This window comes from Eleutherodactylus coqui, chromosome 1 (assembly GCF_035609145.1).
Source record: "Eleutherodactylus coqui strain aEleCoq1 chromosome 1, aEleCoq1.hap1, whole genome shotgun sequence".
In the NCBI taxonomy this organism is placed as follows: Eukaryota; Metazoa; Chordata; class Amphibia; order Anura; family Eleutherodactylidae; genus Eleutherodactylus; species Eleutherodactylus coqui.
The window spans coordinates 314,237,129-314,381,307 of NC_089837.1; the positions used below are offsets into that span (position 1 = coordinate 314,237,129).

The 144,179-nt window shown below is 43.7% G+C and overlaps 2 protein-coding genes across 5 annotated transcripts in view; both read left to right on the forward strand.

The window, feature by feature from the left end:
- KIAA0319L (KIAA0319 like) overlaps positions 1-13,531 on the forward strand; it is an 89,856-nt gene extending 76,325 nt beyond the window's left edge. For all 3 annotated transcript variants that reach the window (XM_066575000.1, XM_066575001.1, XM_066575002.1), the window contains exons 17-22: positions 273-432; positions 4,780-4,922; positions 6,213-6,335; positions 8,573-8,663; positions 9,660-9,754; positions 12,719-13,531. In XM_066575000.1, the coding sequence (XP_066431097.1) occupies positions 273-432; positions 4,780-4,922; positions 6,213-6,335; positions 8,573-8,663; positions 9,660-9,754; positions 12,719-12,906 (800 nt within the window). In that variant the 3' untranslated portion in view covers positions 12,907-13,531. The remainder of the gene's footprint in view (positions 1-272; positions 433-4,779; positions 4,923-6,212; positions 6,336-8,572; positions 8,664-9,659; positions 9,755-12,718) is intronic.
- A 33,059-nt stretch (positions 13,532-46,590) lies between these two features.
- ZMYM4 (zinc finger MYM-type containing 4) lies at positions 46,591-105,657 on the forward strand. Of its 2 annotated transcripts, none has more exons than XM_066575003.1 (27): positions 46,591-46,681; positions 59,309-59,794; positions 61,518-61,579; positions 76,073-76,243; positions 76,474-76,552; positions 78,712-78,979; positions 79,375-79,549; positions 84,315-84,527; positions 85,234-85,384; positions 85,713-85,828; positions 85,950-86,258; positions 90,021-90,171; positions 90,356-90,528; positions 90,965-91,115; positions 93,430-93,576; positions 93,772-93,809; positions 93,938-94,082; positions 94,702-94,817; positions 94,937-95,108; positions 96,277-96,456; positions 96,645-96,739; positions 97,183-97,354; positions 97,434-97,585; positions 99,278-99,389; positions 99,490-99,738; positions 102,140-102,269; positions 103,848-105,657. In XM_066575003.1, the coding sequence occupies exons 2-27, from the start codon at positions 59,317-59,319 to the stop codon at positions 104,050-104,052; spliced, it is 4,410 nt and encodes a 1,469-aa protein (XP_066431100.1). In that variant the 5' UTR covers positions 46,591-46,681; positions 59,309-59,316; the 3' UTR covers positions 104,053-105,657. The 2 variants fall into 2 exon arrangements, with proteins under 2 accessions (XP_066431100.1, XP_066431101.1); XM_066575004.1 differs by lacking the exon at positions 46,591-46,681 and having other exon boundaries at positions 59,366-59,455; positions 59,623-59,794.
- Positions 105,658-144,179: the final 38,522 nt, after the last annotated feature.

The window sequence follows — 144,179 nt, forward strand, 5'->3', positions numbered from 1 at the left end:
GAACAATTGTCGGGCATCATTTGCCCGACATTCGTCCTGTCTAAATGGGCGTTAACTGTTATATGTCAGAACTTGCTTTTTGGAGACTATGGAACCAGTTACAAGTCTTCCATAGATCTATAGTTTGTTGGTACAGTAATTTCCACTTAAAATGGTTGTTCCAGAATAAATTAATATTGTAAATTGAGGGACCGCTTTATTATTATTACACCATTATTATTTTGTAGTAGTTTTCCTCTAGTTCCAACTTGGAATTTGCTTTTATTCTTAAGACCTCATGAAGAGTAACCTGGTGGAGATGATTCTGGACGTGAGTGTCAGCGAGCTAACTGAAAGACAGAAGGGGATGTTCATGCGCCAGATTGGGGTTCTTCTAGGGGTTTTAGATTCCGACATCACTGTGCAGAAGATCCAGCAGTATACAGAAAAAAGGTATATCCTGCTTCCTTTCCACTTTTATTGTGGGATATTTGGTGTTTATGTAAAAAATTATTTGGGAAGCCATATTTTACATGAAACTGGGGTGATTAGACTACTTCACTCCTAACACAATGGCACATCGATAAGACAGATTAAGACAGAATTCTTGTGTAGTTGCATTGAAAAATTTATGAAGTCTATTAAAAAGTATTTGGAAAGAGAGTGTAAATTTACTAATGAAATGCAGACTGAATAATGACAAATACAACATGATGCTCCTTGGGGAATATGGCAACATACAATAGAAGTTCATGTGAGTGCACATGTTTTTGCCATCAAAAAGTGCTCTTGAAAGATCCCAGAAAGCGCCTATACTCATTGATACAGAGATACAAGGGCCGGTACCAGCACCAATTTCCAGCAGCTTGCAGAATAGCAAAATGCTATATGGGAGGAGATTGCAGAGGTGCACAATACTGATGTACAGCCCCTTAAATAGTGAGGTATTAGTTGAAATTTTAGCTAAAATACTAAAGTTTGCAACCCATGTCAAGTGTCCTCCTGTCCTCAATTGCTCTTGGTAGAATTAATTATGTTGAATCATAAATTATCCAGCATCCTTAATGACTAGCTGATAGAATCTGGGATCTCTGGATTCAAAACCACTAATAAGTTGTCAGTTGTGAGGTTAGGTTTCTTCTGTCCATGTCTGATATTGTAGCACAGTCCCTTTTACTTCAAAGAGGCAGAGCTGCGATATTAGACACAACCCATGGAAAAGAGTTGCACGGTTTCTGAAAGGAAGCATTCATATTTTTGTGACCTTATAGGAAGGTACTGATATGGAAGATTGCCTAACGGCACACTTGTTTCTTGCCTTATTCAGTTGTGCAATTTAGTTTGGTTATGAATTCAAGGTATAAGCAGGAATTTGGCAAGCATGTTTATTTCCACAGCAAAATACACTAAAAAGTAAAAGGGGCACATTAATGAATGCTGTTCTACAAAACTAGTCTTTCTCGTTGGTATCATTAGGAGACACAGCTTTGACCATTGGCATAGCTACTGCCATTAGGTGGCGGACATAAAGTAGAAAAAAGTGTTGACTCCTCCTGCTTGGCTGTATGCCCCCTGCAGGCACCAAGTTTAATCAATTTTAGCTTAGTGTCCATAGAAGGCAGACCTATTTTCTCACCGGTCTTTAAGCGTCATCTGGACTTGGGGAATAACAGGGAGGCAGGACTCTCCATGTTACCTCACTGAGGCGGGTGAAGATAGCAGAGCTAACCATTCTGTTGTCTGCCCAACCTACAAAGAAAAGCAGACACATTTAAGCCTTAACTTGTACATAGCTCACCAGCCATAGTGTTCATTCTTTTTTAACACCGGAGTACTCCCATGCTCTGACATCCAAGGCGATTCTGCATAAGTTGGACTATATGTCTAGTGCACCTTTTTAGGATATATCTGACTGTGGCGACTCCATATTACAGGGCTTCTCCCGTGGCAGGCCACAAAAGAGAGGTAGGCGTTCTCGCACAAGATGGTCATTCTCGTTTCCCGCATATGCATCCTCTAAAAGGTCTCAGAGAAATCTCCCCTCCGTTGGCATGAGGCTTTTCGGCACCAGACTGGACAAGATCATCTCTGATGGCACCGGTGGTAAAGGTTCCTATCTACCACAGAATAGGCTGGCAGGAGTTACTCAGAGGAAAATATCTCTGTTTCATTCTTTTTTGCTCACTCCCTAGTCCCCGGGCCTCAGCAGAAGAGCATCACATAGCCTAAAATGAGGGCCCTCTTTCAAGCCCAAAACCTGGCATCCACGACCACAGCTCTCAAGGTCGCCCTCTACTATACCCTCCTCTTGATAGGTGGTCCCCCTCCGATATATCCAGGGTTTGGGGGCGACTTTCTTGGTCAGGGAGACCTGCCATGCCAATGTCTCAGACGCCTGGGTTCAATAGGTTGTCTCTTTGGGCTATGCTATAGAATTCTCCACCCAACCTCCCAATCGCTTCTTATGCTCTAAGCTACCGAGATCTCTTCCAAGGGCCAAGGCCTTAGCTTGGGCGATACGCAGTCTGTCTTCCTGGCAATTTCATACAACTCTGGACACTTTAAAATAGAGAAAGTCTAGCATTGGGTTAAAAGTTTTCAGTCTTTAATAAATGATCCAGGAAGACATAAAGGAACAAAGGACATCTGCCGTCTTACATGTTTTAGACAAACATGTTGCCCTTAATCCTAAGGTCTATACAAGCTTTTAAGGCTGGACTTTCTCCATATTTGTGTTCATCAGTTCTGGTTTCCAGCCAGCCCTTGTCTGGGAGCGTCTGCAGAGGAGCTGGTTTCTGGTTTGCATTACTCTGGATACTTTGTCTAGATACGGTTGGATCTTCATCCACACTAAGTCCTTCCTCTTTCCCTTGCAATGTCCAAATTTTCTGGGCCTCTCCTTCAACATGGCTCGAGTCCGTATACTGATGCTACCAGAGGGATACTGCTTCACCTCCAGAAGCAGGTACGCTGTCTGACCACCCCCGGCAGACTGCTCTGGAATGTTCCACAGTCAAACTGATTATGGACTGGTATCTAAAGCTGGTCATAGTTAACAATCCAAAGTGGTTTTATGGTCATTAACTATAAGTTTTGTCTATGCTGTGGTCCCATGAAGTGTTCGCCATCTAGGTGCTGTGCACCTGAATGGCTGCTAGCTACAGCTCACTAATGGGCTGTTTATGCTTAGTATCTGTGTGGTTTGCCTAAAACTACACATCCATTAGCCTTGAATAGTCAGTAATCACTTAAATCATTAGTGAGCTGAAGCTACTGTAACTGAATCTTACAGCCATGCGGCAAACGCTTTGTGGGGTCATACCTTAAAAATTGTTTCCAGCTAACCCGCATAGTGCACATCATGAAAAAAAAATACAAAAAACATGATGAAATTAGCTAGTATTGCCTATCTCACCTCATAAAAAACAGAATTGAAAGTGATCAAAATATTGCATGGATCAACAAATGGTACCATTAACCCTTTCCAGTCCACTGTCTGACCTCTGAAGACATTATGATTAAAGGCTGTACAGCTCCGATTTTGGAAGACCCCCGTCAAGGTTCTCTTCCTGCATATTGCCAGCCTCTCTGCTGTCGGAGCCTATCCAATGTGTCACCTCATGCAGTACTGGCTTTAGAAAGCATTTAGCGCCATTGTATAACAGCAGAAAAAGAGTAAGTCCCCCTAGGAAAACCAGGATACAAATTGGATTGGAAAGGCTTAAAAAGTGCAACTTACCCCGCAAAATAAAAACCCTTTCACAGCACTGTTAACAAAAAAAGAAAAATGTTAGGGGGTCTTTGAATGCAGCGATAAACAAAAAATACATTTAAAAAAATTTAAAGTTACTAAAAAAAAAGCCTATATAAATTTAGTATTGGCAGTACCACACTGTATAATTAATTTAAAATATTATTTATGCTACACAGAGAACACTGTTAAAAATAAGAAGCATGCCAGAATTGCAGATTTTGTTGGTCCTGCCTCTATCTTAGGACTCATGTCCAGAGGCGCATTTTCATTGTGTGAGAAATAGATTGCAACCTGCTCTGTTTCTCGGTGTACCACGCACCGTCAGCTCTATACTTTTGTATACATGCAATGCTGTTCATACGCAATAGATTGAATACGAGCAGCGCTTCATACGCAACCCCGCTATGAAACCGAGCGGGGAATTTAAAAAAAAAAAAGACAGTCACACTGCGCATGGCCACTAGCTTGAGATACACGGTCATGCAAAGTACACTTGCTGCCCATACGCAGTCTTTGCCAGATGGGTAAAACGCCCGTGGAAATAAGTCCTTGTAGAGCTCTGTCGATGGAAAAATAAAAATGATATGTCTCCTGAAATACGGCAACACAAAAGCAGATCTTTAAAAAAAAATAAAAAAAAGGTGTTTTTTATGTACAAAAATAGCAAAACATAAAAAACTGTATAAAATTGGTATCACCAAAATGATGCTGACCCAGAGAATAATGTTATCACGCTACTTATTATTATGCAGATTGAACGCCGTGAATATGAAATCCGAAACACAAATGGCAGAATTCCCCCCTCCCCCCCGATAACCCTAAAAAAATTAGTTTTTAGTTGTTTGTTAAGGCGCAAATGGGCTTCGTCACTTGGGGATTAAGTTTACACGGTGTGACCATTAGACAGTATTTGTGAATCTGCCCGAATGTTTGTGTTCTTTCTTTTAGCACTTTGTACTTTTTACCATCACTGTAATAAATCTCATACTGTTTGGATTTTGACATTTTGATTTCTCATTTGGCATTATTCTTTATATACTTTTCAGCACTAAAGTGGTTTTCTATGTCAAGAATCAGCCCCCTCACTTGGTGATGAAAGGATACCAGGTTGCCTGTGCGCTTCGCAATGAGCTACGGAAGCAGCAAAATGATTTCCTTATCTTTAAAGCTCTTGAGATTGATACATTCAGTAAGTGAGCACTTGACTCTTTTTAAACATTATGGGGCTGTTTTCACGTTTGCTCATTCACCAGTTTATACAGACAGATAAATCGTTTACATTTTGTCTGTTTGATCATTCAGTTGTTCACATTCTCTGTACCAGTAAATGTGAATGACTGAACCATTACGGTTTACACGCAGTGAGTTGTGAACCAGTGAACAATGATTTGTATGCTTGAAGAAAATTAACGAAGAACAAGAAGAGAACAAATTTATCATTCGTCTTCAATCGTTGGCTGTGTTTACACTGCAGGATTGTTCAAATTCACATGATCCAATGATTCTTTTGAACGACCATTATTACGCTCCCTTAGGCCTCATGTCCATGGGCGGGTCGGATTCCGTATGCAGGTGACCACAGCAGAATCCCACCCTGCCCGTATCAGAGGACACATATTTACCTGTGCAGGAATGTGTTGATGCTTAGTATAGCAGCACAGTAGATCTCATTTTACTATGTGCCTGGTAAGAAGTGTGGCTTCCTTACGGCATCATAATTACAGAGTGATGAAAAGCCCTCCAGTTCATGCATGCAAAATGTAACAGCCCAGCCATCTGAATAGGTAGGAATCTAATCACATCAAATCCAATATCTACAAGTTGGAGCAGTAATTTTTATTCAGTAGTCACTAGAGATGAGCGAGTATACTCGCTAAAGGCAATTGCTCGAGCGAGCATTGCCTTTGGCGAGTACCTGCCTGCTCGAGACTGAAGGTTCGGGTGCCGGCGCAGGGGAGCGGTGAGTAGCGGCTGTCAGCAGGAGGGAGCGGGGGGAGAGAGGGAGAGAGAGATCTCCCCTCCATTCCTCCCCGCAGCTCCGTGCCCACCGCCGGCACCCGAACCTTCAGTCTCGAGCGGGCAGGTATTCGCCAAAGGCAATGCTCGCTCGAGCAATTGCCTTTAGCGAGTATACTCGCTCATCTCTAGTAGTCACATAATGAAAGGGTCTCTTCGTAGAGTAAAAGCTTTTAGCTTGTTTTCAGCAGCAGCACAACCACCATCTTGACAGAAAATAGTTATACACTTTTTAACAACTGGTTATTTATTTGCAGTGGTTCAGTTTGTCTTTTTTTCATTAGTTATTATATTGATGTATATCCTAAAGGTTGATACACGGCTGATTGTAGATGGAGAATCCTTGACATCAGCAATTTTCTTCAGCAATCTAAAGCAGTTTTGGCAGTATGCTATAGTGTGTTTTTGTTGTTGTATACACGTTGCAGCTGTGTTTTATACATAAACTATCTTTCCATTTTAGCATGTCAGTTAAATTGTTCTATGCATGGGCACTGTAATTCTGTCACCAAACGCTGTGTCTGTGACCCCTTCTGGATGGAGAACTTCATACGTCGTCAGTTTGGTGATGCTGAGAGCAACTGTGGTAAGTTTCTTTTTTACATTTGTATACCAAAATCATTTTGCTGGGACTTTGATTGCCAATAGCTAGAATTATGTGAAGAAATAAAATATCTATACTAGCTACTATTCCTTTCCTTTTTCTTCCCTGCACTCTTAAGTCTCTCTTCTCCATAGTCTGCAGTGATCACTAACTTCCCCTTATACAGTTCCACTGCTGATGGGTTCTCAAGCAGTTTGTGATTTCTGTTATCCTGTTAGTTAGACCCATGAACTAGTCTATATACATATAGGTAAAGGTAAAAGGCCTCACTGACTGACTGACTCGCCACTAATTCTCTAACTTTCCGGTGTCGTACAAACATGAAATTTGGCAGAAGCATTCTTTAGGTCCTAACTAGGAAAAGTAAAGGGGTCACAACTCGATTATTCAGTGCTAATTACAAAAGTAAGTGCACTCTTATGTACTCTTAGGTAATTTACAAGAAGTCCCAGGAACGCTCGCCTTCCTGCAGTTCCAGGAGAGGCTTATTGAACACCTTCTGTTTTGACACCGCCGCACCTCAGCAAGCTTACAAAGCCTCACAGAGCGCCACTTTTTACACCCTATCCCTGCCACTGAGGTCAAGAAATGCCCCCTAAAAAAACATGGGAGGAGGGGGGATATTCGATTTTATTGCCCCATGTGCCCATCTCAAGTGGGCCTCTGTAATTACCCCTGTTTTCAGACATATCACACAGTTTATATTATTACTTTTGTCCAAGATTTAGGGAACGCCAAAAAAGGGCGCGGAGGTGGGATGGGGGGGGCATATTTAGGAAGTCAAAGGCCAGAAAGCCAGAGGAGTTTCTCCATTACAGGCCTATCCATGTGTCCAGTAAGCAGACTGGAGCTACAGTAGTATGTTTCTGAACACTCGACAAACAGGAGGATCCATTTTGGGGTGAAAGTCTTCATTTATATGTGTGCTGTACAAATAAACTGTTTTTAAAATGACACGATTGCCAAAAAAAATAACAATCATATTTTTTTCCTTCTGCTTTGCTTAGATTCATTCAAAAACTGTGGGGTCAAAATACGCAGTAGACCCCTAGATAAATTCGTTAAGGGGTCTATTTTTTTAAATGGTGTCATTTGTGGGGGTTCTCCATAGTTTTGGTCGCTCATGAGCTCTACAAATATGCAATAGGGCCAAAAACACCTTCAAGCATAATGTCTGTTCTGAAAGTCACCGGCTGCTCCTTTCAGTTTGGGCCCCATTGTGCATACAGATATAAGATTAGGGCCACAATGGGTATGTTTCTGAACACAGGACAAACAGGTATCCATTACGGCGTGCAAATCCTTATTTTCATGCACACTATAAAAAAATACCTGTCTTTAAAATGACATATTTGGAAAGATATGGAATTTTATTTTTTCTCCTCTAAATTGCATTATCTCCTGGAAAAAAGGCGTTCAAAATACTCCTGACCCCCCTCAGTGAATACACTAAAATGTGTATTTTTTAAAATTGGGGTCATTTGTGGTGGTATTTATCATTGTGACATCTATGAGCCTTTGCAATGTTAGCTTGGTGCAGGAAAACAAAGTGTTCCTCAAAATGTTAATTGCTTCCAGAATAAAGTAAACAGATGGAAATATATATTTTATCAAAAATGTCTGCAGTATGTTTGCACATATTTGACATATTGCAGTTGAAAATACGAAAAAATTTTGGGGCTTTTAATAAATATACACGTATTCTATCGTACTTCATATAGGTAGTAAAAATAGACAAATATGTTGCTAAAGAGCAATGTCAGAATCACTTGGATATGCAAAAGCTTTACTGAGTTATTTTATGTTAAAGTGATACATGACAGATTTCTAAAATTTGGCTCCATCACTAAGGCGCGAACAGGCTTGGTCACTAAGGGGTTAATAGCTATTTAAACCTATTGGCTGATAAACATTTATCACTTATCCAAAGGTTAGGTGATGAGTGAATGATTGCTGGCAGTGTGACCACTGGGACCCCCACCTATCACAACAGGGTTCTGAGTTTCTTGTGTAAATGTAGCTGTGAGCACACATGTGCTCTACTTCTCCATTCATTGTCTATGGGACTGACAGAGATAGTTGAGTGTTGTACTCCATCTCCATCAGTCCCATACACTGTAGCTAGGTGATAAGTGCTGTTTATGGGCCAACCCCCTTGATACGCAGTTCATAATGTCTTAATGCTAGAATTACAACTGTCTTTTTCTATTTCCTTGCAGATTGGAGTGTACTGTATGTGATCATCACAAGCTTCCTGTGTGTGGTGGCTTTGGGACTACTAGTCTGGTGCACAATCTGTTGCTGTAGAAGGCAAGTGATGGCTCCATTTGCCCATTACTTTTGTTAATATACTGTCATTCAGTGTTAACGAGAAAATATTTACTTTAGTGTGTAATTTACTGAATGGAACCACTGTTTAGTCTGGGTTTATGAATCCGGAGGGCCGTCTGCAGGCGGCCATACACATTACATGATAGATGATTGAACAACTGTTGATCGTTTGGGAGACACAGCCATGTACATTGTAGTCCATATTGGCTACCACAGCTGTTCAGACTGGCCGCACATGTTCAATGACACTGGCTATGGATGAACAATCTTTAAGGGAACATTCTGCCAAAGAAAAATCATTAATGATTGAAAGACAGACAAAAAATGTTTTTTGAACACCGATTACTGTTTTCCAGACGATGGCCGTCTGTTTTTGGTCCGTCAGAATGATCATTTATTGTTAAATTTCACCAATCGTTTTGGTTGAAATCTTCCATTTTAATACGTATACGCACCTTAACTCAATGAATGCTAGTTGTATGTGTGTATCTTAGGAAGAGCTATAAATCATTGAGCGAGACAATCCTCATAAGGGTCACACAGTTTCTTCTTTTTTGTTTTTGAAGATGTGATGCAGGCTCCTCCTTGTTTACAGCATTTCTCTGCAGCCTGCGCCATAGCCCTTGTTCTGTCAGTTCTTCTAGATGCTTCTGCATGCAGTGGTTGGTAGCAGACATTTTACTGTATGAGGATGATATCTGCCATTACACATCTGGGACCTACAACCAACACGTTCCAATACCAATATACAAGCAGGGAGACTCCTAGTGGAGAACACCGTATATAACATATCATTACATCCTTTCTCTTTAATTTCATGTAACTATTAAATTAGCAGAAGACAGAATGGTGTGACTATGGCAAAGTCACAACACCTCTACACGTGCTATACAGATATGTTATTAATACTAATAAACTAAAATGTTATATAGCGATAATGAACTAATGTAGTTTATTTATTTGTTATGTTTACAGGAAAAAGGGAAAGCCAAAACGAAAGAGTAGATATAAAATGCTGGAGGCTACAGATGACCAAGAAAGCATGGAGCTGAAATCAAACATGAAAGCTGGTAATTATATAATTGGAAGATAATAGAGATTCTACGTGAGGTTTCACCTTTGGGAGCTATTTTGATGATAAGGAATTGTATTATGAGCAGTTGCCCAAATTCCACCCATTAGGAGCCGGAGCAGTCAGAGAGATAGGGAAGGTGACTTGTATTCTGTTAATGAGAAGAACAGGGAGACAGATAGACTTGCTGTCAGCAAATTGTTGAGGAACTGTTGCTCTACTGGCTGAAGTTCGGAGAAATCGGTACTGTAAGCTAATGCTTGTGCAAAAGTGGTAAAACAAAAACAATATAAATTTGGTAACACCATAATAGCACTGGCACACAGAATAAGGGTAACATGTCATACCACATGGTGAATGCTGTGAAAATGAAACCAATTGCAGAGCTTATTTCCTTCTATTCCCCTCCCCACATCCCTCCAAAAATAAAATCAATATATTATAATAGAGTTATAACATTCTGGAAAAAAACAAGTCCTTATATAGGTGCATTGCCAAGGAAAATGTAAAAGTTGGGGCTCTCAGACTTCTGTGACGCAAAGACTAAAAATTGCTCTGTTCTAAAGAGGTTAGAAAATCACTCGCTCCTCATGTATTTGCCTGATAAAGGAGTACTTTCAACAAGGGTGAGTCTTCACTTTGAAGGGTTGTTTTTTTTTTTTTAATACTCTATTATATTTCTACCACAAATAGTCTTTCATAAGTGGCGCTATAGGAAATCACTTGCCTTTGAAGCCATGTTTTCGATTGTTCATGCAACATGTCTCTTCCCAAGTACAGTCTACGATAAAATGACTGTTGCCTGGCCCAGCTTAGCATGCTATGAATGCGCCTGGCGTCATGGACTCCCACAAATACTATTTTAAGCCACGTATCAATGAGCTAGCAGAAATCAGCTGAAAGTGAAGTAACTTTAAAGTTCTTTCACAGATGGTGGTTTTGCTGCAGATGCCATTTTCTCACTTGGAGCATTGATGAAATAGTACTGGGATATGCCATCAATTTCTGATTGATGGAGATATGACCACTGAGATATGACCCATCATCTGGACTGGGTGAAAACGTGTATCTGGGTAAAGAACTTGCTCAGAGTAAGGAAGCAGAGGGTGGTAATAAATGGTTCGTACTCTGATTGGGCCACCGTCGCTAGTCGGTAACAAGAGGGCATCCGCTACGTTTAGAAGAAAGCAGGTTTCATCACCAACACAGAAGGGGGTTCTTTACTGTAAGAGCAGTGAGACTGTGGAGCTCTCTGCCTGAGGACATGGTGCTGGCAAAATCCATAGAGGAGTTTAAGAGGGGACTAGATTCCTTTCTAGAGCGCTATGATATTACAGGATATAGACATTAGGTGAGCAGCAGGTTTGTAGTTCCGGGTCTTGGAGTCAGGTAGGAACTATCAAAGGTTGATCCAGGGATTATTCTGATTGACATTATGGAGTCAGGAAGGAATTTTCCCCCAAATAGGCTAATTGGCTTCTGCCTCTTGGGGTTTTTGCCTTCCTCTGGATCAACTAGAGGGTGGAAATAGGCTGAACTAGATGGACATTGTCTTCATTCAACCTAACATACTATGTTACTATGCTTGAACTAGCAAAGTGACATACCATCTTAACTCTGCATGGCTTTTAGCAGCTATATATTCTGCCAAATATACTTTTAAAGTCTGTGAAAAAAAGCTGAGTGGCGTCGACTGCAGCCATTGGGTTTTCATAGACTCCTAGAATGGTAGAGTTTGAGGGGACCTCGAGGGTCATGGGGTCCAACCCCCTGCTCAGTGCAGGATTCACTAAATCATCACAGACAGATATTTGTCCAGCCTTTGTTTGAACACTTCCATTGCAGGGGAACTCGCCACCTCCTGTGGTAACCTGTTCCACTCATTGATCACCCTCACTGTCAGAAACCTTTCCCTAATATCTAATCTGTGTCTCCTCCCTTTCAGTTTCATCCCATTGCTTTTAGTCTTTCCTTGTACAACTGATAATAGGGCTGATCCCTCTGCACTGTGACAGCCCTTCAGATATTTGTAGACAGCTATTGAGTCTCTCAGCCTTCTTTTTTGCAAGCTAAACATTCCCAGATCCTTTAACCGTTCCTTATAGGACATGATCTGCAGACCGCTCACCATCTTGGTAACTCTTCTCTGAACTTGCTCCAGTTTCTCTGTCTTTTTTTAAAGTGGGATGCCCAGAACTGGACACAGTATTCCAAATGAGGTCTGACAAAGGGAGAGTTGAGGGTGATAATGACCTCACGTGATCTAGACTCTATGCTTCTCTTAATACATCCCAGAATTGTGTTTGCCTTTTTGCCTGCTGCATCACATTGTTCACTCATGTTCAGTCTATGATCTATTAGTATACCCCAGTCTTTTTCACATGTGCTGCTGCTTAGCCCAATTCCTCCCATTCTGTATGTGCTTTTTTTAATTTTTCTTGCCCAGATGTAGGACTTTGCATTTCTCCTTGTTAAATACCATTCTGTTAGTCGCCGCCCACAGTACAAGCTTTTCTAGATCTTTTTGAATACTCTATCTTCCCTAGAGTTAGCAATCACTCCTAGCTTTGTGTTGTTGGCAAATTTGATCAGTTTCCCATCATTTCCCTCCTCCAGACCATTTATAAAAATGTTGAACAACACTGGGCCTAGGTCAGAGCCTTGTGGTACCCCACTTCATACATTCTTCCACTTTGTGTTTTGACCACATCGTCACAGTGGTCGGACAGTAATATGCCATAAATGCCTTACGTGATATGACACCTCTAAGTTATTACAAATTCCAGATTGAGACATCTAGTAATACAGAAAATATAAAGCTTTTGATCACTTGTTGCTGTTCCAATAATGTTATTCTAGTGAATTCACGTGTGTATTTAGGGGCTTCCTGCTTCTATATTCGGCTTTTAAAGTAATATATGTTGCAATGACATGTATTTGAATATTCTCTTCTTTCTATTAGGTGTCAAATTGAAATCTCCAGCCCAGAATACAAGTTTGATGCATTCAGAATCCGAGCTGGACAGCGACGACAATGCTTACACGTGGTCTGATCGTGAGAAAGGCAAACTCCTCAGGCCTCAGAACGGTTCCTTACGTAATGGACAAGCCTCTCACAAAAACAAAAACCAAAGAGAGGAGTTGTTATAGCATAGACTCTTTTGACACTGGAATTAATTTTACATTTCGCAGGATAGTGCCAGTTGTCCCACTGTCCTCTTCACTACTGCTGGTTTACGCTGTGGACAAAGCTGCTACCTTGAACTGCTTTTAAAGAAATGGATATTTTAGTAGAAATATCAACTCCTTTGCTCTTCTCGGAGCTCTGAGGCTGGACATACTTGAAGTGGAATTTTTCTTTGGGAATACTACTGGATTTATGCTAATAGGTTTTTTTAACTCTGTAATTTAATGTTTGTTCTGCACAGTTTCTTGGGTGAACAACCCCCAAGAGTGAGCCACACTATTCAATGTAATCAAGTATAAATGCACTACTGCGCCACGTTCTCACTGGCAATGAAGGATAAATGTGAATAGCACTGGGCATATTCTACAGCCCAACCTCTCTTCCTTTTCTTACAGGCTAAAACAAAACATCTTGCTTGTTCATTTTATAACTTACTTTTCTAGAAAAGTTATTTTGGCTCTTGTGTTTTCACTGTTCTGAACCATCGGTGAATCTGAAGGAAATACACTGGGAAAACGGACTTGGTTTATTGAGACAAAATAACCTTATAACACTGGATGAAGTTCAATAAAGTCAAAAGATGAGTGACATGCTTTATTTCTGTTCTAATAAATGCTTAACAGCAAACCCACCTATTTCAGTGCTGTAGGCAGTCACTAGATCACATGCGTCAAACTCAAGGCCCCCAGGCTGAATTTGGGCAACCATGTCATTTTATGTGGCTCACGATGAGATCTGGACACAAAAGGATCCGCTGTCCTTTTTATCCAGAGGACGTAGCTAGCACTTGGCAGAGGGTAGGGCGCCAGCACAGGCGCAGGTACCATGTTTGATTCTGAGCTCTGGCACTCACCTCTCTGTTCAGCAGCTCATAGGTGGTTGCGCAGGTCTGCCACCCCTACCCAGCACTCCAGTTACCCTCCAAGGTAGGAAGCTTGATGCTTAACATCATCATAGTGCATAGAGCTCCATAGCTATTTTAAAGAGTAGTTAGTTAGGCATCATTCACACGGGTGTATGCAGTTTCAGTCCGTGAATTAAGTAGCGTTTTCACAGGCCGAAGATGTGCATATTTACTGCATCACTTTGGCCTTCTTGCATTTTTCTTTTGCACACATATTCACTGCGTTTTTCTTGGTTGCCAAAAAAGAAAAAACACAAGAAGTTCCCATTAATTTCTCCTGCTTTCATGCATAAATATACACTGAACATGCATGTATAATCATTTACTGCATGTTTACATAATCCCATAGACATCAATGGGCAATTTTGGTCCGTAATATGGTGTGATTTTATTTTTTTTTTTCACTTACATAAAATTCAATGCAAATCAATGCTGTTTAAGCTGTCTGTATTAGGTGCGTGAAAAATATGTGCCACTTCCCCCGATGGCCTGCACCCTTGCCTGGTGCATTGCCCTGATGCCACTACCGTCCCCTGATAGTACCACGGATACATTACAGTCAGATCCCCCAGCTCCCTCCTAGCATGGGTAGAGTCACAAGCAGAGGTGCGAGACCTCCAAAACTATCTAACCATAGGCCTGGTGACAGCGGAACCTGGCTGACTAACATCACAGGTACAATCACTAGCTATGTCCCAGTGCTGCCATTTACTGCTCCCTGCGCTCTCATCCCTCCCGCTACATCCCTGCACACAACTGTTGCAGTGGACTACCCGAGGCTCCTGCTACTTACCACTTTGCTCTACTGTACTGTACTGTATCCGGGTCCTTGGATCCTCAGTCTGTCAGCTCCTGCCATTGGGCGCTTTCCTGGGACTCAGAGCCCTCCTCTGGTGAGATTAAACTTTATAGGCTTCCACCTGAGCCCCGAACTCCTGTAGCAGCCATCTTGGGAGAGGCGCTCTTAGCTGGGATCTTCTGACAGGGTTGTTGTTGCCCTCCCTGCAGCGCTGGTACTTCTCTGGTGGAGGCAGTGCATCTGAGCCTCTGGCAGCTGATCCTCCTGTATCTGCGGCCATCTGTGGAGTGCTGGGTGGTGCCCTATTCTCCTCATCCTCTCCTCTGCCACTTACATGGTGGCTCACAGAACCTATTCCTTAAAGAAACTCTCTCAGGGCTGTGTAACTCTATAGCCTGTGTAAGGAGCAGTGGCTCACTGTCACCACCAAGTGGACATTTCTAGTTCTGCAGCAAATCTAGCTCACAGGATTTCTGACACATCTGATATCCCTATTCTCTAGTGGATGTGGAGTGACATGATCTGGCCTTTGGCCTGTCTACTGATGTGTTAAATGTAGAACTTTTTATTGTGATATTAAATAAGCTCCATCCTGCCATTACACTTGCTCCTATTTCTGTGCTCCTCTAACCAGTGTGTATTTTTTATGTCGATATGCCCCCTACAAAGCTGCAGCAATTTGCACGGTCCTGTGCCAGGGCCGACACTCAGCCTATTGCTGCCAGTGAGTCTCAGGGGTCCCCTTATGCGTCTGTCTGCTACACCTTCTGCAGCTAGTCCAACCATTTAAGGATGTCATCAAAGCCATAGTAGAATCACGATCCGTGCTTAATGAATAGATCAATGCCTTGCAGTCTGACTTTATGCTACGTGCGGATGTCCAGTCACTGTGCAAATGCACTACTGCAGTGAAAACTCATGTCTCACCTAGAGGATGCAGTCACGCAACTTAGAGCTCAGGTACAAGTCCTTGACTCACCTCTACTGCACAACAAAGGAAATTAGATGACCTGAAGAATCGCTCGTGCAGGTATAATATTAGTAGAGCTGCTGGAGGGGGCTGAGGGGAGAAGCCCCTGTGAATATCTTGAATTTCTTCTTAAGGAGAGCTACGGATCAGATTCCTTCTCACCCCTATTCTGCATGGATCGTACCCATCGCCAGCCTGAGCTACGCCACTAGGGGCCACTCCACACATATTCATATCTAAACTATTGACCTATTCGACTTGGAAAATAGAAGGGTCCATACTAATATTCCAAGTCAGATATAAGTACATGATAATAAATACAGCCCTAATTCCCCCACCCATCCCTTCACTCCCCCTATGTGTTTACGCCCCTCTTTCCTCGTCTCCTTCTAATCTATTTTTTGCCTTTGGTCCTTGGCTGTTACCACTATTTTACTAGGGGTTAAGGTAATTGAAGAAATTGAAATTTGAGCCATATTTTCAAAACTGATTATATAACTATTATTCTTCAAGGTACTTTCAGCTTCTCACGCTAGGTAATCTTTACCTGCCCCCCCCCCCCCCCCCCCCATCCTGCTGATCTCCAGGTTCTCCATGATGTGATAACCCCGGTAGTCTTCCTTGAACCGGTACCAGTGGTAATGATGGGTGACTTTAGCCTCACCATGGACCCAGTATGTGCCCGCCTTACGCTAGCAAATCCCTCAGTTTCCCCTTTACCAGGATGGGCCTCTTATTTGTTACAAGAGATGTGGCATGTAAGACACTCGCATGATACCGCCTATTACTGTCTTTCCATTTCCTTGCCTTCTTTAGTATTAATCTACGTTTTGGCTCCCTAAGGTATTTATTGTCATGTATAGGTATTTTGGATCACTTGCAACTCTAATTGGTCCTTCATTTTGGGGTGAAAGGAAGTTGTACTCTGTGGCTGGATCAACATATGAGTACGCTGTGCAGGAGGCAGAGATGTATTGGGAGGCCAATCAAGAGTCAGTCTCTGAGTCCATTATATGGCAGGCCTTTAATGGAGGGTTGTTTACTTCTTTTATATCTGAGCACTGGAGATCTCTACAAAGTGTCCAGTTCGCTCTAGAGTGCTGCCTTTCAGAGGTAGAGGCTAAAGGTCCATTTACACAAACATATATCTTTCAAAAGATTGAAAAATCAGCGATCGCTTTTGCATAAAAGTACTAATAAGTACTAATAGCAAGTAGTACTTAGCTTCATTTGCATGCAAATAAGCTTCTGGGAGCTGTTACAGAACTCCGCAGGAGGTCTGAGCTCTGTAATTAGCTGTATTGTTCAGCCATGTGCTCCCCTTGGAGAATTCAGCACCATGGACAGTAGACACAGCTGTGGTCCTGCTAATCAGCTGTTCTGTCTGCCAGAACTGAGAACAGCTGTAACAATGTTATCGGCTGTTATCAGTTCTCCACTGGCAGAGCGCAGTCAGCTGTTCTGCTGAAAGAGGGTTTTCAAGCAGAACTGATAAGTCGTTCAGCAGAAAACTTAAAGATGGGCACATTTAGACACAAAGATTATCGCTGAAAAGGCTTTTGAGCGATAATCGTTGTGTCTAAATGTGGCTTAACTACACATTAAGCCCATCTCCAGATACTTAAGGTGCATTTAGACACAAAGATGATCACTCAAAGATGGCTTTTGAGTGATCATTTTGCATAATCTACTAATTGGTACTAATGGCTTTTAGTACCAATTAGTAGCGTGTGAGCCGTTGGGAGCTGAATTTATTCAGAGGACCGCCAGCTGTCCTCTGAATAAATTCACTTTGTTCTGCCATGCTGATTACAGCTAAGACAATGTGATCAGCAGCCCCCGGGTGGAACACAGCGTGCAGTTCTTATCAGCTGTTCTGCTGAATGATGGATTTCAAGCCGAACTGAAGTCCATCGGTTAGCAGAAAATTGAAAGATGGGCACATTTGCACACAACGATTATCGCTCAATAGATGGCTTTTGAGCGATAATCGTTGCATCTAAATGGCCCTTACTTCCGTCCTCTGTTGCAATGGGAATATAAACTACTGCTCATTGAATGCAGAAAAACTCCTTTACACTCAGCATCAAATCTTTGGCCAAGGGAATAAAAATGGTCCTGTGCTTGCATATTTGGCCAGGGAAGATGGCACATTGCTCTCAATTGTAGCGATCTGCAGTACCAGTGACACCATAGTGAATGATCTAGAGTTGCTTAATCAGGCATTCACCTCCTTCTATGCCGAGTTGTATGCTTCTAGTCTGGATTGCTCAGAACAACGAAAGGCTTATTTATTGCTATTTCTTTCCCAAAACTATCCAAGGATAGTGCAATCTATTTAGGTGGGGGGCTTTGTGAGGAAGCGATAGCTGCCCTTCAGCCCTTTCCCTATAGGAAGTCTCTCAGCTCTGAAAGATTTCCCATTGAGTGGTATAAAAAGAATTTGGAATTCTTGGCACCCACACTTCTTGTGCTTTACAATTCCATTTTGCAGCCAAAATTCACCATCAACATCATGCAAGAGGCTCTGATATTTCTCATTCCTAAACTCAGAAAGGACCTAATACACTTGTTCCTACTGCCCCATTTTCCTTCTTGATAATGATGTTAAATTATTGGCCAAAATCTTAATTAATTCTGTCCTTAAAGAAATTCTACACACTGACCAATCTGGCTTTATGCCTGATAAAAGTACAGATATGAATGTTGAGCATCTTTTTCCCAATCTCACACATGTGCAGTCTAACAGTGGGAAGCGAGCTCTTGTGTTCATTGACCTAAAGCCTTTGATTCACTGGAGTAGAAGTACTTGTGGGTGGTGAGGGCCCGACTTGGGTTTAGGCCTGTCTTCATAAAGTGGGTGCAGATTCTCTATAGCTTTCTGGTAGCTAGTGCTAACACTCCGCATGATTCTTTCTGATTAGCGATACATGGCAGGGCTGCCCCCCTGTCCCCAGCTCTTTTCACTGTAGATATGAAGCCTCTCACAATTGAAGTGCATGCGTCCTCCACAGGGGTTGGGTTTAAACTGAATAATTATGAAGCATTGCGTTGTATGCTGATGACACTCCTTTTTCTGCAGGACCCAGAGGACATACAGGACTTCAGTATAGTCCATTTTTCATGCTTTTTTTTTGGCCTTTAGGGTGCATGATTATCGCATATTATGTGTGCGCTGTACGCCCGTGTGATACTCGGTAATTTGCAGGCAATCAATTACACTGCCTTACTCAGTTCCACTTACATTAGCATGTCAGAATTGTGTAGTACGTGAGTGCACAAAAGAATGCAGCATGCTCTATTTTGCAGCGTACATACGCACGTGAGAGCCCATTGTTCTTTATAGGCACATATATATGCGCGTCCATAAGCAATTACGTGCTCTGCAACAGAAAATATTAGCAAAAGAAAGAAAAAACTGTTTGAATGTGCAAGACACCATGCGTAAGATATGCTGTTAGATGCAGTAAAATTTTTCGCTGCCATACGTACAAGTGTGCCAGGTCACTGCTGGAGCCACAGCTGTAAAACACAGCATTTTACAGCCGTATGAGCCCGGCCCTACTCTCGGATTATAGTTCGGATAAGACCTATCTCTTGGCAGTCAAACCACCGGTGGCTTTGCTCTTTATAACAGCCTTGTTGAATTGGGTGGATGGGACAACTTATTTGGATATACAGGTAGCGAGACACTATTAACGTGCAGAGTATTAAGGCAGCAGAAATGCAGTCCTAAGCTCTCGCTCACAACCTGAAGGTTGCTGGTTCGATCCAAGCTTGGTTCAGGTAGCTGGCTCAAGGTTTACTCAGCCTTCTAAGATCAGTAAAATGAGTACGCAGCTTGCTGGGGGAGTAAAAGTTAACTAACATTGGCAAACCACCCCGCAAAAACAGTCTGCCAAGAAAACGTCACAATATGACGTCCCCCTAGGAGTCAGTCATGACTCAGTGCTTGCACCAGGGGACTTTACCTTACCTATATTTATACACAGAATTTACCACAGCCCCGCTTGCTTACATGCTATGGGTCTGGCTCCCACTGTTATGTGGCGAGATGCTCTTGCATTTATTGAATCTCATGAATTATGCATACCAAGCAGATATGATGGAGAATGTGGCAACCCGCAACCTATACAGCGCTGAGCCAATCAGGGGACAGGTCTGACTCACACCCCCTTCACACCCACTGCAGTACGGCCGCACGGAACTCCGGCTGCCGGGAGCAGGTGAGTATGTATACATTTTTTATTTTAACACTTTTCTGGATGAATTGCAGGGAAGGGCTTATATATTTAAGCCCTTCCCGACAATTCATCCTGCGCTCGCCGGCAGCCCATTGCTTTCAATGGAGGCGGCTGTATTGCCGGCTCCATTGAATTCAATAGGCAAACATCGTTCTTCTCTGCCACAGCTGTTACAGCTGTGGCAGAGAAGATTGATTTGTCTTCTATATGTTCTCAATGGGGTCGGCGCTGCTGCCGCCGGCCCCATTGAGCGCATATAGAGAAGAGAACAGGAATCGCAGATCGCAGATAGGTGCGATCTGCGATTTCTGTTCTATAATTTATCGGACGAGCGCATAAAAAGCGCTCATGTGTCCGATACCATTGCAAAGCAATGGTTTTATAAAATCACCGGACGCATGCGCATGCGCAAATCGCGGCAAAAAACGCCCGTCTGACTAAGGCCTTATACTTTACAGTGTCTATAGACTTCTATGGGGCATATCTATGCCAAAAGTGCTTTTGGAATACATCTGGCAGTTTTCTGGTTGGTTGCAGGATCCTGACCAAATGCATTCTACATTTTTTGGCATAATTTGGCATCTACGTTCTTTTGGCATATGTTCAGCTATTATAGTATTAGGGTACTTGAGCATGTACAATGGGATTTTTTCCTAGAATACACTCAAACTATACTACTGTTGGCTCAGAAAAATTAACACACAGACAGTGTTTGTGAATTATTTCTTCATTGGAAAAATCTGATGTAAAATATGTGGCAGTAATCCAAGGATGACCCTAGGACAGGCTGGTTGAGGTGCCCTAAAAGATGCATCTGGAAAAACACACACAATTTTGCCAAGGTTTTCAAAGTGGTTGCGGAAAAAACTGCAACCTTGGCAAAAAGAGGAGTTTTCTGGAACCCACATCCTGTGGTAACCATCATCATAGCTGTGAGCAAATCAGGTTGTGGTGCAGCAGTGGCTCAGAAATATTTTTAGGGCACTTGGAACAAGGAAGTTCAAAATCAAACCTCAAACTTCTGAGAATTGAAGACAGTCCTGGAATCCCTAAAAGTAGCAAAACAACTAATTAAAGTTCTCTCATTTAATATTGTATTTAGACAATATAACTACAGTTGTCCATCTAAGACATCAAGGAAGAACCAGAAAAAGAAATCATCTAGTTCTATCCAAGGAAATATTTTGCTGGGCAGAATCTCATCTGCTTTTGCTAGCAGCATTACATCGTACAAAGGTACAAGCAATATACAAGCAGACTATCTGAGCAGGTAAATAGTACATATGGGAGAATGGTGTCTAAACGATGCAGTGTTTCATCAAATCATACAAAAGTTATCTCAGGACCCCGAGAGGTAGACCTGTTTGTGACACAAAGGAATGCAAAAACTTTTTTTTCTTCCCTAAATCGTTAGGAAAACTCTCTAGAAGTAGATACCTTGTGTCACAGATGGACTTTCCGGCTAGCCAATGCATTTCCACCTCTGCCTCTACTTTTAAGGATTCTACAAAAGGTAAATTCAGAAAAAGTGAAGCTGATTCTTATAGCACCTTGGTGGCCAAAGAGGAGCTGGTTCAGCCTGTTAAGCAACCTGAACCAGATATACCGAATTTATTATTTCAGGGGCCTATTCTACACCCAAACCCTCAGAGACTTTGTCTTAGGCTGGGGTCATACGGGACCGAAATCCCGCGAAATGACAGCAAGAGAAATGTAGCTTCGAAAACCGCGGCCTTTGCCGCGGATTTTGCAGCGGCTTTGTCGCCTGCATTCTGCTGCAGACATCTCTCCCCATAAAAAAGAGAGCAGCCACCGCGGAAACGGAGAAAGAATTCACATGTCGCGTCTTTGAATTCCCTGCGGCATGTCAATTTCAGCACCGCTTGGCCACAATGGATCGACTGCAGCGTTTGGACGAGATTTTTGCAAATCTCATCGACTTTGCTGGCAAATCCCCTAATAAAAAGCTGCATGTTGGAATTTCCATGCAGAAAGTCTGCATGGAAATTCTGCGGTAATTACGCCCCATGTGAACCCAGCCCTATGGTCTGGTTTATAACAAGATATGGAAAAGCTTTTGGAACTTGGTCTGCATGAAGTCCTCCAGACCCATTACAACATGACATCAGCAAAATCCTTAGTTTGCTTCAAAGTAGATTGGAGAAGGGACAGAAACCCAGTACACTGATAGTTCAGGTTTTGACCCTGAGTGTTTGGCCGAAAGCACACGGGCAGATTTTTGCTGCAGATTTCGCAGCGGGTGTCTCCTCGTGGGATCCACAGCAATTTCCGACCATAGTATGCAATGTAAAAGTGATTCTTCCACGCACACGGTCGGAGAAAAAAAGTCGCAGCATGCTCCATTTCGGTGCGTTTTCTGTACACCTGCTTCCGTTGAAGTCAATGGAAGCTGTTCGACCCGCGGCTCTTCCGCAAAGTCATTGGCATGCAGAATCCTTTCCGCTCGTTTGCATGTGGCCTTTATTTTATCAGGACTTAGCAGAACATAGCTTAAAAAAATCTTAAAGGCTGCTGCCAAAATTAGACCAAGGGTATTTGATGTCATTCCTCCTTGGACAATATAAATGGAACAGCACCACTCAAAAAAATAGCACCTATGGTGTGAGGCATAGATTACATGTATCGAGGACGCAACTCCAGAGACCAAAATGCACCTCATGGGATAGATAGACTGAGCAGTATAGCCGAGTGCTGCAAATGTAATGCATCCGCAAAGATGCTCCTTTATTATCTTTTATCTTGGAGTAATAAAGGAGCATGTTTGCGGATGCATTAAATTTGCAACAATTGGCTATGCTGCTCAGTCTGTCATTCCTCCTTGGGACTCTAATTTAGTTCTAAATGGCTCATCCAAACATCCATTTGAAATTTTGTCAGAGCAAGCTTAAAGTTTCTTTCTTGGGAGGGGGCCTTTCTAGTCGCAATAGCTACATCTATAAGAAGTGGGGATATGCAAGTGTTTTTAATGAGAGAACCATATTTGACTGCACTAGATTATCTATTATCTTAAGACTTATTTACACGCAAAGAAAGTTTTTCAAACAATTGACAGATTGAAAGTTTTAGTGATCATTTTGCATAAAGTGTTAATGGACACTAATGTCCATTAACATTTTATCATTTTCATTTGCATGTAAAAGGGCCTCTGGGAGCTGGGCACTGCACACAGCTGCATTGTTCTCGTCGGGGCTGCCGGAAGAATACAATGTAATCTCACGACTCCCGTGGAGAACACAGCATGTGGTCTGTTGAGAGATACTTTATCTCTCTGCACCTGAGCAATGAAGTTTAAGTTCACCTTAAAATTATCATTCAGACAAAAAGTGCACAATGGTAGCATTTACACGCAACAATTATCACTCATTTGCAGTCGTTTGAACAAATTTTGAGCGATAATCGTTGTGTATTATTGGGCCTTTATATCTAGGCCCATTGTTTTACCCTAAAGTGGTGTCAAACTTTAATATGAATCAAAATACTATGTTACTTTCTTTCTTCCAAATTACAAGAAATTCTAAGGTGAAAGTACTCCATACTCTATGTGTTCATCAAGTAATTTTAGAAGTACTTAGAGGCTTCGAAACCTCGAAGGATTGATAACAATCTGTTTTTTACAATACTGTGGATGCAATAAGGGGAAAAAGATTTCAAAAGGTACATTATCTGAATGATGTATTTGTAAAGCCTATAATGTCCAGCACTAAGTGTCGAGAATCAAGTGTCTTATGCTGTCGAATGATGCAGTTTTACAGTGCAGCTTGACAGAGCAGGAGACAGGTAAAATCCACAACCGTCCAAAGCCTAGATGAAAATAATTTCTTCTTTGCACTGATCTCCATCACTATCCCTCTCTCAAGCTTTAATACTTTCTTCCAACACCCAGCCCCAACACACTCCATCCACATCAGCCCTTCCCTCCTCTCCTCACCCATGCATGGCTCCCATGCACTGTTCAACTTCCTCAGACGCCTCCAACCCCCACATACCGCCAAGAAACACCTCAGCCACCCACACAAATCACCTAACAACGTGCTCACCATCGCTTCCCTGCTACTCATATCCGCAGGGGATATATCCCCCAATCCAGGCCCGCCCCATACTGCTCCCTACCAAAATGCCCCCCCTGCCCCATTCAAATGCGCCCTTTGGAACTTCCAATCCGCATGCATCAAACTCCCAACTATCCATAATCTCTTCACCACCAAACATTTTAACCTGCTTGCCCTCACCGAAACCTGGATACAGCGGTCCGATTCTACCTCCCCCACTGCATTGTCTTATAATGGCCTACAGTTCTCCCACACCTCCAGATCGGACGACAGGCGCGGCAGAGGAGTAGGTGTCATCCTCTCGCTTGACTGTACCTTCCAGGTCATTACCTCAGCTCCCTTGCTTACCTTCCAGTCATTTGAAGTCCACACCCTGCGACTCTTCCACCCACTGCCCCTGCATGTCGCAGTTATTTACCAGCCCCCAGGTCACAACCGCCTGTTCCTATCCTGTGAAATCCCGACCCTCATCCTCGGCGATTTCAACATCCCTACTAACGACCCCATCTCCTCATCTGCCTCCCGTCTTTTAATGCTTACCTCCTCCCTCGGCCTATCGCTAATCTCTGACTCCCCCACACACAGAGATGGCAAGACTCTCGATCTAATCTTCCTCCGTCTCTGCTTTGCCTCTCACTTTACTAACTACCCCCTTCCATTCTCAGATCACAACTTCCTCTCTTTCTCCATCAGGCACCCTAGCATCTCCCCTGACCTCCTACCACACCTCTAGGAACCTTCAGTCCATCCACACCCAACAGTTCGCCAAGACCACTCAGTCCTCCCTGTCCCCTCCATCTCTCTCCTCCACTACCCTAACCTGGCAGCCGAACACTACCACACCCCCCTCAGCCGTGCCCTGGATGAAGCAGTACCGCCCATGACCCGAGCCGTCAACCAAAGGCCACCTTGGCTCACGTCCCAAACACGCTTCATTCAGCGGTGCTCTAGGTGTGCCGAGCGGCTGTGGAGAAAATCAAAGCTGCCCGCAGACTTTCTCCACTTCAAATTCATGCTTAAAACTTATAACTTTGCCCTTCACCATTCCAAATAAGTTTATTTCACCTCCCTTGTCTCCTTACTATCCCACAACCCCAAACAACTTTTTGAGACCTTCCACTCTCTCCTCAGCCCAAAAGAACAGGCCTCCATGACGGATCTGACTGCTGGAGAACTAGCTGCCTATTTCAAAGAAAAAAATCGACAACATCCGAAAAGAAATCTCTAAAAACTGCATGGCTAGCCCCGATCCCAGTCTCCTCAGCACTGCACCCAGTATCTACTCACTCTCTATGTTAGAACCAACAACAGAGGAAGAAGTCTCCAGGCTGCTTTCCGCAGCCCACCCCACCACCTGGGCTAGCGACCCTCTCACCTCCTCCGGTCCCTTTCCCTAGGTCTCATTACTCACCTGACCACAATCTGCAACCTCTTCTTAACCTCTGGCACCTTCCCTTCCTAATTTGAACACTCCATCATATCCCCTCTGCTTAAAAAAACAATGCTTGACCCGACCGTTGCCGCCAACTACCGACCAATCTCAAACCTCTCTTTCATCTCCAAATTACTAGATCACCTGATCTACCCCCACCTCACACGCTTTTTCTCTGACAACTCTCTCCTCGACCCCCCAGTCTGGTTTCCGCTCTCTACACACGACCAAAACTGCCCCCACAATAGTATCAAATGACTTGATGACGGCAAAATCAAGAGGTGACTACTCCCTACTAATCGTCCTTGACCTGTCGGCTGCATTTGACACTGTCTACCTTGACCTCCTTCTCACTATGCTCCACTCTATAGGTCTAAAGGACACTGCTCTCCCCTGGTTCTCCTCCTACCTCTCTGACCGCATTTTCAGTGTCTCCTTTGCTGGCTCTATCTCCTCTACACTTCCTCTCGCCTTAAAACGCAACTCTTCAGGGAGGCATACCAAATCCCCTAACCTAGTCCTCGCCCCTCCCTATGGCTTCCCACACCTTCCACCCTGCCTATCACATAGGACCCCTACCCCTGCACCTCCTTACTGCCCCACCCCGTTTGCTTTCTAATTAATTTCCACTTGAAATCCCTACTGTCTGTGTTCCCTATGCCCCCCCTCCTGTACCACCCCCCATCCCATTTCTTTCAAACTTATTGTACCTCACATCATAATTGTTGTATTGTTTGCATTTATCCCATGCTTGAAAGCGCTGCGGAATAAGTTGGCGCTATACAAATAAAGATTATCATTATTATTACATTATAGACTTGAGCTATGGTCTAATAGAGACAGGTCGCCCCAGCTACAATTATTCTTTGCTTTTACACAGGAAAGATCATCACTGAGTTAATGGAGGTGGAGTGGGCCGAGGATCGCTCTGGCCTGCCTGCCTCCATACACAGTGCAAAGGATTCCCACAAGATAGGAAATAACTTTATGATTGGTGGGGGTCTGACCACTCTGATCCCACCAATCCCGAAAACGGGGCTCCAGTCGGTTTGTAAGTGAATGAAGTGGAGCTCATGTGGCTGCCACCACTCCATTCACTTCAAAGACATTAAAGTAATGGAGCAGCGGCGTGCCCACATGAGCTCTGCTCCATTCATTTGGGGACCAATCGGACCCCCATTCTCAGAATCTCTAGGGGATCCCAGCAGTTGTACCCCCAACAATAATAAAGCATTTCCTATACTGTGGATAGGAGATAACTTCATAACTTGCCACAATCCCTTTAACTTTCAATTCTCTGGCTATTTTAAAGTCAAGCTGGCTGAGGGTATGCTTCATTTCTCAATCGTTCCCTGGCTCATAAATGAGAAGCATACTGTCACACTCACCCAGCTCCATACTTCCCCCACAGTTTGTATCCCCATCCTTAAGCAGCCTCCTTTTGGGCTCAATATTAGCCCTGCTAATATTGTTTTCACAATTATGATGAAAATTAGAATTATGCATCATCAAAATGGCAAACTAAATTAATTTGATTAATCATCCAGCTCCACTTTTAATGACATTATTACATGAGTGTTATTAACACTCAGGTAATAGTAATAATTGCGGGGCTGCACCAGTGCTTGTGGATTCAGACCGGCAATTGTTGGGAAAATGCACTAACATTTGTATAACAGCACCATAAGTGAATAGTAATATTCGATTATCCTATCAATAATATTCACGTTTAGAGACTGGTTGGGCCAATCACAAAATTCAGTTCTTTGTATTTGGAGTAGTTTTAGTTGGATGTAGAAGTAGTTTTAGTTGGATATAGTTGTAAACTATTAATTGCGTATCATTAGGATAGGCCATCAATAGTATATCAGCGATCAGCTGTAAGCAGTCCTTTGTGTTCATGCACAGAGCTGATTTCTGCAGGAAGCAGACAGCTCCATTCTTGCTGCAGTCGCTAGGCTTGACAATGCAAGTCAAGGTCCATTTACTTTAATGCTTGTAATTCCATACCTGTCCACTGTAATAAGAATGAAGCTGTTGGCATCCTACAGAAATCGGCACAGTGCATGAGCACAAAGGCCCAACTTAGAACTGATTGACAGGGGTCCCAGGTGGCAGACCCTCGGATAAGGATAGGCCATTAGTAGTTTCCAAGTGGACAACCCCTATAAGTTTCAATTTCTCCACTGTGGGACATTTGCTTCAAGGTTCTGTTGATACTTAGTAGAATCCATTCTTCCTTAAATGTATACAATAGATCAAGTTCCTCTTTCTGCCACAAAACGTCAAGGCAAAATTGTTAGCAGGGTGTTTTTTTCTTGAAATGCTTCTCCATTTTTGCATTAGAGGTAATAAAAGGGGCTCTAACTAGAGATGAGCGAGCGTACTCGGATAAGCACTACTCGCTCGAGTAATTGGCTTTATCCGAGTATCGCTGTGCTCGGGGCTAAAGATTCGGGTGCCGCTGCGGCTGACAGGTGAGTCGCAGCGGGGAGCAGGGGAGAGCGGGCGGGAGAGAAGGAGAGAAAGATCTCCCCTCCGCTCCTCCCCGCTCTCCCCTGCAGCTCCCCGCTCCGTGCCGGCACCCAAATCTTCAGGGACGAGCACAGCGATACTCGGATAAAGCAAATTACTCGAGCGAGTAGTGCTTATCCGAGTACGCTCGCTCATCTCTAGCTCTAACTAATAAGATGTAATGGGGAAATTAAGGGTATCAGAGGAAACCAAGATGGAACTAGGATGTCTAGGGGAGAGGTAGCAAAGGCATTGTCACACATATGGCAGTTGTGAAGAGGAGAAGCAAGAACAGAAAGGTTTCTGTTTAGAGAGGCAGCTAGAAAGCGTGTAGCTGTAGGAGAATATGTAAAAAGGGCAATGTAAAGATAGGATTTAGGAAGCAAATCACCACTAATCCCACCCTACCGTTACGAATATTAAGTTTTGTGTCGGGATTTGTGAATTGGAGGGTTTGCCAACTGGCATCCACATATGTAAAGAAGGCATAATAACGAACAGTACCGCCCTCAAACAGCCATACAGTTACATTGAGGGACTGGACAGCCTAAAAGCAAAAAAATCGAAAACCTAGATGGACTTGTCATTTAGCTGCAAAACTCGGCATGCAGTTACATCTCAAGTAGATATACAAATGACTATAGTTGTGGCATGATTAGATGAACATTCTTGCCACTTGAGGCCCTAAAATTGGTTCCAACGTTGACCTGTAAACAGACTCTCAGAGGCTACTTGTGTAGAATTTTTTGACCACTACCTACAACTATATGATGCAATCAAATAGATTTTGCCCAGTTAACAGAGTTTAAAAAGGGGCACTTTATTAGAATACAAGAAGCTGGATGGTCGTATCGACGAGTTACTTGACACATGGACCATTCTGAACAGACTCTTGGATGTTGAGACCAGTGGATGCGTGATGGCATGCACAGAAGGCTACCGAGCTCAGGATGCTATTGACAGACCACCAGTAGAGAGGATCGTCTGATCGTCCAACAAGCACGAGTAGCTATAACTGTTTCGTTATCCGTCATCCAGAGATGCGTGGCACCTTTGATACCCATCCACTGTCGCCTTGTTTTGCAGTGGTGTCATAAACAATGAAACTGGGCTGCATTCGAAGTGGAACCGAGTTGTCTTCAGTGACGAATCAAGGTTTAGTTTGGGCACTGACGATGACTGTGTTCGTGTTCGAGACCTAGGGGTGACCGTCTCTATCCTGCCTCTGCTGGGAAGCAGCATACTGTCCCAATTGCTGGTGTGATGGTCTGTGGGGCCATCGCATATGACTGTCAGTGACCCCAACTAATGGTATGAGGGACAATGACAGCTCAGTGATAAGTTCAGAGCATCCTGCAGCCACACGTGTTCCTCTCATGTCAAGGCTTCCAAAAGGCATTTTCCAGCAGGATAATGCTTGGCCGCACACACAAGGGTGTCACAAGAATGCTTGCACAACATTGCCACACTTCTGTGGCCTGCCCGGTCACCAGACTACAATACCCAGAAAGATTTTCAAAATTGGGATTATTTAGTTTAAAAAAAAGACGACTAAGAGGCAACCTAATGACTACCGTATGTACACTTCCGGTCCCATATCCCCTGCCCTACCTCCACCCTATTTGTGTCCTAAAAACTATACATCCCAGGTTATCGTAGCATTGCTGTATCGTAGAATGCAGAAGACAAGTTGGGTGGCCCCGATTGTCTTCTGCATTCTCCGCTTGGACCGCTTGACTGTATAACAGCCGGGTGCTCCGAGCTGGGAACAGCTGGATGCAGAAGACAAGTGGGGTCACCCCACTTATCTTCTGCATTCCCTGCCTCGAGCGCTCAGATGAATTACAGCCGGGCGCTCTGAGCAGGGAACAGCTGGATGCAAAAGGATGCAACGTTTGAACGCTCATCTTGTGCTGTAAATGACACAACGATTATTGCTCAAAAGACATCTTTTGAGCGATAATCGTTGTGTCTAAATGGGCCTTTACTGCATTGTAGAAGCTGATCACATTAGTCTGACATGATTAACCCCTCATGAACCCATGCTGATGAGGAGTTATACCGTTGTTTTCCTTGAGGTATTCCAAGATGGCATCTCTCAGAAACCCTTAGTAGATATGTTGGGAAAGTCCCTAGGGATTAGCGGGTATTCTTCTGTTTTAACCATTTACTTCATCAAACTGCAGGATCTAAAGGGATATTCGCATGTAGCGGTAATGCCATAGTTCCTAGTGTGCGGTAAACACACACACGGTTTTATTGTGAATTGCCACAGTTGTAATAAGCTACATCTGTGCAGTTGGGGAACCACAGTAATTTACAGTAAAACTGCATGTGAATGTACAAAACTGCAGCCCAACCACTGTGTTGAAATACCCTAATTTGAAAATGCATTTGCTAATGTGTTTACTGCCTTTTGTGAATAGAAATGCATATAATGCCAAACAGTTCTACAGGACTTTGGCAGTGCTGTAGCGGTTTTGCTTTACATATCTGGCAATCTATGAGTGGTGCAATTAGATGTTGTCCAGACCTGTTCTTGACTTTAGCGGTTCTCCTTAATCTCCATTTATTAATGATATTTTGGAAACTGCAAACAGGATGCATTTACATATGCTTTAGTTATCAGATTAGAGATGATTGTAAGCACTATGCCTTGAGAGACATTAAGGGCCCATCCACATTTCATGTTCGTGTGCTGTGCATGTATTTCATGGACAGCACATGGACCCATCATAGGCAATAAGGTTATTCACACCAATGGTCCATGTGAAAAAATCGCAACGTGTCCTATTCTGATACATAACACGGATCAGAATTAGACATTAATGTCCATTGTCTGCAGGTATCATACAGCAGGTGGATGGATTGTCTGTGTGCTGTCTAATGTGAGTTGCATCTGAGGACCTCTGGCGCAACTCGCATACTGCCATGTGAAAGGGCCCTTAGGGTCAAAAAAATTTTTAAGCTCTGGATCTGTCCAGATTGTTACAAACAATTATTGTACTTACTGCAATGGTGCCCAGACTTGTTTTTTGAACAGAGAAACTAAATTAAAACAGAAAAAAATGATGTTTTTTCCCTATTGAATTTAATGACTTTTAATATAACGGAAAAAATGAAAGCTTTCAGTTTGCTTATGTTTCTTCTGTTTCGTATCCATTTTCCAGACTGCTGCGTTATTTGTCTTTAAAAAAAAAACTGAAATAGAACAGAAGCAAACTGAAAGCTTTCTATTTGTTTTCCGATTTTTTGAAACCCCATGGAAGTCAATGGGGAAAAAAACGGATGTTTTTTTGGGGGGGGGTTTAGGACTCAAGCCCACAGGCGTATGCATAAAATGCAGCAGGTCTCCCAGCAGCGTATTACCCATTTTAAATTCCACGCTCTGTTTTATAGTGGGTTGCGTATGAAAACACTGCCCATATGCAATGCATTGTATATGGACATCATTTCATAATCGGCGTATAAAAAAGTAAAGGGCTCACACTTCATGGTGCGCAGAGAAATACAGCATGCTGCAATCTATTTCTCATGCGTATCTAGATGCACAGTCTACATACCAGTGTGTGACTTTCATTGACTCCATTCACCGCGTATCACGAGTCCATGCAACGCGCGTGCAATATGCAGTGAAAACACAATCGAGGACATGAGTCCTTAATTTTGTTTCTCTGCTCAAAAAATTAAGCAGAGTGACAGAACGCCCAAATGGAGCCCTAAAGCAGGTGTGAAAAGGCCCCAAGTGCATTATTTTAAATAAAATTATTAACCCCTTAGTGACTTCCCGTACGTGTTTTAATGTCCTACGTGTCTAGGCTTTAATCTACAGGGCCATAAAACACACCCTGTAGACTAAAGGGTCTTTGTGTGTCACAACTCCCTGCTATTGGCTGCCGGAGATTGCCAATAGCTTGGAGCTGTTATTGGAGGTCGCGCTCTGCGACCCCCAGTCACACAATTGCTGTTATCCAATCCGGTTGCCACATGCTGCTCCTTTCAGTTTGGGCCCCGTTGTGCATATAGACATAATATTGGGAACACAATGGGTATGTTTCTGAGCACAGGACAAACAGGGGTACCTATTTTGGGGTGCAAATCTTTATTTTCATGTGCACTATAGAAAAAAATGAAATTTTATCTTTTCTCTTCTAAATTGCATTAACTCCTGAAAAAAACTGTAGGGTCAAAATACTCATGACACCACTCATTGAATATATTAAGATGTGTATTTTTTAAAATGGGGTGATTTGTGGGGGTATATATCATTAAGACACCTATAAGCCTTTGCAATCTTGGTTTGGTGTAGAAAAACAAAGTGTTCCTCAAAATTTGAATAACTAATATTAAATTTGTACGGTTAAAAAAAAACTAATGTTGTTCAAATGTGTTTGCAGAAGAAAGTAAACAGATGGGAATATATATCTTATCAAAAATTTGTACAGTATGTTTGCACATATTTGACATAGAAAACTGATAATTTTTTCTAAATGTTCCTAATTTTGGTGCTTTTAATAAATATCCTAAGTCCATTTTTACCACCTAAATGAAGTAGAATATGTGGCAAAAAAAGAAACAATGTCAGAATTACTTGGATATGCAAAACCTTTACAGAGTTATTCTACGTTAAAGTGACATATGGCAGATTTCCAAAATTTGACAAGGTCATTAAGGCACAAACAGGCTTGGTCACTAAGGGGTTAACAGCAAGTTTTCTACTGCATGGGTTGTGTTAACAAACAATTAAACATTTAGACCCCATTCACAAAGAGCTTTTTATGCGTATTGTGCACTGCAATCCGTGCATTTGACAGGAACCTGCAACATAGTGGCGTGGATTTTTTTGTGTATGTATTTTTTTAACCCCTTAAGGACCAGACACTTTTTAGGTATTTTATGCATGTAGTGGTTTAACTGCTTTTTTTTTTTTTATTTCAGCTACCAAAATTATTTTTGCTGCATTTTTTTCCCAGGACATATAGAGCTGTTTTTTAAATATCTTTTTTACTGACTTTTTCCCCAGTTTTTAATTTTGTTGGGGGTAAACAGCTAAAATGTTTATTTTTTTAACATTTATAGTTACCATATATACTCGAGTATAAGCCGAGTCAATAAGTTTTACCACAAAAAACTGATAAAACTTTTTGACTCAAGTGTAAGCCTAGCTGTGTGAGAAAGCGCTGTGGTTGGATTGAGCGCCATCCAATCACAGCCGGCGACAGTTTTGGTTGGCATCGGCTTTGGGTTATTTTTTTTCTTATGTATATATTTTTATTTTATTTGGTAATTTTGTTTTACTTATGTATGTAATTATTTTTTTTACCATTATGTCATATAAGACCTCTGGGGGACATTCACATGTTTTTTTTTATTTGACACTTTTCCACTTTAGCTGTGGCATCCATAAGAGCCCCAGTTACAGGGGAAAACATCCCCTGTATTGACAGTTGTCACTGGCAGAGCTGATCAGGGTCTGCTAGGACCCTGTAGCTCTGTTGTAGTGGAAGAAACATTTCTACTTTCACTCTTTAATGCATAGCACTCATTGAGTGCTGTGTACTAGGGAAAGGAGAAGGCAGAAGGGATTAAAAACCTCTTTCCTCCCTCTTCCTCTGCGCCGTAAATTTACTGTCCTTAATGGGTTAAAATCGGCATTACAAAGAAAAAACAATTGGCCTGTCAATTCTTGACACGGAATTGCGTCAGGAAGTCCACAAGTGAATTAGCAACATTGAATACGGCTATTCTGAATGCAGATCTGTGTCAGAAATCCATAGTAACTGCTTGGATCTTTTATGTGCATTGTGTGACTGAGGTCTTTAAACAACCTTTTGGTCTGGACAAACAAAGATGGCCATACAGCTTCTCTGACTACCTGATGGCTGGTTAGTATGGATTGGTAGTCTAAGGCCTCTTTCACACGAGCGTCATTTTGAAGTAGAGTAGGTTTGTCAAAAAAATTGCATCTAAAGATAGGACATAGGTGTGATTTTTTGATGCAGAGATTTCTTTATGTCAAAAGATAAGACTTGTCCTATCTTTGACGGCGCAATGCTGACAAAGGAAGCGGGAGGGAATTTAACATCCCCGCCGGGGACTCCCTTCATCTCCATAAGGGACTCCCTTCATCCCCACTAGGGACTCCCTTCATCTTGGTGCTGCGGCGTCACTGCACTGCAAGACGCCGCAACTAACCATATTAAAAAGGTGAAAAATAGCTGTGACTTGATCATGGCTATTTTTTGTTTACGTGATTTAACATGCCAATAGCTGCAATTTTTAAGTGCGGCTATTGGAGTGCTAAAATGACGTTCATGTGAATGAGGCCTAAGACCCTACATACTGCTCTGACTGGCCAGTGTGGTCCATGTGGTCAATCAAAGCAGGTATAGTGTCTTAGACTAATGATGCATACTATACACAGTGTGCGTCAGGTAGTCAAATAAGCGGTGCGGCCTTTTTCGTTTGTCCAGGGCTGGACGGTTATTTTAATTTGGCAAGTCAAACTGTTTTAGATGACAGAAAACAAGTATATATTCCAGTTTACTTGCAGAAAAAATTGAACACATTGCAAAATTCTAAAGCATTTTCATATTAGTTTTTCAGGAAGTTTAATTTGGGATTAGTCATCTATCATTGGATAGGTAGTAATTATGAGGAAAAAAGTTCCAAATAAAGAACTACTTTCATAAACTACTATTGTATTCTATAAAAGAAGTGTGTGAAAATGTCTCATAAGCACTATTTTCTTTACAACAAGCATTTGGAGCTACAAAGAAAATCAGAAAAATGTAAAGCTAATAAGAGGACAGGAGAGTGGCATATGGGATTGTCTCTCCTTTTAGCCTTTATACAAAGACTGCTCATTTTGCAGGTCAGCAGAAGTTCAAAAATAGCAGCTGCCACTTTGGTGTGTGTGAGAGACAGATAGTTAAAAAAAGTATTGAAGAAACAAATATAGAATAAGTGATCAGATAAACTAAAAGTCTTATATATAATATAAGACTTTTAGTTTATCTGATCACTTATTACAGCTCATTAATTTCCCAAGTCGTCCATTTTTTGGAAATTAACAAAAGAAGCCAGTCTGTGATGAATATGGATTTATTTTGGTAAATAAATAAATGCTGTGATCACTGCCAAGGGTGGATACTTTAATGAAATCAAGACTTAATTTATTTCTAAAAAACATGTATTGAGTACAAAAAGATCACAGAAAGCGGCCATATAATAATCATATAATAATAATATAATAATCTTTTTGTATAGCGCCCACTTATTCTGCAGTGGTTTAATCACAGAGAGCGGCCATATGCTTACCGATGTACTGATACAAGAGCGCAGCTAGAAGCACCACATTTAGTACTTTGTCTGTCTGCATGTTGAGGGATGTGATGCTTCTACCTGCCCTCTTGTATCAGTACATTGATAAGTATATGGCTGCTTTCTGTGTTTTTTTTCCTGCATATTCCCTTTTTCAGTGATTTTAAATGTGTAGGATTATGAAGCATATTAATTATCTTGTTTGTGGTATATTGAAATTAATGAGCTGTAGTGTATACATATCTTATTAGATATAAAGGCCCATTTACATTTGAAATTATTACTATGATTTGTTCATTTCCTTTTACAATACTTTCATTTGTGAAATTTCAAGAAAAGACTAACCCCTTAGCGATCAGCCATATGCGTTTTTACAGTTGTTCCTAAGGGGCCTTAAGCTAGGCTGCCATACAGGAGTCCTATATCGGCAAGAGTACGGGCTTGGATGTCAGCTTGAGTAGAGGCCAACGGAGCAGCTGCAGCCAATCAATGCAGAACTCGATGAACCAATGAGATGGCTGTGATTGGTTCATCGATAGCTAAACTGATTGGCTGAGCAGCGGGGTCTCAGAGCTTTACGCGAACCTCTCCCCCTGCAGGCTTACAAGGCTTTTCTTGTGATGCATGACTCAGGCCACCCACAACCTTGCACTAACCTCTCACTCATACTTGCTGCTTATTGCACCACCGTGACCAAATGCAACAACTTGCATACCACACTATGCCTTTGGCGCCAATTTAGGCACCACCCTGCAGTGAGAGACATGGCCTACCATTCATCTGTCAGACAGACAAACGCAGTATGGTGACTGGTCATGCAAACCTCCAATGGACACTGTGACTGGAAGCACTTCCAACAAGTCCAAGTGGGCTACAACATAGATTGTTACAATAACCTAAGTGCACAATTACGTACTATCATTAACAGTTGTATAATAACCATCAGTCATCATTGCTTACTCTAAGAAACCTTGTAGACACATTTCTACTAATAAACCTCATCATTTGCATAATAAGCATCAATTACTACAGCACTTCCACCAATAGAAATTAACATTTAGAGCTTTTACCCTCATAAACATTGGTATTTATAACAATTTCCCAAAAATCAGCAGCACTTTATCATTTGTCTAAAGAAATCTTTGAAGTTATAGCATCGACCCAATTACACAAGGTTAACTTTGTTCATCTCAATTACATGCTGCTCCACCAATTACAGCTTAGAACAACTATCATGTTTGGTCCGCAGCAAGAAGCTGCACTGAAGGTAGTGTATGGGGATTGTCGTAATTCATTGCGAGCTTGCTGCATGCTCTGGCATGGGAGATATGCCCATGGTGTGCTGCAAAAAAAACACTGTCACACACTAATCTGTGTTTGAGTGTTCATTCTAAGGCCTAAAGGCCCATTTAGACACAACGATTATTGCTCAAAATTTGCTCAAGAGCCATCTTTTGAGCGATAATCATTGTGTCTAAATGTGCCCATCTTTCAGTTTTCTACCAAAGGATGGTTTTCAGTTCTGTTTGAAACCATCATTTGGCAGAACAGCTGATAAGCAGGACTGCATGCTGTGTTCTGCCAGGGGAGAGCTGATTACAGCTGATAACATTCTATCAGCTGTTCTCAGCTGTCAGCCCTGCCTGCAGAACAGCTGATAAGCAGGATCCCACACTGTGTCTGCCGTCCATGGTGCTGAATTCTCCATGGGGAGCTGGAGATAACATTGTTTTCTCTTAGAGAACAAAAAAGGATCCACAAATAGAGCTTAGAATATTTAAAATAAATTAACTTTATTACAAAACGGGACAATAATTAAAAACATTTGGCAGGAGGAAAAGAGAATGCAAGGCAATAAATAAAGACTGTCTGATCACACAAAATATAAATACAAAGTTGTTACCACATTCCAATCAAAACCTGTATCTTGAGCCCCAATACACATTTCGCACCCCCTTGAGAAAGCAGATGTGAAACGTGCCTTGGAGCTCAGGATACAGGTCTTGATTGGCATGTGGTAACAACTTTGTCTGTATTTTTTGTGTGATCAGACAGTCTTTATTTATTGCCTTGCATTGTCTGGCTTGTATTATATATGACCAAGTAGATCCACTATTGTATATATTATTATCCTATTTATATCATGGATGAATTTTCTATTCCACTATTCAAGTCCTGCTCCTCTATATCCAGATTCTCTTTTCCTACTACTACATGTTTTTAATTATTGTCCTGTTTTGTAATAAAGTTAATTTATTTTAAATATTCTAAGCTTTATGAGTGGATCCTTTTGTGTGTTCTCTTAGCTATATAGTAGAGCATTTTTGCATTTGTGCCTATCTTTTGGTTAATTGTTTTCTCTTTGCAGCCCCTGGCTAAACAATGGAGCTAATTACAGAGCTCAGACTTTCTGCTGACTTCAGAAGCTCATTTGCATGAAAATAAAGCTGATAAAGTACTAATAATAATAATAATAATCTTTATTTGTATAGCGCCAACTTATTCCGCAGCGCTTTCAGGCATGGATAAATGCAAAACAATACAACAATTACAATATAAGGTACATTGGGTTAGACACAAATGGGTTGAGGGTGGTACAGGAGGTGCAGGGGGTGGGGAACACAGGCAATAGGAAATTTTATGTACAGATCATTTATCAGAAGGCAAACAGGGTGGAGCACCATAGGGAGGGGTGAGGGACTAGGTCAGGAGATTTGGTATGCTTCCCTGAAGAGGTGCGTTTTTAAGGCACGTCTGAAATATCGTGCATCGGGAATTGTCCGGATGCCTTGGGGTAGAGCATTCCAGAGGATGGGTGCTGCTCTGGTGAAGTCCTGTAGGCGAGCATGAGAGGTTCGTATTACAGGGGTGTTTAGTCTGAGGGTGTTATCCGATCGGAGTGAGCGCGCTGGGTGGTGTACTGACAGTAGGGAGGCGATGTATGGTGGCGCAGCGCCATGCAGAGCTTTGTGAGTGAGGTAGAGGAGTTTAAATTTAGTTCTGCAGTGGATGGGCAGCCAATGCAGCGACTGGCATAATGCAGAGGCGTCTGAATAACGACTGGATAGAAAAATGAGCCTAGCTGCTGCATTTAGTATGGATTGGAGCGGAGCGAGTCTAGTGCGGGGGAGGCCAATGAGTAGCGAGTTGCAGTAGTCAAGCTGGGAGTGGATGAGCGCAACCACGAGCGTCTTTAGCGTGTCCGTGGTTAGGAACGGACGTATTTTAGCGATATTTCTGAGGTGCATGTGGCATGTTTGGGCCAGAGATTGGATATGGGGGGCAAAGGAGAGGTCAGAGTCCAGTGTGACCCCAAGGCATCGGGCATGCCGTCGGGGGGTTATGATGGTGCCAGACACTGGAATGGAGATGTTGAGGGGAGGTCGGTTAGAAGGTGGAAAGACAAGGAGGTCAGTTTTAGAGAGGTTTAGTTTGAGAAAAAGGGAGGACATAGTGTTAGAGACAGCGGACAGACAGTCGGTGATATTTTGGAGGAATGGTCCAGAGATCTCACGAGAGGAGGTGTATAGTTGGGTGTCGTCAGCATAGAGATGGTATTGGAGGCCGAATCTGTGGATGGTTTGTCCAATTGGGGCAGTATAGCAATTAGTGCCTATTAGTACTTTATTCAAAATGATCACTGATCTTTCAATCTTTTGAAAGATTATCTGTGTCTGTAAATGGGCCTTTATTCAGAAGGCCGTATTTAATGTTCATGTGCTGTCTGTGTATTCCACAGACTGCAAACAGATACATTGTAGCCTATGAGGCAATTTACATGGATGAGGCCATTTCACACGGCTTGATGGTCCAGCTCAAAAAACTTGCTGGATATCCTATACTGGTCCATATCACAGATGAGAATAGGACATGCAATGTTCACTGACCCCATAGATCGAACTGCACTTGCATATGGCTACTTGAATGAGGCCTAGTGAGGTGAATGAGTGGGGGCCCACAGTAGGTGATTGACCCACAAAAGTTGCACTACTGTCAAATGGGACCACAGAGAGGATGCTATTACCAAATGAAGCTGCCAAGGGAGCACTATTACTGAATGGAACCACAGAGGGTGCACTATTATTAAGTGGTACCAAAGAGGTGACATTATCAATAAATGGGACCACTGAGGGAGCACTGTTACTAAGTGGGTCCACTGAGGGAGCAGTATTACTAACTGGGGCCACAGATGGAGCACTGTTACTAAGTGGGTCCACTGAGGGAGCACTATTACTAACTGGGGCCACAAAGGGGGCACTGTTACTAATGGGGTCCACAGCGGCACATGATTACTAGAATACCACAACTAAAGGGAACAGCAGGACGGGGGGTTGTACAGCTAGTCCAGATGTGCTGGGAAAACATGGCATTAATGATGTCTTTCTATCAAACTGCAGAAATGGGAGTTGTGGCTGGAAGAGGTTCTTATGGTAGTCTGGACCATATGAAAAAGATGGGGAAAGTGAACAACAGAAAAGATGTTGCTTGTGAGTCACTGGATAAAATTGTTTATTTTGCCTGTAACTTGCATCTGATCAGTATTTTATTAATATCTCCAGTCTGCAGTGTGGTGATACTGTAAAGTGCTGATGGATGGTGTACGATGGCGCTGCAGTAAAAGGAATATTATCTACATTCTATTACTCCATGGGAGGGCACATAACGTATGACTAACAACTCTCTCTCATCCTGGAGTATTTGTCAACTTGCATGTGCTTGCTCCCGGAATATCTCTCATATCGCGGGAGATCTTAGACCCCTCGTGTCACCGCTCACATTATGGAATGGGTAACTCTCTTCTGGCGCTCCATGCAGCTGTCTTTCCCTCTCCCTGCCTGGCTGTGTCACTGCAAGGGGGTAGTCTTAAGTCCCAGCGCTATGCATGCTTGTCACAGCAGCTCGACCACTTATCACATTAGTTTAGTGGAGGAATAGAGATGCTCCTTGACCTCCTGCAGATCGCCTGTGTGGTATGTGACCACTGTATGATCACTGTAGTCTGCTTCAGTGTGGTGTTATTATTTAGTCACCATATGGTGGTGTTATTTAGTCACAGTATGTGGACATTATTTAGTTATGGTATAGTGGCATTATTTATTCACAGTGTGGAGTTATTATCCAATCATGGCATGGTGGTATTATTCAGTCATGGTGTGATGGTAATATGTAGTCATGGTGTAGAGGTGTTATGGAGTCATGATATGGCAATTTTATCCAGTCACACGACGATGGTAATATTTAATATTTAGTTATTGTACATATTATTTGGGAGTATGCCTACTTTACATATACAGATTTCAGATTCTAGTAAAGCATAGTGGGCTTTGTATTGCTCGATTCAGATTTTTGGGGAGCACAGTCCTCAGCATTAAACCCCAGAACCAGGCTGTGCGCTAGGAAGCAACGCCCTATGCAGTTGTCACCATCAACGGCATTCACATTTATTAATCATGCCAGTGATAATTATTTTTCACGGCAGCACAATTCATGATCAATGATAAACAATAGGTTGATCATTGATTTTCAAAAATTTTAAGGGCACCCGTACAAAGTGTTAAACTTTAATTGGATCAGTGCTGATTGCTGGGCCGCACCACGACATCCCGCTTAAAACAGTACGAAATCCAGGTGCCACTTGGCAATTAGTGCTGATTCACTACAATGTGTACAGATGCCCTAACATTGACTAACTATCTATATTATTGCTCAGAAACAAGTGAATCATGATGATAAATGTGCCTTTAATGGGGCATATGCAGGTTTAGTGCATAGGGCAGCATGAGCTGTAAAACTGGCCCCACTTACTGTAGCTGTTCATAGATGCATAAACATTGTTATAACAGGCGGAGCTAAAAGGACATGGTCAGCATTGCCTCAAATACATATTTTGACAATTTTATTGGCCAAAGTATAATCTGTATCCTTAAAAAAAAAATTCACGATTACTTTATTCCGAGTCAGGTTCCCCAGTGGTTAGCGGATTACTGGGGATTTGTTTGCTTGAACCCCAACTGGTTTGCTTTTATTATTCTGGGAAACTATGAGAGCATTTACATTTGCCCATTGACTTTTAATAAGTGGTCAAGCCAAGTCCTCCAAAGTGAGAGCTGTTTTCTGCAATGGCTCTGTGCTCTGGCCATTAACCAATCAAAACGTTTTCCCATCTTGGACTTGCTTCCGGTATTGCGTATGGGAGCACTTATCAGTTGCCTACTGGCTCTCTGCATCTGACTTTAGTTTCGCTTCACTGCACAGCAGCTTGTCTCTCTTTTCTGAGCACTCACACCGGTCTCTCTCTTTCTCAATTTGTGACAGATTTTACACAGTCTTTTCTTGATATCTGTGTCAGGATAGGCCTTAAGAATCAGATCAATGTAGGTCCCACCTCTGGATCTCAAAATCCGACCTCCACCAACCTGAGGCCAGGGTCATGGCCCCTCTCAATGGCAGTCAGTAGGACGGAAACATCTGGGCAGGCTGTCTTACGCAGTGTCTGTAACTCTAATAAAAGTGGATAGGAGTTACAACAACTCGCTTTGTACTGTTTCTCAGTAACGGAAACAGGCAATCATTCTATAGGAGTTATGGACACAGCTGAGCACAGCCTACTTGGCTGATTCCATACCCCCGGCCATCATAGCCATGGCATACAGAGTAGCATTGGGATCGGAATAATCCTTGAAAGCCAAACTATTTTTTTAAACTTTCTTTTGTATTTGTTTTTTCATTGTGCTTTTCAAAGCCATAACTTTCTTTTTTTTTCCATCGACATAGTTGTATGAGGACTTGTATTTATTGGGACGAGGTGCATGTTTTCAATGGCATAATATAATATATTGAAAAACGTAAACATTTGTAAGTGGGGGAGTAGAATGGGGAAAAAAACGCAATTATGTTATTGTTTTGGGTTCTGCTTTTATGAAATTCTCAATGCAGTAAAAACAACTTGTTCACTTTAGTATGAAGGTCAGTATGATTACAGTGATGCCAAATGTATAACTTTTGTCATGTTTTACTACTTTAAAAAAAAGAAACCTTTTCTTAAAACCAAAAAAAAAGCTTATGTCACAAAGTTTTGAAACCCATAACATGTTTTGTATATTTCCATTGATGGGAATATGTGAGGGCTTGTTTCTTGCAAACGAGCTGTTGTTTTTTCAATACTATTTTGTGGACTATTTGATCACCATTGTGTGTTTTTTTATGTGGCGTTCGTAGTGTGGTAAAAACGATATGTTCACTTTATTTGAAAGGTCAATCTAATCACATTGATACAAAATTTATATGTTGTTTTGATATTAAAGAATGAAAACCTCTGTTTTTAAATGAAGAAAAATACTTTCTGTCATCAAATTCTGTGATCAAAAAATGCCATTTTGGCAGTGTGTATTTTTTTTCCAAATTACATTCATAATGCACAATAAATAATGGAATATTAATAGTTAGAACTTTTGCAGATGTGGGAATTCCAATGATGTTTTTTTTTTAATTGCATTGATTTTTTTAATACCAAAATGGGAATAGGTAATAATAATCCATATGTTTTGTTTTCTTTTTTAATATTTTGACTAGAGATGAGCGAGTATACTCGGTAAGGCACATTACTCGAGCGAGTAGTGCCTTAGCCGAGTATCTCCCCGCTCGTCTCTAAAGATTCGGGGGCCGGTGGGGGGCGGGGAGCGGTGGGGGAGAGTGGGGAGGAACGGAAGGGAGCTCTCTCTCTCCCTTCACCCCCCCGCTGCAACTCACCTGTCACCCGCGCCGGCCCCCGAATCTTTAGAGACGAGCGGGGAGATACTCGGCTAAGGCACTACTAATCGCTCGAGTAATGTGCCTTAGCGAGTATACTCGCTCATCTCTAATTTTGCCACATTTTTATTAAACATAGTCTAGTTTCACACAAGCACTAATCACAATAGGCATGCGAATATGAACTCCATCCTTTTGACTGCAGTCTCACACATGAGCAATGTTTTCCCTCACAACGATGCTGCAAGGAAAAAAATCGAATAGTGGCATGTTCTATTTTTCCGCGTTCCTCGGGATGCAACGCACAGTGATTTAAATGGGATATTAAATATGTTATATGGCTCTTGCATACCTTTCAATGTGCATGCGAGTGCACTGTGAGGTTTAAATCAATGAGAAACACTTGCCATCCTCTATTGCGTGAGGATTGGAATTTCACAGAAGCAATGAGAGGAATTTTTGTCTGAAAATCGCCTCGCCTCCGTGGGTAAAATGCATGTTGATGTGTGCTATATGAGGCCAGAATTTCTCGGACCAATATTGCGCTCCTGTGTGCAGTTAGCCTTATTTTTATGGGGTTTGTTTGTATCACTATGGGACTTAAACTTGCTTGATTGCTTGTACATAATAGTGCAATACTTCTGTATTGCAGTGTATTGTTCCTGTCATTGTTAGTCTATTAAGCCCTGCCACTGTGACTGGAGTTACTGTAGCTATGCCTTCTTGCAGTTTCCATTAACTTTCTGCAGACTGTAGAGGTGCGTCCTACTAGTGCAGAGATATTAGTTGCGACCGAGCTTCTTGGGTAGAACTTGCATACAGCTGTCTGCTAGGCATCTTATTGGGTCATGCCTCTGGCAGGGTATATTAGAAATTCTAAGACAGCATCTTGAGCAGTCATTGTTAGGCCCTTGGCTGCCTAGCAACCCGTCAACACCCCACAATCATGTTGCGTGGGACCGATGAGGTGACAGACGTAGGGTTAAGTAGGATCAGAGTTATGTCTGACACCAGCTGTTCATTGGAAGCTTGTTGTTTATACAACCAAAGCTAAACTTTCTTTTAAAGGGAATCTATCGCTAGACAAAACCCTTTATGAAAGGCATTTATACAGGTCGGTTTATGTTTGTGATGTGTGCTTAGTACATACACCAGAAAAACTCCCAACAAACATGTTTTCAGGATTTCCTCAGTATTGCACAGGTGATATAATTATTGTCTTTGCCTCAGACATTGCCACCGGTGTTCTTACTATAGGAGATCCTGAAAACATGACCTGTTGGGGGTCCTTGAGGAGTGGAGTTGGGGACCCCTGCATTAATGGGGTTTTCCAGCTTAAAACTATTGATGGCCTATCCTCAGGATAAGTCATCAATAGTAGGTTGGAAGGGGATCAGCTGTTCGCTGTCCTGGTACACTCATACATTGAGCTGACTTCTGCAGAACGCAGACAGCCCTGCAGTGACCTGGCTTGATATTACAGTATAGAAAATTTCCCATGGAAAGGGAATGGAAGCTTTGCCTGTAATACCAAGTCGGGCCACTGCAGTTGGAACAGAGCTGTCTACTTCCTGCACATAACAAAATTGTACACCAGCCCAGCGAAAAGTTGATTGGTGAGAGACCCAGGCAGCAAACCCTCACCTATCTACTATTGATAGCCTATCTTGAGGATAGACCATCAATAAGTTAAAGCTAGACAGCCCCTTAAATGTATGGTCTTCAAGATGTATTCTTTGCCATTAAATGGGAACCATCATGGTTTACTTCTAGAGGATGAACATCTGTGTGGTTGTGTGATAATCACATAGGGGCTTGACTGTTACAGATAGGGTACAGCCACACAGTGGATTTATGCCATAAATCAACAGCAAAATCTGCATGTGTAAGGGGATTCGGGGAGCAAGAAAGGGGGAATCCTCTCAGCCGAACGGCTCAGTCTCTGGACGCAACTTTCCTCCCAGCTACCCGGCTTTTGGACAGAAGAGAAAGTGATGTGTGCAGCACTTTCTCTTCCGGTATTTATAGCCGGATCTGTAACGGAACCTCCGGGCAGAGGATGGAACACAGATGTGAGACCGGCCTAACAAGTAACAGAGTCACTGCAGATCTCACCCGTGAGTGCTGGGTATTACATTCAGATCTTGCTGTGGATTCTATTTTCATACTATTCATTGATTTGGATGAAGTCAGCAGTAATAATCCGTCCATAAATCAGCAGAGTCTGATCAGATTGTTCCTGAGACTATGGTTGAGATTTGCATCCCCTTTGCTGCTCTTCTAACTTCTTGTGGGTTTTCGAAAATTTAGAAAATATGGTGATGTCACATTGTGATGTTTTCTCGGCAGACTGTTTTTGCAGGGGGGTTTGCCATTGCCTTCCCCAGTCATCTTTACCCCTCAGCAAGCTCATTTTACTGACCTCGGAAGGATGGAAGGCTGAGTCAACCTTGAGCCGGCTACCTCAACCATGTGGGGATTGAACCCGCAACCTTCAGGTCGTGAGCGAGAGCTTAGGACTGCATTTCTGCACCACACGAGGGCCACAAAAATCTGCTGTGGACTCGCCCCTACCAAATGCTAGGGTTTTTGTTGTGGGGTTTCCGTGGAACTCATGCTTTGCATGAAATCCGCGGCACACAAATAACATGCTGCGAGTGAGAATCTGCGCCGCGAGTCAATTTCTGGGCGGATGCCGCGTGGATTATTCTGGCAGCGTGCGGAGGAGATTTAAGTCTTGCTGCTGCTGCTGGATTTTCAGCATGGGCGCTCCGTGTAGCTCTCTACTGCGCACCGACGGGCCAGGATCGGCGCGATCACCACAGAGCTTCCGAGTAAACAATGACGCTGGTTTGGAGCGGCAGCGATCTAGAAAGCTGTGAGGGAATCATCTACAGAATGTGGATTAGGAAGCTGCAGAATAAGTAATGACTAAGAAGCCTCGGCTCCTCCCACTTGGACGCACCGCCATGTTTTCGCAGATTAAGTCCAGTTTTTGATGTTTTGAAAATAAAAAAAACTGATTTATTTTGCAATAAGTGAATGAAAATATTTTTCATTCTTGTACTAAGCAGTATAACTCTAGACTGCTGGCAGCCATTCATCCTCACAGGCTCAGTGCTGCATGCTGTGCAGACAAGCACACACCTCTTTGTGGGGACTGCAGGATGTGGCTCTCTCCTCTGAGCTGCACTTCAGGAATGGTTTCTGAAAAGATAAATGTTCTGTACTTTTTGGGGAGCAAACAAAATGGAAGCAGTGATAATGTGTTCGTGCCCCTTTAAGAGCATGGAGCTGCTGAAATGATTGCAGCGAGTACGCATGTGCAGACCCCTCCTCCCCACGCATGCCTGTCTCTCTGGTTCCCGCCTTTCGTGTTTGCGCCTGCGTCCTCTCCTGGGTCTCCGGACTGAACCATCCCATCCATTGATTTGGGGAGATTCAGACCGAGTTCATAAATACATTCCATGTCCGCCTGCTTCCGCCCAGCATTTCCTGCTTGCTTTCTGGGCAGACAATGTCCGTTACAGACGCCGGCGATGACGTCATGTGGTCATTCTGTCTAAGCGGCAGGTGTGTAAGCGCAACCTAGAACGCTTTCTGTTCCCCTCTCACTGCCATGGAACTGTCTTGGCCCGCCCACTTCTCACCCCCCCTGCGGAGTGTTGCAGTTGGACGGGTCCGGGGCCGACATGGCGGAGCGGCGGGACACAGTACCCGGGTTGGCCGGGGGGTAAGGACCGGTTAGCGGGGAGTGGCCTACCGGGGAGAATGGTGCTGTTAAAAGGGCGGGCTACGCAGCTGCGGTCATACATGCGGGCTGTGTCTCCAGTGTGTGAGCCGGCAGCCGACACTGGTCCTGTGCTGCAGCCATGTCCCCCCTGTACACTGCTGCACATGGAGAGGGGGCTCCTTCCTGTGAGCTTCTCTGCAGAGCGCCGCCCAGTGGGGGACTTGGGCTGTGTTCACATTGGTGTTTGGGGTTGCTGGTTTCCTGTGCCTTAAGCGCAGGAATACGTAATATCTAGCGGACCGAGCCGTGAGCGTTAGCGGTGCGGTTGTGCGGCCGGCCTCCAACATGCTGCTCTATTAAGGCCGCGCTCACACCGCCTGCTTTTTACGGCTGCGCTAGTAACGGTGCAACGCTGACTTCTATGGGGCCTTGCAGAGCTGCGCTCAAATGTGGTATTCCTAACACCGCTATTTCGTACTTCTTAACGCACCTCATCGCGATCATGTAGTGCGTAAAATAGCGCTGTCAGACGCTGCACCAGGCGGTCACAAATGCTGCCCAGAATCGCGGTAAAAATGCATATGTGAGAGCGGCCTTGGTCCGCCATGTTGGACTGCCGCGGAGGCCTGGTGACTGCGTCCTGTACGCCGCTGCGTCCTCCAAGTTATTCTGTTAGGTTGTTTGAAAAGAATCGTAGCGAAATGTATCTGCTGGGTGCGCTCACACCGCTGACTGCGGCAGGGACGGCGCAGAATCCGGGACAGGGGTGGTAGCAAATCCTCTACGTGTGATGCAATGGCTGATGTGTTCCCAAGGAACGCCCAACGATGGGACATGCGGGGATATTTCTTTCCCCCCTGTACTGTGATGCAGGAAAAAGTCGCCTATGCCTGACTACATTACATGTCTGACTACGTTCAAAAGAATGGCGTTCATATCTGTGTGAGAGCTGTGCATCCGGCCACTCCCAAATCTGCGCTTTTCCCAACCCGTGTGAAGCGGCCTAAGTGACCCTCACATGGGTGTCATTTTTTTCCCCCATTTCCCACAAAATAATCTGCACTCCTTCACACGGCGATCGTGATGTCGCCACGAGAAAATCCCGACAATAACACAACTCTGCTCATGAGATGTCTGAGCATCGTTTCCTGCATAAACATCGCGGCCGCGTTTGCGATTTTCCTGCATGTTTTTCTCGCCATAGATAATAGTAGTTTCTAATGCTAAAAACGCATTACATCACACGAAAATCGCAAGTTCCCGCTTTATGATGCGATAGATCGGAGGCTCCATAGGGGAACGTGGGAGGGGGAATAAAAGCAAAACGCAGAAAGATAGGGCGCAAATGGGAATGAAGCATTGAGAATCATTGGTTTCATAATTCAGCGTTGTCACTCGCTCTCGCATCGCGCAATTTTATCGCAAGTGTGAAGGCAGCCTTAATCCGCACCAAAACCAGCGAGTCTCATAGTGGATTTTGACGCGGGATTGCCGGCAGAACGAAGCCATTTTCATTCCACTTCATAATCCACACAGAGCCGTGCGCCATTTACTGTGGCATGCGGAAAATATTGCCCCGTGCTCAGGCCTTGCCACGGAGGGTTCTGTTGTGGCCGACTCTGCTTGTCCTTCATAAATGCCGGAACGGAAGAGAAACCATGTGAAATAGTCCAAAGCGGTGTCCATCTGCGTTTGTGCTCATGGGAATTCCATTAGAACCCCATGATGGAAGCCGCGGTAGAAAAGGAATCGCTGTGAACAAGCACGCTTTCCTTCTGTTGTCCTGGAGCATCAATGTGATCTTCCATCCATTATGCCCATTACTGGAGTGTGATGACTGCGCACCCAGCCGCAGTGTACAAGGTGTATCTGCGTTACGCCTCTGTTAGGGCTTTCGGCTCCTCTGTTCTGTTTTTACAACAGCGACTCTGAAGTTAAGTGGAAATAAGCTGATCTGTTTTTCCCCATTGATTGCACTGGGTTTTAAAAAAACAGAAAGTAAATGGGAAGCTTTGTTCGCTTCGGTTCTGCTTGGTTTCCGTTTTTTAAACTGAAGGACTAACGCAGTCTGCACGGAAATCAATGGGAAAAAACGGATCCTTTAATTTCTGCTTAACATCAGTTTCTGTGTTCTAAAAACCGAACCGAGAAATGAATAGCCCCCATGCGGATCTGAACGGGGCCTTGGTTATCCCTTTAAAGGGGTTGTCCCGCGCCGAAACGGTTTTTTTTTTTTTTCAACCCCCCCCCCCCCTGTTCGGCGCGAGACAACCCCGATGCAGGGACCTAAAGAAAGCTTACCGGAGCGCTTACCTTAATCCCTGCGCTCCGGTGACTTCTATACTTACCGGTGAAGATGGCCGCCGGGATCCTGTTCCTCCGTGGACCGCAGCTCTTCTGTGCGGTCCATTGCCGATTCCAGCCTCCTGATTGGCTGGAATCGGCACGTGACGGGGCGGAGCTACACGGAGCCCCATAGAGAACAGGAGAAGACCCGGACTGCGCAAGCGCGGCTAATTTGGCCATCGGAGGGCGAAAATTAGTCGGCACCATGGAGACGAGGACGCTAGCAACGGAGCAGGTAAGTATAAAACTTTTTATAACTTCTGTATGGCTCATAATTAATGCACAATGTACATTACAAAGTGCATTAATATGGCCATACAGAAGTGTATAGACCCACTTGCTGCCGCGGGACAACCCCTTTAAGGCTGGTTTCACACAGGTGAGAATCTCGCGCAAGTTTGTGCCCTGCCAGATGCACAAAGCTCAGGCGTGTATGAACTGCATCCTTGTGAATGGCGTCATACACATGCGCGATGCTCTCCCTCACAGCAATGCTGCAAGCTTAACAATCGTGGCGTGTTCTATTTTTTTTGCACTCCTCGGAACGCATCGCCCAATGATTTCATTGGGACCTTATATACATTGCATGGTTTTTGCGTGTTGTGTGATGTGCATGCAAGTGCAATGTGAGGTTTACCATTGAAATCAATGGGAAGTCCTTCTGATCCTGTATTGCGCAAGAAGATCAGAATTTTACAGGAGCGATGCGAGACGTTTTTGCCTGAAAATCGCCTCATTTCTGTGGGTAAAACGCATATTCCCGAGCGCAATATCGCACTCTCCAGTGTGCAGTTAGCTTTAGGGGGCCTCCACAAGGGTGCGCTTTTTGCTCTATGCGAGAGTGAGTAAAAAAGCAGATTAATCAAACCAATGTCTTTCAATGATTTTATTTACATCTGCCATGTGTTCTTTGTTGCCATGTTGCAATAGCAAAAAATTGCGGTATGTTCTTTAGTCTTTTTTTTGTCGTTTTATGCACCTGTTTCCATATAAAGCCATCATTTGTTCAATTTGGGTGAAAAAAAGGCACAACGACGCACTTTACAAAGCAGACACATATTTGCCTCATCGCTACGTTTTTCGCCTGCCCAAAAACGCAAACTGCCGTGTAGAGGCACCCTAAGGCTGGGTTCACGCAGGGCAGATTTGTCGCAAAAATTCAGTGAGCAGCAAATCCTGCGGCCGCTAATCCAGCAAAGCTGCATTCCCCGGCCACAGCATGTCTATTTTTTTCCCGTTGCGGCTGCGCTGCTCTCTATGGGTGCGCCGGACACAGCGGAAAAGCATGCGGCCAAGCCGCTTCAAAACGCGCGGCTAAGTGCAGTGGGTTTTGAAGCTGCGCTTTCCCTGCAGAAATCTCGCGTTTTTTCACGTGAGATTTCTGCCGGGATTCCACCCTGTGAGAACCCAGCCTAAGGCTGCCTGCAGATGGGTGGGTCGGATCCGGCGGCGAGGATTCTCGCCGCGGGACCCGACCCGAGCGCCAGCAAAGAGCGGCACATACTTGCCCGCGGCTCCGGCTGTTTGATTTGCCGGGCAGTGACGTTTCTGTGCGGGGGAGCATGCCGCGATTTGTTTGCCGTGCGAGATTTCGCGCGGCCAAATCACGGCCGTCTGCATAGGATTGCGTTTGTTAACGCAATCCTATGCAGGCTTCCAGCGGTGGAAATTCCGCGGAAAATCCCGTTGCGGAATTTCCGCTCGTGTGCAGGCGGCCTTTGGGTGCACGTTGTGGGGGAAAAAACGCACCAAGTCTGTGTTTGGGTTTTGATGTGGTTTTCACCACAATTCCACTTGCTTCATTGTAGTGGATGGATTCCGTGGCACCAAGCAGAGCCTGCTGTGGATTTAAAAATCCACCAAATTAGTAGCTGTAAGTGAATGAGGATTAAACAAACCCCGTTCACTTACTGTACATTTCTGCAGAATTTCAGTGTGAAATCCACAGCAAAGCTGCAACGTGTGAGCTGTCCTAAAGACCTATTCTGGCCAGAAGAAATGACCAACTATCCAGGGGCAGGGTGAGAATTGCTGGATCGGTGGCCAAAATAGACCTGTCCTGTCACATGGACCATAATGGCTCAGCGCAGGGCTCTGCTGTTAACACTTCTAGTTTCAATGTGACAGCAGGGCCTCCAGAGTCCACACCATTCAAAATGCCCGGTTTGTAGGCTGTTGCAGTATAGTGTCATATATACACTCTTTGTAAAAAAAAAAAACATCAATCACCAAAAAGAAGTTTTGATTTTGCTGCAAAACTCGGCATGCAGTTACATCTCAGGCAGATGATTAGATGAACAGTCTTGACACCTGAGGCCCAAGAAGTGGTTCCACCCTTGGCTATAAAAAGGCTCTCAGAGGCTCCTTGTGTGCAGTGGACCTCTTTTTCCACGTGTGTAGAGCTTATTGGCCACTGGACGCCTCTATGAAAAGATTGTACTCCGTTAACAGAGTTTGGAATGCGAGAATCTGAATGGTCATATTGGCGAATTACCCACCGCCTGGGCCGTTCTGTCCGGACTGTTAGCAAAGTTTCCAACCAGTGGATGCATGAGGGCACACAAGATGACCGGGCTTAGGACACCCTCAACAGAACACCAGTAGAGGGGATTGTCTGACAAGCACAAGTAGCTCCATCTGTTTCGCTGGCCACCATCCAGAGACAGGTGGCACCATCGTTACACCCCTGTGTCTGTGGGAACCATTCCCAGGTGCTTGGCTGAAGGACATTTGGTCTCACAGCGCCCATTATATGTACTGCCTTGGACATCCACCCTCAGTCGCTTCCATTTGCAGTGGTGTCAGAAACGACAACACTGGACTGCCACAGAGTTGAACCAGGTTGTTTTCAATGATGCATCAAGGTTTACTTTGAGCACTGACAACAGCAGAGTTCGTGTCTGGAGACCTCGGGGTGAGTGTTTCAATCCTGCCTTTGCTGTGGAGTGGCACACTGATCCCTCCACTGCTGTAATAGTCTGGAAGTCCATTTTACATGACAGTTGGTCCCCCCTAGTAATGGTACGGTTGTACGAGGGACAGCTCAGTGATATGTTCAGGACTTCCTGCAGCCACATGTGTTCCTCTCATGGCGGCTTCCAGCAGGATAATGCTCGGCCGTACACACAAGGGGGTCGCAGGAATGTCCCCACAACATTGTCACACTTGTGTGGCTGCACGATCGCCAGATTTATCGCCAATTGAACATGTACGGGACCATCTGGGTCTGGATTCCAATTTCTACAGCCTACAAGTTTGTAAGACCTAGAGGCTCAGTTACAGCAAATGTGGACCGATATGCAGGATACCATACAGAACTTGTATGCTTCCATGTCCGCCTGTATCACATCTTGTATCCAAACTAGAGGCTGTACAACAGGGTACTAGAACCCCATGCCCGTCCATATCACATCCTCTATCCAAGCTAGGGGTGGTACAACAGGGTACTAGAGCCTCATTGTCCGCCTGTATCACATCTTGTATCTAAACTAGAGGTGGTACAACAGGGTAGTAGAGCCGCCATGCCCACCGGTATCACATCTTGTAGCCAAGCTAGAGGCGGTACAACAGGGTACTAGAGCCTCCATGCCCACCGGTATCACATCTTGTATCCAAGCTAGAGGCGGTACAACAGGGTACTAGAGCCTCCATGCCCACCCATATCACATCTTGTATCTAAGCTAGAGGCGGTACAACAGGTACTAAAGCCACAATAAATGATCATTTTGCTCTGATCTTGTAATGACTTAAATCAACGTTACAATTGCTCATAGAAAGTTTTATTACGTTCCTTCTAGGTACTTGATTTTTTTGGCAATGAGTGTATTATCTCACTAATAGGGCCTTCATACTGGTGTGAAAATCATGCAAGATTTGTGTGTTGCGAGGCGCACTAATCTCAGGCAGATATGAAACCCATTCTTTTGAATGGGGTCATACACATTTGCGCTGTCCTGCACGGCACCGTGTTGTGATTTTATGCAGGAAAACAATCGCAGCATATCCTAACTTTCTGCGATATCGCCCATTGTTTTCAAGGGGTTGGTAACCCCATTGAAAGCAATAGGAGAACTCTGTGATCCTCTGCCGCAGCGGTGACAGCGACTGCGGGGGGTTCCTTCAGCCCACAGTGATGGGAAGCCGGTTTTATGTGAAAACGCGTCATATCCACAGGTTTCACATGGATGGTGTGGGTGATATCAGGCCGTGGATCATGGCCCGACATCGCCATCACCAGTGTGCAGTGTGTTTTCTCACCACGTATTACGTTTGCACAGCCACAGAATATGTGGTGAATGGAATCGATGAAAGTGAGTGGATTTTTGTTGATCCATGCACATGTGTGTATGGACAATGCGGAATAAAATCACAGCATACTCTGTGTTACCGCGTATTATGTGTGTAAAGCCCTGTAGATCTCTGGGTGCATGTGAATACGCAATGCAAATGCGGTGCTGAAGCAACCAAATGCATAAACACTGCGTGTGAAACGCATGTCAATAGGATACAGGCAATGAAATGATAAAAAGGCAGGAAGAAGTTGTTGCTTTTTTTTTTTGCGCACGTACGTATGCAGCCGTACACGGGTAAAAAAACCCAAAACACATATGCAATCATAAGCAGGAAAAAAAAAATTCAATACATAGCTAATCACATGCAGCGTTTTATGCATACGCCTGTGGACATGAGGCCTAAATCGTGTATGTGGCTTAGGGCTCATGTCCACGACCGGGTATTCACCGTTCATTACGTGTGCGTTCCGTAGACACATGATTTACAGATGGAGTTAATGAAAGTCAATGGACATTCACTGATCTATGCACACCGGCGTGTAGACACTGCGTATTGATACGCACGAGAGATAGATCGCAGCATGCTCTATTTCTCTGCATACCACACAACGTGAGCCCTATACATTTGCATAGGCTGCGTATGAAATGCATTCCATTGCATATAGGTGGTGTTTTCATACGCATCCCCCACGGGGGATTAAAAGAAAAAAAAATCACACTGTGCATGTCTGTGTCATATGTTTTACCAATTTACAAATCGGTGAAACGCAGCGTTTTATGTATACGCCTATATGGACGTGAGCCCTTATACTGTATGGATAGTATAAAAAACAAAAAAACAGTTGCACAGTTTTCCTCATCTGGTAAAGTGGTGCAAAATTCTAAATGTGGTTTGTAAATACTTCAGCACAGGCAAGACTGCCATATGGAGAATACCTGTAAAGCGTGGCACCTGTGGATTTCCCATGTGGTGCGGGTTCTTTCATAGGACACAATCCTTAGGGCTCCTACCCTTTGGTTTTTTTTAACGTGAATGTCAATGGGACTTTCTAATGTGGAAAAGGCATCGCAAGCTTGTGCTTTGCGATTTTTGTGCGATGCCCTTAGAAAGTCCCATTGACATTCGCGTTAAACGCAGCGCAAAAAAACTCAAGTGAGTAGGAGCCCTTAGTGTTGCTTTTTTCATCAGCCAGCTGTGGATAGTAGAGCCGTATAACCATATGGTGTGCTGTACGCTACAGTGTTATCCAGGGAGGGAATAGTTGTGTAAAGTGGCATCCGATGGAGCGTAGTATGTCTTGTTTTTGTAGAATTCTTATCGAAACCGACAGAAAGGGTTTCTGGATGATATCGGGGCGTCCCAAGAGGTCTATGGGCACCATGTTACATGTGCACGAGGCCTAATTATTTAGACACTGAGCATTCCTACACATTGTTCCTTTGAATTATCCTTGTTTTATAATGAGAGATGCTTGATGGTTACTATTAAAAAAATAGATTTCTAAAACCACCAACAAACGTTTGGTGGGTTGAAAAATAGCTCTGTGTGTCAATTACTTCTCCGTGTAAATATGGCTTCTCTCTTTGATCACGGGGATGGGTTTTGGTAAGTGAAACCACACAGTGCTGTTTTAGTCTTTGTCGATTGAAGTCTATGCATTTTTTATGAGATAACTGTAAAGATGACCTGAATGCTCCAGACTTCTGTTTTTAGTAATTACTTGCTTTCTCCATAAAAGTTTGGGGCATCTTTGCTTTGAACTTTGCATTGTGCACCCTTCTGGAAATGTATGAATGAACTGACAACTGGGTGCCACCGTTGCTCTATAGTGTGCGCCTACATAGTCTGACCTGTGGAAGTCCATCAGTGTCACTCGCTTGGGCAGAAGGGATGCTGGTGTTTAATCACTGGAGTCACCTTCTTTCCATGGTGTGAAGGGGTTTGCTGGTCCTGGAATGTGGCTTTATAATGAATTAATAATTCCACAAATATTTTATACAGGTAGTAGGAAGGTGGCTTGGTGATCACCACAGATCTGACGTCTCTAAACTCCGCAATCAGCTCTCATAACTAGGAAATTCTGCATCCAGCCATAACTGCCCCCTGAAATGGGTGTTGTAATAAATGAAAGCCATTCAATTGAATGTAACGTATGGGCGGCTCTGGTCCATCAGAGCCACAGCCGCTCTTTCCTAACAGGCTGTCTGCTGTGGCTTCTATGGGATAGCGGTGAGTGGGTATAGCCATGGCGGCTTTGTAACACAGTCCCCATTTATGCTTTGCCCATAGCTGCTTCAGGACATTTTGTTTTCCTGTTCTGTCATAGGCCTCCTGCACACAGACAGAAATTCCGCGACGGGATTTCCTGCGGAATTTCGCCCATGCCCGCTGCCATGCGATTGCATTAGATAATGCAATCCTATGCAGACAGCTGTGATTTGACAGTGTGAAAACTCGCGTAGTAAACAAATCGCGGAATGCCCTATTTCTGTGTGAGTCTCGCAGAGGCCTGAACAGAGACGTTACGGCTGACGCGCCGGCTCTGCCACGCGCATGTGCCGGCTGGGCAGCAGCCGGCACATAGCAGAGTGGAGAAGACACCGGGAGGAGGTGAACCGTGGTGGTCACTGCAGGGGCACAGCTCGCATCCAGCTGCAAAAATTCTCACAGCGGGATCTGACCTGGCCATCTGCAAGAGGCCTAGGAATAGAAAAATGGGATGCCAGCCTGGGATGGATTTGTCACATGACAGACAGTAACGGCACCCAGTTGACCCCATTGACTATACTGCATAAACAGATCCAGAAGGCCCTTTTTGGGGTACTTCACACATGACAGCCGTCCCAACGATTATCACTCCTGTGCTTTTATACCGGAGCAATAATTGCTCATTGAATGGGGTGAAGTGAGCCAGAGATCTCCTTCTGCCTCCCGCTTCCATTCATGGCAAACAGGCAGTTGTTTACAGTCGCTTGGTTTTTAGGTGGGGTAAAACCCGAGGGACTCCAACAAGTGAGTGATTTTAGCCCTGTCAGGTTCTGTGTTTACACAGGACAACAGTCGCCCGTAATTGCTTATTTAGGCCCCCTGCACACGGGCGGACATTCCGCGGTGGGATTTCCCACAGAATTTCCGCCTGTGGACGCTGCCATAGGATTGCATTAGAAAACGCAATCCTAGGCAGACGGCCGCGATTTGTCTGTGTGAAATCACACACGGAAAACAAATCGCGGCATGTTGTTTTTCTGTGCGAGTCTCGCAGAGCCCCACACAGAAATGTCACTCCCGGGCCGCCGGCTCCGCTCTGTGCATGCGCCAGCTGGCCGGCAGCCGGCACATCAGAGAGCCGAAGCAGCGGGAGCAGGTGAGAGCTGCACTGGTTCCTGCAAGGGTGCGAGTTGGGTCCCGCTGCGAGATTTCTCACCGACCCGGCCATCTGCAGGCAGCCTTAAGTGATTACTCGGGCAACTGTTTGTCGTCTAAAAGTAATAATGTTAATTGTTAATGATGTGCAGAGAGGCAGATGATAACTTCATGGGCATGAATGATTGTTAAGCCTTTAGTCACCAAGCTTTTTTCGTTTTCCATTCCCCCCTCTGTTCAAAAAAATTGTAAGTCCTTTATTTGTCCATCGATGTCGCTGCATGAGGGCTTGTTTTTTGCGGGATGAGTTGTATTTTTCAATGGTGCTATTTAATGTACCATATAATGTACTGAAAAACTTTAAAAAATCCCCGAAATTCCAGCATCTTTCGGTGCGTCCTGCTTCTACGGTGCACAAACTGCAACAAAAGTGACATGATAACTTTAATTCTATGGGTCAGTACGATTACTATGATACCAAATGTGTATAGTTTCTTTTTTTTCTGTACTACCTTTTTTTTTTTTTCCAAACATTTAATTTTTAAGAATTATTTTCTCCCGCCATCTTCTGAGCATAATAACTTTTTTATTTTTCTGTCAACATAGTTGTGCGAGGGCTCATTTTTGGCAGGACGTCCTTTAGTTTACTTTGGAATACATATGACTTTTTGATCGCTTTTTATTGCAATTTTTTTTGTAGCCCGAGTGACCAGAAAAGCGTATTTCTGCTGTTCTTTATTTATTTATTTATTTATTTTTTAATTAATTTATTTTTTGACTATGTTCATCGTGTGGGGTAAATAATGCGTTACTTTGAAGAATCTGACTTTTATGGATGCAGCGATACCAAATATGTATTTTTGTTTTATGATTTAGATTCTTTTTATTACAAATATGGCAAAAGGTTTTTTTCCTTAAACCTTTTCTTAATTTTTTATTCTTATTTTTACTCTCTTTTTTTCAGTCCCCAGAGGGGACAACAACTTGCGATGCTTTGATCGCTCCTGCAGTGTGATGTAATGCCGTAGCATTACATCATACTGCTATCAGGCAGGCAGTCTATCAAGCCACCCAAAGGGCATGGCTTGATAGGCATTCTGCCATGACAGCCCTGGGGCCTTTCAGAAGGCCGCTGGCTGCCATGACACCTGTACAGCTCTTTGCAATCCCATCGCGGGGGGCCACTGAACAGCATTCAGGGGATTTAAAAAATGCTGTCAGACATCAAAGGGTTAACAGCGCGGCTCATTAGAGCTGTTGCCAGCAGGTGTTTGGTGTAAGGAGCAGCCGGCGCCCGCGTTGTATGAAGAGGGATCACCGCGCGATCTCTCTACATACATAGCCCGCTGATACAGGCCGTCACATGGTGTATCGGCGGTCGTTGCGGGTTTAATATAATCGTTGGTCCATATCCAGCCATTACTGGTGGGCTGAACATCTTTGTTTACACGTGGAGATGTGCAGCTGACCACGGAGCATTTTTCTGCTCACGTAAAAAACCTCATCAGCTGATAAACAAGCGTTTGCGTGGCCTGATGATTGGGGGAAAGAATGTTCTTGCCCAACTATATGGCCATGTTTAAAGGATTTAACTAATTTTATTAATGTATGAGGTTATTTATTAATTTTTGCTTGTATATCTAAATAATTAACCATGACGTACGGGTACAATTAAGAAGACTGTCTGGTTATTGGCAGAGTTTACATTCAAGTTGGCCAATATTCCCTCCTAGTGGCAATAAATCATTGAGGCTGGTTTCACATTGGGGATTCTGGTCTCTTGCTCCGGTTGCTTGCTTTGGGGAACAGAAAAGGGGAATCTTCGCGGCCGAACGACTCTGATGGACAGAACTGAACACCCCCAGACGGACCCCATTGACCATATAATAGGGTCTTTCTGCTCAGCTACCCGGCTTTTGGACAGAAGAAAAAGCGTTGCGTAAAGCACTTTTTCTTCCAGTATTTTGAGCCGGATCTTTAACAGAAACTCCAACGCAGATGTGAAAGCGGCCTATTCGCCTCACCTAGCTTCCCATCCCGGTATCTTCTCGTTGTAGATCAGGGGTGAAGATTGGTTCAGTGAAGAGCTGTGCTGATTAGAGACAGGTTTTATCTCACCCATGGGCAGCACTTGATTGTTACACATATCTGTACTATCTGTCCATTGTACATCCAGTGCTTCAGTAGGTGTCAGGAGTGGATTTCCCTTCCAAGCAATGGACATGTTCAGTGTCACTAAAACAAGCTTTACTAAATAATCCATTTCCCACAAAGCAAAATTAAAGCTGTCAGACCTTCTTCACATGGCGCCTGTAGAAAAGTTTGAGAAGACCTTTGGTCAGTTATTAGAGAGAGTCTTATAGAGGAGGAGTTCTTTTAGGGGAGATTATGCTAGCTGATGAAAAATGGCAGAGTATGTATTGAGACCCAACGCCACACTCTCATCGGAAAGTTGTGGCTAGCTGAAGATGGCACAATAGGCTTATCTGCTGTCTTCAGATGAACCAGCCTCTTTGTAACCATTGGTGTGCAAGGTATTAGATTACAAATAAAATAAATCTACTCTCTGCAATGGTGTGTGAATGTTTGCTATATGCTAAAGGCTGCCATTTTTCTCTCCTACAGATTGAAGTATGGATGCCAACATTAATAACAGCGAGAAGGCTGTGGTCGTAGGAAGCTCTTACAAAAAGCAGACTACGAAGGTACCTGAAGAGTCTCTACTGGATGAGAATTATTTCATGAACTCGGAGGTGCTAACAGGAATTCCAGGTATTACTAGTGAGGATGAGCAGGAGTATTTGCTGACGGGCAGCACTTCCTCTACACTACACTCCCTACAGAGTATGGAACAAGAGAGGACTACTACAGAGCACAAAATAGAAGGTGAAAGGGAAATTCACATCAGTAACTTGAGACTAACAGATTTCCTCCCTCAGCTAAGCAAAGAGTCCATGCTACAAACAATCCAAAAAGACTTACATTTATCCAGAGAGCGAGCGGCGCAGGAGTCCTACACATCCAAGGAGTCGGGCCTGGCAGGGATATTCCAAGACACGTTTTCTAGAGAATCAGAGTGCAGGTTAAAAGGAAGTTCTGACAAGAACAAAGGTAAATAGCATTAAGTTCTTAAAGACGTTACCATTCTGCAAATATTTAAGAAAGTTATAGTTCAGGGACTCTTCTGATGTGATTTGACATGTTAGAAGATGATTTAACCCTTTCCAATCCACTGTCTGATGTCATTCTACATTCTGATTGAAGCTTGTACAGCTCCAATGTCAGAAGACATCCGGCAGGGTAGTCTTACCGTCTATTGCCAGCCACTCTGCTGTCGGAGTCTCTCACACACACTGGCTTTAGCCAGCAGATGGCACCATTGTAAACAGCAAAAAGAGAAAGCCTTTTAGGAAACCCTGAATCGAAAAATGGATTGGAAAGGGTTAAGGGAACATATAGAAGAGAATCTGAAAATCATTGCTTATTTTGGTGCAGAGTTACATCACAATGAATGAAATTCACGGTGAAAACCTGTCACTTTTCCGCTACAGAGCATGCGGCAGATTTGAAAATCTATGTCATCCAGATTTCTTCTGTTGTGAATGAATGGGATTTGTTAAAAAGTACCTTCAGTTAAATTGTACTGTATTTCCTTGCAGAGTTTTGTCATGCATTCTGAACCAGAAGTTCTGCAACAATTCCGCTATGGGCAGTGATTATATTGATTAGCTATGACTCTTGGTCCTAGACATCACTGGGAGTCCCAGCAATAGAACCCTCATGTTCAGACACTGATCAATGTGCTTTTATAGAAAATGATTTGGGTACTCGTTGTAAAACTGAGCATTCAGATTTGTCTAGTTGGCTAGCGGTACCACCGACAATTACTTTTTCTGGGTTCATTTTTTGGATAGTTGGAGTTTTCGCATTTTCTACCTTACCTCCAGTGAACCACCTAGAAATCTTTTAGCAAAAGCACCTCAGTATGTAAATTTACATTTCTGATCTAGTAAAGTAGTACTATATGTTGTTTATTAGCTCTATTCACTGCCAGTGACACAATCCATTCATTTTTATATGATGGTGTGGAAGAAGACGAATTAGTGCAGCTCTTCTTTCTCCTTGCTGAGAGGGATGGCATTAAATAGCTTGAGTATCATACAGATACAGAAAATTACTCTTTTCGAGGAGAAAACTTGCTAGAAGCACTGTTTCCAATCTTCGGAACACATACATATGTGAACAGAGCCTTGAACGTAAAACCTATGTACTTGCACAGACTAAACATTTCAGAATATTGGATTGGTAAAACTTAATCTAAAAAAAAAGGGCCACTATACCGTATAGAATTAAAGGGGTTGTCCATCAGACATGTTGGATTGTTCCTCTGGAAGATGAGTCTTTATGATATAGGAATCTTATTGGCACCTGCGTTACAGCTTTTAGTCACAATTTCATCTTTGTTACGTTTTTGGAGCAGAAAAGCAGAATCGACCGTTTACGGTTTTTCCCCCTATTGATTTTAATGGGTTTTAAAAGCAAAGCAAAACAGAATGTCGGGTTTCAGTTATTAGCTGTAGACTGCGCTATTTGTTTTGGTGAAAAACGGAATTGTAGCAGAATGGAAACAAATGAGAAGCATTCCGTTATAATTAGTTTAAAAAAAAAAACAAAAAAACAGGAAATGTTTCTCCCTTTTGCCCCAAAAACGGAACAGAGAGATGGAATTATAAGAGACATCCCTAACGGACGCGTGAATGCACCCGTAGCTGGTAATTTAATTATTTCAGATATACAATTGCAAACCATAAAGATCTAATTTATTCCCTTTCAGGTCAAATGGAGGAATCCTCTCGAGGACAGTTGGCGGCACAGGCCCCAGATAGCAATTTTAGGGTAAGGGATTTGTATCCTAGTCTTTTGGAACTCTTCTTCTTGGTCTTGTAATCAGTATTTCCATTTTGTCATGTTTTGTTTGTATAGAGTATAAAAAATAAACCCACTTAAATGTGTTTCTGAGGATAAAAAATAACAGATGGTAAGTATATTGGGTTTTATTTTAATATTACAATTCTGAACCATGCACTCTGTGACAAAATGTGGATGTTTGCACTCAAAATTAGCCAGCTAATCAGACTGTCATTAGTTGTGTTATTACAGCAGGCCTAACTGTCTGGCCCGTTCGCTTGATGTGTTGTGCCTATAGAAGAGTAACCAGCGATGTGGTGAGGAACCAAAGCAGCAGCAGTGGGGGAAACCATAAAGTATTCTAAAGCTGCGCTTTCAGATAGAGGGTTACACCGGCATATATCCATGCTCTCCTCCATATAGACTTTTTAAGTTGGACAATTCATCAACACTTTAGCGGTGAACGTATGGGGTTTTGCGGTGTTATGTTATACATAGAGAGAGATACATATTGAGAAACAAGAAAGCGTTTGGTGTATGCATTTTCTGATGCAGAATTTCACAAACCGGTATAAAAAGAAACTCCTTCTCTCTCTTTCCCAATGGTTTCCTAGAGCTAGGAGAGAGACCTGTTCTGAGAGGGTTTGAATATTACCTTTGGGTCACAGAGTTCCTCACTACATGGGATCTCGGAACCAGGGATGCTACCCAGAGGAGCTCCATTGGTGTAATTCTCTGGAGTGAGTTACCATAGAATTGGCTGCAAGGAGTGTGGGCTTGTGAGTTGATCCAGGAGGAGGCGTTGCAAATGGTGCGTGTATTGGTTGGGACAGATCACTGTTGAGAGTAGGCTGAGCACACTTCTGCTAAAGGGCTAAGGCATTTGGGCTCGGCCCGGAGGCTGTGCGTGACTGTGCAGTTGACGCACTTTTGGCCTGGGCTGTGAGGAAATCACCACAGCAGCATTCTCTCTCACCTGAGAGATAAGGGAGCCATTCAGATCATGGAAGGAGCACAGTCAGTGCAAGAAGTTGCTCTTTTTTAATGGAAAACAGAGCAGCGTAGATCCTATTCAGACCATCAGCTATCAAGCTCTTATGGATATAGGAGATGGAGCAAAGAATGCCCCTCCTGGGATTTCTGGGCATATTCCTGATTCCCCTGGGCATATTTGTCTTTCTTTTGTTGGATGACACTTTTGTCATTATTTTGGTTCTTTCTCGGAAGGATTGGAGATTTGCAGGATTGGGGTCCGTGGAAACACCCGTGCTCCTCATCCATAAAAATGTATGATTCTTCATCAAAAACAATGGGAAAAAAGATAGAAAAGCATATATTCCACGATCTGTAAAACATAAATATCCTTTTGATGAGGATGAGGCAATTGGCCTGGGCTAGGCCACCCAAAATAGATGTAGCTATTGCCAAATTTTCTTTTAGATTTTTTCTTCTGTTCGAAGATCTGGGGGTCCTAAAAGATCCCATGGATAAAAGACAGATCCTTTTCTTAGAAAATCCTGGGAAGCGAACCTAACAGGATTCATATTAAATATTGCACTTACATTTATCGTTATTAGTATGGTTATATCAATTTGAGGGACAAACGCATAACTTAACCCCAAGTGAACAGTTATTGGAATTGGTATCCACCCTTAAGAGGACCACAAAAGTTATGGCAGATGCATCATTCCAACTTTTACCAGCAATTGTGCTAAAATAACAAAATCAACTATTTACCTGTCCTTTGACGCCGACAATTCAGAGTTGTAACCCTGATGTCCTCCCTGTGTTGTTTGCTGAAGATGATGTCACTGGATATCACACGACTGGTGCAGCCAATAAGAGGCCACAGCATCACCATTCTGAACTCCTGGTATTGGCCCAGGATGTAAGCGCTGATGCCAGGAGAATGGGTGGTAATGTTGCAGCCTTTGTTCGGCCACATTTTTAAGATACGAAAAATTCAAAATGGAGACCATAAAGTCAACAGTGAACTTGCTATTCCTAAATTATGTGGTCTCTGTAGATCTCACCAATGCCTATTACCATATATCCATTCACCCAGATTTGTCTTCGTAGGTAACCTACCATCTTGGAATCGCACCATAAACTAGGTTATGGTGCTGTTCCGGGAGGTGACTGAGAGCTGAGTGATGTCATTTTTATACTCGCCTGGTTCCCGCAGTGTCCAGCAATGAGGACTGCGTTGGGCACAAAGATATGACTCTTCTATGAGTGATGTGCGCATGCTCTCCCATACAAGTTTATGTGGGAGCACGTCACTTGGAGAAGTTGCATCTTCACCAGCGGGAACTGGGAAATTACATCACTCAGCTCCCCGTCTTCTCCTGGAACAGCAACATAACTTCATTGATGGTGCTCTTCTGGTCCATCTACAGTTCTGTGCCTTCCCATTTGGAATTTCCATAGCACCTAGGGCTTTGACAAAAGTAGTTGCAGATATGGCAGCTCATAGTCAAGAGAACAATATTTTGTTCAGTCCACATCCTGAAGAAGGAATTGTTCGCAGTTCTAAAAGAAATTCAGGCAATGGGTCCTCAACAAAGAGGTGAAAAAGTTGTTCTACAACTCCACAACATTTACACATCCCAACAAACGAGGGAGACAAGAACCTCTGACCTCATGAGCATAATGCTGAACATATTTTCCTGGGTGGAACAAAACGTATCCTCCCTCATAGCGATACATCTAGAGGAAGAAGAAAACCAAACCAAGAGGTTTTTTAGATGATTACTCACCTCTGGGGCTATCCAGAAATGGACCTCTGTGCCACAAGAAAGGACAGGAATGTGGAAAGATTCTTCTCTTTGCACAAGAAGGACTTCCTATCAGGATTGGATGCGAATTCCCAAAATTGGAACTTCAAAGTAGCATATGCATTCCTTCTATTAACATTGATTTCTAGACTTCTGGGAAAGCAAAACTGTGATTTAAGTGGTCCCGTTCTGCCTCAGGAGAGCCTGGTTGACGTGGCTAACCTAGATGTCAGTAGCGGATCAAGGGGTATTCCCAGAAATCCCAATTCTACTCTCTTCAAGGATTAATAGAACACCCACAACCCAAAGACCTTCATTTGATGGCATGCATTGTGAGAAGTCCCTTTTGACTAAATAAGATCTATTTCCACTGTTCTTAATTCCTTAGTAATGACCAATACTCCTTTTTACTGACCTCCCTAATGGACTTTAAACCTGCGCATCTTCTTAAAGTGGTGGTTTGGCTAACTACTAACAGCCAGGCTCATGCTCTAACACCAAGGAGTGCAGAAACTTTGGATTCTGGCAGATTAATCCCTTGCATGCCACAATCAATGGCAACTGTACCATGTAAGCAGATGACAGGGAAAGAGGGTTCCTTCTGTCACCCATCTGCCCCCCACTGTGCAATTGCAGCCAGACGCCTGACAAAGGCCTCCATGTCTGCTGTGTAACTCAGCCAGTTAGACCCTGCCTTCGGCACAGTCTAATAGGCTGCTGTCATAGGTGTAAAAGAGTGCACTGCGTAAGTAATGTAGGGCACTATCCAAGCAATCAAACGATCACACCTTAAGGCCGGTTTCACACGATGTGACCTTGCTACAAATCGCATATATGTGGAGCCCATGCTTTTCTATGAGTTCTTTCACATTAGCGATCTTTTGGAGCCTGCTACATTGCGAGAATGCAAAATAACGTCATGCTCTATACAGCCGCGATTTGCAGGGTTTTGTAGCCCATGTTTTCCTATAGAGCCTTCCTATATGTTGCATCGCCTTAAGGTACTTTTTACACTGAATGATTGTCATTCAAAAAAATGGCTGGATCATTCGAATTTGAATGATAATCATTTATCATATATACATGGCCAATGATGCACGATAATTAATTCGCTAATTGTTCATTTCACGCCAACATGAAAATTATCGTTGGCTCGTTTGCTAATCGTTCGGTTTAAACACTGATCGTTCAGTCGTTCTCATTCACAGGTACAGAGAACTGAACCATCCTGTTAAATCATTTTGATTTTTCCTATTTTTTATTTGCGTTTAAACTGACTGCTTGAGTGAATGAACGAAATGTGACATTGTTTGCATGTTCACTTGGGTGAACGATTATTGCTGTGTGTACCCTTAAGGCCCATTTACATGGGCTATCGCTTAAAATTCGCTGAAACGAATAAAAGTGCACGATAATCGCTACATTTAAACCCCACTCATCATGCACTTTTATCGTTTGTCGTTACGTTTCAGCCTGCATAAACGTCATGGCCGGCGCGCTCGCTTCTCGTTAGGTTTTTACACTCCCTGCTCAGTGCTCCACGTTGAATATGAATCTTTGAACGAGCAGTGAACATTTCTCAGTGATAATCTGCCTAAACATTCTGCTCGTTCACACGTGTAAAAGGGCATTCCACCTGCCACTCTTAAGGTCCAGGTAGCAGCTTTAGGAGCTCTATTCCATCTTAAAGCTACAGCTAGAATTTTGCTTTATCCAGAGCATTAATTCCATCACAAGATTTAAATCTAGTTCTCAATGGTCTTATAAAACCTTCCTATGAACAACTTCTATTAAAAACCTCCATCATATGCCTCAAAAAATGGCCTTCCTAGTGGTCATCACGTCGGGTCAGAGAGTGGGGAAACCTCATACCTTATCTATTAAGCATCTAAACATGCATATTCTAGATCAGTGTTCCCCAACTCCAGTCCTCAGGGACCGCCAACAGGTCATGTTTTCAGGATTTCCTCAGTGTTGCACAGGTGATGTAATTATTGTCAGTGCCTCAGACATTGCCACAGGGGTTCTTACCATAGGATATCCTGAAAACATGACCTGTTGGTGGTCCCTGAGGACTGTAGTTGGGGACCCCTGTTCTAGATGATAGGATCATACTTAAATGGGTTGCTTGGTTTTCGGACAACATCCCTTTAATAGAGTTTCCTGTAGCAAAATAATAAACTGAACAGTACTTTCCTCTCTTGCCACTGAGATCCAGCGCTGCAGCTGTGCTGTTGTGACAGCCAACATCACCGGAGGTCAGGTGACCACTGCAGCAAATCAGAAGCTGCAGCGTCATCGATCTCTCTCTTGGCATTGGCGCTCACATTCTGAGCAGCGGGACCACAGCGGGGCTGCAGCGCTGAATTCCAGCAGCAGAAATTAAAGTACTGCTCAGTTTATCATTTTACTACATGCAACCCTATTAAATGAATGTTGTCCCATAACTGGACAACCCATTTAAGCATGATCCGGCCTTCTTGCCCAGCACAACGAGCACCTTTCATTAGTCCTAGGAGGTGGTACTCCCATTCTTTTGTGAAAATGCTAAAACTTCTAAAGAGCTGGAGTTTGATAGTTTGGAAGTTAGGAGGTTTGTTCTTCAGTATCGTCTGATTTCGAAGGATTGGAGGAAAAATGATAATCTCTTTTTGTTATTAGGGGAAAAAGCTAATAAAGCTACCATGAATGCTAGGAATTTAAGACTGCTTGTCTCATGTAAATATATTTGTCGCATAACTTGGTTGCCTTAATACAAATTTTAACACCTTAGTGACATAAATAATATTAGCTTTAAGAACCAGTAAATTGTTTCTCCTTTTGTGTTCCAGAGATAATAACTTTTTTTTAATTACAAATATTTTATTGATTTTCACAGTAAAATTAGAGAAGATTATAAACAAACATAGAGGTTCTGAAACCTACAATTTGTGTATCTGTCCGTAATAGTACTAGGTGTTGAATAAACCTTTCCCACTATAACTATACGCTTAAGGGTAGTTCTATTATGTACCCAGATGTGACGAGACATGGAAGATGCTTTGTTAGGGTTTTCCTACATACTTAGATCTCTTATACAGTTAGGGCCAGAAATATTTGGACAGTAACACAATTTTCGCGAGTTGGGCTCTGCATGCCACCGCATTGGATTTGAAATGAAGCCTCTACAACAGAATTCAAGTGCAGATTGTAGCGTTTAATTTAAAGGGTTGAACAAAAATATCTGATAGAAAATGTAGGAATTGTACACATTTCTTTACAAACACTCCACATTTTAGGAGCTCAAAAGTAATTGGACAAATAAACATAACCCAAACAAAATATTTTTTTTTCAATATTTTGTTGCGAATCCTTTGGAGGCAATCACTGCCTTAAGTCTGGAACCCATGGACATCACCAAACGCTGGGTTTCCTCCTTCTTAATGCTTTGCCAGGCCTTTACAGCCGCAGCCTTCAGGTCTTGCTTGTTTGTGGGTCTTTCCGTCTGAAGTCTGGATTTGAGCAAGTGAAATGCATGCTCAATTGGGTTAAGATCTGGTGATTGACTTGGCCATTGCAGAATGTTCCACTTTTTTGCACTCATGAACTCCTGGGTAGCTTTGGCTGTATGCTTGGGGTCATTGTCCATCTGTACTGTGAAGCGCCGTCCGATCAACTTTGCAGCATTTGGCTGAATCTAAGCTGAAAGTATATCCCGATACACTTCAGAATTCATCCGGCTACTCTTGTCTGCTGTTATGTCATCAATAAACACAAGTGACCCAGTGCCATTGAAAGCCATGCATGCCCATGCCATCACGTTGCCTCCACCATGTTTTACAGAGGATGTGGTGTGCCTTGGATCATGTGCCGTTCCCTTTCTTCTCCAAACTTTTTTCTTCCCATCATTCTGGTACAGGTTGATCTTTGTCTCATCTGTCCATAGAATACTTTTCCAGAACTGGACTGGCTTCTTGAGGTGTTTTTCGGCAAATTTAACTCTGGCCTGTCTATTTTTGGAATTGATGAATGGTTTGCATCTAGATGTGAACCCTTTGTATTTACTTTCATGGAGTCTTCTCTTTACTGTTGACTTAGAGACAGATACACCTACTTCCCTGAGAGTGTTCTGGATTTCAGTTGATGTTGTGAACGGGTTCTTCTTCACCAAAGAAAGTATGCGGCGATCATCCACCACCGTTGTCTTCCGTGGACGCCCAGGCCTTTTTGAGTTCCCAAGCTCACCAGTGAATTCCTTTTTTCTCAGAATGTACCCGACTGTTGATTTTGCTACTCCAAGCATGTCTGCTATCTCTCTGATGGATTTTTTCTTTTTTTTCAGCCTCAGGATGTTCTGCTTCACCTCAATTGAGAGTTCCTTTGACCGCATGTTGTCTGGTCACAGCAACAGCTTCCAAATCCAAAACCACACACCTGGAATCAACCCCAGACCTTTTAACTACTTAATTGATTACAGGTTAACGAGGAAGACGCCTTCTGAGTTAATTGCAGCCCTTAGAGTCCATTGTCCAATTACTTTTGGTCCCTTGAAAAAGAGGAGGCTATGCATTACAGAGCTATGATTCCTAAACCCTTTCTCCGATTTGGATGTGGAAACTCTCATATTGCAGCTGGGAGTGTGCACTTTCAGCCCATATTATATATATAATTGTATTTCTGAACATGTTTTTGTAAACAGCTAAAATAACAAAACTTGTGTCACTGTCCAAATATTTCTGGCCCTAACTGTATATGTGTACCAATTGTAGGCTAGCTATAATGGTTAGTTCATGCAAATTGTGGGCATCAAATCGATGAGAAATCACCATGCATGAGTATATCTCAAAGGAAAAAGACAAATAACATAGTATTAAGAAATATTATTTTAAAATTGAAAACTGTTGGTCCAGTTTAAGCACCACAGAAACGTTCTGCCCCATACTGTTGAGCATAGGTAATTATCTAAGACCCACGCCAACACTACAACACATCGCCGCCCTGTCTTATATAAAATGATCAAAGTGCGGAGAAAGAGAATTAGCTTGAGTGATCATGTAGCCGTATGACACTTTGTATTTGCAGGGCACGGTCTGGTTTTTATAGGTACCAATTACCGTTACATGTAATGTATTAAACTAATAACCGTTATTTTAGTGGGATTTATTGTTATGGCATTTACTCTGCAATGTAAATATTATGTTACAGGATACAATGCAGCACTCACAAGTCTTACATACTAAAAGCATATGTTTATTGGCTTCCAATAAAATCAGGACATAGAAAATTTGAGCGTCATTGAAAAATCTTACTAGTTTCGGACAATGAAAGTGTGCTTACTCCTAGCATAATGGCACAAAGGACTGCTATCAATTTCCAATCCATTCTCTGACATCTAAAGACATTCTGATTGAAGGCTCTGATGTCAAAAGACATCCAGCAGTGTATTCTTACCATATATTATTGGCCGCTCTGTTGTCAGGGGGCCTCTCCAGCATACTGCAGTACTGGCTCTAGCCAGCAGATGGCGCCATTGTATAATGGCAGAAAGAGAAAAACCCCTAGGAAACCCTGAATCCAAAATTGGATTGCAAGGGGTTAAAGATCTCCAGCCCAATAAGATTTGAATCATGTGCCCATAAATTGACCACTTACAACCCATTTAAAAAAACCAATCAGTATTAAACATTAAAAACATATCAAAACATGAACTGTACAGACATTATTAGTGAAACAATATCATTATCATATAAAGACCTAAAGGTGTAATATCCAAAAAGCCTCTATATATTTAATTTACGTCTCTGATCACCACCGCACCTTAAATGTTTAACCGTTTTTGGTGGGAGAGGCATTACTAGTACAGGCTTGTGGTGCTAGGTAAATGTCTGCGGAACCCTTCTAAGGAGGTGTGCCAGCAATGTTGTTGGGTAAGGTTGCTTTTGGCTCCAGTGATGTTTTTGTTTTTCCAACAATTTAAGTTTTTTTGGCTTTTTTTGTGATGTGCTGATTCATACAAACAACGTGTAGCTGTGGGCTTTTAAATTATACTGCTTAAAAAAGGGAAAATAGAAGCGGTTGCACTGAGCGAGATCAGGTGAATATAGAGGGTGAGGGCAAGGGTGTCATGCCGTTTTTCATCAAAAACTACTTAACACTCTAATATGTGGACACGTACGTGTCTGGTTCTTCCATCATGACAACGCACCTGCCCACACAGTGCTGAGTCTTAAGTAATTTTTGACGCTTGGTTCTTTTAATAGTGTTGAAGCTGCCGCACAGGCCTTTTCATTCTTACGAACCAGTTGCTGAGGGTAACACTCTAAAAGGGATTGTCCAGTTGTAGACTGTTGATTGCCTATCATAAGTTTAGGCCATCGATAGTAGATCGATGGAGGTCTGCCTTCCAGCACCCTTACTGATCAGCTGTTCGCCAGGCTGTGGTGCTTTTTGCACAGAGATGATTTCTGTGGGAAGCATACAGCAGTATTCCAAGTTAAGTGGTTAGACTTGGTATTACACACAAAGTTCCCATTCACTTCAATGGGAACTTTGCCTGCAATAACCAGCCTGACCATTGCCGTGAGAACGGAGATGTTTGCTTCCTGTAAAAAATCAGCTCAGCGCACAAGTGCATTGGGCTGGTTAGCAGCTGATCGGCAGCTGGTGGCAGACCTCTGCTGATTTACTGTTGATGGCCAATTTTGTGCATAGGCCATCAATAGTTTACAACTGGACAACCCTTTTCACAAATTCATATAAAGTGGGACATACTAGGAAGGGTCAGGTGTGGAATCATATGTGTCAAGGAGTAAGCTGGCATTAGGGAGCGGGAAAGCTGCTATGCCCATTGGGCCTTGAGTATCAAGTAAGAATCTGCTACCCCTTCTATGTCATCAAGCAAGCAGTCTGTGCCCATACACACCACCGATGGCATCCAGCACTTCAGAAGAAACCCTGTAGCCTACATGATAGTGCAGACTACTCCCTGTCCTATGCAGTGTGTGCAGAGATTATGGGTATAGTACTCAGCACAGCAATGTGCAGTCAGTGATCATATTGTAGACCTAATGAACAGCTCACACTATACAACCTCCTGCACCGCATAGATCATACTGCTTTATACACTATTTCCCAGTGCTCATGCATATAAACACATTACCAGAGACAGATGGCCCCAGCACTGCTGTGTGCACAGGGTTATAGATGGCACCTCTGACAAGCCAACCCTTTCACTACCACTTTGGATTCCACACAATTACAAACTAGCTTTTATAGGCAGCATACCTTTTATTTATGCACTTGTTTTCCTAATTCAACAACATGAAGTTCTGCCACCTCAAGTAGTTTTGCAGCTTGCTGCCTCTACTTACAGCACCCTCTCCCACGCTTGATGAGAAGCTACTGCTGTGGGGGCAGGGATAAATTTGATTTTGTGATTCTGCCAAAATCAAAATTACATTTTCATGTTCTTCAGGTTTTTCTAGAAAACGGGTATTTGTGCATAGTAGTATTCTTGTTATCAAAGTACTAACGACCACTTGTCTGTGAGTGACTGAGTGAATGAGTTACATGCTTTACCCCTGGTCACATGACGGTGACATCATCATAGGTCCTACATCTCAGCCACGATTTCACCTCAGCGAGTAGCTGAATAAGTGGAGCTCTGAACTCCGCCCCTGATCACATGACGGTGACGTCATCACAAGTCCTTCAATATTTTGAGCAACTCCAATCGTCATCACAGGTCCTTCTGTGAGTTACATGTGATGGATGTCATTCACTATATTATATTAGAAGTGGCCACCAGCAACACTGGTACTATAAATAATACTAATAACTAGTTTTTATATATATATATATATATATACAGTACTGTGCTGTGTTAAAAAAATGCTGCAAAGTAAGAATGTTTTCAAAAATAGAAGAGTTAATAATTTATATTTGTCAATTAGCAAATGATAAGTGAATGAACAAAACTGAAATCTAAATACAATCAGTATTTGGTGTGACCACCCTTTTGCATTCAAAACAGCATCAGATCTTCAAGGTACACTCGCACAGAGCTTTTGAAGAAACTCGACAGGGAGATTTTTCCAAACCTCTTGGAGAACTAACCACAGATAATCTGTGGATCTGGGATTGTAATCCAGACAGACTCGATGATGTTGAGATCAGGGCTCTATGGGGGCCATATCATCACTTCCAGGACTTCTTGTTCTTCTTTAGGGCTCTTACCCATTTGCGTTTTTTTTTAACGCTGTGATATCGCTGCATCTTGTCAATGGGACTTTCTAGTGATTAAAACACATCGCAGGTTTGTGCTTTGCGATTTTTGTGCAAGTCGTTTTTAACATTAGAAAGTCCCATTCACAATCGCATTAAAAAAATGCAGCGATATCGCAGTGTTAAAAAAACGCAAGTGTGTGGGAGCCCTTATGCTTCAGAGAGTTATTAAAGCGGCTCTGTAATTAGAAAAAAAATTCAGTGCTTACCTATTCCTACCCAGGTAGCCTTCTTACCGCTTCTTCTGTTCGCCAATCTTTTCCTGGCTCCTGCAGTCCTCCGGGTCACCTCGCCTCCAGTCGGACGGATCCTCTTCTTCCCGTTATGGAGCATCCATTATTGGCAGTCATCATCCTGCAGAGCAATGTACGCTACGTCACTAGTGGCATAGTGTTCAATGCCTAGCAGGGAATGCCGAGCTATCGCTGAGACTGCGCATGCGTGCTGTCTTGCTTCAACAGTATATGAACAATGGTGGCGAGACAGGATGCGTGCGCAGTCTTGGCAGTAGCTTGGCATTCCTTCCTAGGCAGTGAATGCTACATTACTAGTGACGTAACGTACATTGCCCTGCAGGAAGGAGACTGCCGGGAATGGATATTGCATAACAGGAAGAAGAGGATCCAGCCAGCTAGAGGTGACTTGACTCGGGGGACTGAAGGAGGCAGGAGAAGATCGGTAAGATGGCTGCCTGGGGAGGAATAGGTGAGTGGATTGAGTTTTTTTTTTTTTTCCTAATGACAGAACCCCTTTAATGACACTGACTGTATGTTTGGGGTTAGTATCTTGCTGCAGAATAAATTTGGAGCCAATCAGATGCCTCACTGATGGTGTTGCATGATGGTTAAGTATCTGCCTGCATTTTGCAACATTGATCCTGACCAAATTCTCAACTCCAGTTGCTTAAATACAGCCCCAAACTTGCAAGGACCCTCTACGTATTGCCTGTAGACACTCATTATTGTACCGCTCTCAGGCCCTTTGGTGAACAAACTGCCTTCTACCGGTATTATAGCCAAATATTTCAAATTTGCTGCTATTTTTGCCAGAATCTGCTGCCATTTTTCTGCACCCCAGTTCCTATGTTCTTCTGCATAGCTGAGTCACCTGGCCTTGTTTCAAATTGAGGATATTGCTTTTTGTCCACAATTCTTCCATGTAGACCACTTCTGGCCAGACTTCTATGAACAGTAGATGGGTGTACTTGGGTCCAACTGGTTACTGCCAATTCTGAGTGTATGACACTGCTGGACATTTTCTGATTTCGGAAGAAAGTAAGAATGATGTGCCTTTTGTCTGCTGCACTGTTTCCGACCACTACGTCTCTGGCCCTCAATGTTGCCCCCTTTATTTGCTTCTACAAAAGAGCTTGAACAGCGCATCCTGGAACCTCAGTCTGCTTTGAAATTTTTGCCTAGGAGAGACCTTGCTGATGCATGATAACTAGCTCATGGCTATGCTCAGTCTTGCCATGGTGTATGACCTATAACAGGAAACTGTCTTCCACAACCTCACCTTTTAGCAGAGTTTGGCTGTTCCTCACCCAGTATTAAGCCTCCTACACAGCTGTTTCTGTTTCAGTTAATGACTATTTCAACCTACATATGAAAATGATGATCATTCTCTGTTTGGTATAATTGGCTGTCATACACCCATGATCCTACAAAATATCTGTACCTAAAATAATTGATGTTGTTTTTAAAATACAGGGTGGGTGGTCACAGCAAATGTTGATTTGATTTAGATTTCCTTCACTTTGCATTTTGTTAATTGACAAATCCAAACTTTTAATTCTATTTTTGAAAGCATTCTTAATTTTTTTTTTTTTAATTTTTTTTTTATAATTGGTGTTTATTGAAAATTTTTTGATTATTCAACAAGTACAGACATGAAAAAAGATAGATTTGGTTACAATGTCTGATGCAAGACCATTCAAAATTGTTCAGAGTCTCATTAAAATATAGTACTTAAGTACATCAGCAAAAAACAGCGCAACCACGTGGCTAGCATTCTTAATTTTCTGCATTTTTTCACACCTGCCTAAAACCCTTTGCACAGTACTGTATATGAAAATGTTTTGCTACCTATTGTTTTCTAGGGTGCTGTATTATATATTTTAAGTTATACTAAATTTTATTTGTAATATAGTCATCTTTGATATGTGTTGCTTATTTGCAATTGCATCATTACTTACTTGTTTTGATTGTTGGCTGTAATGTAAGTGTTAAATTCTAATACAACTTGATAATGGAAATAAGAATTGTGGAATCTTAAAAAGATACATTAATTCAGTTAATTGTATGTAGGTGTGTAGATGATCAAACAAGTAGGTTTTGTAACACTTGTCTTTTTCTGGACTTTGGAATGGAGATATTAGGGGGATTTTATAAGACTAACGTTACAAACGTCGGTTTTAATATGATTCTTGCATGCGCAGGCTACATCTAATGTTTGATCTTGGGCCATCTGTACACCTAAAATGAAATCTACCTCAGCTATACCCTGGAATAGATTTCTGATAGGTCATAACTTGGTAGTTTTGGGCGAAAATTATACAGAAATCTGTCAAACTGGATAAGCCACACCCCTTCCAGTTTCTTTTCTTAACTTTTCTTAAAACTTGTGTTAAGTGGCGTATATTTTAAGAAGGCACAATTTTTTTCACAAGCCTTTTTCCAAAATGTGGATTTTTTTTTTTTACACTTGTCATGATTAAATCTCTTCACTTGTCTTTATTCACAAATATTTTGCTCTGCAAAAAAGATACACACCTTTGATACGTTTACAAGTTTTTTGAATTTTAAAGAGCTGAAACTAGGTGTCAGTGTTTGACAGAATGCACATTGCACTTTGCTTAGTAATTCTCCCCCAATGTTTCTCCTTCCTTTGACTGCACCAGCAATTAACGTTTAACAAGTGTAAAGGCCCATTTACACACACAGATAATCTTTCAAAAAATTAAAAGATCAGCGATTGTTCTGCATAAAGTACTAATAGGCACTAATTGCTATTAGTACTTTATCAGCTTCATTTCCGTGCAAATGAGCTTCTGGGAGCTGTTGCAGAACTAGGCAGGAGGTCTGAGCTCTGTAATTAGCTCCATTGTTCAGACATGGGCTGCTAAGAGAAAGCAATGTAATCTCTAGCTCCCCCTGTAGCATTCAGCACCATGGACAGCAGACACAGCATGAGGTCCTGCTTATCCTCTGTTCAGCTGAATGATGGTTTTCAAGCAGAACTGAAAACCATAGTTCAGCAGAAAACTGAAAGATTGGCACATTTAGACACAACGATTATCGCTCAAAACGGCTTTTAAGCGAATTGTCACTACTTTTCCATTCAGTGATTGGTAAGCCTGAATACAGTCAGTGAATTATTATCGATTTGTATTTAAGGGAAATGGGAAATCAGATTTTGAACATTTTATATTGTTGCGTTTCAGGAACCTGGTTACAGCTATAGTAGCAAGTCACCAATGGGTGAAAATTTGGGAAACTCTTATAATTCAAGTGTCAGGATAAAAGAGGAGCCGATGGATGAAGATTATGATAGGGCACTGGCACCTCCACCCAGCTTTGTAGACAAAGTCAAAGATGAACCGGACAACTCTGAGGTACTCAATCATCTCTAGAAATAGCAAAGTCAGCATATGTCATTGCAAAATGGCTTTCTGTGTTTGGCTAATCTATTTACCAGTGTCCACTGTCATGATTCCCATTCTTTTTGTGACATTTTAATTTCCAGTTTTGTATTTTTAGTAGTTCCACAGAGTTCTTACAGCCCTGCAAGGGTACATGGTATTATCATGCAACTGCTGCAAATTGTTCACTCTCTCTGTTTCAGGAATATTCCCAGCAGCCGAAAACTTCTGAAGGGGAACTTAAAATCAGCGCAGTGTTTTCAGTCAGTGGCAGTCCTTTAGGTGAGTCGTATTGAATATTTTTTTAATGCCATACTATAGTTAAGTAGATGAAAATATTGTTTTAAAGTTTTTTTCCCCATTGCATATTGCTGGGACATGTCATTACTTACTGTTTGGTGAGGATCTGACTGCTGGGACGTTCACTGAAATTTCTAATGATCCATCTGCTGGGCACCCCCTGATAATATGGTTACTAAGTGGAAAAGGCTATGAAAGAAAAACAACAAACAAAAAAAGAACCAAACCATATACTCCCTTCTTTTACACCCCTTTCCTCCTTATATGGAGTAGGTTATCTACTGGACGGCACCTGACTGCAGAAATGTGCCTAAGCATGTGACCATGCTACCCCACAAAGGGGGAAGAACCAGAGAGGCAGGGGAAGCAAAAGAGGGGACATTGTTATTGTGTGTTTTTTCCTAATGCAGGTTATAAAATGAAAGATGTTCTCATTGGTGGCAACAAATTGTCAAAACTGCTCTTGGCTATGGTCACCTTATCTTTTGGATAAGTTGCACGACATTACAGTCTGATCCTTCAGTGTATGAACTGAAATAGATTCAACATTTCCTAAATTCTGTTTATACAAAGATGCATTGTTAGAATTTATAATAATGTTTCCTATCTATGTGTTGTTAATTGCAATTACTGCAAATTGTGTACTTCTCCTTAGCTAAAAATGCTGGGAGGAGTATTTTTACTCTCCTGGAAAATATGTAGTGCCACCTCTGGTTGTAGATTATTCTGTAAAGGAAATCCATGAGCTACTTTGTGCCCTATAAGCTTATGTGCCCAAAGTAGCTGACCCACGGAGTCCGGGGATGCAAGTTTTGTATTTGCCTTCTCGACTTCTCCCTCGTTGTCAGTGCTCAAACCTGCCGCTGAATGCATTGAGCAGTGTGCTATGTAGCCCTCCCATTCTACGACTATGATGAGAGGACTCCTTAGCACTAACAATGGGGAAAGGCAAATTTAAAACTTGCATCCCTGGACCCAGAGGTTCAGCTACAATGCACCCAAAAGCTTAGGCTTAGAGTATATAACATATGTTCCATCTTTCGCTCAGTGCACATAACAGTGAATTAGTTTAAACCTTTCTTATTTAATAAGTTAATTACTTTTTATTGACTGTAGTCTATTGACTGTAGATTGCTAGAGTGTCATCTGCACCAGCAATTCTGTTCTTTCTTAGGGAATGTTTCCACTGAATTTTTCAACTGTAAGTTTTAATGACAAAGCCCTAATTGTACCATTGCCAGAGTTTGGGTTTTTGGGTCAGTAATTCCAAGAGTTAGCCACTTGAGGAGAATCGAAAATAGTGAAATGCAACAGCAATATAGGTCCTAGTGGAGCTTATAGTGCACATTGCCCCACAGAGTTAATGGGGGTTTCCAGGACTTTTATTATAGCTGAACTATCCTTAGGCCTCATGTCCACTGGTCAATTAGAATTACAAAATCCGGGCGGGTGTCCCGCACACATGATCCGCGCCCATAGGGATGTATTGGACACCCGAAGGGTAAGTAAATACCTGCGGATGACCTTTTTCCCTGCCGTGCGGATCGCACGTGCGGGAAATCACCCGCAGCATGCTCCATTTTCTGCGGGTCTCCTGCAGGCTTCCATTGAAGCTGTCCGGATCCGTGGTACACCCGCAGTCGAATTTATGCTCTGCCGTGGGAGAGCAGGAGTTAAAAAAAAGAGTTAACGGCGCATGCGCGCGGCACGCGGACGGCGTGCCGAGCACATCCACCGGGCAGAACGAAAGAAGATCCGTCCGCGACGGACAAGAACCCGCAGCGTCCGGACAGGTGGGTAAAATCAATTTTCAGGCCTCATCTCCGCGGGAAAGGAGGGACCTGCTGTGGGATTCTGCATGGAGAGTCCACGCGTTCCCGAATTTCCTAGTGGACATGAGGCCTCAATGAGAGCTGTGCTTGGACCGCTTATCCTGAGGATAAGTCATCAGTAGTAAAAGTCCTGGACAACTTTTATGAATTTAATGCTGTGTATATTGATGTGCTTGGAGTATATATCGGTATATTTAGAGTTATGTCCTTTGTGGCTTGACTTATTTATTTGTAATTTTCTGGTTTAAAAAGTGTAATTATTGCAGCTTGCAGACTAATCAGTATGGCGATTCATATGTTCTTCAATAGCCCCGCAGCTGTCCAGTGGATTGCAGGCACCCCTGAGCTCTCCAGGAGCAAATAAACCTGTCCCAGCAGCTCCTGCTGTCCCTGCACCCTCTGTCCGAGTGTCCTGTTCAGGCTGCAAAAAGGTTCTCCAGAAGGGACAGACTGCGTACCAGCGTAAGGGATCTACACAGCTCTTCTGCTCTACCCTTTGCCTTACTGGCTACACTGTACCTCCTCCTGCCCCCCGGCCAGTCCCTCCTGCCAAGAGAACTTGCTCCAGCTGCTCAAAGTAAGCTTTAATTGTAATGAACTCCATTTCATCTGCTTTCAAAATATACATTCAGTTGCTGTCATAGGAAGCAAACTAGTTTTGGATTCTTTTGTGGCTCTTGTGGAGATGATGTCATTAAAGAATCCACATTTTATTTTTATTATATATGTCATTTTCATGGCTGCCCTAAAGGAGTTGTTGAGGAATTCCACAAATTGGCTGCTGCACATGCTGTGGAAACCCGACCTAGGACAGGAAAATGCATCTCTAGACCAGACTTTCATAAAAAAAGTATACCCATTAAAAAGCTAGTAGAAAGTGTTATATATGTGTTTAATGCAAAAAAGTTTATGTTTGATACTCCCTCTGCAGTCTATAATACATTCTCTAATTGTTTTGTGTACTTTCTTCAGAGTTATTGCAGAACCCAAGGATGTTATTACAGCCCAGTTTGACAATCATAGTGGCAGTAAGGACTTCTGCAGCCAGCCCTGTCTGTCAACCTATGAGGTGAAGAGGAAAGCTACAGTTACAATTCACACCAATAGCATTTCTACTAAATGCAGCGTGTGTCTGAAAAATGCAGTGGTAAGTAGGCAACACCAAAACGTCTTGTATGAAATTAGAGATGGCGGTTTAAAATGCGCAAATAACTTCTAACAACCAGAAGGGACAGAATTTGTAATGTATATTTGTGTTTTGTACAATCTCCCTGCCTCATTCAAACAAAATAGGACTTGCTGGACTTTAGAATATACTTTACATTTGTGGCTGCCTTTTAAATTTTTTTCATTGTCCTTTTTTATTTTCATTTTGTCTTCCAAAAGCTACATTTTCTTTTATTTATTCAGAGGCCCATCCACATGAAGGCTTACTGTATTAAAAAAAACTTGGGGTGGAATGGAAATATACCCCACAATGCCATAATTCTGTCACTGAGATTTGGCGTTCATTTTTGAAGCGCTCCTTTGTTCAGTAAATTTACGTGAAGCCAAATTTATGTAGTTTTTGTTATGTTTTACCACTTGTAAAAGATAGAAAATGTTTTTAAATAAAATTAAAATTAGCTTTTTGTTGACAAATATCGATCCTACCACCTAATTAAAATTTTTCCATGGCTGGAGCTGAGTGCAGATGCATTTTCTTGCAGGGCAAGCTGTAGCTTATATTTGTTCCATTTGCAAATACGTGGGACGTTTTTGAACATTTAAATATTTGCTAAAAAGTATTTTTTTGTTAAGTAATCAAAAAACAGCAATTTTTGTGGTATTGCTGTGCAGGATAAATAGCTATATATTTTTAATAGTTCAGACTTTTATAGATGCAGCGATAGCAATTATGTTTATTTTCTCTCATTGCTTTTATTTTTCCAAGAAAAATACGAAAATATATATTTTTTTCAATTTCTTTATTTACACAATGTTGACAAAAGCATTGGTATACACCTATAAATTAGATTTCATTCACATTTTTCATTACAGTATTGGGCTGCCTCTGATCTCCATGACTGCAGTAACCGCATGCCTTACACCAAATTCTGATAGGTGTGGGGGGGGGGGGGGGGGGGTGATTGCCTTCACTCTTCAAGGACCAAGAGTCCTCTACCAATGCAGATGACTCCTTCCAATGTCTTAGACATTCGCATAAGGCATTTCACACTCACACGGATTTTGAGGATATCTTGTCCAAGGAGTGGTCTATTCTGGATAAGCGTTTATTCACTCCTAAACACCTTGAAATTATAGGAATCGATTAGGAGGTGGTCCTCCACCCCATTGGTGAATCCTCCCGTGTCTCGCCTCTCCATACGCACTACTCTGCCACGGGCAGATGCATCATATTTTAAGGACCACCATGATAAACATCTGGAATCCTTTGCTAAATCATCCTTTGAGGTGACTGGGTTGGCCCTCAGCCCTCTTTATCTCATCCTGGTTTAGTAGGGCTTCATCTGAATGGGCAAAACAGCTGCACTGAGACCTGCTACCCGGCGCTCTTTAGGAGGAATTGACTGAATTTGTTCTTCAGCTTTCCATGGCAGTCCACCACATGCGTTGGCTAAACTATTGGTCTGCAGACACCACCTCTAAAAGGTTTTAACCAGTCTTTCCTTTACCGAATCTCAGTTTTTTGGCAGTCGCCTGGACAAAATTATCTCTAGCTACAGGCGAGAAGAGTTCCCATTTTCCATAAAATAGGTCCACTAATCAATACAGGGGTAAGAAGAAGAAACCTAATTTTTGCTCCCTCCGTTGCTGCACACGGTCTTCGGAGTGATGCCCCATCCTCCCAGGATCACAAAAAGTGTTACTCCTTCAAACTGCACCCTTCTTGGTGTTCACGCTCCCAGACACCCAGGAACAGATTGCATGAGTCCTAGAATCGGCCCTTCGATCTCTATTTTGGTGGCTGACGTCACCCAGCCTTTCCAAAGTGAGGTCCTTCCTCCCACTCCGGTGGAAGGTGATAACCACTGATGCCAATTTTCTAGGCTGTGGGCGGGATCCTTTGCAGCTTGACAGTGCAAGGACAGTGGACCAGTTCGTAATTATTTCTCCATATCCATAAGTAAGTAACACGGAGCCATCCATCTGTTGCTTACTTATTGGTCTCAAATTCTGGCCGGCCACCTGATCCGGGTTCAAACTGGCAACACGCCTGCTGTCGTGTAAATAAACTGCTAGGGCAGCACATGAAGCGCAATGGTGATGAGAGAGGCGGGCCATCATCTACGCTAGGTAGAGGCACACATTCCAGCCATCTTGGCCATCCACATCCCAATACTGGAAATTTGGATGGCATATTTTCTTAGCTGAGAGTGAGTAAACCTCAGAGACTCGGCACTAGATGCGGAAGTCTTTGTGGATATATGCATCAAATGGGGCAAGCTTGACATGGATCTGAAAGCATACAGACTCAACAGGCATCTTCCAATGTTTGGGTCATGGATTTGCAATGCTCAAGCCACAACGATAGACACTCTAGTGATTTAGGTGAATCAGTTCTCCTTGTACGTCTACCCAACGACTCTAATTCTACGGCTCCTCAAGGTGGCCAAATTGGAGAGCATTCCAAGGACCTTCATTGCGGCAGACTGGCCACATTGACCTTGGTACTCTAATTTCGTGTTTCTACTAGTCAACACATGCTGGCCTCTCCCGCTCAGACCGGAAGAGGCCCGATCCACTTCTCAGGAAATTGCTGATCCAAAAACTCGTGGACATCACTTCCATAATGTGGGGTGGAGGGGGCAGCATCCTGCTGGAAGAACACTAGGAATGTGCCTTCTTCGTAGCAATTGCAGATACTTTGCAGCAGTAAGGTTACTGTCGATGAAGAATGGGCCCCTACATACCACACCCTGATTTTCTATGCATCAGTGACCTAGGAGGGATCTGTTCAGTGTGGGTTTGTGTTGGACTAGCAGCAAAGGCTTGTTTGTGCATCTCCCCTGTTTTTGTAGAAGTTTGCTTAATGACTGAATAGTAACATCTCTGTGAAATGTGTGTCCCGTTGCAATTTCTGTGACAGACGTTCTGCAAATTCAGTCTGGTTATTGGGAACATCCTCCTTGAGATCTTGCAGCAACTGGATCTTGGACAGGTGCCATTTGTGCTTACCTAGTATTTGTCCGATGGTGGTTCGACTCACCCCACTCTCCTGTGACAGACACTGAGTGCTACATGGTGGTCTCTTGCGGAAGGACCCCAGAACGGCCATAGTGGTTGCTTTGTCTGGCAGTTTTGTTACATCCACTTTTTGGCAAGTCGAAGACAGAACGTTTTTGGCGGAATTTGGCAAACAGTTTGCCAACTGTGTCATGGTGAATGGGTGGTCTGTTGAAATAGTAAACCGTTGAAATCCATTGCAATGACACGGTTGTTCTTTCTGGAGACCAGCACAATGTCTGTCCTTCCCTCGTGGGTTAATCTTGCAGTCATATCTGTGTCTATAGAAAAGAGAAAATTGTTAATAACTTTGGTAGAAATAACAGCGAAAAACTACGGCTGAATATGACAACAAAAAAGTTTTGGGTTTTTTCGTTAGTTTTTTTTATAAAAGGGCTTTTAATTTTTTCAAAGTAGTAAAAAAAATCTTTAAACATAGTATTGGGATAATGGTTAAGAACTGTAGAATGAAGTTAACTTGTCAGTTTTGCCATACCATGAACACCAAAATGGCACGTTTGTGGGTTGTTTTTTTTTTTCTCCATTACATTACACCCCACAATTTTTTTTAAAGTTTTCTAATACATTATATGGTACATTGAATGATTGTATTAAAAATACAACTTGCCTTGCAAAAAAACAAGCCCCACCTAAAAAATGGTGGGTAGAAAAGGGTTAAAATACTTTTTTACTTCAGTCCAATAAAAGTACTTAACCATGTGGTGTTGATCACTTGTACAGTACAGTGGCATGCTTTTGTTATGCAAAGTGTTGTACCAACGTTGCCATCCTATTACACCCTGGCAGGATGTACTGCGATGGCAGGTCTGGAGGCCTTTAGTAGATTTCTGCCCACCATGTCAACCACTCGACGCTCCACAGCTGGGTGTCATAGGGAGCCTCCTGCCACACTCTCTGTCTGGGTGCCTGTGCTGATACAGTCAACACAGGCTTCTTTTGAGTTTAGCCTGCTCCATACAATGTCTTCTGACTTCACCATATGTATACGACAGATGTTGGGAAGTAGTTAATAGATTTAATTGAAAAAGTCTGCTTTTGTCCCAAAAACAAGTGCTAATCTTGTCGACAGGCCATGTTTTCCATTGCATTTCAGCTGCATTCATTTAAATGGGATTGAAGTACAAGCTGCACTGTTTCTGGGGGTTGACCAAAAGTTAATTTTTACTTCCGTCTTCTACCATGCTTCCCCGAAAATAAGACACTGTCTTATATTAGTTTTTGCCCCAAAAGAGGCACAGTGTCTTATTTTTATGGGTGGGGTTTCGGGGTCTTATACACACCTGGCTGCTGGCTCAGCCAATCAAAGCCGGCGCTTGATGAACCAATCATAGCCATTCAGTGATATCATTCACTGAATGACTGTAAATGATCAAGTGCTAGCTCTGATCGGCTGAGCCAGCGGCACTCGATCCAATCACAGCACTCCCTTACTGGAGGCTGGGTATTCAAAGCCCCGTCACCAGAAATAGAGTCATATGTCAGCGCAGAAGACACAGTAGACTGCCGCAGCATCGGAGACCATGGGCTATGTGAGTATTGATGTTTTTTCTTTCACGTAGTTTAGTTAGGGCTTATTATCAGGGTAGGGTGTATTTTGGGGGAAACACAGGATCAGTACTTAAAAGTTCAAATTGCCTTTGACTACTGCTGTTTTTTGCTTTTAGATTCGACATGAAGTAAACTACCAAAATGTGGTTCACAAGCTCTGCAGCGATGCCTGCTTCTCTAAATTCCGCTCTGCCAACAACCTCACTATGAACTGTTGTGAAAACTGCGGGGGATATTGCTATAGTGGCTCCGGACAGTGCCACTTGTTGAACATTGATGGCCAGTGCAAAAAGTTCTGCAGCTCCACTTGTGTGACTGCCTTCAAGCAGGTGAATACAACAGTAATCCCAGTTCTGCTTATTTCTGTTTTAGGTTATGTTCACACGGGACGTATACGCTGCAGAATGTCTGGCGTACAATCCGCAGTGTTTTAAAATCCCAGCTAAATGAATGGGTTTTATTGATTTCTCGTCTACACAGAGCGGAAAATATCTGCTGCGCAATTGTGGATTTAAATGTTGAGGAGAAGTGGCTTTTTCTGTACGTTTCCACAACACAATGTAACAGAGGTAATATAGAGGGATGTAGCAATGTAGAGGAAAATCTGCATAAATGAACAGAAATCCAAAATGCACTAAAATCTACACCATTAGCTGAGAAAAAATGCCAAGAAATCCGCCACAAACAGCAACTTTATGTCTTGCGAATTTCAGGACGGTTTGTCAACTACTCTGCGGAATTTCCGCAGCGTATCCATCCCATGTGAACACAGCCTTAGAATAGCTTAATTTATTCTAATGAGTTTTGCTTTTGCTCTTATGCTGATCGGTATAGTGTTTATGGCACAGAGAACATATACTGAAATGGTTTCCTAGTTGAAAGGACAGGTAAATTTGGTGCTGGGTGTTATCCATGAGCGATGCCTGTTTTAGACATATTACACATACCCCACAAATGTGTTCTATTCTTAATACAATTAGAATAAGAAGCCTGTGACGGATTGTGCTTTAATCATGAGCCTTTTTCCCCCACCAGAAATCTGCTAAGATCACTCCATGTGCACTATGTAAAACATTACGTTCATCAGCAGAAATGATCGAGAACACCAACAGCGTGGGCCGCACTGAGCTCTATTGTTCTGTAAATTGTTTGTCTGCCTACAGAGTCCAGAGCGTTACATCATCAGGTATATTTCAACTTGTTTCAGTCCAAATGACATCTTTTTAAGTTAATCCTCTTGAAAATCATGTTTTACAATACCTTGTATAAGTAGACATCTCTTTCCACCCCATTTCATATTTACATATGGAGGACGGACATTCCGAAAACATTCTTGTCTGCTCACTGACTTTGATATGTTTCCTGTTTTCCCATAGAGAGTCTCAGTTACAGACATATTTGTTCCATCTTTCCTATGAAAAGTACAACTAGTAACAGGAAGCACTTGAGATTAGCATACTTTATAATCTTTATATTATGATAGAAGAGATCACTCATTGTGTTTCTACTTAAAGGCATACAGATACAGTGTAACAGCTGCAAAATGATGGCTGTGCCCCAGTATCATTTGGCAATGTCTGATGGGAGCATCCGAAATTTCTGCACCTACAATTGTGTTGTGTCATTTCAGGTGAGCCTTGAAAACAAACAGTAATGTCTTTAAAATGCTGCGTAAATCATGAGATAATAAATCCCCAACAAAGCTTTCACCTTCTCTCTCTTTTTCCCCTTTGTTTCATTCATCCTAACAGAACTTGTTCAACAAGCCCACGGGCATGAATGCCTCTGTGGTCCCCCTGTCCCAAGGCCAAGTGATTATGAGCGTCAATGCAGCAGCAGCAGCGACACAAGCTGGGAATAGCACGCCATCTGTGGTCTCGGCTACATCCACGTCCTCCTCTTCAACAGTTAGCAGTTCAGCAGCTGCTGGTCTACAGAGACTAGCTGCAGCACAGTCACAGACCCAGCAACAAAACGCCTTTTCACGTCTGTCTGTGAAGCTGAGGTGCCTGCAATGCAGTCGACTATTTGCCAATAAGCCTGAACTGTTGGATTACAAGGTACAAGCCGGATCCCAATGACATGGCTTTATAACGCTGTGTTGTACAAACCAGTGAATTGTGCGTTCATTGCCTTGTTGAAAATGGGAGGTAGACGTATACGAGTACTTGTCCCTGAACCTCTACTCCACTTCATTGTGTGGTGGAAGGATTTATTCATACACCCTCCCCTCCACCTCAACAATATTGTTTGCCAGTATTTCCCTCGTAGAATGTATTTTAAAAGAACAAATCAGCGCCTACTCGTCCGTAATAGATTTAAAAAATTAAACGTGAATACTTAAGTACTCACCTGGTGCTCGGTATGACCCCCTGCCAAGAGGGTCCACCGGCACCTAAATCCTTGTTTGCTCGTAATGGTTTCCAGGGATTCTCTATCCGGATTTACCGGAGAGCGATCATCAGGGTAACAGCCCGCACCCGGCTGTTTGCATAAACACGTTCCAGAAGCCAAGAAAATATCCCCAGCGCTCGTGGTCTCCCAGGATATCAACGGACACGGAGGTCCATATAATTATATTTTATTTAATAATTACTTTAGTAGTTGCTACGCGTTTCGGCGGACTGAACCGCCCTCTTCAAGCATAAAATAAACATTAACAAGACATACATTTAGTTAGCACTCACATGGATCCGCGGACGCCGCTTGTCGGAACCATCTTGCGGCCACGTGGGATCATACGTGATGGTCACATGCTCTACACGTCACTATCTACATCATGTGATCTTTCCCGTTACTACAACCACATTCATTCATAAAAACCGGCATTTGTTTTTCAAACTGTTTGTTATCTACACGTCACTTTTCAAACTGTTTGTTATCCGCACATTACTTATTCTTTATACATTGTTTCTTTTTAGCTATTTGTTTTTTTAAAACATTTTTCAATGTATAATGATGTACATAGTAACGTGTAGAGCATGTGACCATTACGTATGATCCCACGTGACCGCAAGATGGTTCCGAGAAGCGGCGTCCGCGGATCCATGTGAGTTCTAACTAAATGTATAAATGTATGTCTTGTTAATGTTTATTTTATGCTTGAAGAGGGCGGTATAATCCGCCGAAACGCGTAGCAACTACTAAAGTAATTATTAAATAAAATATAATTATATGCACCTCTGTGTCCGTTGATATCCTAGGAGACCACAAGCGCTGGGGATATTTTCTTGGCTTCTGGAACGTAGAATGTATTTTGTCAGCAATGTAGCATCTGGGAATTGCATAGTATTGCATAATCAAAAGCCAGAACTTTACTTTTTGTACTAATGGGTTCATTTATTCCGGAGTCTGGATTTTAATAGTCTTCTGGAATTATATTTTTGTTTGCTGTTGCTAATCCATTCACTGAAAGGTCGACCAATGTGGATCACTTCAAACAGCGCTAGAGCTACCAATGTCACCTGTTGTAAATCTAAAATATACATATGTTAGGATTAGTTATTTGGGAACAGGTGTGCAAACTGAATTAGAGGGACATTAATGAGGTATTCCTGCAACAAATACCCAGTGGACAGGTGAAAAGTGTTTGGCTGGTCTCACATTGGCGATCTGGATTCCGCATGCCAGCTCTAACCCGACTGACGACCCCGCACACCTTCTTTGCCTGTGCTGCAGATAACCGCGGACACGTAATGTCGGTCATGCACAGTACAGATTTTTTAAATAAATATTTGTATTTTCCGCGGCCTATCTGCAATGTCAATTGCAGACGGGGTATCGGTCAGATGGCCTTCATTGACTTCAATGGAGGCCGTCCGCTGCAAAATAGAGCATGCTGCGATATTTCCTCTGCTCGCGGAAATTGCAATTCGTTTTCGTGTGAAGGAAAAAGCGAACATACATAACTTTCAGTGCATGCCATTTGTGTCAGATTCCGCAATAGAAATGCGGCCGTGTGAGACCGGCCTCAGATATGTGGAGTTCTGACGACTAAAGCGGGGCACCTTTAATCCACCCAACCACATGACCGCGGCAAGGAGGAATATGAATGAAACACCAATCAAGCATACTTGCTTTAGACTGCTCTCACACAGCCTGCTTTTTATAGCGATTAGCATGGCCTTTCAAACGCCACGCTGACCGCGGTACAATGCCTCCATTGATTTCAATGGGGCTTCGCAGATCAGCGCTCGAGCTGGTCTCACACCACGATTTTTGAGCTCTATTTTTGTGCATTTTAGCGCATGTTAATGCACCTGATCAATTATCACAATGATGGGGTGCATAAAATAATGCTGCCAAGCGCTGTTACATGCATTCGAAAACGCAGAGCGATATTGCAGTAAACGCAGCAGTTTCGGACACGGCATTTTGTGAACACTTGTGTGAGAGCGGCCTTACTGTCACTCCATTTCTTGCTGTGTTTGAGGGGGGCACTCTAAAGATTAGTAAGTTTCACTTCGGAAGGGACCCCTAATGATCTAGCATTTATCACCTATTCAGCAGGCAATAGGTGTTTGTACCTCTATAAAGTGTAGGTTCAGACTGTAGATGTACTTGGTAACATTTGAATTGGTCAATTGCTTATAATTTGCTCCTTGGCAACAGATTACTGACTTGTTTAAACAGTTAATGCAGACAAAGTTGCAGGTTGTCTTAAGTTGCAGGGGAGCAACTGAAGTGAAAGTGAAAGAGAGATTTAAACTGGTATTATTGTACCTTGATGTCCCTGGAAGCTAAGGATTTAGCAGGGCTTGCAAGGAGGAACGCCCCTGTCGCACCCCTAGCTCCCAATTGACAGACTTCAGTAAGGTCCTAGTAGTAGCTTGTGTATAGATTTTTGCCACGGCTGCAGGGTTAGTGTTATTTTTCATGTGAGGGTTACATTATTAGCCGTAACAACTGCCATGTTACAGGTGTAACATCGAAGTATTAATGGTTAATAATCTAAGCCTAACATGAAAATGAACCCTAACCCGCCTTTCCTTGCTTGAATGTATAAACACGCTGCCGTCCCCCTTCCATGTTCCCTGCCCTACCGATAGCCGCCACCTCCCTCAGTGCTTCATCCTGGGTCCGCGGGGAGCAATCCAACTCCCAACCTTGTCACTGCAGTTGGGGGATTTTTGCTGCCTCTGCATCTGCTGCCACCGGCATCGCTCCCCTGCCTATGGATCTTCTAGCTGTAGCCGCCGCTGTCAGTGCATCTGCAGATGGGGACCCTTGCACCACTGCCTCCGGATGGTCAAGATGTCCTGCCAGCTCTCCCAGCCTTCACCCTGTAGGATACCCTTACTGGGCGTCGCTGTATGCAGATGTCCTGCCGCGGCCACCGGTCCCAGGCCGCTGTCTCCCCCTTCCGCTGCTGGCTCTGAATCCTGTTGATCTCCTGCAGGCGCTGGCGCTTGCAGGCTTCACGATGTAGGACACCCTTACTGGGCGTCGCTGTATGCAGATGTCCTGCCGCGGCCACCAGTCCCAGGCCGCTGTCTCCCCCTTCCGCCGCTGGCTCTAAATCCTGTTGATCTCCTGCAGGCGCCAGCGCTAGCAGACTTCACAATGTAGGACACCCTTAGTTCCCTGCCAGGACCTGGACGGCACCCAACACTCCACCCAATCAGATGCATAGGGTGTGACCGGCCTGTCAGTCTTGTCTCCACCAGTATTTCTGGTGGCGACAAGATACAATAATACCATTTAAACCAACCTTTATAAAAAGGTTAAACTGGATTATAACAATGTAACTTTAAGTGAACGTTGACACAACAAGTATGCAATGTTTATTATAAGTTGTTTTATACTGTCATTTTTATTATTAGGGTAAAATGCATCAGTTTTGTGGCAAAGCATGCTGTGATGAGTACAAAAAAATTAACATGGTTATGGCCATGTGTGAGTACTGCAAGATAGAAAAGACCATCAAGGAGGTTGTACGCTTCTCAGGGATTGAGAAGGTGTTCTGCAGTGAAGGTGAGTGTTAAAGATAAAATATTAATATTTTTAGTAGAGTCTAGCCACGTTTTCCATGTTTTTGTCAAATTCTGAGATTTTGGGCAGTGGATGATTTTTGTTTAATGTATTCAGGAGCTTAATCCTATTCTCAGATTAGAACCTGGAATTTAAAGAAAGTGCCACCATTTGTTCTTTTCTGCAGGTTGCAAGCTTCTATACAAGCATGACCTTTCAAAGAAGTGGGGCAATTACTGCAAAATGTGTAGTTATTGCTGCCAGACATCTTCTAAGTTAGTACGTAATCATTTTGGAGGGAAATTGGAGGAGTTCTGCGGGGAAGAATGCATGTCAAAGTATACAGTGTTGTTTTATCAGGTAAGAGTACTACATTGGGACAAAAAGAAAGGTTAAAGGGAATCTGTCACTTCTGAACAGCACAATAAACTAAAGGTCCATTAACTTGGGATGACTGTCAGGCAAACAATGCCCGACACTCGTCCCTGTGATTCCTCGCTGTGCATGCACAGCGGTCTGAAAAGAGATTTGCAAACCGTGCACGATCTTGAGCAGAAAACCTTGTGGGAACCAGGGACCAGATGGGTATAAAAAGTACATCTTTGAACTCACCATCACCAGTCCAAACAGTGCTATAATTTAGTTTATGGTGCTGTTCGGAGGTGACAGGTTCCCTTTAATACTTTTTAGTACCCTCGGTAATTGAGTAGCACCTATGGTTGTCAAAGACAGTTTTCTCAAGCAATGTGCATTTTTTTTTTGTTGATTACAAAGCTGATGCATGTGTCTTTCATAGATGGGGAAATGTGAAAGCTGCAAGCGACAAGGCAAGCTTAGCGAGTCTCTGAAATGGAGAGGGGAGATGAAACACTTTTGTAATCTGATGTGTGTATTAGTCTTCTGCAATCAGCAAAGTACAGCAGAGCCTTCACCAGTCAATAATACAGGTTTGTTTTCTAAGAACTGACAACTTTATTAGCTTATGGTAGCAGAGTCAAAGGTTTTATTGTTCTAGATTTTGACTACCAAAAGTGGTCAGTGTTAAAATGAATTGTAATGTGGCAAATTCCCTAACGATGTGCAGCATTCTCTTTCTTAAAATCATTGGTTTTGATGGGAGGAACAGGAATACACAAAGCAAGAAAAGTATAGCTGCAGTATAGCCACTGTTGTGGAATGATGCCACTGGATGTTCCTAGAGATATAGTTGGAAGCATAGTTCGCAAGTTCCTAATTATAGGAATACTGGCTATACTACCTGGACGTGGCAGATACATGAGGCATTCCTGAGGAAGCTGGTGGTCATAACCTTTCAGTGACTGTAAAAGCCCTACAGCAAGGTTTGATGACAGCAGACAGTGAGGTTTCCATTGGCACAGTAAAGCGTATTCTAAATGTTGAAAGTCTTCATGCTTTATCTCTAAGACGCACACATCTACTGACCCAGAAGCACATTAAAAGTCAGCTCCAATATACTCAAAACTATATAAATAAGCCACAGACGTTTTGGAATTGTGTTCTGTGGAGCGATGAAACAAAACTAGAATTTTTTTAATCTGTGGATCAGCTGTGTGTCTGGAGGGGGAAGAATGAGGTATATACTGAAAGGAACGTCCTGCATAGAGTGAAGCATGATGGTAGCTCCTGGCTGGTTTGCTTTCTTTCACACTGCAAACCTACAAAGTGTGGAGGGAAAGATAGATTCAATCAAGTATCAGGAAATTCTAGTAGAAAACAATGCTTTCTTTGAGGAAGCTGAAGTTTGAGCGCCATCGAACCTCCTGACAGGACAATGATCTCAAACAAACCTCAAAGTCCATCAAGGCTTGGTCTCAGAAGAGGTCCTGGAAGATTCTCTGGAATCCCATAGAAAATCTTTGATGGCATTTGAAAAGAAGGGAGTTACAGACTGTGCTAGTTGTTCTGTTTAAAAAAAAAAAGAACGAGCTGAAAGTTTTTTGTTTTTTTTAAACCCATTGACATCAATGGGCGGGAAAAACTGAAACATTTATTTTAGATTTAACTCTGTTTGTCTGCTTCAAAAATGGAACAGAGATGTGGAAAGCCTCAAGGCCAGGCTCACACTGGTGAGTTGTAAAACGTGGTGTGTATAACGCAGCATTTTACTGCTGTGTGGGTCGGCTTACTGCTGCGATTTTTCTCTCACGGACGCTGTCATGCACATTTTGACGTGTTTCGTTTTTTTTTTAAATTTCCCGCTCTGTTGCCTAGCGATGTTGCGTATAAACACCACACATAGACAATGTGATTGCATATGTACAGCATTTATTACACGCCCGTAGAGAACAATAGGGCTCTATCGCGCCTAATATGTGGTAAAATGGAACGCAATGTATATATACAAATGTGAATGCATCAATGAATATCAGTGTACTTTCATGTATAATGCATGTAATACGCTATTAAATTATGCTCGTGTGAGCCTGCCCTTACACAAATGTGAAGGAGTCAATCCCAAAAAATGACTCTACTTCTTTTCTAGTAGGTAAAATGGCCATGATGAGGTCTTGAGAATCCTCCTCTATACCCTTGAGAGCTAATGAGAAACAATTTAGTTTGAATAAGAACTGTTGTCTCCCATACAGAGCTCAGTAGATTGTGGCTGCCTTTGGTTATTCACTTATAAGGCAAAATTTAACAGACCCGTAGGCTCCCCCCTCTTTTTTTCTACTTTTCCCTGTGTTATTTTTACTTTAAAATGCTTTAGAGTTGCACACAAACACTCTGCTTTTTGAAAACATGGCACTTTTTTCTAGTGTTTTGCTGTAAACCACCGTGGTCAGATTTTGAATGTGGCTAAATGGAAGTTAAGAAATGCACTACTGACATTTGTTTTTGTGGCGTTTCTCCTCACGTTCGGCGATTTTTATATTTGGCCTTTTTTTGTGATCTTGGCCTTTTTCCAGGGGTTTTCCTATTAGACTTCTCCATAGGGAAAAACAAGTTTAAATATATTTAAAAAAAAAAAGTTCATGACGTTTTTTACAAGTCTCAAAAAATTACCAAAACCGACATGTGAAGGACCCTTTACTGCGCTTAAAATCTTACATGATGTACAAGACGGACTACAAGCAATAGGCTGATCATGTTTGCCTGGGTTTTTCATGAGGCACTCCATTTATGATATTTTTGGTACTCTGTGAACTTCTGAAAATAAATTGAATACCCAGTACTGTATGCTAGATTATGTTTTTTACAAATGCTGCTCAATGTATTTCTGTCACATTTTGTTGCTTTCAGCATCTAATGTTCCCATGATCCAAGCAGTACCTGCTACGACCGGCTCCTCGGGAGCTAAGGATTCCACTCCAGTTATTGCTAACGTAGTTTCCCTTGCAAGTGCGCCTGCTGCACAACCCACTGCAAACTCCAATACCGTCTTACAAGGTAACCCTACTGCATCATTGTATACTCTAACAGTAATACTTGTAAAATACGAAGATACGGTATGTTTACTCGAAGGAGTTTGTTACTTGAGAAACAAAACTTGTGCATGCAGCCTCATTTTCCATGTAGTGCATACAAACATTTAATTTACGAAGTCTAAACCAACTGTGGTTTTACTGTTTTCTTTTTCTTTAGGTGCAGTCCCTACAGTAACTCCGAAAATAATTGGAGATGTAAGTTCTCTTTTTTTCTTTATATATATTGTGTAGATACACTAGCTTTGATTCAATAAAATTGCATACTTATTTTGTTTTATTTTTTTGTTCGACATTAATCTTTAACTTTTTGGGTGATCTTCTAGGCAAGCACTCAGACAGATGCCCTGAAACTTCCTCCCTCACAACCCCCACGTCTCCTGAAGAATAAGGCCCTACTCTGCAAGCCTATCACACAAACCAAGGCAACCTCATGCAAACCTCACACACAGCACAAGGAGTGTCAGACAGGTATCCTGAGGGCGTTGAGGTTCTCGGTTGAATCAAGAAGGCTGTATTTGATATTTTAAAGGTTTTGTTTGCTTTAGACAACCCCTTTCCATATTCTGTATTGGGATATATGGATGTAATATAGGAGGTACCCAGAGGGGAGAGCTACTGCAAGGAGCAACTCTTCCTCTAGAGATGACAGGACATCTGTGCATCACACAGAAAGCCCGATAATTTCAATGGGTGATGTGTAATGGTTTATTTTTCCTGCAGCAAAATAAAGACTAGCTGCAGTGCTTTTTATTAATAGCAGATCGGATGCTAACCTGTATGTTTAAAATCCTGAATAAACACATTTTGATAGTAGAAAGTACAAACACTAATGTCTCACCAATAGCAGATCGGATGCTAATCTGGTATCTCCATGTCAGGAGTGCTCCAAAGTAGACATCCCATTTATTTATTTTATGCAAATGGCTAGAAGGGGAGCAAATATTTTCCAACCTAAATAATTTTTATTGAAATATCAGAAGTATGTTAATCTTACTTAAGGCCAATTTTCTCATACTTAAAGCATTTTGGGAGTTTTTGAATGTCATATGATCTTTAGTGTTTTTATTGTTTTGTTTTTTACCTGTAGAAGATGATGGAAAGCCACAGATCTTGGTGCTTCCTGTACCTGTGCCAGTGTTCATTCCTGTTCCCATGCACTTGTATACGCAGTTTGCCCCAGTTCCACTAAGTGTACCACTCCCGGTAAGCTTCTATTTTTGAGTACCTAATCTAACAGCCAATATACTCGATCACTGATTCTTAGCTTTTCCTTTTAAAATGTTGCATCATTTCACTTGAAACAATTTTCCCCTTTTAAATAGGTTCCTGTCCCAATGCTGATTCCCACCACTCTCGATAATGCTGACAAGATTATAGATGCTATTGAGGACCTCAAGGAAAAAGTCCCATCTGATCCCTTTGAGGCAGATATCCTTCAAATGGCAGAAATGATTGCAGAAGATGAGGAAAAGGAGAAAACGCTATCTCATGGAGGTTGGCATATTCAGCAGTCCTTTACTCTAAATACAGTACTCTATTCATTATAGCTTGTGTTTATAGACAGGACTTTAATTTTTTTTTTTTAATTATATCTTTAAATTGCTTACTAATATACTGGCGCTATATATATATATATATATATATATATATATATATATATATATATATATATATATATAGTCAAATCGAACCATGTTGTATTTAACACCAAGTTCTCCAGCAGGTCACAATAGATTTTAGGATAATTTTTCACAATTTTACATTCATTTTCAACTCTACTTAAAGCTAATTCCAGTTAATAAGAGAAACTGACTTGCTCCATGACATCTTACACACTTAGCAGCTCTGCTTAAAGTAGTTATCCTACACCAAACATTTCTCCACTATCCACAGGGTAGGAGATAAATGTATGATCATTGCGGGTCTAACCACTGGAACCCCCAATGATTACTAGACTGAAGAGTCCCTAATCTCTATTTCTGTAGGCATTTGAATAGAGCAGTGGTCACGCATGTACCCTGTTCTGTATTCGGCTACATCCTTCAGTCCCATAGACTTTGAATGAAGCTATGGTACGCATGCGAGACCACCACAGTATTCAAATGCCTCTGTAATGGAGGGGCTCAGAATCCTGTTCTAGTAATCAGTGGAGGTTTCAATGATTGGATCCCCACTATCATACATGTATGCCCTATCTACATAAGTGGTTGAATAATCGGTTCAACTACATGGTCTTGACCATCACATAATCATTTGGGGATACAGGTGGTTCTTTTACACAAACTATTCCATATCCACCCGCCTTAATGGCTACAAGCGCAAGCCAGCTGTAAGCTTCAATAATTAGGCAAAGGGAGGGGTTGTAGGTTGCCAAGCAAACACAGCCCGAACCACTGTGAGTTGTAACACTGCCAATTGGACAGATTACATCTAATTTACATACATCACATGGCCGCTGTCTCCTTTTATTCTTGCACTTTCAACTGATTTCACCTTTCCTTCATAGAGCTTAGCTAGTTTTGTCAGTATCTCCCATAGTTTGCTGGCAGACTTCCATTAATACAGGATGGGGCACTGCCACATGCTGCATTGTATACAAGAGGTTATTGAAGACTGTAGGTGTGACTTCTGCCTTCCCTACTAAGAGGTTTGTGTTTTCTAGATCAGGGCAGCACTTACAGTGGAGACCTGGAATCTGAAGCTGTATCTACACCACACAGTTGGGAAGATGAATTAAACCACTACACCCTTAAATCCAACAACCTGCAAGATCCAGACCCAGAGATCCGGCAGGTTTCCAGGGTAGGAATCGAGCAAGATCTAGAGTTGGACTACCCAACAGGTTGGTCTTTTTATCTATAGTATTAGAAATATTGGTAGAAATATAAGCATTCTGCCTGTGACCATATATAGTCAATTAAATTACCAAATTTATCACCAAAATACTTGATTAATTTATTTGCCTATTTTATTTTGTTATATTAAAGAAGATCATGTAAAAACCTGTATTTTTTTTTTCATCAATCACAGAAACATTCGATCCATTAAGTAAAGGCTCAAGTTTCTTTGGTCGGACTCGAGGAAGACGAAAACACCGTGATGGCTTCCCGCAGCCGAAGCGACGGGTGAGTGAGAGGCTTTTTGATTAAAGAGGACCTGCATGGGATGTAGTCAGTGGCACCAGACCTGAGAAGTGCCTGTCAGGGTGAAGGAAGGTTGAGGGGGGGGGGGGGGGAGGACAAAAACTGGCGATAGAGTCAGCGGGACCGCAGCTGCAGGGTCACGCTGCCTGCCCTGTTTGCTTTATTCCATGACCGGTCCTCTTTAAAGATGCTGGTAAAAAAACAAATTGCTAGTTACCTGCTTCAATACCCTCCATATAATAATAGAACAATACCCTAACACTGGAGAGAGACGGGCGTGTTTTGTAGAGATGCATGGGTTGAAGTATTACCAATACCTACTATGAGCTTTTTCTCCGGCTCCACTGTGACAACACGTCACCACAGTTCCGACGTATCAAACCATTATTTATCTATTGTTTTGTTGTTTGTTGTTTTTTTTTAAGGGTCGCAAAAAGTCAGTTGTAGCTGTGGAGCCGCGAAACCTTATGCAGGGTTCTTACCCTGGATGTTCTGCATTGGGTTCCACATTAAAATACATGTATGGAGTCAATGCCTGGAAGAATTGGGTACGATGGAAAAACGCCCAAGAAGAACAAGAAGATGTTAAGTTTGGAGGTAAATTTTATATATAACAGGAAACTTTAAACATGTTTTCTCTCTTTTTTTTCCTGCTAATCGCCTTGTTCTCTCATAGTGCGACCTGTAAAGCTGAAAGAAGATATTCTGTCATGCACCTTTGCTGAACTTAGTTATGGCCTGTGCCAGTTTATCCATGAAGTACGTCGGCCAAATGGAGAAAAATACAATGCAGATAGCATTTTTTACCTGTGCCTTGGAGTTCAGCAGGTACCTAGTACACCGTGTACATGCTTATCAAATATATTTGTTTCTTTGTTATGATAGAATTTCTCCTTTCAAAATCATGGCTATTAAAGGGGTGGGCTTTCAAAGTGCTAACGACCACTCGTCCATGTGTGCTGTGTGAGTTACATGCAGAGCCTGACAGCACCTGTGATGATGTCACCATCATGTAATCAGTTAACGGCTCTTAGTTACGCCCCCTGATCACATGACAGTCACATCCTCACAGGTCCTTTATCCTTGTGCACTGAATGAGGGATTATAGGCGGACTACATCCCCCACAAAAGCCTATGGCCTCACTTGCTATGGATACAGCAGTACTCAGTCTTAAAGTTTGTAGCTGGTTGTGAGACAGCTGCACACCTGTGTAGAGACTTCAATAAATGACACCTCACAAATTTACACATACATAGCTTGTGTGCTGACAGGACCTGTGATGATGTCACCGTCATGTAATCAGTCACATGGTTTCTGAGCTGAATGAGGTATAATGGGCGGACTACTTCCCCACAAACCCCCATGGCCTCAGCTACTTTGGATACACCAGTACTCAGTCTGGAAGTTTGTAGCTGGTTGTGACACAGCTGCACACCTCACAAATTTACACATATACATAACTAGTGGTGCATATTGACCAACAACATTGAAGCATAGTTCTTCACCACTATCTTCACATCTCCTGAAAGTCATATCATGTCATCTCCAGTGCTAATGCCGCCAACACCAATTGAGCCTTCATCTAATCGTTAACCATTGCCCAGTGTTGGAACAATCCTTTTCTCTTTATATTATCATATTAGTAAGTGGCATAAGAAACACTGGTGCTATAAATAACATAACTAGTCATTATCTATCGATCCCAAGAACAGGGGGTCCCATGTGTCCCTCCTCCTCACCGTGAGCTCACTGCACCCCCTGCAGTGAGGTGGAGACTGAATGGAGCAGCAGCTGGGCATGCAGGGTACGGCTCTGTTCATCTTCAGTGGAACTGCCGAATACAGACGAGCACTTGTACTCTATTTCCATCAGCCCCACTGAAATGAAAGAAGCAGTACCGCGCATGCTGGACCGCCGCTCAGTTCAATCTCAACATAACTTCGGGGGGTGCAGTGAGCCCTCAGTGAGTGCCTGAAAGTTGCATTAAGAGATCTCTTTGAGACTACTCAGTTTAGAAAACCTACCCAGACCAACTTTCTTTCTCCACCATTTTTCACTGTTACGTCTACTAAATGCACATTGTCCCTGAGGCTGCGAAATAGTGAAGCATGAATTATGATTTGTGGTGAGCGTTACACCACTATAGACTAGTCTTATGTTTATGGTGATCCCAAGTTTGTATGTGAATAGTAGACAACCAATCCATAAAGCTTCTAAGTAATCGTTCTCAAAGCTTAGTTACTTTCAGGGGTAGTTTGATACTAAATTGTAAGGTTTTCCACAAATACAAATTTCTGTTACACTGCATCAGAATCTGATGACAGAGGCTACAAAATGGGAGGGTCAGTCAGCTTCATTTGAGCATTGAGTGCCATGTATCTTGGAGACTAGGTAGGAGAAAATTGTCTATATTGTGAAAAGATTAAATTTGGGTAGCTGAGCAGCATATTGATTTATGTACATAACGGGAGGCGATAAGTATGGTCTTATAGTCACAAGATGTGTTTTTGTTTTTCTAGTTTCTGTTCGAGAATGGAAGGATAGATAACATTTTTACAGAACCCTATTCCAGATTTATGGTGGAACTTACTAAGCTGTTGAAGAGCTGGCACCTGCCTGTGTTACCCAATGGTAAGTCAATAGACCTCCTTTGCCTAAATATACCACTTATTATGTTAAATCTATTCTTAAGGCATACCTGCTTAAGCTAACTTATACAATTCTGCTCTAGGTTTCATGTTCTCAAGGATTGAAGAGGAACATTTATGGGAGTGCAAGCAGCTGGGCGCTTACTCGCCTATTATCCTTCTCAATACCCTGCTCTTCTTCACCACCAAATTTTTCCAACTGAAGACTGTGACTGAGCACCAGCAGCTTTCTTTTGCCTATGTCATGAGACGTACAAAAACTCTAAAATACAACACGAAGACAACATATCTGCGTTTCATGCCTCCTTTCCAGAAGTCCGAACTGGAGCATGGTGTGTCATACAACATTTAAGTAGTTTTTGTACAAGTACAGTGCAGTACCATGGAGGTTTATTTTATTCTACTGAGTGATGTTATTTCAATGCTTTGCCAATAGCACTACACTGTGAGGGTCCTTTTAGACCAGCCTATTAACGCTTGAATGAGCAAGTGACGTCACTGCTATTCGTTTGATCGTGCAGCCTGGACGGACAGATACATCGTTGGCTCGTTCAAATGAGAAATCGTACAGAATCGTTCAGTCTATTACATTTGCTGTGTCAGTGAATGAGAAGGACTGAAAGACCGCTGTTTAAACTGAATCATAAGTGAACGAGCCAAGGATCATTTTTATGCCTGCATAAAATAAATGGCAAACAAAAAGGGAACAATTACCGTTCGGTTGTTGGCTCACATGTAAACCGAATTATTACTGCTCACTTTCACTCGTTTGAATGATTTATTTGAATGAGAATAATCATTCTGTCTAAAAGCAATCAAAGACAAACAGCCCGTTAGTTCCTTATCAGTATGTTTGTGCGTCTTCAGATATCTTACAACCGTAATAGTTTTTACAGGCAAAATCTTTCTCAGTGAAGCAAGATAACACCCTGCAATTCCCCATGACGCCATGTTCAGATATTCTGGATGTGTTGTGGAAAGCATCTGCAAAGTATCGTATAATGCATGTGAATCCGGATTAGAGAGTGTGTTATGTTTAAGATGTCTCTCCACTGTTCTTTCCTCTAGTCTGACATCCGGTGTGAAGGGATGAGTCTACATACTTGGTAGAATAGTTGCCAAAGCAACTGTGCAATGACCAGTGAGTTTTGTGTGTAGAAAAGGACCATGCACCCTACTTGCTGGTTGCATGATGCACACAGTTGCCTTCACTATTGTACTTTTCAGCATGCAGTTACTTTTCTACTCGTCTGATGTTAGATTGGTTTAGAAAGAAAAATGGAGGAACCCTAATAGATTTTAAAAACTGCAGCACGTTCTGTGCTATTCAAAGAATAGAATCTGCAACAAAATCCGATTTGTTTGCTCTCCATTTTTGAATGGCGTTTGACACTCATTTTTGTGAATTGTTTTGCACCAAATCAAGAAAATTTGGGCAAAGCTGAGAGGTCTCCGTTTTATAATTTTTTTCCAGCATTTACATTAAGCACACAGGTGCACTCCACAGACGCAGTGCACTAATGCCCACAGGTAATGCACCGTTCCCAAATGTGGAATCCCGCAGCAGTTTCCACCTGTGCCTGCAGCCATGAGGCCAAAAATTACATTTATTCATCTGTCTGGACGCTGCGGGGCTCTCCTTCGTCGCGGCCGGATCTTCTTTCTTCTGCTCGGTAGAAGCGCTCAGCATGCAGGCAGCTTGCCACGTGCATGCGCCGTGCACGCTGTTTTTTTTTTGTTTTTTTTTAAATCTCCAGCTTTGGCTGTGCCACGGATATGATGGCTTCTATTAACTTCAATGGAAGCCGTGCCTGTGCGATCTGCAGAAAAATGGAGCAAGCTGCAATTTCTTCCTGCACTTGCAATCCGCACGCCGGGAATAAAAATCACATCCACATGCATTAAATTGCCCTGCGGATGCTAATGCATCCCTATGGCCTTCTAGATCTGCGGATCTCCCGTGCGGAAGAAGTGTGAGGATTTCATGTGGACATATGCCTATGTGAACCTCTATGTTAAGCTAGGCATAATGATTGCTCAATATTGAAGATCACGGTGTCATATTTTGACATCACATCTGATGAATGTCTCATTGTGACCGAATGTGTTAATGGCACAACGCTCACAAAAAATCCAAAGTGTTCGGATTTTTGGTGGAAGGTAGTATTTAACTTGGTCATCACAAACTGCATTGCAAACTGTGTGCAGCTCATCTTACATGAGCTTATAACAATAGTTGCTAATAATTGCACATGCGTGTAAATGATTCTGGAGACTTTTGAACTAGAAGGTAATGTAATGACCACGAGGGCAAATATTTAGTGAGAGACTGACTAAGCGCGTTACAAAAAATATTACGGTAAGCTTGAAATGAACACTTTCGTACAGCAAGAAATAGCAATGAATTTATTAAACTAGGCACGCTTGACCCAAGAAGATGGGCTGGAATCTATTTGCTTTTTGTGCCACATTTGGTTGTTTGCCAGTTGTGTTTCCCACTGGAGCAGGTCAGTGATAAAAGCTGCAGAGATACAGAGTAGGAATAGTAAAATGCTACAATATAATTTATCATCCTTTGTATAACGCCATTCATTATAGAGGGTTTAATTACTGACAATATGTACAGAAAAAGTACACAGAAAGAAAGGAAAAGAGTTGTGCCTGAGATTAATGTACTAAGCTAATTGTTCTAGTGCAATATATACTTACAGTATGGATTTGAAATATTTGCAGAGAAAGTATCAGGTGGGAAGAGGAAGAGAATAGATGAAGAAGATGGACAATTTGTCATGGAAATGGCTGAAAACACAGACAACCCGCTCAGGTGCCCAGTCAGGCTGTACGAATTTTACTTGTCCAAATGGTAAGTTGCTTATCTACAACATGCAAACTATGCTTCTATACCAATCAACGTACATCCATCAGCATGAATTTAATGTGGATCTGTCATCTGAATATATGCTATCCTTTGCAAGAGCAGCATATTACAAGAGCAGGTCCACCTTCCTATTAACCCAAATGGCACAAAAAATATTGTACCATTTGGGCTAATTACGAATACAGTGGTAATTGATAATTGACTGCTCCTCATACAGTTGCACAGCAGCCAGCCAATCACTGCTTTGGGTTGGCAGCGCTCCCCACAGTAATAGATAGATGTCACACCTGTATTTACAAGTATTTCACATTCTTAGACCTAGAAGTACTACTTAGCCTGTTTTTAAAGGGCACCAGTCACATTTTTTTAATATATTTTTTTTAAATCTGGTGCCAACATCAGCAATAATGACTAGCTGTATCTATGAAATGTTATCTGTGGTCAAGTATGTCAAAAATATCAGTGTACATAAGCATCTGAGATTCAATCCTCTGGGCTAGGGGACCAATATTTCCAACTCCAATGTAGAGTTTTAGATCTTGGGCACATGAGATTATTCTGGATGGTTCTGTCTTATGTGTGATATAGATGCTGAATGCAATGCTAATGTTTTCCTTTGGAGCTATGCGCTGAAGTACTTTTAGATGGAAAGAATACTGTACGATGCATGTAAGTGACTCAGGCCACGAATTGGGGAAAATATTGCCGAGTACTTGGTTAGGCCGTTGGCAGTCATATTTAAACCTTGTTGGTTTTTGTTCTGTTTTTTTGCAGTTCCTTTATTCATGAAATTTAGAGGTTTTTTTGATGTTTAAATATTTTTTGACCTGAATCTTTGAAGCCAAATAATTGCACAATCCATTCTAAACAGCAAATATTTATTGTAGCTGTTGAAATAATACCACTGCCTTAGGACTAATGCCCACGGACTGATTATTACTGCGGAAATCATGACCAGACAACTGCCGCGAATTCCACTGTAATAACCGTTTATGGACAGGTTGTGGTAAATGATTCTTCCCTGCCCACCAGCAGAAATCAACTGCGATGTTTTTTTTTTTGCTTGCCGGGGAGGATCGCAGCATGTTCTATTTTGTGCGGAAAAACGCATGGACAGCTTCCATTGCAGTCAATGGAAGCCGTCCGTCCCGCGATACTTCCGATGTGAGCACATGGGAAACTGCGTCATACCCCAGCTCCTGCCGACACTCTCGTGGCGGATCCAGACAGGTAAGAATGAGGTCTCTGGGGGGGTGCCAGGTCTGATTCTGCTGCAATATTTCGCAGGTGGAATCCGACCCGGGCATGGGCATCCATGCTTCAGTTTCAAATAAAAAAACAAATGGGAAGCTTGCAAGTTGAAACACAACTGAATCACTTGCATTAGAATGTGATCTAGCAGGGTCGTAGTGCGATCTTTGACCGTGACACACATGCATAAGCCCTAGTCTTACAGTTAATGGTCACAGTGTTGAACATTAGTCCTATGTTTATGTGTAACTACAGTTTCTGGTTATTGCTGTTCTAGATTGGGTTCATCATCTTTTCTTTCCCCCTGTGCAGTTCTGAAAGTGTGAAGCAGCGGAGTGATGTCTTCTACCTTCAGCCAGAACGTTCTTGTGTACCCAATAGCCCTATGTGGTTCTCCACAATGCCCATTGACCCGGGCACATTGGACAGCATGCTGACTCGTATTCTCATGGTTAGAGAAGTTCATGAAGAGCTGACCAAAGCAAAAGAGGACTCGGAAGGAGAGCTGTCTGATTAAAGTGGCACAAGATGCCCTAATCTGAAACCACAAACAGTTTCTAATTAAAATGGGGCAGGTGCTAAACTGTGAATATGACGTTTTTTTCACTTTGAACTTGTGCACTGTCCTCCTTTGCCCCAAGAGCCCATCCAGTGTATAAATGGACAAAGGACGTCTTGAACTGATGGGAACATATACTATACAGTCCAGGATTTCTCTGGCAGAAGGAGGAGCCCAGAGATGAGCAAATGACTCATAAATATACACCTAAAATTAGGTGTTAGACCCACAATAGGAACTGTAACGTCTCTTTTTTTAAAGAAAACTGGAGCAAAGGAGAGATCACTTTTAGCGCTTTCTACTGTGTAAATGTCTGATTATGCTATGTAGGAAACAGCAGAAAGGGTTTACAAAGGAGTCTCTTCTATACGCGTGTTGAATGACACTGAAAGTGGGTGCATTGAGGTGCCACCTACATTATATTATTGAAAAGTATGTATAGACCATGTTGAAATTCCCCCTTGACCTTCTTTCTTCCACTCAAGCCAGAAATAACATTACATTAAAATGACCGTGACCATGTTTGGGCTCACGTGAACCATTCACATTGCATTTCTTTGTTTTGTTCCAATAATCCGAGCAGGCCACGCAGCACTAAATGTAGCTGAGTTCACAGAAAGCAGGTGGCCATGTCTCCGTAGACCAGATTAGACCACAACCTACATAGTTGGTGTGCACAGCCGCTTGTGTGTATTTCAGCCCAGAAGCCCGGTCAGTTTGGATAGTTAGAATCCCTTGTTGTGACACAATTTGGAGCTCATTTCCATAATGTTCTGCACACATGGTTTTTATATATACACACACAGTTACGGAGTTAGCAAAGTGGGACGATTATCGGCTCAAGGGGTTTGTTTGGATTATCCTCCATATAACAAAAAATAGTGTGCAGTGTTCAGCCCCATTAGTTACTGCTGCATTAATAGGTTAATTGAAAAACCAAATGTGTACATTTTGTGTTTTCAACATGACGGTTTGAGTAGCAATGTAATAAAAGAATCCTGGAGTGAACGTACATCATCTAGTGTTGATGTGATGGAGTGAAATGACATCATCCTAGCAGATGACGTCACTGTGTTTTCTGCTTTCCAAACAGAAGGAAGGAACCTTCCATTAGAAACCCTAGAAAGTTCTCAAAACCTTACAGTAACACCTCTAGGCCTTTGAAGCAGAGAAGAATAAGTAACCTTGACTGGGATCTGTTTTGTAGGACTGAAGATAAAAGCGTGGACTTTATAGTGTTTATACATAACAGAAAACGGTATCGCCCAAGCACAGGTCACACAAGAATAATTTGTGGCTGGGGTAAAGCAAGAACTCTGTATGTTACTGTCAATTCATTACACTCTTTTCTATCAGAGGGGACCCAGACATGTTTGTAGTGTATTATGTTCCTATCCCCTTGTATTTTAAAGGGTAGTAATGATTCTCATTTTCTCTTTTTATTTTGTTCCCTTTTTTTCCTTGTTTTAGCAGTTACAGTTTAATATTAAAGACAAAGTAGTCCCATTTTGTGTATTTGTTCTTATCCTGCTTGTACAATAAATCACTGGTTTGTGTTTTTAATGTGCAGAGATTTGTGTGGCTGACATGCAAAGGGAAACTTTCCACTGGTACTTTGTTGTGTAGATGGTCACATACATGTTCATCAGAAGTCCTAACTGAGGGTGAACGTATTGTCAGGTTTTCTATGTAAGACCCCTTTTGGCCTCCCATATGAAAAGCATATGATGGTCAAATGTAGATTGTAAAGAAGATTGATTGGAAAAAGTAAAATCCAGCACTTGGAGGAAAAACAAATTTTCCTTATTTCTATTCCAAAAGACAGGTCACAGCTAGAGATGAGAGAGCGCCAAAATGCTCGGGTCCTCGTTATTCCAGTTGAGCTTTTCGACAAAATTGGAAAGCTCTATTCGAGTAACGAACCCCATTGACTTCAATGGGAGACTCAAGCATTTTTGTAGGGGACCCGACCGTTGCCGAACTTTTCTTTTCCCTATGTTCGTTCGTTCTCTCTCTTTCTCTCCCAAGCCAGCCACAAACTACAGTTGACGTGCGCAGCGTCGCAGTGAGAAGAGGCCAAATCTGACACGTCAGCAGTGGGGGAGAGGCCAAAACTGGTGCGGGGCCGAACACGGCGTGATGCTCGCTCGAGTAGCGAGCACCATCGAGTATGCTAATACTCGAACGAGCATCAAGCTAGGAAGAGTACGTTCGCTCAACTCTAGTCACAGCTAGAGATGAGCGAACGCGTTCGTCCGAGCTTGCTATTCGTGCGAATATTAGGGTGTTCGGGATGTTCGTTATTCGTAACGAACACCATGCGGTGTTCTGGTAAATTAAACTTTCTTCCCTGAGACGTTAGCGCTTTTTTTTGGCCAATATAAAGACAGGGAAGGCATTACAACTTCCCCCTGCAACGTTTAAGCCCTATACCACCCCCCTGCTGTGAGTGGCTGGGGAGATAAGGTGTCCGCCTGATATGAAAGTCTGCCCCTCCCGCTGCTCGCTATGGATGCATTCTATATGCGCTCAATGGGGCCAGCGGCAGCAGCGCTGACCCCATTGAGAACATATAGAAGACAAATCCTTCTTCTCTGGCACAGCTGTAACAGCTGTAGCAGAGAAGAACGATGTTTGCCCATTGAATTCAATGGAACCGGCAATACAGCCGACTCCACTGAATGCAATGGGCTGCCGGCGATCGCAGGATGAATGGTCGGAAAGGGGTTAAATATATAACCCCTTTCCTGCAATTCATCCAGAAATGTGTTACACTAAAAATATATACCGGCGTTTAAGGCGACGGGGCGTATAAGACGACCCCCCAACTGTCACCTTATACGCCGGTAATACAGTGGAGCAAAGAATAAAAAGCATTACTTACGTTTTTAGATGATCTGCGGTGCTCCTGCAGGCTGTCACTCCCTCCTGGTCCACGGCAGACAAGCTTTCTCCACGAAAGACTTTAAATCCCTGCCTCCAGAAGCACATGTGCCTTCAGCCAATCACAGCCAATGACAATGATGTCATTGAATGGCTGTGATTGGCTGTGTTTCTGGAGGCGGGGATTTCAAGGCTTGAAATCCCCGCCTCCAGAAACACAGCCAATCACAGCCATTCAATGACATCATTGTCATTGGCTGTGATTGGCTGAAGGCACATGTGCTTCTGGAGGCAGGGATTTAAAGTCTTTCGTGGAGAAAGCTTGTCTGCCGTGGACCAGGAGGGAGTGACAGCCTGCAGGAGCGCCGCAGATCATCTAAAAACGTAAGTAATGCTTTTTATTCTTTGCTCCACTGTATTACCGGCGTATAAGGTGACAGTTGGGGGGTCGTCTTATACGCCCGGTCGCCTTATACGCCGGTATATATTTTTAGTGTAACACATTTCTGGATGAATTGCAGGAAAGGGGTTATATATTTAACCCCTTTCCGACCATTCATCCTGCGATCGCCGGCAGCCCATTGCATTCAGTGGAGTCGGCTGTATTGCCGGTTCCATTGAATTCAATGGGCAAACATCGTTCTTCTCTGCTACAGCTGTTACAGCTGTGCCAGAGGAGGACGATCTTTATGCTGACAGTGGGGGGGGGGGGGGGGGCACTCTTGCCGCTATTGTGGCTTAATAGTGGGACCTGTGAACTTGAGATGCAGCCCACCATGTAGCCCCTCGCCTGCCCTATCCGTCACTGTGTCATTCCCATCACTTTCCTGAATTGCCCAGATTTTCACACATGAAAACCTTAGCGAGCATCGGCGAAATACAAAAATGTTCCGGTCGCCCATTGACTTCAATGGGGTTCGTTGTTCGAAACGAACCCTCGAGCATCACGGGAAGTTCGTTACGAATAACGAACACCCGAACATTTTGGTGTTCGCTCATCTCTAGTCACAGCCCATTCCACAAGGATACATACAGTGAAGGGAATAAGTATTTGATCCCTTGCTGATTTTGTAAGTTTACCCTCTGGCAAAGGCATGAACAGTCTATAATTTTTAGGGTAGGTTAATCTTAACAGTGAGAGATAGAATATCAAAAAAATAAAAAAAAAATAAAATCACATGGTCTAAATTATATATATTTATTTGCATTTTGCACAGAGAAAAACGTATTTGATCCCTCTGGCAAACAAGACTTAATACTTGGTGGCAAACCCTTGTTGCCAGGCACAGCAGTCAGACAGTTTTTGTAGTTGATGATGAGGCTTGCGCATGTCAGAAGGAATTTTGGTCCACTCTTCTTTGCAGATCATCTCAAAAACATTAAGATTTCGATTCTGTCGCTTGGCAACTCTGACTTTCAGCTCCCTCCATAGGTTTTCTATGGGATTAAGGTCTGGAGACTGGCTAGCCCACTCCTTGACCTTAATGTGCTTCTTTTTGAGGCACTGCTTTGTTGCCTTGGCTGTATGTTTTGGGTCATTGTCGTGCTGGAAGACCCAGCCACAACTCATTTTTAACCCCTTAGTGACGGAGCTTTTTTGCTTTTTTCCTACTCCCTTTTAAAAAATCGTAGCTCCTTAACTTATCCATCGACGTCGCTGTATGTGGGCTTGTTTTTTGCGGGACGAGTTGTATTTTTTATTTTCTATTGCCGGCGGGTGTCAGCTGTAATAAACAGCTGATGCCCGCGCTGTATGGAGGGAGATAGCGCCGCTACCTCCCTCCATACACGTCCTGCAACAGCAGGACGTAGTTTTACGATAGGGCTGTCACTAAGGGGTTAATGTCCTGGTGGAGGGAAGGAGGTTGTCACTCAGGTTTTTACGGTACATGGCTCCATCCATTCTCCCATTGATGCGGTGAAGTAGTCCTCTGCCCTTAGCAGAAAAACACCCCAAAACATAATGTTTCCACCTCCATGCTTGACAGTGGGAACGGTGTTCTTTGGGTCATAGGCAGCATTTCTCTACCTCCAAATATGGCGAGTTGAGTTAATGCCAAAGAGCTCAATATTTGTCTCATCTGACCACAGCACCTTCTCCCAATCACTCTCAGAATCATCCAGGTGTTGATTTGCAAACTTAAGATGGGCCTGTACATGTGCCTTCTTGAGCAGGGGCACCTTGCGGGCACTGCAGGATTTTAATCCATTATGGTGTAATGTGTTGCCAATGGTTTTCTTGGTGACTGTGGTCCCAGCTGCCTTGAGATGATTAACAAGTTCCCCCCCCCCCCCCCCCCGTGTAGTTTTAGGCTGATTTCTCACCTTCCTCATGATCAAGCATACCCCATGAGGTGAGATTTTGCATGGAGCCCCAGTTCGATGCCGATTGACAGTCATTTTGTACATCTTTCATTTTCCTTCTATTGCACCAACAGTTGTCTCCTCACTTATGATTTTGTAGCCCATTCCAGCCTTGTGCAGGTATATGATCTTGTCCCTGACATCCTTAGAAAGCTCTTTGGTCTGCCCATGTTGTAGAGGTTAGAGTCTGACTGATTAATTGAGTCTGTGGGCAGGAGACTTTTATACAGGTGACCATTTAAGACAGCTATCTTTAATGCAGGTAACGAGTTGATTAAGAGCGTCTAACTAGTCTGCAGGAGCTGGAACTCTTAATGGTTGGTAGGGGATCAAATAATTATTTCTATGTGCAAAATGCAAATAAATATATATAATTTAGACAATGTGATTTTCTAGATTTTTTGGGGGATATTCTATCTCTCACTGTTAAGATTAACCTACCCTAAAAATTATAGACCGTTCATGTCTTTGACAGCGGGCAAACTTACAAAATCAGCAAGAGATCGAATACTTATTTCCTTCACTGTATCTGTACTGTAGCGTGTTACAGTGTATCTTCAGGAATATATTCTGCGGTGTATTGGATATCTTTTGAAACACAACTTATGTTTATTTGCAAAGAGGAGTCCCTATGGGCCTCAAATTCTTTCCCACCCATGGAAATTTATACATGGCGTGGTGAGTTTAACATTTTTTCCCAGTACATAATCCTTTAACCCCTTCCCTTCATATGACGTAAGGGTACGTCATGGCTGCGAGGTACTTCCCCGCTTATGTCATGTGGATAGTGTAAGATCAGAAGCGATCTCGCGCTATCCAGCAGTGGGAGTCGGCTGTCAGTGATAGCCGGCCTCCTGCTGTAACAGCGTGGGTGCATCAAAAATGCGCCCCCGCTGTTAACCCCTTCCATGGCATGGGAAGGGTTCACAGAGGGAGCGCGCTCCCTCTGTGACGTTGCCTAGCTCTCGCGATATAATCGCAGAGAGCCCGGCTGATTGCCATGACAACAGGATGCCAGATACTGGCGTCCTGTATTGCCATTGCCTATGATCGCTGTACGACACGCACAATAAGTTGCACGTGCTTTTTATCCTGCACGGCAAAAGGCGTTAAAAAAACGCTGTAAAACTGAGGCAAAAAAGTCATCAAAAAAGCCATATGTACCCCAAAATGGTAGTAATAAAAACTACAGCCCGTCTCGCTAAAAATAAGCCTCACAGAGCTGCGTCCATGGAAAAATAAAAAAGTTACAGGACTTTGAATGCAGCAATTTAGAAAAAAAATTTGCAAAACAGGGTTTTTATCGCAGAAAAGTGGGAAAACCAAAAAAAAATAAAAATGTTGGTATCATTGTAACCGTACCGGCCCGCAGAAAAAAATTGATTGCGTAATTTATGCTGCATAATTAACGCTTTAAAAAAAACCCTAAAAATCTATTCCAGAATTAATGCGTTTTCTCTCCTTGCGATTATAAAAAAAAAAAGTGGAGATTAAAATCCGCCAAAAAATCGCTTACTTAAGCCCAAAATAGGCCATGTCCTTAAGGGGTTAAGACCTAATATCTTGTAGTAAAATCATTAAATTGATGATCTCTTCTCATTGAATTCAATAGGAGATGGGCTTGCAGTTACCAACCCAGGCCACTACAATGCAACCCATCAACTAGTGATGACCTGAGGCTGGGTTATCCATAGTTAAGGTCCGGAAATCCCTTTCAGTTTCTTTTGACCCCTATTGAACAGAAGATAATAGATTATTTAGCTATTTTACTGAGCAGTCGACAATGATCGCACATTCTTTCTTCCGATGGAATAGAAGACAAAAGAATTTATCTGACTCCCTGTCCCCTAGTTTGGGGTGGTCCTGCTTGACTTAAAACGCTACATTGTTTCTGAGATCCATTTTCCATAGTTGTAACAACCTAAGGCAGGGCACACACTGAAACGTTCGGGCACACCTCACATTGTATACCACACGGACATCTGTCCATGTGCTGCAGTTCATGACATGGAGGACCCCACATGGACGTACATTTGCATGTACTAATTCTCGTCCATTATATGGACAATCATAGGATATGCAATAGGGTTTTTCACATGGACCATCAATGGTAAAAACGGCAGTGTGCATAGCCCAGTAAGTTATAATGGGTCTTTGTGCTGTCATTGAATTAACACAGACAGCATATGAGCCCAAATATGCCAGTGTGCTGGAGGCCTAGTGCAAACAAATGGCTGGAGCAAGTTTTGCAATTACCTTGTGAGCACATAGTCAGCATTCTTAGGCTACGATCACATCAAATTCAGGTGCAACATTCACTCATTGCAATGAATGAATTCCACAGTGAAAATCCATGGCATTTCCACAAGTAGAACATACTGCATATCCCCATCATGACTTTCAATTTTGTAAAACCCCATTTGGATACATTGTACTGCACAATATGGCAAAATTTCTGCTCACATTCTGCAAAACTTCTGCAACAATTTCTCGATGTGTGAACTCTCCCTATATACCTGCACTGCACAGGTGTGGTATTCTTATTCTATTTTCTTTCTTTCTTTTTTTTTTTTTTTTTACACTGTCTTCATTACTTTTATTTTTTCCAACTAGCTGGCTTGTGTCCACACTGTTCAAAAAAAATAAGGGTTACTTAAATCACACATCGGATCTTAAGGTCCATTTACACAGGACGAATGTTAGGCAAACAATGCCCGACACTCGTCCCTGTGTCTCCGTGCTCCTGCACAGGAGCTAGCACAGCTGGCTCGCACACGGATCGGCCAGCAGGGGGCGGGGCAGTGCAGGAGATTTTTGCCCCCCTGCTGGCCGATCCGTGACCCAGACAGCTCTGCTAGCTCCCATACGGGAGCTGGGAAACACATGGACGAGTGTCGGGCCTCGTTTGCCCGACAGTTGTCCTGTGTAAATGGGCCTTTATTGGTTGAAATTGAAAATATTTACTGAAACAGTGTAATCTGTTGAGAGCAAAATGATGTGTCATTTGTCTGTGGAAACTGAAATGACCAATTGAGGGCTGGGTTCTAAATTATCAAGAAAAGCAATTGAGCTCTGAGCACACTACAAAATGTTGGGCCATCATACTACCATCAGGCAGTCTGTTTCTGACAGTTTGCTCAGAAATATTCAGACTAGTAGCTTCCCACGCTCCTTGCCCAAAGGAGTAGATAGCAGTCCTGATGCTGGGTTGATACTCTTCTATAGATCTTTCCAGCTCACCTAGTGTGATGGCCTGTGTCTTGGTATCTGCTCCATACTCTTGAGACTGTGTTTGGAGAAAGAGAGCAAACCTTCTTGTGATGGCATGTATAGAAGTGCCATCCTGGAGGAGCAAAACTGCCTGCGCAACCCAATTGGGCCTCATTCTACCAGTAGTGACAAGGAAACTAGCAAAACTAGTGAAGAGTAAGTTGGAAAGGATAAGGCAAGGGTAATTATCTGTGGCCACCACCTGCAAAACTATTTCCTTTTGGGACCGTCTTGCTGTTGCCCCTACAGTATACCTGTTATCACTTTTATTTGCATCAAAGCAGGTAAAAATTGATTCACAATTGCTTATGCTTCCTAACTGGACAGATTGATATTCCTGAAGTTTAGGTGACTTGAGATTGTATTCTAATGCTTACGTGTTCTCTTAATTTTATTGAGCAGTGTATGTCAGCATGACCCCATGTCACCGAGGTGCACTCAGCCGATCAGCTGTACTTTGCAGTCAAAGCAAATAATGTTTCCTGCATAGGTGTCTGCTGAACTTTCTCCCTTTTTCAAACCCATTATGCATGTTCCTTATCCTCCTACTGTGTTCTGATGTCTAACTAAGGGGAGCAGTTAAAGCGGGCATATTATGTCTTAAAGGGGTTTTGTCATTTAAAAAGAAAAAAAATCAATACTTACCTATTCCTCCCCAGGCCCTCTTCTTAGCATCTCTTTCTCGTTAATCTTCTCCAGTCCCCTGGATCACCTCACCTCCAGCTGGCCGGATCATCATCATCTTGTTATAGAGCGTCTATTCTCTGCATTCCTCTTCCTGTAGGTCAGTATAGGTTACATCACTAGTGACGTGACGTAACATTCACTGCCTAGGAAGGAATGCCAACCCATAGCTGAGACTGCACATGCGCGCTGTCTTGCTGCAAGTGTTCATATACTATTGCAGAGAGACAGTACGCATGCGCAGTCTCGGCAATAGCTCGGCTAACGCTACGTCACTAGTGACGTAGTGTACATTGCCCTGCAGGAAAGAGAATATCGGAAATGGACGCTTCATCACCGGAAGATGAAGAATCGACCGTCTGGAGGTGAGGTCACCCACTGGGACTGTAGGAGACAGGAGAAGCTCGCTGAGGAGAAGATGCAGTAATGAGTTTGCCCGGGGAGGAATATGTAAGTAATAGAATTTTTGTTTTCCAATGACAGAACCCCTATAAGTGCCAGCAGCCGACGATGGCTGGAGAAGCCGATGATTGTGATGTCTAATCATCTCCCATGAATGTGTAGGTTTTTAAAAATGGTTTAAAACATAGCTGTCTGTTTTGGGATTGTAAAACCTCCTAAAATGTTTCAAACCCATAATGGTGGATCAGGTTTAAAGGGGTTGTCCCGCGCCGAAACGGATTTTTTAATTTTTTTCAACCCCCCCCCCCGTTTGGCGCGAGACAACCCCGATGCAGGGACGTAAAAAAAAAACCGCTAAGCGCTTACCTTAATCCCCGCGCTCCGGTGACTTCTATACTTACCGGCTGAAGATGGCCGCCGGGATCCTCTTCCTCCGTGGACCGCAGCTCTTCTGTGCGGTCCATTGCCGATTCCAGCCTCCTGATTGGCTGGAATCGGCACGTGACGGGGCGGAGCTACACGGAGCTACACGGAGCCCCATTGAAGAAAGCAGAAGACCCGGACTGCGCAAGCGCGGCTAATTTGGCCATCGGAGGGAGAAAATTAGTCGGCTCCATGGGAACGAGGACGCTAGCAACGGAGCAGGTAAGTAAAAAACTTTTTATAACTTCTGTATGGCTCATAATTAATGCACAATGTACATTACAAAGTGCATTAATATGGCCATACAGAAGCGTATAGACCCACTTGCTGCCGCGGGACAACCCCTTTAAGTTCTGTTCATGCTCTAACGTACAGCATGCACCTAAAAGAGATTTTTTCAGAGGATTCTTCTGCAAATAGTGAATATACTCACCAGGTCCTCCCTTTCCAGCACTGTGCCTCTAAGAAATCAGTACCCACACACAGTGACTTTTTCGACAAGGCTGTATGCACATGTTCTCCCTTGGGAGAGTGCACATACACAGCCTTGTGAAGTCATGCTATGTGCACACACTGGTTTCTCGGGCACAGTGATGGAATGGGAGACCCGGTGACTATAAAAGGCTTTCCCAACCTACCGTTCCCTTACCTTTTGAGCCCGATGATGTAGTTAATGGGCTGAAAGGTGATGACAGATGCCCTTTAACCAAAATAGCAGTCATACTAAAAGCGGTTTTTATATTAAGAGAAGTATACATTATTCCCTGCTTAGATGACTGGCTGGTTAAGTCCCACCCAGAGAACCTCTTTTCTTACCTTAAGGCTGGCTGTCCATGGGCGAGGTATCCTTGTGAGATCCACGGCTAAAAAAATCGCACAGGATAAACTATGGAAAACGCAGCCTACTGCACAAATCCCTAATATCATTAATATAGGCTCAACATGGAGACCTTTTAGTGCTCGCCCTCCTCCCCCGCAGCGGAATATCGCTAGTGATAGTCCGTTGCGGCCGTGGACAGGTGGCCTAAAGGGATTTTGTCATAAAAAAAAAATTGTATACTCCCCTATTCCTCCACAGGCAGTCTTCTTACGGCATCTCCTCCCTGAGCATCTGCAGTCACTGGGTTCAAGTCTCCTCCAGCTGGCATGGTTTCTTATGAAACGTGTATTCCTTACATTCTTTAGTGAAGGGTCACATGCCTGTGACTCAGGATTCACTGGGTAAGAAGGAATGCTGATCTATTGCAGAGACAGAATGCATGTGCAGTCTCTGCACTAGCTCGGCACTCCCCTAGCTGGTGGAGTACATTGCCGGCAGGAAGGGGACTGCCTGTGAATGTACATAATGTCATAGGAAGCAGAGGAATCAGCCAGCAGGAGGTAAGGTGATAGTCCTCTGGAACTGCAAGAGATAGGAGAAGATCGGGGAGGTGAAGATCTGGTAAGTAGACTGACGGGGAAGGAATAGGTAAGTATAGAATTTTTTCTTTTTAATGACAGAGCCCCTTTAAGTTAACATTTAAAATTCTTGAAGTCCATGCGTTCTTTCTAAAGAAAGAAAGTTTATTATTAGGATTCATCATAAATGTCTCAGATGATCTCAGACTCGAGAGGAGATGGTCAATCCCAGGAGAGCTGAAGAAACCCTGATCTATCACCCAAGAACTACTGTTCGCAAAGCCATAGCAATTCTAAGGGTGCTATGCTAACCTCTATAGATGCTGTTCTATGGGCCAAGGTACACATAAGAAAGCTACAGCGGGATATCCTGAGTCAGTGGTTCTGTTCTCCTAGATCCTTGGACAAGATGTTCTTACTTCAGCTCCAGCCTGGATGGGTCTTCTCTAAATGGTCTCTTCTCCATCATCATCATCATCATCTGATGGATCCTCACATTGAATACCTCAGATTTGCGTTGGGAAGCCATGTTAAAGATTTCTGGCTACAAAAAAAGTGGACCATGCAAGAAAAGCATTTTCCTTCAAATCTGAAGGAGTTCAGAGTAGTCCATCTAGCCATTCTTCATTTTCAACATCTAAAGAGTAAATATGTAACTAGATAAGCTGGCAGTGTTTTCTTTAGTATACTGTAGATAAGCAAAGTGGCACAAGATGTCAAGCTCTAGCAAGGCAATGCTCTCTAATGCAGTGGGCAGAGAGAAATGTACTCAATATCTCTGCAGTCCATTCTGGGTTCCTTAACTACCTCCAATACGCCTTTTGACGGCCTCATTGGCTGGGCTTTATTCCACATGGCTGTCAAAAGATGGCCTCACTGTGGACTTAGGCTCCGGGGTCTGTGAGGGTGACAGCTCCCTGCTATCAGCTGTCATGAGGGGCCACGGTATCCAAACCCCCAATCGCATAAACGTTTTTTTAAAGGTTAGTTTCTGCTCCTCCCACAGATTGGTTTCGTGAGGGGAGCTCAGAGTACTCACCCCCGTCCTCCATGATGTCCCGTGCTGTTCTGGTTCTTCCCGGACCTGATGCCAGCTTCGGGCATGCGCGCCAGATGGAAAACATCAAACGCATGTGCAGAAGGCCAGGAGGCCCGGGAAATTTAAAAACTCCCTGCTCCCAGCTAGTATGAGTAGCGATAGCAGAGGGATGTCACCAGTAACCACTGTATGTATCATGTAAAAGTTAAAAAAAAATGTGTAAAAAAATAAAAGTTTGTTTCATCTCCTCTCATGGATTATATTCATAAGGGGATATGGAATTACGTACCTAAGGCCCTCAGATTTATCTGCTGACCTTACCTTGGCTTCTGCGCATGCGTGCTTCGCCAAGATGGCAGACGTATGCGCAAAAGTCGCAAATTGCTGGGGTAATTAAAAATCTCCCTGCTCCTAGCTACCAAAGTAGTCAAAGTCTGGAGATTTCACAGGGGACCCTAGTACGCGGTTTCGGGTCACATGATCGCCGTTATCCAATGGATAACAGCGATCATGTAAAGTAAAAAAGAAAAGAAAAGTATAAGTTTCATCTCCCCTCATGGATCATAGCCATGAAAGGAGATGAAATTATGTACCTAAGGCCCCTGGATTTATCTGCAGACCTTTCCCAGCTTCTGCGCACGCGCTCGTCGACAAAGTGGCGGATGTATGCGTAGAAGCCACAGAGTGCCAGGGTAATTTAAAATCTCCCCATTCCTGGGTACCAAATATATTTCACGGGGGGCCGCGGTACGCGGTCCCTGGTAACATGATTACCATTATCAAATGGATAAGGGCGACCATGTAAAAGTAAAAAAAAGTTAAAGTTTCACCTCCCGATTCGTGAGAGAAGGTAAAATTACTTACCTAAGGCCTCTGGCGATGTTCGCTGATTGGATCTTTATCCATGGATCTTTCCTTAGTTTCAGTGCATGGGCCGGTCGGCAAAATGGTGGACACAAGCACGGGGAGGGCCCGGGAAATTTAAAATCTCCTTGCTCTTGACTACCAAAGGCAACTGACAGCCTGGAGCAGTGACCAGTCACGTTATTAAAAAGTAGCGATCTACCTTAGGCCGGTCTCACACGACCGAACAGGAATTGCAAATTCGGCATGCCTTTGATTTGCGGTAATACGTGGAACAATCAGATGCATTAGATTACAGAATTCCGTAAGCCACTCGCAGAAAGCAGCATGTTCTATTATACCGTGGATAGTGCTCTATGGTCGTGGATATACACCCCATCTCTGCCACTGAGGTCAAGAAATACCCCCTAAAAAAGTGTCAGGTTTTCAGGAAGCATGAGAAAAGGAGGGATATCCATTTTATTGCCCCATGTGGCCAAAATTTGGCTTGGTCATTAACCCCTTAGTGACGAAGCCTGTTTGCGCCCTAATGACCAGGCCAAATTTTCGAAATCTGACATGTGTCACTTTAACATAGAATAACTCCGCAAAGGTTTTGCATATCCAAGTGATTCTGACATAGTTTTTTCGCCACATATTGTACTTCGTTTAGGTGGTAAAAAAAAGTCCGATAGACCTTGGGGGGGTGAGAAAGTAGATGTGTTTTACGTGTGATTTAGGGCTTATTTAGACGACCGTATATCGGTTTTCACGCCGAGCCGATATACGGTGTCCTTGTCTGCAGGGCGGGGGGGGGGGGAGCCAGGAGCAGGAACTGAGCTCCCGCCCCTTCCCTGCCCCTTGCCACTATTTGCAATGGGAGGGGCAGGACGGGGGCGGAGCTAAGTGTCGTGACTTAGCTCCGCCTCGTCTTGCCCCCTAGCCTTATTCACAGTGGGATACAGATGATACTATTTCAGCTGTATCCCGCTCCCTGATGACAGGCGGGGTATGAAGAATGCAGCTGTCCAGCTCTGTATAACAGCAAAGAACATCTGGATGCAGAAGACAAGCGGGGACACCCCTCTTGTCTTCTGCATCCTCTACTCGGAGCGCTCGGTTGTATAACAGCCGGGCGCTCCGTGCAGAAAACAGCTGGATGCAGAAGGCAAGCGGGGACACCCCGCTTGTCTTCTGCACGATCCGCTCAGAGCCCTCAGCTGTATAACAGCCGGGCGCTCTGAGCGGGCAACAGTTGGATGCAAAAGACAAGCCCCGCCACCCCCACCCCTGCTTGTCTTCTGCAACCCTTCGGAGTGCAAGGTGATCACTCAATGTTTGAGCGATCTTCTTGCAATGTAATTCACCCAAGGATTATTGCTCAAAAGTCGCTCAAAAGACATCTTTTTAGCGATAATCGCTGTGTCTAAATGGGCCTTAAGCCCGATTTTATTTGGGCGGCAAAATCACACGATTGTCTCGCGATACGACAATGCTACAAATCGCCTGTATGTGAAGCTCATGTTTTCCTATGGGTTCCTTCACATTAGAAATGTTTTGTAGTTTGCTACACAGTAGGAAAAAAAATCATAAGTTGCTAAATATTGTTGCGATTTGCAAGGTTTTGTAGCCCATGTTTCTCTATGGAGCCTTCCTATGTGTTGCATCGCATGGCATGAAAACACGGTTTTCATGCGGTGCGATGCAACTTTTACAGTAGCAAATCCTACTGTAAAAGCCTTAAAAAAAGCCCTAGCTGTAAAAAAAAAACACATAAGAGGCGCTGTCTAACTCTGCAGCACATCTCCTAAGGTCCCCGGCAGACTTGCTAGTAGTTTGCCTTGATTGGTTCTCGAGCACTGCAGCTCAGCCATTCATAGTTTAGTGCCCCTATGTGGCCGGTGTACATAGCCCCTGCACGACAAGTCTCTTCTGGGGTTTTTTTCCGTCACACGACTCGTTGGTCAGATGTCCAAAGGTAGTACTCCGTCGGCTTATTTTGCCGCTGCACGGCCTGAGGGTACCGTGTATATAGGCAGCACCTGGCCTTTTCTGTAATCGCCGCTGCGTGGCCTGGGAATATGGCTGCCATGCAGTTGGTAAATGTGACCTGTGTATATAGCTGCCGTGCGTTTTGATTATATGGCCACAGTGCGGTCGGTGCATTCTTACCACCATGCTGCATTTTTGTTTTTGCTGTCGATGGCCTCCTTTGACTGAAACAGCCGTTCTGTGTTCCTTGGCAGCTGCCAATGTGTTTGTACCGCCTTGCAAGTAGGTCCTGTTGTGGCCTGCGGGGCGACTGATGTTTCACATGCAGAGGGTCCTATGTAACTGGTGCTGGGGCTGAGTAGCAGCCTACGTGTGGCACTGCAGTCTTATGTCGCTATGCGGTCTATGTGTAGCACTGCGGCCAGTGACGGACATGGATCAGTAGGAGGTAGCGGTAGGAATTTGAGGGACACATCGCTCCTCATCTCCACTCAAAACGGGTGAGCTTTACCTAAGGGCTGGCTCCCCTCTGGTGGCCCGCCTGCAGTTTTCTTGCAGGAAGCCTTAGCCCGATCTCCGATTTCAGGAAGAGACTCTGGCTGTAGCCATCCAGAGCCACATACTATGTGCGCTCTGTCCGCAGTACGATATTTACCTCCAGTCGAAAACTAGCTCATCTTACGAACAGTCTGGTTCTGTCGGGGCTCCATCCTCCGACAGGGAGCCGGGGTGCCAAAGATCCGTCTACTTGCACCCCTTCAATCAGCTCAAGGAGACACTGAACCACTATAGATCCAATCGCTCTTAAACCCGTCTCGGAACCAAACTGGCATCTAGTACATTTTTGAAACACCGGACCGCTAGTTCAGTTTGGGAAGAGCCCCTGCTGACCCTACTTTGGCTCCAAAACGGGCTGCTAACCTTCCACTATTGTGGATGGCCAGACTGTTGCAGTACGGCATGCTCGGTAAATTCAGAGCAGTCTCCTACTACACTCCAATAGCGTTCTCCACGGATCATTCCTACGCAGGTACAATGCGTGGGGTTCTAGTACAACGGTGGAGCCTATCTGATGAATGTTTCGCTACACTGTAAAGTTGAGATGTCAGGCATCCTCTAGTGGCCCGGAGATCATTGCTGGTGTTCTAGGTACCCCACATTGTGCCGATAGTCAGCTGCATATACAACTTCTTCAAGACAGTCTACTCAGGGAAACGAGAACCTCTCCCTGCAGGCTTGCTACCAATGCTCATCATGGGATTCTGACCAGACACAGTTGTGGAAAGTAGCGGGTGTTTTATTTTTTTGGCATCTTGAATTGATTTGCTTCCTTTTTCATGATGGGAGTGTGAAGGCGGTGTTTAAAGTCTGAATGTCTATGGAACCTGCCGTTCACCTAGGTTGGCAGCTAGAAGGCCCCTACCTTTCAGAAATTTTCAACTCCATTGCCGCTAGTGCCACCACAGCGCTTTTCTGGACACTTAGTCGTACTGAAGGTGTTACAGACATTTTTTTTTCAAGCCCTAAGGTCACATCCCGCTCGCCTTGACTACTCTCCTCCCTTCCAAGGAGGAGGCTCTATCGGGTGGACGTTTTTGTCATCAGAAGAAGGTCGTTATCAACATGCTGCATATTACCTCACTGCATGTGGTATCAGGATCCACTTCAATGAAGACTTTGGTTTACATTTTTATCGATAGCGGCTCGTACCAAGGGACACGCCTGTCACTGTTTGCCTTCACAAGATTATCCTTCTGAAGTGTCATTCTTCAGTTGCCCTAGACATCTGCTGGTTCTCCTAACAAGCCATGCCACTGGGTTTCCGAGGTGGGCTCCTTGCTCTGTCTCAATAGCGGTACAGGGTTACTGCGCCAGAGACATTATATATTTAGGCCATGCTACGACATAGGTTGATTGGACAGTAGGTGGAAGGGATCATTCTCGGGTCCTTTATACTCTGTCTCTGAGATTGCTGGATGTCTAGGCATCCATTAATGCTAGTCACAGTTGCAGAACTGATTGCGCTTCTTCACACATTCAGCTTCTTATGTTTTCCCCACCCCAGAGGGACTGCTCTGGAACATCCCATGGTCAAAGCTGTATTTCCCAATGATACAGACGAGAAAACAAGATTTTACTGTAAAATCTCGTCACGTTCACTGGAGGACACAGCACCTACCCAATCTGTTGTTAGGACTGTAACATATACTCTTCTTGATAGGAGTGTTCTCAGTACAGTTGCACATGGTGTTAAAATGAGTTACAGTACTTGAGCATTGTTATTTTTTAACTATTATTGTCATATCCTAATTGGCTGCTCCAACTGCTTGCGTACAAACTAAGCTAGCTTGGTGCTTGCAGGAGAGTTATAGCTAATAGGAGGAGTTAACACTTTTATGGCTAGTGTCACCTCCTAGTGGCAGACGCTATACCCACGGTCAAAGCTGTGTCCCCCAATGAACAGAACAAGAAAGTTCTTATAAAAATCTTGTTTTCCATTAGTCCTAACAGCAGCACAATGATGGGTATCTAGCACATAATAGCCGCCATGGGATGTTCTTCTTCCAGTACTGCATTTAAAACTGAGTGCCCAAAAGCTGCTCCTGAAAAACAATGTTTTAATCTGGTAAAGATTAGTAAAAGTATTAGGCAAACTCCAGGTCACTGCCGTACAAATGTTCTCTAGTGAAGCAAAGCTCCTATCTGCCCACAATGTTGATGTTGCATGTGTGGAGTATGCTATGACAAATGTAGGTGGATCCAGGCCTTGCGTCTCATATGTTACTGGACGTTATACGTTTCTTTAATTCACATACTGAGCGTAAACTTTGATGCTTTGCTGCTTTTATTTTTAGTGGAGCACAGAATCCGAAGATACACATCCAGCCTAAAACTGTGGAATATTTCCAAGTAAGGGTGCCTACCCACTAGCATTTTTTTCTGCTGCAAATTTGCTGCGTTTTTTTTCCAATTGTCAATGGGACTTTGTAATGTTAAAAACGCAATGCGACGCAACGTAACTTGCGTTTATAACATTAGAAAGTCCCATTGACAATTGGAAAACAAAATGCAGCGAATTTGCAGCGGAAAAAAAACGCTAGTGGGTAGGCGCCCAAAATCCTAAGGTTTCTGTCTACATCCAGAATGTGGAGTCTCTCCTCTTTCTCAGAAGAGGAATACGGACGGAAGGCTGAGAGTGTTGCAACCTGGTTTGTATTCATAAAGGAAGGGACCTTAGCCATGAAATTGTCCAAAAATCTCAGCAAGACCTTGTACGGTAGGATAATAGTATAGGGTTCAGAAGCTCCAAAGGCTTGTAATTAATTTACCCTCTTAACTGAGGTCACTGCCAATAAGAAAGATACTTTCATTAACAGGAACTTGAAATCAACCTTCCCCAATGGCTCTAAATGAGTATTACATAACCCCTTGAGGACAACTGATAGACTCCACTGGGGCTAAGGTCGGAGGACCACTGGTCTTGCTGCCCCTCTGAGTAATCTCTTGACCAATGGCTCCTGCAAGATTTGTCTGCCTAAGTAGGCCAACATTGCAGATACTTGCACCTTTAAAGTTTATGTATTTAGACCTTTGTCAAGTCCACTTTGCAAAAATTCCAAAATGCTATTGATACAGAGATCCTCAGAGGACACTCCATTCTTCATACACCAGGTCATAAACACTCCACAGATTATTGCATATGATCTCCTTGTAGAATCCACTCTGGAATGTTGTAGTGTACTCAACACTGCTTCAGAGATCCCTGTAGTAGGGACTGAACTGCATGTCCTGAGACACCAAGTTCTGCATGGGGAGAAGCCTCTAATGTCACCCTCGACTTGTGCATGAGCTGGGAGAAACATGTCTTCTTGGGCCAGAACGGTATGATGGCTATTACTGAGCTCTGGTCTTGCCTGGTCTTTATTTGAGATGAGCGAGCGTACTCGTCCGAGCTTGATGCTCGCTCGAGTATTAGGGTACTCGAGATGCTCGTTACTCGAGACGAGCACCACGCGGTGTTTGAGTCACTTCCATTTTCTTCCCAGAAAATTTTGCGCCGTTTTCTGGCCAATAGAAACACAGGGAAGGCATTACAACTTCCTCTTGTGAATTTCCAGCCCTATCCCACTCCCCTGCAGTGAGTGGCTGGGGAGATCAGGTGACACCCGAGTATATAAACTGGGGCCGGCCGCGGCTCGCCACAGATGCACGCTGAGAGACATTAGGGAAAGTGCCGTCCTGCTGTAGCTGCTATAGGGAGAGTGTTAGGCTGTTATCTTCGTCTTCAAGAACCCCAACGGTCCTTCTTAGGGCCACATCTGACCGTGTGCAGTACTGTTGAGGCTGCTTTTAGGAGTTTTGCAAATTTTTTTTTTTGTATATCGGGCGTGCAGACCATAGCGTCCTCAGTCTGCAGTCATTTTACTGAGTATAGGGGCAGTACTGGTGAGGCAGGGACAGTGGTACAGGGAAAGAGATATACTGGCTATATAGGCAGTGGGCTTTTTCAAAAAAATTGGAAAAAAAAAATCTTTGGGCTGCCTGTGACCGTGTTCAGTTTACTGCGTGTCTGCTGGGGGTAGTAGTCGCTCATTAATACCCAGCTAGGTGTTACTGCAGCCTTGCGCATAATTTTTTCTGGTTGCACTGTGCTTTCAATAACCACAGTCATCCTCCAACAGGGAAATCCATATACAGGCTATATAGGCAGTGGGCTTTTTCCCAAAAATTTGAAAAAAATACTATATTTGGGCTGCCTGTGACCGTCTTCAGTTTACTGCGTGTGTGCTGGGGGTAGTAGTCGCTCATTATTACCCAGCTAAGCCTGTGACCGTCTACAGTTTACTGCGTGTCTGCTGGGGGTAGTAGTCGCTCATTATTACCCAGCCTTGCGTATAATTTTTTCTGGCTGCACTGTGCTTTCAATAACCACAGTCATCCTCCAACGGGGAAATCCATATACAGGCTATATAGGCAGTGGGCTTTTCCCCAAAAATTGAAAAAAAATACTATATTTTGGCTATCGGTGACTGTCTTCAGTTTACTGCGTGTCTGCTGGGGGTAGTAGTCGCTCATTATTACCCAGCCAAGCCTGTGACCGTGTACAGTTTACTGCGTGTCTGCTGGGGGTAGTAGTCGCTCATTATTACCCAGCTAAGTGTTACAGCAGGCTTGCGCATAATTGTTTCCTGGCTCTGCTGTGTCCGTTACATGATCGCCGTCATCCCGCCAGAGGGAAAGAGTATACATATATACGCTGCATACGGTGTCTGTTTGGTTTTTCACCTCACCATTTTAAAAAATTGAAGCAAAATACTTAAGGCCTACCACTGGCCTTTGGCCACTTGACTGGTTCTGCCCTGTAAATTCCAGTAGCTCAGTCATACGCACCTAGGTCTCACTACAGGCTTGCGCATAATTGTTTCCTGGCTCAGCTGTGTCCGTTACATGATCGCCGTCATCCCGCCAGAGGGAAAGAGTATACATATATACGCTGCATACGGCATCTGTCTGGTTTTTCACCTCACCATTTTAAAAAATTGAAGCAAAATACTTAAGGCCTACCACTGGCCTTTGGCCACTTGACTGGTTCTGCCCTGTAAATTCCAGTAGCTCAGTCATACGCACCTAGGTCTGACTACAGGCTTGCGCATAATTGTTTCCTGGCTCTGCTGTGCGTTCCGTAAGCAAAGTCAGCCTCCAACCACAGGCCAATAAGCGGCACATTTAATTACAGCGTTCTGTTTCTGCTCTACTCGTAATACACCATGCTGAGGGGTAGGGGTAGGCCTAGAGGACGTGGATGCGGGCGAGGACGCGGAGGCCCAAGTCAGGGTGTGGGCACAGGCTGAGCTCCTGGTCCAGGTGTATCGCAGACAACTGCTACGGGATTAGGAGAGAGGCAAGTTTCTGGGGTCCCCAGATTCATCTCACAATTAATGGGTCCACGCGGTAGACCTTTATTAGAAACTGAGCAGTGTGAGCAGGTCCTGTCATGGATGGCAGAAAGTGCATCCAGCAAACTATCCACCGTCACCACCGAGTCTTCTACGCCATCCACTGCTGCATCCCTGAATCCTCTCGCTGCTGCTCCTCCCTTCTTCCAGCCTCCTCCCTCCCAGCAAATGACACATTCAGAAGAGCAGGCAGGCTCCCAGGAACTGTTCTCGGGTCCCGGCCTTCAGTGCGAAAAAATGGTTTCTCTATCACCTGAGAAGTTTCTCATGACCGATGCCCAACCTTTGGAAAGTTCCTGGGATCCGGGTGAGGAGACTGGGGACTTCCGGCAACTGTCTCAAGAGCTTTCAGTGGGTGAGGAGGATGATGACGATGAGACACAGTTGTCTATCAGTGAGGTAGTAGTAAGGGCAGTAAGTCCGAGGGAGGAGCGCACAGAGGATTCGGAGGAAGAGCAGCTGGACGATGAGGTGACTGACCCCACCTGGTTTGCTAAGCCTACTGGGGACAGGTCTTCAGAGGGGGAGGCAAGTGCAGCAGCAGGGCAGGTTGGAAGAGGCAGTGCGGGGGCCAGGGGTAGAGGCAGGGCCAGACTGAATTATCCACCAACTGTTTCCCAAAGCGCCCCCTCGCGCCATGCCACCCTGCAGAGGCCGAGGTGCTCAAAGGTGTGGCAGTTTTTCACTGAGAGTGCAGACGACCGACGAACTGTGGTGTGCAAGGTTTGTCGCGCCAAGATCAGCCGGGAAGCCACCACCACCAGCATGCGCAGGCATATGATGGCCAAGCACCCCACAAGGTGGGACGAAGGCCGTTCACCGCCTCTGGTTTGCACCACTGCATCTGCCCCTGTGCCCCAACCTGCCACTAAGATCCAACCCCCCTCTCAGGACACAGGCACGACCGTCCCCCGGCCTGCACCCACACCCTCACCTCCGCTGTCCTCGGCCCCATCCAGCAATGTCTCTCAGCGCAGCGTCCAGCCGTCGCTAGCGCAACTATTTGAGCGCAAGCGCAAGTACGACGCCACGCACCCGCACGCTCAAGCGTTAAACGTGCACATAGCCAAATTGATCAGCCTGGAGATGCTGCCGTATAGGCTTGTGGAAACGGAGGCTTTCAAAAATATGATGGCGGCGTCGGCCCCGCACTACTGGGTTCCCAGTCGCCACTACTTTTCCCGATGTGCCGTCCCAGCCCTGCATGACCACGTCTCCCGCAACATTGTACGCGCCCTCACCAACGCGGTTACTGGCAAGGTCCACTTAACAACGGACACGTGGACAAGCACAGGCGGGCAGGGCCACTATATCTCCCTGACGGCACATTGGGTGAATTTAGTGGAGGCTGGGACCGAGTCAGAGCCTGGGACCGCTCACGTCCTACCCACCCCCAGAATTGCAGGCCCCAGCTTGGTGCTGGTATCTGCGGCGTTGTATGCTTCCTCCACTAAACCACCCCCCTCCCCCTCCTCCTCTCATACGCAACCTCTGTCTCGCAATCAAGATGTGTCAGCAGCAGCATGTCGGCAGCAGTCGGTGTCGCGCGGCGTGGCAGCACAGCGGTGGGCAAGCGTCAGCAGGCTGTGCTGAAACTACTCAGCTTAGGAGAGAAGAGGCACACAGCCCACGAACTGTTGCATGGTCTGACAGAGTAGACCGACCGCTGGCTTTCACCACTGAGCCTCCAACCGGGCATGGTTGTGTGTGACAACGGCCATAACCTGGTGGCGGCTTTGCAGCTCGGCAGCCTCATGCACGTGCCATGCCTGGCCCACATCTTTAATTTGGTGGTTCGGCGGTTTCTGAAAAGCTACCCACGCTTGTCAGACCTGCTCGGAAAGGTGCGCCGGGTCAGCGCACATTTCCGCAAGTCCAACATGGTCGCTGCCACCCTGCGGACCCTGCAACATCGGTTTAATCTGCCAGTGCACCGACTGCTGTGCGACGTGCCCACATGGTGGAACTCTACGCTCCACATGTTGGCCAGGCTCTATGAGCAGCGTAGAGCTATAGTGGAATACCAACTCCAACATGGGCGGCGTAGTGGGAGTCAGCCTCCTCAATTCTTTACAGAAGAGTGGGCCTGGTTGGCAGACATCTGCCAGGTCCTTGGAAACTTTGAGGAGTCTACCCAGATGGTGAGCGGCGATACTGCAATCATTAGCGTCACCATTCCTCTGCTATGCCTCTTGAGAAGTTCCCTGCAAAGCACAAAGGCAGACGCTTTGCGCTCGGAAACGGAGTCGGGGGAAGACAGTATGTTGCTGGATAGTCAGAGCACCCTCATGTCTATATCTCAGCGCGTTGAGGAGGAGGAGGTGGAGGGGGAGGAGCCTGAGGAGGAGCAGGGGAAAAGCACAGCCGGGCCCACTGCTGAGGGTACCCATGCTGCTTGCCTGTCATCCTTTCAGTGTGTATGGCCTGAGGAGGAGGAGGATCCTGAAAGTGATCTTGCTAGTGAGGACAGCCATGTGTTGCGTACAGGTATCCTGGCACACATGGCTGACTTCATGTTAGGATGCCTTTCTCGTGACCCTCGCGTTACACGCATTCTGGCCACTACGGATTACTGGGTGTACACACTGCTCGACCCACGGTATAAGGAGAACCTTTCCACTCTCATACCCGAAGAGGAAAGGGGTTCGAGAGTGATGCTATACCACAGGACCCTGGTGGACAAACTGATGGTAAACTTCCCATCCGACAGCGCTAGTGGCAGAAGGTGCAGTTCCGAGGGCCAGGTAGCAGGGGAGGCGCGGAGATTAGGCAGCATGTACAGCGCAGGCAGGGGAACACTCTCCAAGGCCTTTGCCAGCTTTATGGCTCCCCAGCAAGACTGTGTCACCGCTCCCCAGTCAAGGCTGAGTCAGCAGGAGCACTGTAAAAGGATGGTGAGGGAGTACGTAGCCGATCGCACGACTGTCCTCCGTGACGCTTCTGCTCCGTACAACTACTGGGTGTCGAAGCTGGACACGTGGCCTGAACTCGCGCTGTATGCCCTGGAGGTGCTTGCTTGTCCTGCGGCTAGCGTCTTGTCAGAGAGGGTGTTTAGTGCGGCTGGGGGAATCATCACGGATAAGCGTACCCGCCTGTCAACTGACAGTGCCGACAGGCTTACACTCATAAAGATGAACAAAGCCTGGATTTCCCCAGACTTCTCTTCTCCACCAGCGGACAGCAGCGATACCTAAACAATACGTAGGCTGCACCCGCAGATGGAAGCATTGTTCTCTATCACCATCAAAAACGTGGACCTTTTAGCTTCATCAATCTGTGTATAATATTCATCCTCCTCCTTCTGCTTCTCCTCCTGAAACCTCACGTAATCACGCCGAATGGGCAATTTTTCTTAGGCCCACAAGGCTCAGTCATATTACTTTTGTAAACAATGTTTATACGTTTCAATGCTCATTAAAGCGTTGAAACTTGCACCTGAACCAATTTTTATTTTAACTGGGCTGCCTCCAGGCCTAGTTACAAATTAAGCCACAGTAACCAAAGCGATTAATGGGTTTCACCTGCCCTCTTGGTTGGGCATGGGCAATTTTTATGAGGTACATTAGTACTGTTGGTACACCAATTTTTTTGGGCCCTCGCCTACAGTCTAATCCTAGTAATTTTTATGGGCTTCACCTGCACTCATGGTACAGCAAGGTGCGTGGGGTTGGCCTACACTTTTGCTACATAAATGTAACTGGGGCCTTGTCTATACTGCAACTACTGAAATGTGAAAGAGACTGTTATCTCCCTAAACTGCTGCAACGGGAATGTTACTGTGGCCTGTCTTGACTGCTACTACTACTGAAATGGAACTAATACTGTGCTCCCCCTATACTGCTGCCTCAGAATTGTTACTGGGGCCTGTCTTGACTGCTACTATTACTGAAATGGAACTAATACTGTGCTCCCCCTATAATGCTGCTAGTGATATGTTACTGGGGCCTGTCTAGACTGCAACTACTACTGAAATGGAACTAATACTGTGCTCCCCCTATACTGCTGCTAGTGATATGTTACTGAGGGCCTGTGCAGACTGCTACTACTACTGAAATGGAACTAATACTGTGCTCCCCCTATACTGCTGCTAGTGATATGTTACTGGGGCCTGTCTAGACTGCAACTACTACTGAAATGGAACTAATACTGTGCTCCCCCTATAATGCTGCTAGTGATATGTTACTGGGGCCTGTCCAGACTGCTACTACTACTGAAATGGAACTAATACTGTGCTCCCCCTATATTGCTGCTAGTGATATGTTACTGGGGCCTGTCTAGACTGCAACTACTACTGAAATGGAACTAATACTGTGCTCCCCCTATACTGCTGCTAGTGATATGTTACTGGGGCCTGTCCAGACTGCTACTACTACTGAAATGGAACTAATACTGTGCTCCCCCTATACTGCTGCTAGTGATATGTTACTGGGGCCTGTCTAGACTGCTACTACTACTGAAATGGAACTAATACTGTGCTCCCCCTATACTGCTGCTTTGGAATTGTTACTGGGGCCTGTCTTGAGTGCTACTATTACTGAAATGGGCGGTTGGGCAGCATGTTACCCAGGAGAACATAGTAACATAGTATGTAAGGCCGAATGAAGACATTGTCCATCTAGTCCAGCCTGTCTATCCTACTGTGTTGATAGACAGGTAGCGGAGTGTCATGCAGGCAGTGATTGTGCTTTGTTGGAGGTAGTGTGGTGCTTAGCTAAGGTATGCCTTGCTAATGAGGGTTTTTCAGAAGTAAAAATTGTTGGGGGGGCCACTCTTGCCGCTATTGTGGCTTAATAGTGGGACCTGGGAACTTGAGATGCAGCCCAACATGTAGCCCCTCGTCTGCCCTATCCGTTTCTGTGTTGTTCCCATCACTTTCTTGAATTTCCCAGATTTTCACAAATGAAAACCTTAGCGAGCATCGGCGATATACAAAAATGCTCGGGTCGCCCATTGACTTCAATGGGGTTCGTTACTCGAAACGAACCCTCGAGCATTGCGGGAAGTTCAACTCGAGTAACGAGCACCCGAGCATTTTGGTGCTCGCTCATCTCTAGTCTTTATCAATACCATGGAAACTGGAGGGAATATATAGGCCAGCCTGACCCTCCACAGCATGGACAGAGCATCGACTGCCAGGTAATTGTCCTGTTAGACGGAGCAAGATTTCTCCACCTTCGTATTGAATTTGGTCGCCATCAGGTGGACCTCCAGAACACCCCACCTGAGAAATATTTGTGGAATACCTCTGGGTTCCAAGCCCATTCTCCTGGGACAGAGAGCCCTCACCTCAGTATTTCTGCTACCACATTGCTTGTCCCTTGGATATGCACTGCTGAAAGCTGAATTAAATTCTTCTCTGCTCATCACAGGATCGATTTAGGTGTTCATAATTGCAAATGATTCCTCACATAATGAAGAGCAGAGTCGTGCTTTTGTCTGCAAGACATTTTTTGTTCGCTACTCTGAGGGTTACTTTGACTGAGCAAGTGCTCGTATAGGGGATGATAGACTGGATAATTGGAGTCTATATGGGCTCGTTCATATCTGTGTTAGGGGATTTTGTTTTTCTGCTTCATTCAGGGGTAAGTAAAATGGCATCCCCTGGCCGAACAGCTCCATCTTGTAATGAAATTAAATGGCCCCCATTGACTATAATGGGGGGCTCTCTTCGATTTCCAATGAAACATCCGGCATTGTGCCAGAGTCTACTGGATGCTGCTTTTTGTCCTGTTTTGTCTGTTGGATCCTCCATTGCCGTAAATCGGCAATGGAGGATCCAAACTGAACCTTCTATACTGATATGAACGAACTCTAATAAGTGTTCTTTGGGTTGGACTGTAGGATTACATGCTAATATCTCATTCATCTGTGATACTATACCAATGTTTCACAAGTGTTCAATCTTCTTGGTTTTGTTTTACATAGGGGAGCTGTGGAGCATAAAGGGTTAATCAAGGATTTCATTGAAGTGTACTGTTCTTTCCCTTGTTTGTGGAAGGTGACCAGCCTAAAGTACAGTAACCAGTTGAAGAACGCAGAAGCATATAAAAAGTTCACTAAAGCTGCGCAGAAATATTTTCCTGGGCAGTAGGCAGATATAAAATTTGGGAAGGCAAAAATTCAAAACATGCATCTATAAGAAATGGCTAAACAACTTCTCAAAAATCAACAGGATGAATTTAATAATATTAGACAGAATTGTTTTCAAATTGAGATGCATGACTGAGCTCAGATGATGCATTATGACAGACCTTCAACAGACTTGAATACTAAAGGATTACTTGGCCAACCTAATAAAGACAGTTATACTGCAAATCAGAAGCAGCCTGTTCAGCCTTCAAGCCTCGCTGTCTACACTATGGGCAAATCCCTGGGTTTTGCTTCCAGCGCAAAATGACTGTCCCTCCGATTCTGCAGCCACCACTTCCACCATCATTTACAACAATGACGCAACCAGACCAGGACACTGGATACAGCTACTACATATTGAAAGAAGAACCATTTGCTCATAGGTCATGACGGGTTACCTTCCATGCCACAGGACGTAAACTTACGTGAAAGCACTAATCCCTACTGTTATCCCCTTAAATGCCACAATCAATGTAGATCATAAGAAAGCTAAAAAGCAAAAACAACTAAAAATAATTAAAAAACATAACAATTTACAAAAAAAATACATATTTGTTATGTTTGTATCCATAACGACTTGTACAGTAAATGGAACACAGTATTTACTCTGCATGTCCTAGACTGTAAAAAAAAATTTGAAAACTACCAACTTATTTTGTTCATTTCGCTTCTTAAAGAAAAATGACAATAAAAGTGACCAGAAAAGCTGCATGACTCTGAAATGTTACCAAAAAAAACTACAGCTCGTCATGCAAAAAACATTATGTGAGAGCATCAATTCACACCGTTAACCCCTTACATGCCGTAATTAATGTAAATCATAGAAAGGTAAAATATAAATGAAAATAGTAAAAAATAAAATAATTTACAAAACCTCTATAAAAATATAATAAAAAAAAAAACATATTTGGTATCGACTTATACAGTAAATGGAGCAGAGTATTTAGGCCTTATGTCAGAATCCCCGCGGGTTCTCTGCACGGATGATCCGCTGTTCAATGTGCTCATAGACAATCATTAGGTACTCGCAGGTAATTAAATACTTGCAGATGTCATTTTATCCCGGCATGTGGATCGCATGCGCGGGATGAAAATCGCAGCATGCTCCATTTTTTGCGGACTCCCGCAAGGACGGTTTCCATTGAAATCAATGGAAGCCGTCACATCCGCGGCACACCCACTGCAGACGTGCCGCGAACCCGCGGGAAAGCAGGAGATTTGAAAACAAAAAAGAATTGCATGCCAGCCAGCAAGCCGAAACACTCCGCAGTGCAGAAGAAAAGAAGATCTGGCCAGGACAAAGAAGACCGCCCCCGCATCCGGACAGGTGAGAAAATGTCCTTCACTGCAGGTAAAGGTAGAATCTATTTAGCGTGCATTAGAAATGCCACACTAAAATGCTCTACTTAGAAGCCCCAAAGAAATAATTTCAAACACTGTAAAAATGCCTGTGTGAGAGTGGCCTAACGCTTTACAAAAACCCCAAAACTGACAGAATTAACACGTTTTTTCTCCTTGCCCTCCAAAATAAATTTATAAAAGTTTTTGCAATACATTATATCTGCCCAAAAAATGGTACTAATAACACTTCTGAAAAGTGGAGATGAAAATACTAAAAAAATTATTGAGTCCTTAGGGCTAAAATAGGCCGTGTCCTTGGGGGGGGGGGGGGGGAGTAAATAAGCTGTCTTAATAGATTTTTTAATTTTTTTTTAATAGCAATGTACATTCATTTTTGTGGAAAGAAAATACTGCATAATGTGCATGAATACTTTGCATGCGCAGTGTGCTCAGAATAGAGCCTATTGATTTCAGTTGGTTTGGTAACGTGCACATTTTGCGTGCACAAAAAAAATATGCAGCATGCTCTGTTCCTATTCGTATTAGCGCATGGAAAGAACACATTAAACTCATTGGCCATTTTAATGAATAAAAGTGTGGGAGGAGGCAGTGCTGCGTCTAACGCTACGCCTGCAATGCAATGCAAGTCTATGGACACATGGCGCACACACGTAATTGTGTATATCTGGTATCAGATATTCTATTCGGAGGTTTGCAAGCTTTTACACCCACGTGACATCCAGCCATGAGCCACAGGGCACCACCACTGGCACCGTGGGAAACAGTACTGGTGGTCCACCTTATGGACCTGTGTGATTGAGGTATGAGGAACGTGCCCTAACAGCACCCTAAACTCTCGAAGCAACAGATCTGTACGGATGCTGCAAAGGAAATATGACAGCATCCGCAGCAGGAATCAGCTGCAGAAGTGAAGCAACCTGAAACTCAAGGAGCTGACCACTTTTTGGAGATCTGCTGGGAAATCCAGCATATATGTGAAGGTACGCTGTAGGGGGGTGTTTTGTCCCTTCCATTTTTTTTGGGGGGGGGGGGGTCACTATGGCTACTTTTTGCACCCCTGTGAACGACACCTCTTTAGTCTAAGTCCTATTTTTATACAAGACCTTCTGTGTCTTCAGTACGCAGTTGCTCTTCTTGTCACAGTCTTCAGCTTTTTTCAGGTAGTCAGTTGTGTAGATGTGAGGACACAGACAACGTTAGCACCCCCATCAAAGAGTGAAACCGATAACACTTGTAACTGGAGATAGGAGCTGACATTATGACATCACTACAGGTGGAGTTATATGTTCTCTGCTCTCTATACGGAGGCCCTCTAGTTCCTGCCTGTAGCAGGTGTCAACATTTCTATGGGAAATAATACACTTTATTATATGTAGGATAAGTCTGCTTATGGATATTGCACAGCAGACATCACTCTGATCATGGTTGATGTGTAAGGAGAAATCCAAACTAAAGACAAACGCCACAATATAAATGTTTAGAATTCTATTTTATTAGAATAGCAATAAACAACATTGTAATTAAATATTACCGGCCCTTTAATAAATTAGACAATGATCCCAGTGACTCTCAGCTTAGGACCGGTGGAGACCACATAACTTGCTGCGGTCCTTCTGACTAGACCACCAATGTCCTAAGATGATAGCCGCAAGACCCAAAGATTCCAAGGAAGGCAAAAAAAAACAACCCACGGAGAGTTCTACCTGACCCCAGATAGGACAATCGGCTATCACCCTGGTCTTGCTGCATATTGCTATGTATAAATGTAATTCTAGACTCAGGAAAGCTCACACTGTTCAGTAGATGTATACAACCTGCTCTTAATAGATTACAATCTGATATTTACTAGAAAGTCTGCTTCTAGGAGCTTACAATCTAATAAAATAATAGATATTCCGCTACTAAGGTATATGAGCACTTTTCGATAGCTGTGGGCCAAGGACTTATTCACCCAGCAGTTATTCCTCCCAACTCCTCAATACATATACAGGTTGTGCCAACTGTGCATGTGTGTTCTATGCAGAGACGGGAATAAGATGCAGTGCTCAGGCAATCCACGGTCTGGCCTTCAGAAAATGCACGTAGGCCTCAACTTCAGGCCTCCACCTCAAGCCCCGTTTCCGGCTTCAGGCCTCTAGTCCCGGCCTCAGACTTTTTGCTTCCAACTTCGGAATCAGACTTCCGCTCTCCACCTTCAGGCCTTGGCTTCAGACTAACCCCCCTAAGGAGATCGCGGCAGGGAAAGGGTTCACAGAGGGAGCGCGCTCCCTCTGTGACTTCAGCCGGCTTTTGCAATGTTATCGCAGAGAGCCCGGCTGGTTGCTAAGGACGGATTTTTAAATCCAGCAGGTTGCCCTGCACCCCACAGGTGAACCAAATTGGCACCCTGGACTCCCTTAAGACTTCAAAGCCGCACTGCATCTTATTGGCAAAAATGTCAACTAACACCTCATATTGATCAATTACATGCAGTGCAGCTTTGAATACTAGGATAGCCCAGGGTGCCCTGTGTGGTTCACCTGCAGGGTGCAGGGCATCCCACTGGCTTCAAATATGGTGTCACTATTAGGGCTTATTCAGACGAACGTATATCGGCTGGGTTTTCACGCGTCTCTCTCTGCAGGCTGAGGAGGCTGGAAGAGCCAGGAGCAGTGCTCTGAGCTCCCGCCCCCTCTCTTTCTCTTCTGCGCAGTATTTGCAATGAGAGGGGGTGGGGCTAAGTTCTCGTGAATTAGCTCCGCCCCCACAGCAAATTGTGCAGATGGGCGGAGAGGGGGTGGAGAGTTGGCTGAGAGGGGTGGGAGCTCAGAGCACTGCTTCCGGCTCTTCCAGCCTCCTCCCCCTGCAGAGAGGGATGCCGTATATCGGCCGGCGTGAATTCGCGGCCAATATACAGTCGTCTGAATAAGCCCTTTGGTTGTAAGACTGCATGGTGCACTACACGTACCATGTGGTCTGACACCCTGTATCTACTCTTTTGTGCAGGAATACACACTAAACAGCCGCCGCCTCAATATAAGGAGGGTTTGTGAGTGGCTGCTCATCAGTGTTCTCACATGCGTTATTTGCGCCTCCATTTAGCAGTCTGGCTGGCTGCATGTTGATTGATAAGTGGTGTATATGCCTGTCCACGGGTGTGATTTCACCGGCGGTGCAGGCAATCACACCATCTGAAGCTTTCCATAGCATTGCTATGGAAAGCGCCGGCCCGTGTCCATGAGTGGAGAATCATTGTGATTCTCTGCTCGCGGCCGGCAATTCGCAGCATGCTGCGAATTGTCCCGATTCGCCGCGGTCAGCCTATCTATTAGATGAGGCTGACCGGAGGAGATTCGGCTGCGGCTCCTGCTCCCGGGCGGCGGCTCCCGCGGCGGAGATACCGCAATGCCCGTGGACAGGGGGCTTAAGTATATGACCGCTTTTTGTGATTTTTATTTTTTTTTTTTTTTAATCTGATGTGAGATAAACAACTGCCTGCTTACACTGAGCAAGAAGTTGCTTGTTAGTCATTCTGCTTTAGTGAACTAAAAAATAATGACTAGCGAATGCGGAGTGACTTCCCGCTTATTACATTGTCGGGGGCCTAAGTGTACACAGGCCAACAGGCATTTGAGCGATTATTTGGGCAACTATCAGCCCGTGTAAAAGCAACAGCTTGCATTGCGTAATCATTTTGCCCTTACTGCAACATAAAGCTGTTCTCCTTTTACCGACTTCCTGCTGAGCTTATGCTTATTGTACACATCAGCCAATCTGAACAAGCAGAGCTGCAGGGTGAAGCATGAGGGATTGACACAGCAAGAGCTCAAACACACAAATAGGGTGCTTGGTGGATCTCAAACTACCTTACAGCTCTAATGAACAATGGATATTAGCAGGAGTCACTGATCACAGCTGAACCCTAATTAAGTGGAGACAAAATTATAAGCAGACCACTGCATTAAATAAAGTTATAAAAATAGAAAAACCTTTTATTATTAAAAATAAAACATATTTTTTAGAATAAAATGCAAATGTGGACAGAGACATTGACATACCAGGAAACAAAACAGCATTGTGTGAATAGACTCCGAATTCTTCCGTCTCAGCCTATCAAAGATGACCCTAGTGATTGTGTCTAACAGCACCACCATGTGTTTTTTTTTTTAAAATTGTCAGAAAAGGGCAATGAAGTCCGTTTTACTTTTCACAATGAAACTTTATCATGACAATGACGTCTTCTATCCACAATTCCTCACTGATAGAAAATGATCCTCTAATCTTGAGGGATAAAGCTGAGGTGCTATCCCAGTCCATCCTGGATGCTGTGGATTTTCCGTGCTAGCTCTATGTCCATTGCAAAGAGAGTGACCCTCTTGGCATGAATACAGCAGAGTAGAGAGTCTTCCTAGAGCCGCACGAGGAAGGCCTCAGCTGCCTGTGGATACTGGAAGACACAAGAGCAATTAGTCCTTCCTACAGTGACAGATTCCTTTGTATGTTTCACTACACAGCTTAAATGGACTGGACAGAGTTCACTCTTTTGACCCATCAAGCACAGTGATCCTGGCCTGCACCATGCATGTATCCAGCTAAACCTTATGACTGCAATAGACAGGATCCCCCACTCACCCCCTCCTTTTATTACCTATCCTCTTAAGGGGGATACCCATCAAATCTTTTCATATAGCCAAAATGGGAAACTGGTGTTATCAGCGGGGTGGACGGTAACTATAACTACAATCGAGGCAAAAAAACCCCGCAATACTCACCTCTCACCTGGCTTTTGCATCCCCGATGCGATGCTCTCACTGGCGCGGTGTGGCAAGCTGCTTCAGACTTCTCCCCGCTGTCTCGGTTTTCAATTCCCCCGCCGTCAGCGCTGTGCAACTAAGCGTTGTGATTGGATCGAGCGCCAGCCAATCACAGCCGGCGCTCGATCATTCACAGCCATTCAGGGAATGACATCACTGAATGGCTGTGATTGGTTTATTGATCACCAGGTGTGATTGGCTGGTGCTCGATCCAATCACAGTGCTTAGTTACACAGTGCTGACAGTGGGGGAATTGAAAACCGAGGCAGGAAGATGTCTGAAGCAGCTTGCCGCACCGCTGGGGAGAGCATTACGCTGGGAACACAGACGCTGGCTGAGAGGTGAGTAATGCTTTTTTTTTTTTACCTAGTATATACTAGAGTATAGCTAGGCTTATACTCGAGTCAATAGGTTTTACCATTTTTTTGTGGTAAAACCTATTGACTCGGCTTATACTAGGGTCGGCTAATACTTGAGTATATACGGTAACTGTTTCCGTAGCTCTAACAGAAGTGAATGGGAGTAATAGAAGTAGCATACTATAAGAAAACCCAACCCTCTTTTCCCAACCACATGTCTAACAGTGTGGAGCGCTGTGCTACGCTTTTTCTGTAGCGCTCATTCACTTCAATAAGAGCTACGCAAACCATGCTGCACTTAAAGGGGTTGTCCCGTCGCCCAAACTGATTTTTTTTCCCCATTAATGCCCTGTGGAGTAAAATCATCACACACTACAGCTTTAACCATAAAAAAATGATATTTTGCTCACCTTTTTATTCCTTTTCTTCCCCTTATAAAGCTGGCCTGAAGAATTTTTCAAAGATGGCGCCGCTGGGTAGTTCCCGTGATGCACTGCTGCCCGGCTCCATCCAAAGCAATGAGAGGGCAAGGAGAGCAGTGCGATCTCCTGCTACTGCTGTGACAGCTGTAGCAGGAGATTCCTTCATCAACTCAGCATGTCCCCTCATCACTGGACACTGTGATAGCACTGTCACATCATTGTCCCAGTGTCCAGTGATGAGGGGACATGCTGGGGAGATGAAGGAATCTCCTGCTACAGCTGTCACAGCAGTAGCAGGAGATCGTGATCTCTAGCAGTACTTACAATAGCAGAGGATCGCGATCCTCTGCTATTGAAAGTGAAAGTAGCATAAAACATGCCCTAAACACACACATGCCCCCCCTCACAGTGCCCATACACAGTGCCCCCTCCAGTGCCCACACACAGTGCACCGCCAAAGTGCCCACACACAGTGTCCCCCTCCAAAGTGCCCACACACACCCCCCCTTCAGTGTCCCCCTCCAGTGCCCACACACAGTGCACCCCCAAAGTGCCCAAACACAGTGCACCCCCCACAATGACCTCCCCACAGTGCCGCCACACAGTGCACCCCCCATAATGACCCCCCCCCACAGTACACCCCCTCAGTGCCCCCACTACACACATGCCCCTCAACAGTGCCACCCCCCACAGTGCACCGCCACAGTGCCCCTACCACAGTGTCCCCCTCCAGTGACCCCCCCCCCACAGTGTCCCCCCCAACCCCTACAAGAAGTCTATGTGACAGCACCCCCAGCCCCGCAAGAAGCCTATGTGACAGCAAACAGCACAGCGACAAGTCTATGTGACAGCAAGCAGCACAGCGACCAGTCTATGTGACAGCAAGCAGCACAGCGACCAGTCTATGTGACAGCAAACAGCACAGCGACCAGTCTATATGACAGCAAACAGCACAGCGACCAGTCTATGTGACAGCAAACAGCACAGCGACAAGTCTATGTGACAGCACACCCCACAGCGACAAGTCTATGTGACAGCACACCCCATAGCGACAAGTCTATATGACAGCACCCCCAACCGCGACAAGTCTATGTGACGGCACCTGACGGCGCCAATTTTTTTTTTTGACAGCACCCGACGGCCAAAAGTCTATGTGACAGCACCCCCACCCCCGGCGAAAAGTCCATGTGAGAGCACCCCCACTGCAAAAAGTCTATGTGATAGAACCCCTTCCCCCCCCCCCCGGCGCTAAGTGACAGCCCAGCTCCCGCAGGACCCCAAGCCCCCCTCCCCCACCAGTGGTGACAGCGCGGCTCCCGCACCCCTCCCTCCCCACCAGTGGTAACAGCGTGACTCCTGCACCCCGCACCCCCCCCCCCACTGTCGCTAAGTGACAGACCAGCTCCTGCACCCCGCCCCCGGGCGCCAGGTGACTTGCCGGCACCCGCACCCCCTCGACCAGTGACAGCGCAGCATATTTACAAAGCACACATTAGATTACAGAGTGCTTTGTAAGAGCCATACAGAAGTATATAGATCCATTTTGCACGGTGGTGATCGGCTGTATAGGACAGATGCTCAGAAACACAAGCCATGAAAAGCAGAGATGGGAACCCGCTTTATCCCTTTCATGCCCAAGGGTCATTAACGCACCTGCGTCAAGCTCACATTCTGTAATTCTGGTATTTCCTCGTTCAAAAAAATATTTTTCAGGTGACATCTACATGAGGGCTTGTTTTTTGTGGACGAGTTGCATTTTTCAATGGTAATATTTAATGTATTCCAAGATTTTAAAAAATTTCTAAGTGGGGCAAATTGGGAAAAAACCCACAATTGCACCATTTGGGTGGTTATTTTTACAGCATTCATGGTGCAGTGAAAAAGTGACACCTTGTCTTCTCTATTCTGTGGGTCAGTACAAGTACAAAGATACCAAATTCATAGGTTTTTTATATATATTAAATGTTTTACAAAAATGCTTTCTGTTGCCATCATTTAAAGGGGTTGTCCCGCGAAACAAAGTGGGTCTATACACTTCTGTATGGCCATATTAATGCACTTTGTAATGTACATTGTGCATTAATTATGAGCCATACAGAAGTTATAAGAAATTTTTCACTTACCTGTTCCGTTGCTGGCGTCCTCGTTTCCATGGAGCCCGTCTAATTTTCAGCGTTTAATCGCCAAATTAGACGCGCTTGCGCAGTCCGGGTCTTCTTCTTTTCTCAATGGGGCTCCGTGTAACTCCGCCCCGTCACGTGCCGATTCCAGCCAATCAGGAGGCTGGAATCGGCAATGGACCGCACAGAAGCCCTGCGGTCCACCGAGGGAGAAGATCCCGGCGGCCATCTTCAGCAGGTAAGTAAGAAGTCACCGGAGCGCGGGGATTCAGGTAAGCGCTGTCCGGTGTTCTTGTTTAACCCCTGCATCGGGGTTGTCTCGCGCCGAACGGGGGGGCTGTTGAAAAAAAAACAAAAACGTTTCGGCGCGGGACAACCCCTTTAACTCCCATAACTTTTTATTTTTCTGTCGATATGGCTGTGTGCTGTGTCATTTTTTACTGTGTGACTTGTAGTTAATGGTACTATTTTGGGGAACATAAGACTTTTTATCTTTTTACTATTTTTTCTTGGAGATGTAGTGACAAACTAAAAGAGCAGTTCTGTCATTTCGTATATTTTTGTCTGACGGAGATCATGATAACTTAATACACTGTACCATTATGGATATGTCTATACTAATTTTTAGACTTTTCCAAGTTGTTGCATTCCAAAATCTTTTACAAAAGGTTTTTTTTAAACTTAATTTTTTACAATAATTAAAAAAAATCTTTACAATTATGCAGATACCAAATATAGCTTTAACATTTTGCTACTTTTCTACACGTAGAAAAAACTGGATTTTTGCTACTTACTGTAAAATCCCTTTTTTGTCATGTTCATTGGAGGACACAGAAGACGTTGGGGATAGCTGCTGCCACTAGGAGGCGACACTAAGCAAACAAAGAGTTAGTCTCTCCCACCAGCTATTTCCCTTCTGTAGGCACGGAGCTAAACCAGTTTGTACGTAAGCATTAGGAGAGAACAAAAGAACACAAAGTTGAGCCATACAGACTATAAGTAGAACGAATAGCTTTAAGAAGAAAGTCAGGCCGCTTAGAGGAACACTTCATAAAAAAACAAACAACTGGCCGGGTGCTGTGTCCCCAAATGAGTGTGACGAGAAAGATTTTACGGCAAGCAAGAAAAAATCTTGTTTTCTCATCCGAGTCATTGGAGGACACCGAAGACTTTGGGACGTTCTAGAGCAGTACTCAAGGGGTGTGACAAGAAAAAGCTTTGGGATTAACCTGTTTTTCCCAGTAGGCGCTAGTAAGCGACAGGTCTATTGGCGGCTAGCAAGTTATGCTTTTTGTGGGAGAAAGAAAACGAAGGCTGGAAGCATGACTTTGGCCGGGCCTTGTCTGGAGTCTTCAGCCCTGGGGTGGGGTATGTTACCAAATACTGTGTGCTGCTCAGTGGAGAGCTTTTAACTGAGCCTACTGCTATTGGCACTGCAGGGGGAGATCTAACTGACAGGCAGCACTCAGTCCTGAGATGTTCTGCAAGCAGAATTGGAAATATTGTGCAAATGAGCATCAGGTGTACTACTAGTCCCAGCATGCCGTGATATGCAGTAAAATGAGTTAACAGGACCTGCTGACAGGAAAAGAGGGCAGCTATGGGATGCCCGACACATGTGGCCACAATAAGCAGCTGCCACCTGCCCACCCACCAGGAATGCCAAATGCTAGAACAAAACCAGACCCTATAATAAGGGCTTAAGAACCACGGACATCCGCAATGAACCCACGGATGACCTGCAGCTACAGATGCCACGAATGGTGTGACGGATGTATGAACAGCTCTGCGCTGAAAGGTCAGAAAGACAGCTGTGGGACATATGGCATATGTGGCTGCAAATAACACTGGTCAATCTTTCCAACTTGAAAATAAGTATTAAAGGGGTTGTCCCGCGCCGAAACGGGTTTTTTTTTTTTTTTTTAAACCCCCCCCGTTCGGCGCGAGACAACCCCGATGCAGGGGTTAAAAAAACAACCCGCACAGCGCTTACCTGAATCCCGGCGGTCCGGCGTCTTCATACTTACCTGCTGAAGATGGCCACCGGGATCCTCTGTCTCCGTGGACCGCAGGGCTTCTGTGCGGTCCATTGCCGATTCCAGCCTCCTGATTGGCTGGAATCGGCACGTGACGGGGCGGAGCTACACGGAGCCGGCATTCTACACGAGCGGCCCCATAGAAGACTGCAGAAGACCCGGACTGCGCAAGCGCGGCTAATTTGGCCATCGGAGGCCGAAAATTAGTCGGCACCATGGAGACGAGGACGCTAGCAACGGAGCAGGTAAGTATAAAACTTTTTATAACTTCTGTATGGCTCATAATTAATGCACAATGTACATTACAAAGTGCATTATTATGGCCATACAGAAGTGTATAGACCCACTTGCTGCCGCGGGACAACCCCTTTAATTAATTCATCATGGAAGAAACGAAAATGGCATTGAAATTTTTAGTTAGCCCTTAGCTCTGAGATGTAGTCCATTTAAAGGCGTTGTCTCGTGAAAGCAAGTGGGGTTAAGCACTTCTGTATGGCCATATTAATGCACTTTGTAATATACATCGTGCGTTAAATATGAGCCATACAGAAGTTATTCACTTACCTTCCCTGCGCTGGCGTCCCCGTCTCCATGGCTCCGTCTAATTTCAGCGTCTAATCTCCCGATTAGACGCGCTTGCGCAGAAGGGTTTTCTGCCTACGGCTCGGCAGCAGCGGCGTTCTGGCTCCGCCCCCTTCTAAGCATCATCGCGTAGCTCCGCCCACCACGTGTGCCGATTCCAGCCAATCAGGAGGCTGGAATCGGCACACGTGACGGGGCGGAGCTACGCGATGACGCGTAGAAGGGGGTGGGGCCAGAACGCCGCTGCTGCCGAGCCGTAGGCAGAAAACCCTTCTGCGCAAGCGCGTCTAATCAGGCAATTAGACGCTGAAGTTAGACGGAGCCATGGAGACGGGGACGCCAGCGCAGGGAAGGTAAGTGAATAACTTCTGTATGGCTCATATTTAATGCACGATGTATATTACAAAGTGCATTAATATGGCCATACAGAAGTGTATAACCCCACTTGCTTTCGCGAGACAACCCCTTTAACTTAAATAAATAGATGTACCTTTATTCAGATCCACAAGGTTAGAGGAGTGAAATCATTAAATAAACAAAAGTATATATAGTAAAAAACAGCTGAATAACTAAAATGTCAATCAGATACCGAATGCTCAAATCTTGGAATTGATATGTACATATTACAATTTTAAAAATAATGCAATTAAGTGTTCTAGAACTTCATTTTTTTGTAATTTCAGGTTAGAATCTAGGATGCCATGAAATTGTAAACATTCTTCTGAAAATATTTGTTACGTGTGGTGAGGTGACATTTTTTGCCCAGAAACATTGAATTACTCCAATCATTAAGACTGTTGGACAGTAACAAGAGACGCCCCAGAAAAGGGGTACAAGCGACTAGCAAAAAGAATCCATTCATGTGCTTAAGCCCTTTTATTTGAAGTCAGTGTATCTATAAAACCAGAGTTAGGCCCACTAAACTAAATGTAATCTCGCATTCATTTTCCTTGGCCCAAAATTAGGGTCGTTTAGTTATTTTGAGAAAAGAAAGACCTTCAAAGCGTATTTCTAGTATTTTGATTTG

Excerpts from the sequence above, each read along its gene's own strand:
- ZMYM4 (XM_066575003.1), top strand. The coding sequence starts at position 59,317 with ATGGATGCCAACATTAATAACAGCGAGAAGGCTGTGGTCGTAGGAAGC. Across the intron at positions 91,116-93,429 it reads TTCACCAGTCAATAATACAG|CATCTAATGTTCCCATGATC; the intron begins GTTTGTTTTCTA and ends TGTTGCTTTCAG. Across the intron at positions 96,457-96,644 it reads AGAGTTGGACTACCCAACAG|AAACATTCGATCCATTAAGT; the intron begins GTTGGTCTTTTT and ends CATCAATCACAG.